At 36.9% G+C, this 101,993-nt stretch overlaps 2 protein-coding genes across 4 annotated transcripts; both read left to right on the top strand.

Annotated features, from left to right (window-relative positions):
• Positions 1–1,386: 1,386 nt before the first annotated feature.
• LRCH3 (leucine rich repeats and calponin homology domain containing 3) lies at positions 1,387–99,226 on the top strand (the record flags this gene model as incomplete). 3 transcript variants are annotated; one of them, XM_084231567.1, is made up of 21 exons in its annotated part: positions 1,387–1,686; positions 37,413–37,557; positions 39,183–39,309; positions 39,829–39,934; positions 44,923–45,059; positions 46,171–46,280; positions 54,526–54,619; positions 55,566–55,686; positions 58,219–58,367; positions 60,999–61,075; positions 64,436–64,490; positions 64,885–65,034; positions 70,797–70,847; positions 72,360–72,413; positions 76,295–76,366; positions 80,559–80,607; positions 81,353–81,460; positions 83,623–83,738; positions 84,457–84,594; positions 91,506–91,583; positions 99,101–99,226. In XM_084231567.1, exons 1-21 carry the CDS (start codon positions 1,425–1,427, stop codon positions 99,224–99,226), a joined length of 2,325 nt encoding a protein of 774 aa, XP_084087693.1. In that variant the 5' UTR covers positions 1,387–1,424. The 3 variants fall into 3 exon arrangements, with proteins under 3 accessions (XP_084087693.1, XP_084087692.1, XP_084087691.1); XM_084231566.1 differs by lacking the exon at positions 99,101–99,226 and adding an exon at positions 95,839–96,039; XM_084231565.1 differs by lacking the exon at positions 99,101–99,226 and adding an exon at positions 95,839–96,039 and having other exon boundaries at positions 76,295–76,381; positions 80,532–80,607.
• On the top strand, positions 47,330–48,869 carry LOC311169859 (zyxin-like; the record flags this gene model as incomplete). The annotated part of the gene is made up of 2 exons (XM_084232106.1): positions 47,330–47,338; positions 48,360–48,869. The coding sequence occupies 2 exons, from the start codon at positions 47,330–47,332 to the stop codon at positions 48,813–48,815; spliced, it is 465 nt and encodes a 154-aa protein (XP_084088232.1). The 3' UTR covers positions 48,816–48,869.
• Positions 99,227–101,993: the final 2,767 nt, after the last annotated feature.

Below are 101,993 nucleotides of genomic sequence, written 5' to 3'. Positions count from 1 at the left end.
GCAGTTCCTAATCAACTTCGACATTAAGATTAAACTTAATTTTTACAATCTTGAGTTTGGGATTGGAGTTTGCTATTAAAGGTTTCATTAAAGAGTGGGGCCTTGATTGATGATGGGTAGGATCTCTCCAACCTCTTGTTTTCTTCTCTTACTGGACTTTCTCGCCTTAATTGTCTCTAGGGAACTGTTAGAAACCATGCCTGGATGTGTTCATGCTTATCCTCCTAGTCTGAAATACTCCTTACCTTTCAGTTTATATATTGCATAATCGTAAAAATCTGATTCAAAACCTCATTCATCCCTGATACAGATTCCTTTTCTCTGAATTCTAATAATGCCCACCCCACTGACTCACCTGTTTTTTGTCTTATTCTCTAGTGGGTATACTTGGATTCCATTAATTAGCTTATCTTTTAGGAAAGGGACTTTATTTGATAGCCTCTTTTATTTCAGACAGTAAATAGTAGTTGATTGCAGGGAAATTTTATATTATGTAGCAAGAATGGCTTAAATGTAAAAAAAAAAACTGCGGAAGACTTTGCAATATTAAGTAAGGTCCGGTTTGTTGAGAATGAAGTATTTTCCACTTTTTCAGTAGTTAAATGGTTTCCTTTTTGACAATTTCTTTGGTTTTACCTTTAATTCACACATTTAGATCATTTTCCTCTTCCTCAAATTTGCTCCCTGACATTAATGACTTTTTTCCTGCTTTGTTCAGCAACAAAATTGTTTAAGATGTTTGCTTTATAAGAGTGATTTTATAAAAGAGGGAGGGCCTAAAATATTTACGGAGTTTGGGAGTCACTTATTTTTCCCTTAGTTAATAATTGATAAATCCACAAGTCTTAATTTATATTTAGTTACATAGAATGACAGAAGGGAGGAAACATTTTAGGTTGTGTCCCAGCTACTGAAGTTGTTAGCAACAAATGGTAAACCTTGCGGGTGGAGGGGAGAGGGAGGGAGGGTTGGGAAAAGGGGACAACCGTACAGTGAAAATTAGAATTGGACTTTTAGTGGTAATCTAATACATACACATGTTGATTTTTAGTGATGCACTCCTAAAACCTATATAATGTTACAATGCAATGTTACTTTAATTTTTTTAAATTCTAATTTAATGCTTAAGTCTAATCCTCCAGTACTGAGGGAGAAAGGCCGGGAAGTTTTGGTGCGGCGCGTGTTCTGAAAGATACTGGGAGCCTAGAGTAGGGAGCTGTCTAGATTTTGAGTTCCGACTTAGTTTCCCTGGAAAACTCGACGCAGGCGGAGGCGAGCCCGGGGGTGCGCAGGGGGTGCGCGGCGGGCACCGCGTCGCGCCCATCCTCGGGGCGCCCGGGGTGTGTGCGCCTCTTGCCCCGCCCACCCAAGCAGTTCTGGCCGCGCATGCGCCGCACGGGCGGGCCGAGAGTAGTCGCAGGGAAATGGCGGCCGCGGGTTTGGTGGCTGTGGCCGCGGCTGCCGAGTATTCTGGCCCAGTCGCGTCCGGAGGCAACCCCTCCGGTGTTAACTGCGGCCCAAACTCAGGGGCAGGGCCTGGGCCTGGCCCGGGTTCGTGGAGCCGCTCCCTCGATCGAGCACTGGAGGAGGCGGCTGTAACTGGGGTGCTGAGCTTGAGCGGCCGGAAACTGAGGGAGTTTCCCCGGGGAGCGGCCAGCCACGACCTGACGGACACCACCCGCGCGGGTGAGCGGGACGGGCATCCCTGCAGGCGCGGGGCCGCCGGCGCGGGGGGGCCGCCCCAGCCGGCGGGGAGGGGTGGAGGGCATCGAGAGAGTTATTTGCAGCAACGGGCTTCTTAGACTTGGGGTGGGGACCCGGGTAACGGGGAGAACTGTCCCAGGGCACTCAGCCCCCCGGGCCTGCGGGCCAGACCTCGAGCCTGGGGCGAGGCGGCGGACAGCGGCGTCTCTCTAGGAGGAGTACCGCGGCGGGTTGATGGTTTTCACTCTCTCAGGAAATTGACTTCTGCCACTGCTGAGGTAGACTCCTGCCCCGCCCGGGTTTCTCCAGGCCCACTCGGATTTGGGATGCCAACTTGATCTTGCTAAAACTGGGATTATAGCCCATTCTTAATAGAGCGGAGCAGCATTGGTAGTTGCAGTGTCAAAAAAGCAACCAACGATCTCAGCACTGGCGTTTTTTCCAGAGACTTGTTGTTACTGTGAACCTGAATGCTGTAATTTGTCTGTCTCCGCTTTCGTCTAGTTGACTTAACAAATGTTTGTAAAAAAACTGGAACCCATCTTCAGACTTGCATTACATTACTCTCTCATGGGATGCCCTCCTCCCAAAAGTTGAAGAAAATTACTTACAAAAGACACATAGCTTGCCTACCTTGCCTGTATGTAATGCCTTTTAAAAAACATTTTATTTTGTACTTATTTTTGAAAATAGGAAAGATAATGAGGAATTAGGTATTGTTTGGTTTTCTTAGTTGTTGAGAACAACGTAGGGTGACAAAAGTGTTCAACATAATATGTTTCTATTGTCTAAAATATAGCTTCCTCAGAGAGTAGATTAACAACTGAGTCTATTCATATTTTACACAAATACAAAGGAGGGGAAATCCCTTAACACGGGTTTGTGTAAGATGATGTAGACAAGTATTTTATTCTCACAGTGCTTTTGCAGTCAAGGGTCTTTAGTACTTTGTGTCTTATGTTTATCCCATTTTATTTTAAAATCTTCAATTTAACATCTTCCCAGTTTATGCACGCATTAAAGATTGATAAGTATTGTACATGATTCATTCATGTTAGAAAAATAAACAAAGTTGTTGCACTACTTTCAGAAACTATTCTTTCCAAGGAAACTTTTCTTCAAGTGTGTTGTAATGGAAGAAATTAAATGCCTGCTTCTTAAATCTCTTTTTGGAAACAGTTGTATATAGTTGAGTGTAGTTTGTGTTTTTACTGAGTATTAAAATCAAACTTTCTCGCTAAGGCAAATATGAGCAGCCACTTTTGCATGTGTTCTGACATGATATCTAAAGCCATCATTCATAACCCCATATTACCTTATTCTGTTCAGGAGATGGCTATAAGGTATATAACTACTTAAAAGATGTATCGCACAGTGATTTCATATTAGTGTGAGTCATTTCAGTATTACTACATTAAGCCTGAAGCTAAGGAACAAGTTGATTACAAGAGTTTATCTAGTTTATTATCTTACCAGCTTTTAAATAGTTGTAGGACTGACAGGTTTTGCCTTTAAGAAATAAATATTTTACTAACAAAACCCAAGGACATTTGTGAAGAATAATAAGTAATCCCAGTGAATTTCCCCATCATTGTGCTCTGATTTATTTATTTATACAAGCACTGGGTACAATCAGAAGTGCGGGAGGGTGAGAGAATTCACCAGAGCCAGAGCGGAGAGCAGAACAGGCAGACTGACTAAATACACTGCTGAGGGGAGCAGAGGGCTGCAGGAGAGGTCTGCGTGCCATGTGGGACCCTCACCCAGTGGCCAGGGATCGAACCAGCGCTGCAGAGGCTGCGGGCAGCTTCGCAACCCAGCGCTCAACTGCTGCGCCACCGGGGAAGTCCTGTGCTCTGAACTTTTAATGTTATTATCCACACTTATTTTATTGCTTTAATAGTATCTATGTAAACCAGATTATTGTTGGCTGATACTTTATCTGCTCAAAAAATACAGAGAAAAAATTATAAGGTATTTTATAACCTAGCAGACTAGATAAATTTCTAACATTAGAAATATCGCAAAGTGTAAGAAATCTTAGCTAGACCTTGCTAAGTACACAAATACTGAATATTATAAACTGTTAATTTGACATGGACAGCACCATTTCTCCAGTGTTTGCTGTTTGCTATTTGTATTTTAAAATACATTGCTTTCTTAGAAAAGCTCACAGCAGCCAATGGATTATCCCTACTTTACATATGAAGACTCAATTAGAAAAAGTTATGTATCTAGCACTAGAGGTAACATTTCAGCCTACTTCAACTAACTATTCTACATAGACTAGCTTTGTACAGATTACACATAGGTATCACTATTCCTGTTTTTACAGACAGTGAAACTGTGATTTGCAGATTTTAGATAATTTGTTCAAGATCTGGTCGCTAAAAGCCAGGGAAGACTGTATCAGCCAGAATTGAGTTTTGTTTGATGTAACTCAAAAATTCATATACCCATTAGACCAGATTTTAGATGAATTCAGACCCAACTCATCTTTTTTTTTTTTTTAATTTTTTTTTTGAGGCATGTTTTATTTATTTACTTGTCAGTTTGTTTGTTTGTTTGTTTACACATGCAATGGGTACAGTCAGAAGCGCGGGAGGGGGAGAGAATTCACCAGAGCCAGAGCAGGGAGCAGAGCAGGCAGAAGGACCGAAGCACACTGCTGAGGGGAGCAGTGCGCGGCAGGAGAGGTCTGCGCGCCATGTGGGACCCTCCTCCGGTGGCTGGGGAGCAGCCGGGGATCGAACCGGCACTGCAGAGGCTGCAGGCAGCTTCGCAACCCAGCGCTCAACCGCTGCGCCACCAGGGAGGCCCCAGACCCAACTCATCTTATGTCTTTAGACCCTATAGAAAATTTAAAGCCGAGTAAAAGTGTTAGTATGCTTTATGTCTCTAGGTTGCCATAGTATGTTCTTTCATAATATGTAGAATGTGTCTGGTAGAGCTGCTGTCCTTCAGGAGTTTACATGCTAAGAAACAACATTTATTACCCATACTGTTTATAATTTGACATGATTAAAATTCATTAGAAACAATTCTTGAGGTTTTTCCTTCCTGTTTAAACAGATTGAGCTTAGAAAAAGACCAATTGATCTTAGAAAAAGAGAAACATTTTGGAATGGACAACTTCATCAAATGGACAAAAAAAAAAATCGTAGAAGAAATGACAGACGACTTCATAGGGGAGAAAGGGTGTAGCTTCAATTTGGGCAGAAATGAGAAGGAATGTCATTTCAGGCAGTGGTGACTTTCAAAAAGTCTTAAGAGTATAGGAGACATGTTAATTTTGCCAGTTCCTCATGTATTCCTCTTTATCTGATAGCAGTACTCCAATTTTCCTAAGGAACCACCCTTCACAGTTAAAATGGATTTTACCACAGGGTATTTTAGCACAGGGGTGCTCACCACCGGCGTGTGCACATGACTCAGATCTAGCCAGTGTAGTTTCTGTCCCTCAGGACAGTGGTTGTTCCAGATGGACACATTTTCCAGTTAGCACACGAGTGTTAATTCTGAATTTTTTATTGGAACTATTGAGAAAGAGGCATGCTTTGAGTCCAGGGTTGCTGAGAGAATAGAATGTAAACCTAGAGCTTGCCAGTAAATGGAAAGCAGAGCCAGAAGATGAAAAGAGTGAGGCCAAGTTCTGATGATAGTGTTTGAATCTTTTCATCAGTAGCGAGGCTTTAAGTTACTGCTATCCTGGACCTTCAATTTATGCAAGTCATTATATTCCCTTTTCTACTTAATCTGAGTAGAATTTTTGGATACAAAATACGAGTTCTGATTGTAACAGTGAGATTTCAGAGAGGCCTGTTTGGTCAGAATATGGTTGGATTAGAGATAATCAGAACTGCGTTTTGCATATGAGGAAGCTAGATTAATGACGGTGAGGACTATGAATGTTCAGTATAGTACAAAAAGTTATAAAGGAGATAGTTAAAAACTTTCTAATTTTATTTACTGGAGATAATTAGTATTTTTTTTTAAAGATTTATTTATTTATACAAGCACTGGGTACAGTCAGAAGTGCGGGAGAGTAAGAGAATTCACCAGAGCCAGAGCCGGGAACAGAACAGGCAGACCGACGAAATACACTGCTGAGGGGAGCAGCAGGCTCAGCAGTTGAGGTTTGCGTGCCATGTGGGACCCTCGCGGGCTGGCCAGGAATTGAACCGGCGCTACAAAGGCTGCCCATCGCAGCCCAGTTTTCAACCGCTGCGCCACCCGCTACGCCACTGGGGAGGCCCAATTAGTATATTTTTTTAAAGATTTATTTATTTATACAAGCACTAGGGTACAGGCCAGAGGTGCAGGAGGATGAGAGAATCCACCAGAGACAGAGCAGGGTGCAGAACAGACAGAAAGACCAAAATACACTGCTGAGGGGAGCAGTGGGCGAGACGGGAGAGGTCTGTCATGCCATGTGGGAATCTCCCCGGGCCCAACAGGAATCTAACCAGTGCCGCAGAGGCTGCGGAAAGCTTCACAGCACTGCACTCAACCCACTGCACCACTGGGGAGGCCCAGATAATTAGTATTGAACACTGATTTGACATCTTCAAAGACTGCATGAATATACACATTCTCACTTTTTTTTTTTTTTTAAGATTCATTTATTTATGCATACAAGAACTGGGGTACAGGCCAGAGGTGCAGGGGGTGAAAGGATTCACCAGAGACAAAGTGGGGAGCAGAACAGGCAAAATGACTGAAATACACTCCTGAGGGGAGCAGCAGGCAAGGCAGGAGAGGTCTGCTGCGCCATGTGGGTAGCTCGCTGGCCCGCTGGAATCGAACTTGTGCTGTAGAGGCTGTGGATTGTTTCATAGTGCTGTGCTTAACCCCTTGTGCCACCAGGGAGGCCCCATTCTCACTTCTTTAAATTATAAAAATGGGATCATACAAAGATTTTCATATCTTTTTTCTCCATGAGATACAATATCAGAAAGTAGACATGTCGCATAATTTTTTAATAGTAGTCCACTATATAGCTATATTGTCATTTAATTTATCCTCTTGGTGCACTTTGGGATTGTTTCCAGCTTTGACAAATGACAACTATTGATAATCCAAGTGATTTTGCTAAAAATATTTGAGTATGTATGTCTTTGCTGACTCAACTTTTTCCTTTGGATGAATTACTTGAAATATAATTGATTGGTTAAAAGATGGGCACAAATTTAGGGGTTTTTATACAGATCATTAAACTGTTCTTCCAGCAGGAGTGTTCAACTTAGAAATTTACCAGCACTGCGTGAATTGTCTTTAATTTGCTCCCACTGATTTCCCATTCATTTTGATTTGTCAATCTGATAAGTGAAAGATATCTCCTTTTTCTGTATTCACTGCATCTTAGCAGTACAACTTTTTTTCAAAAATAAAAAGTATATAATACAAGGAGAAAATTTTTTTTCATTTCTACCTTTTGTCATACAACCAGTTAGTAACAAAGAATCAGAAACTCTTTGTGCATGTATATAAACTATTATATGTTTAATTTGAGTTATTTTGTAACTATAACAGTAGTATATAGTTACACTCTAGGGAGAGAATGGAAAAGAAGAACTGCTACTACTATATAGATACCATCATTAACATTTTGACCTATTCTTCCAGGCTTTTTGTAAGTGCATGATCATATATATAGAAAAACATGATAACTAGTTTGTTTTTTTTATATTTAAAGAGCAGGTTTATTCAAAAAGGGATAGGACAGTAAAAGACATTTGCACAGAAACAAGCAGGCAGGAAGAGCTGCCCCGAAAGGGACAGGTTTGCTGAGAGAGGCCTGAGTGGTTGCAGACAGGCAGCCTTGAGGAGAGCTGCCTCCCGCAAGGGAGGTCAGTGAAGAGAAGTTCTGGCATGGTGCAGGTCCCAGGCAGGCAGGAAGGCTGTTGCCCTGCAGAGGAGAGAGTTGGTGAAAAGAGGCACAGGTGGGCAGACAGAGTGCTCCTGGTATTAGTTTTCTTAAGTTCACGTTTTCCAATACACAAAAATTAGAAATATTGTGTCATGTCTAATAACATTTTCTTCTTAATGGCTTCAGAGTATTTAATCATATCTTTATACTCAACCAGATCTTTTATTGGACATTTAGGCTATTTCTAATTTTTCAATTTTTAAATGACACTAGAAACATCCTTTTATATAACTGTTTGTTCATATCTCTTATTTCCTTTGGGTAAATTCTGTTAAGTGGAATTTCTCTATTAAATGATATGCAATTTCAAAACTTATACAAACTTAAAAATAAAATTCAAAAACAGTTCTCATAGAAATAGTATTATATATATTGTATGCAGCTTGGCTAGAAATAGATCACCCACAGAAACATTTTTGCCTAAATTTGAAAATCATCTTACCTCAAATTTCACATCTCTTTATGCCTAGCAACCATGATCCACCTTTCATTATAAAAGAATGTGTGTGAGGACATAAGTTTTTACTGATAGACCTCTTGGGAAGATCTGGGGTGATGAGCTTGAAATTGCCCCAATAGGAAACTTGAAATTCCAATAGAGTTGGAATTATCTTAGAAGTTCCACTCTATTTCCATACTTACTTTAATGTAAATTAAGTGCTTTCAAATGATCAGATATTAGGGGGAAACCCAGTAAATTTCTGTGGTGTTTATTCTTTAATCTACCCCCCAGTTTCAGAAGTATGGCTATAATATGTAATACTACCCTTTGTAACAGTCTATGAAAAAAAATGTGCATACTGAATTGAAATGTAGGATGCTTTGAACATCTCAGGAAACATTTTACTCTCCCTCTTACAGCTTTGCCTCTCATCTGAAATGAGAAATCTTTTAGCTCTAATATATTTTTGTTCACAAGCTTCTTCCTTTCTTTTCTGCCCAAAGAATAGTACAGTTCTTATATTGTACTGATACAATGGGAAAGACTTATGAGGTACATTACTTATGTCACTCCCCATCCCCCACCACTGAGACAGAAACACTGACTTTATAAAAGAGAGACAGAGACCATGGGCAAAAGCATGTCTGTTGGCTATAAAAATGGTCTGAAACATGATTTAATTTATGTTTGGTGAACATCTAGGCTCAACTGTAGTGGCATTGTTTTTAAATAGGAAGGGTAAGTTGTAGGATGGTGCTTTTAGGAGGGATGAGAAGATGAGTCATAAACAAAATCAATGTTAAGACTATTAGAATGTTAGACTAGTAGAATGGCAACAGTGTTGGGACCGCGGATTTCCTGGAGTCCATTTTCTTTTACAGTAGCTGCATTTGGTACCTGGTGGTTAATATTATCTCACAACATGATGTATGACTTTTAGGTAGTTAACATGTTCATTATTTTTTACTTTATTTTCTCAGTTCATTTACAAAACAGTAATTTCAGTCAAGCTTAGAAAATAACATAGTAAATATAATTTACACAAAGGGATATTATTTTGAGTTCCTGAAGTTGCCAACAATATCAAATGCAGTGCTACTAATTTTAGAATCAAACTAGTCATAAAAATTTAAGGTATTTCCTTATTCACTTTTAACATTTTTCCTTCCCTTTTAAATTTCTAGATTTTTATTATTTGGAGGAAGTCTTTAAACAAGGATTTTAACTGGTTTATTAAACTTATTTGTTCAAAAAATAGGTAATAGATTTTTCCATTGAAAAGTCTTTAAAAAAAATGATCTGTACAACAGAGAGTAAAAAGATAAGCCACAGAGTAAGATTTCTAATAAATATAACAAACAAATGATAACTGAGATAGAAAACTGAAATTCCTCTCAAGGCCAAAATCAATGTGTTAACCAGCTTGGACTCTTTTCTGAAGTCTTTGGGGAAGAATTTGCTTCCAGACTCAATTCACGTTTTGGCTGACTTCAGTTCTTTGCAGTTATAAAACTGCTGCTTGTCAGCTTCAGGACTCTGAGGTCTTGGAGATTACCTGCATTCTATACATGGTCCCTTCATCTTCAAGCTAGTAATGATGTGTTGAATCCTCTGTTTCATATCTCTGAATTCTTCTGTTATCAGTCAGAAGCTTATATGATGAGATTAGGTCTGTCCATATTATCCCCCTTGTTTAATAAAAATCAGTTGATAGTAACCTGTATTATATCTGCAAAATTCCTTCTGCCACATATGGAGCATAATTAGTATACTTCATATTCAGTCCCAGGGATTAGGTTGGGAAGTCTTAAGGGGTCATTTTAGGATTCTGCTTACTATGGAACTTTCTGTCTCTTTTTTATTACACAAAACCTAGTATGATGCCAATTCCCTTTGGTGTTTCCTGAATGAATGAATGCATGAATGAGTAAATGAATGAAAAGGCAAAATGAGGAAATGATGAAAAGCCTATTCATATTCTTAGCTTTGAAAATAGTGACAACTGACTTCTGTGTGACTGGACTTAATGAGGACCCTTGGGGCTTCAGTGATATAGTAGAATTCAGTCAAAACATTCTCAAGGATATTACCAGTGGATATGCTTCCCATTGATGTCAAAAAGTCAGGCATTCAGACTCCCTTTAATTGGTGTCAGAGGATAAGAGAGATGTTATATGTGCCAAGAACCTGTTCCCCAATGAGAATTTCTAGGTCTTTAAAAATGTTCAAAATGTATTTCTTTGCTAGTAAAACAAACTTTAAACTCCTTATAGAGAAGTAGGCTGTTCATATAAATCCAATTTTTATAACAAGTCCCAGTTATCTGAGGAGAATCTTAACCCTGGTAACTATGTGTGATCCTTTTTTTTAGCTTCGTAAGTTATTTCTGCTATCTTTTATCAAGTGGCAAGCTATTGGTTCTCAACTTTAGTTGGTATAAATTCACCTGTGACTTTTTTTTTTAATAAATGCTGATTTTTTTATTTATTTTAAAGATTTATTTATACAAGAATTGGGGTACAGGCCAGATGCGTGGGAGGGTGACAGGATACACCAGAGACAGAGCAGGGAACAGAATAGGCAAATTGACGAAATACACTGCTGAGGGGAGCAGCGGGCACGATAGGAGAGGTCTGTCGCACCTGTGACTTTTTTTTTTAATTGAGGTAATGTTAAGAGTATTAGTTTACAGCCCTGTGTATGTTTTAGGAGTACAGATTTATACTTGCTCAAATGTATGTTACCACTCCAGGCCTCTCGCCAAAGTACTAAAAGCTTCCACCACAGTTCATTGGACCACGCCCCCCCATGCTTCGCTTCTACCCACCCCCATCTGTGGCACTTAAAAAAAAAAAGTACATTCCTGGGTCCAGACACTCAAGAGTGATGCAAGAGATTTGGGGAGTGTTCCTAAGCTGCATTTTAAACAAGCAGCTTGATAGTTCTAGGTACAAGTGGTCTAAGAACTACCATTTGATATATTTCCTTATACTTTGTTACTTAAAAATTCATTTAGGAAGATTATAATTTTTCACATCCTAGATTTGGTAAGCCAAAGATTTTACTGAGTTGAAATGTGTATTTTAAAAGTGTGAAACACTGTTTTCTAAACTTGCTTATTTAGAATATGCACTTATTCTCTATTTTAGAATAAACACTTTAAAGAATGGTTTGTTTTAAAAATGTTAATAAAGAACTGTGTTGTTAACGTTATGAATAAATAATCAATTTACATGAAAAATAAACTGAAAATTGAGCACGTAAGATTAGTCAGGGAGGAGCAAAAGATAAAATGTGGCTCTGAGTATCCCACAAAATCTCTAGAAGGATTGGAGAATCAGGCTAGAAGGAGAGGTAGCCAGGAACAATACCCAAAATCCTGTGACACAATCCTGCCACCACTAACACTGCCACGGGTGATAGACACTGCAGTTTGTACCACCACCACCACCAGTAATAATAGACATTATACACCAGCACTGGAACTTTTCTTCTATAGCCTCTGGAAACTGTGGTAGATTCTTTCTGCTCTGCTTTCAGTTCAAGGTTAGGGTAGGATGGTTTGCTTGGGGGAATCTAAATCACATGCCTATGCCCCTAGCTGCAAGAGAAGCTAGGAAAGCAAGTATACTCCATGGCATTTTTTCAGCTTCTATTAAAGAAAGGACTGTTCTTCATAAAATATTGGATTCTCCAAACATAGAAATAGTGTTCAGATTCTGGGCAGCCTATAAAAATGACCCTTATCTACTACAAGTTGTATTTAATACTAAAGTTGAGTGACCAAGTAAGCCTTTATTGGAGTATATAATTATTGTAATGCCAAATAAGCTAGCATTAAATGATAGTCAATTTACTTTACTGACTGTAATTAGTATTAACTTTTCCACAGACTTATGATTTCTTGGTTCAGTTGGGAGCAGAAGAAAGATCTATTAATTAGTGTTTTCCAGGAGTTTTTGTCTTGTTTTTTTCTGAATATAGTCTGTTTTTAATTTGGGAGAAACAAGCTGAATAGTATTGCCTACCTCCTGTCCTTTCAAGTGCCTGCAGTGCCCACTCAATACTTAGGCACCATTTTATTTTATTTTATTTTTTAAAGATTTATTTATGCACACAAGAGCTAGGGTACAGGCCAGAGATGCAGGGGGTGAGAGCATTCACCAGAGACAGTGGGGAACAGAACAGGCAGACTGACTGAAATACACTGCTGAGGGGAGCAGCGGGCTAGTCAGGAGAGGTCTACTTCACCAAGTAGGATTCTTGCAGGCCGGCCGGCCAGGATCAAACCCGCACTGCAGAGGCTGCGGACAGCTTCACGGTGCGACTCTCAACCGCCTACGCTACCAGGGAGGCCCTCTTTCTTTTTTTTTTTAAAGATTTATTTACGCATACAAGAGCAGGGATGTAGGCCAGAGGTGTGGGAGGTGAGAGGATTCACCAGAATAGGCAGATGTACTGAAGCACACTGTTGAGGAAAAGAGCAGGCACAACAAAAGAAGTCTGCTGTGCCATGTGGGTTACCTCCCTGGCTGGGGATCAAACTCATACTGCAGTAGTTGGGATTGCTTCATTGTGCAGATGCTTAATTCTTTGTGCTACCAGGGAGGCCCCAAAATGTCTTTCTTAATAAGACTTGAAAGTTATATGACTCGATCTGTGGCTACAAAATGGGTGTTGTGTTAGCAAGTATGGAAACAACATTAACTTCCTGTACGTCATTAAGCTTGTGGGTGACCAAGTGCATTATCAACAAGCAATAATATTTTGAAAAGAAAAAAAAAATTTTTGAAAAGAATTTTTTCTGGGCAGATCTCAACAATGGGGCTTAAAATATTCAGTCAACCTTGTTGTAAACAGATGTGCTGTCCATCCAGGCTTTTTTGTTCTATTTATAGAGCACAGGCAGAGCAGGTTTAGCATAATTCTTGAGGGCCATAGGATTTTTGAAATAGTAAATGAACATTCGCTTCAGTTTAAGGTCATCAGCTGCCTTTGCCTCTGACAAGAAAGTTAGCCTGTTCTTTGAAGCAAGACATTGACTTCTAAGTGTGAAAGTTCTACATAGCACCTTTTTGTCTCAGTTGAAATTCTGTTGTTCAGTTTAGCTGCCTTCATCAATTATTGTAACTGCTTCATCGAGTTTACTTGCTGCCACTTCTAAATCAACATTTGCTACTTCACATTGTATATTTATGACATTTCTTTCTTTATTTTACTTTTTTAAGTATTTTTTAAATTTTTTATATCATTGTCCATTTTTAAACAATATTTGCTTCCCCCACCCCCTCAGGTGTAGTCCCCATAGAATTTCCTTCACCAGTGCACCTGTACACCATCACCTCAGTCCCCTGTGCTCCTCCCTCCCTCTGATCACTCTCCCTTCTCTTTCCTTGCGGTACGTCTCTGATTTATAATTGTCTGTTTTGCTTTGTTGTGTTTTGTACTGTTATTATTTACGCTGATGTCTTATTTGGTTCCCCTATATTCCTGTTATAAGTGGAACCATCTGATATTTTTCTTCTTCCTTCTGGTTTATTTCACTGAACATAATTCCTTCTAGTTCCATCCACATTTCTGCGAATGGCTAGAGATGACTTATTTCTTAAATCTCGTGAACCAGCCTCTGCTCATGTCAGACTTTTCTTCTGTAGCTTCATCATTTCTTTTTTTTTTTCTTTTTTTAATTTAAATTTTATTTTTATATTCCCCATACAATTACAACCCCCTTATTTTGACCCCAATCCCTCCGTTCCCTGCCCCCCCCATAGAGTGTCTCTGGTTCATAGTTGTTTGTTGATTTTGATATTTTCTTTCTTATAGTTATTCTTTTTCCTGGCCCCTTATTTAAGTTTTCTAGATTCCTGCTAGGAGTGAGACCATCCGGTATTTTTCTTTTTCTTTCTGGCTTATTTTGCTGAGCATGATCCCTTCCAGCGCCATCTATGTTGCTGCAAATTGCATGTGTTTATCTTTTTTGATTGCTGAGTAATATTCCATGGTGTATATGTACCACATCTTCTTGATCCAGTCATCTATTTTTGGGCATTTGGGTTTTTTCCAAAGCTTAGCTATTGTAAATAGGGGCACAAATATTCTTAAATCTGATCCCAAGCAAGCATTATTTTTGGATGATGGGAAGAAGTTTTTTTTTAAATCATGAAGCTCCCTCCTCCCCAAATACACACATTCATTTTCCACTCAATCTTTATTTTTTTTTAATATTAAATTTTATTTTTATATTCCCCCATACAATTGCAAACGCCCCATTCTGACCCCAATCCTTCCCCTCCCGCCGCCCACCCCCCAAAAAGTGTCTCTGGTTCATAGTTTTTTGTTGATTTTGATTTTCACTTTCTTATATTCATTTTCCTGGTCCCTTATTTAAGTTTTCTAGATTCCTGCTATGAGTGAGACCATCTGGTATTTTTCTTTTTCTTTTTGGCTTATTTCGCTGAGCATGATCCCTTCCAGCGCCATCCATGTTGCTGCAAATTGCATGTGTTTATCTTTTTTGAATGCTGAGTAATATTCCATGGTATATATGTACCACATCTTCTTGATCCAGTCATCTATTTTTGGGCATTTGGGTTGTTTCCAAAGCTTAGCTATTGTAAACAGTGCTGCTATAAACATAGGGGTGCAGGTGCTCTTTGGAATTGATGTTTCTGTGTCCTTTGGGTAAATACCTAGGAGTGGAATTGCTGGATCATATGGAAGCTCTATGTTTAGTAGGTCCAGAAATCTCCACACAGCTCTCCATAGTGGTTGGACCAGTTTGCACTCCCACCAACAGTGCAGAAGAGTTCCTTTTTCTCCACACCCTCGCCAACATTTGTTGTTGCTAGTTTTTTTAATATGTGCCATTCTCACTGTTGTGAGATGGTATCTCATGGTAGTTTTGATTTGCATTTCCCTGATTACAAGTGATGTTGAACATTTTTTCATATGTCTGTTGGCCATTTGCATTTCCTCTTCAGAGAAGTTTCTTTTTAGCTCTTCTGCCCATTTTTTGACTGGATTATTTTCTTTGTTGTTGCTGAGTCTCATCAGCTCTTTGCAGATTTTTGTGATCAGTCCTTTATCATTAGTGTTGGGTGCAAAAATGTTCTCCCAATTGGTGGGGTTTCTCTTTGTTTTTGTTATTGTCTCTTTTGCTGTGCAGAAGCTCTTTAATTTGATGTAGTCCCAGCTGTTTATCTTTGTTTTCACTATCACTGCTTTGGGTGATGTGTCTGTAAAGATGTCTTTGATGTGCAAATCCCGTAGTGTTTCGCCTATATTTCCTTCTATGTATTTTATGGTTTCAGGTCTTATGTCTAGTTCTTTAATCCATTTTGAGTTGATTTTTGTGTATGGTGTGAGGTAGTGGTCAAGCTTCATTCTTTTGCATGTAGCGACCCAGTTTTCCCAGCACCATTTATTGAACAAACTTTCTTTGCTCCAATGCATAGTCTTTACTCCTTTGTCAAAGATTAGTTGACCATAAATCTGTGGGTTTATTTCTGGATTTTCTATTCGATTCCATTGGTCTGTATGTCTGTTCTTGTTCCAATACCATGCAGTTTTGATGATTATGGCTTTGTAGTATAGTAATCCTCAATAAAATTTTAGCTATCAGAATCCAACAATGTATCCATAAGATAATTCACCACGACCAAGTTGGATTCATTCCAGGGGCACAAGGATGGTTTAACATCCGAAAATCAATCAACGTTATCCAACACATCAACAAAAAGAAATATAAAAACCATATGATAATATCAATAGATGCTGAGAAAGCTTTCGACAAAGTGCAACACCCATTCATGATAAAAGCCCTTGAAATTCTTTGGATACAAGGAACATACCTCAACATCATAAAGGCCATCTATGACAAGCCAACAGCCAGTATCATTCTCAATGGTGAAAAGCTGAAAGCAATTCCATTAAGATCTGGAACAAGACAAGGATGTCCACTCTCACCACTGCTTTTCAATATAATACTGGAAGTCCTAGCCAGAGCAATAAGAGAAGAGAAAGACATCCAAGGAATCCAAATAGGAAAAGAAGAAGTCAAACTATCACTATTTGCAGATGATATGATAATATACATAGAGAACCCCAAAATCTCCACAGAAAAACTAATTCAACTCATCAATCAGTTCAGTAAAGTGGCAGGATACAAAATCAACACGCAAAAGTCAGTAGCCTTCCTATACACAAACAATAAATCTGAAGAAGAAGAAATCAAAAAAACCATCCCTTTTATTATCGAAACAAAAAAAATCAAATATTTGGGAATAAATCTAACAAAAGAGGTAAAGGACCTATACAAAGAAAACTATAAAACACTGTTAAAAGAAATAGAAGAAGACACAAAGAAATGGAAAGACATCCCCTGCTCATGGATTGGAAGAATAAACATTATTAAAATGGCCATCCTACCAAAAGCAATATACAGATTCAATGCTATTCCAATCAAAATCTCTATGGCATTCTTCAAAGAAATAGAACAATTATTGATGAAATTCATATGGAATCACCAAAAACCCCGAATAGCCAAAGCTCTACTGAAAAAAAAAGAGGGAAATGGAGGCATCACACTCCCAGACTTCAAACTATATACTACAAAGCTATAAAAAACTATATACTACAAAGCTTCATCATTTCTCTCAGCCCTAATAGAATTGAAGGTAGCTAGGGACCTGCTCTGGATTAGGCTTTGGTTTCAGTATATGCTGTGACCGGTTTGATTTTCTATTCAGATCACTGAAACTTTCCCCATATCAGCAATGAGCCCGTTTTGTTTTCTTAAATTCATGTGTTCATTGGAGTTGCACTTTCGATTTCGAGAACTTCTCATTTGCTTTCACAACTTGGTTATCTATTTGGTGCCAGAGGCCTAGCTTTTGATCTGTCTCAGCTTTTGACATGCCTTCCTTACTAACTTAATCATGTCTAGTTTTGGATTCAAAGTGAGATAGGTGATTTTTCCTTTCCCTTGAACATGTAAAGGTCACTATAGGGCTATTAACTAACTTCACTCTAATATTGTATCTCAGAGAATGAGGAGACCCAAGAAGAGGGAATCAGATATGATAGTATGATAGTAAGGAGTAGGGGGAGGAGGGCTGGTCAGTAGAGCAGTCAGAACACACACAACATGTCCACCTAAATATGGGAGCAGTTTGTGACAAGCTAAAACAATTAGAATTGTAATATCAAAGATCACTGATCACAGATGTAATATAGTGTAAAAATTTGAAATACTGCAAGGATTAGCCGAACTATGACACAGAGACATGAAACTCTTGGAAGAAATGACGTTGATAGACTTGCTGGACAGTGTTGCTACATACCTTTCATTTGTAAAAAATACAGATCTCTCAAGCACAGTAAAGATAGGTACAATAAACAAGGTATGCCTGTGCTTTATTCTTTTTCACTCTTCTCTGGCATGTCATTGTGTAGATTCCCCTGTTAGATATTTAGTTTTTTTCCCTATGTAAACAGTGCTACAGTTAACGTTCTTATGCATGTGGGTGTAATTTTCCAAGCAAGTACAAACCTAGTTTCCTAGTGGAGTTCTTTGTCAAAAAGGTGTGTTTAGAATTTTTATTTTAGATAGCAGTTTGTTCTTAATAAAATAATACACTGCTTTATACTCCTACCTCACTGTGCAAGAGTGCTGTTTTTCTATTCTCTGTTCTTACCATGGCAACCATATGGTAATCTCAAGTGGATATTTACAGTAACAATAGTCCAAAGAGGTTAGAACAACAGAAAATGAGAGGTATGTTGCTAAGTATATATGAAGAAATACTATGGATACTTAGAAATTTCTGGGAGATACTGGGAAAGAGGCTGCTTTTAACCCTCCCAAAAAACATCAGTCAATGGAGTTGTGCTATTGTGGTTTTAATAACACAAGTTTTTCTGTTTTCTAAATTGGCAATACTATTGGCAAATACTATTAAAAATCATAATTATTTTAATTGCTATGTTCTGCTTTTTTTAGACTACTGCTACTATAGAGCATCTTTTTTTTTTTTAATTTTAATTTTCAAGATTGATCTGTATGACCCACTATCAAGTTCTGCTATTCAAGTATGGCCTGTGGATCATTAGCATAGCATCAAGTAGAGTCTCTTGAGAAAAGCAGAATTTCAGACCCTGTCCCAGCATTAGAATCCATAATTTAATAGATACACAAGTGATTCTGAGAACATTACAGTTTGAGAAACACTGCTCTGAAGTCAATTAGGTAATTGCTCTTATCAGAGGGCCTCTGAGTTAATAGTTGATCCCAGTTACTCTAATTATTGTCATATAGGCGTTGGAACCAAACTGACTACTCAACACTTGTGTATTAAAAAGTGAAAGAGCCCTTTTAGAAGGTGTAATAGGTAAAGAAGGAATATATGACGCTGATTACTTCTTTCCCGGGATATGATATGCTCATGGTCTGGGCATATTGTGGATATATAGAAGAGTAGGGTTAAATCCTTTTGGATTGTTCCTTTGCTCAGCTGGGTCTCTGTCAAAAGATACTCTAAAATGGTTAAAAGTCATCCTAACAAGTGCATAAGGTGCTCAGCCTGTGCAGAGCCCCACTCTGTGAAAAACTTTTTTTTGTGTTACTTTGTCCCTAATTCTATTAGGAGCATTGGGACTTTCTGCCCCAACCAGTATACTATAAGCAGAGCTGTGTTTCTCATTGGTATCTTTGTTTCAAATACTTGCTTTTAGAAGTCAAATTATTACTGGTTCAATTGCTTATCTTGCTTATGAAGACTATTTACTAACAACAGAACTAACCATTCTTGAGGTCAGATCAACAATGACCAGCATTGGTTTAAGAATTTTGGCTTTACAGTCCTTGCAGTTTATAGGCACTTCTTTATATTCCAACATAAGATAATGACAAACAGCACTTAAAGATTTTTTCTATGGAATTTATATCTTGATCATCCTTTCCTTACTTTTTTCATAAAAGGAGATTTTTTTATAATAGGTGTTGATTTCTTCACAGCACCCTTCATGTTATCTTTCCTTTTTAGGATCCTTACAGACTTAAGACTTAGAGATTTAAGAAGTTTACAAGTGGTTGTACCTGTTATATTCCATACTCACGTCACTCCTTAATCCCTTCATGTGTGGAAGCTCTCCTCTGGGTCATCCCAACATTGCTGCTGAGAACTTCAAAATTTCATTCCAAGAATAAAAAGATTTTCTGAGACCCATCTTGTCTCCCTACCCCCCACCCCCTCTCCAAATAAAGCTTTTGCTGTCCTTAAGGGGCCTCCATTCCTTTGAGTGAGCAATAGCATATGGTGTTACAACCATCTACTGGAGCCTCATTTTTTATCATTTCACATGACAGCTGATACTAGACAGGATAGAGTCAGGGACAGTTTAGATAATTTATGTGAAGGAGCAGGAGGAGCCTTTCAAAGTTATGAATGTGAACGCTTTTAAACCTCAGTTTGACCAAATTCTTTTCTTACCCTAGATTTAAAGCTTTTCAGGTGATTCTCACTTATGTTCTAACCTGAGTTACCAGCTTTTCTACTCTTTCATACCCAGAATTGTCATATGTTATGTATAGTATTTCTTTCTATTTTGAATGAAAATATAAAACATTTTAGAAATATTGACATTCAGATGCCACCTTGGGACTGCTCATTTTCAGTAAATTTCATTTATGTGATGCCATTGAAACCATATTTTTGAGGGTTCCTGAATTTAACTTCTCTAGTTTTCTCAGTATGGTTAAATTTTATATGTGTATCTGGAAGATTGACCAGTTTCACCAAAGATTTATTTTCTCCCTTTGACAATGGGGTAGTGCTTATGCATAGCGACTTTCTAACAAAATGTTTTATAAGCCAACATACTAAGTAATTTGACAACTATTACTTAAATTCAATGTAAAATAATATTATTGTTCATAACAAATAGCATTGAATTGTTTTATATAATGTATGTCTTTGTGAGCAGTTATGGTTCTTGCAGAATATAATACATTCTTTGCTGTTTTACATTGTACTGCATTGTCAAAAAGCAGTTCTTTACTTTGCCTAAGTTCTTGGTATCACTCACAGTTTTTCATTTTTCTTTAACTTGTATGGCTATTATCATTAAAGTATGTGTCCGAGGTTTAAATTTATTCTCATTTCTTTTGAGAAATCTTATTGCAGTGTGCCACTATATCACAGTTGTAACTTCATAGTAATTATGCTGTGTTCAGGTTTTCCTTAGTATCTTTTCTAAACATGGACAAACACAGAATCCCGTGGAAATCATTATAGAACACCAATCATTTAGCTTCTCTCATAATCAAAACAAAACAAAAAAACACCCACTGTTCTCGGTCGCAAGCATTCAAATTATTGTCTTGCACTAACATTCCTATACCTGCTCTGCCAATACACAATTTTGTTGGGAACACCATAGCTTACCACAGAGCACTGGTTATCAAAGTGTGGTTTCTAGACTAATGCTATAGTTCATGTGCTTTCTACTCTGTCTGTTCTTACCCTTAGCCCCATCACCTCCCTGCTCTGGATGCTTCAGTTCTATAGCAAGCTTTCAAGAGTTAGTTTTTAAGCGTGTCTTTATCTGCCTCTTTGTTTAGTTTCTCTGTATTCTACATATAAATGACACCATCCAATTTTTATCTTTCCAATATTTATCTTTCTTCTTCTGACTTATTTCACTTAGCATTATCCCTTCTAGTTGCATCCATGTTGCTGCAAGTGGCATGAGTTTATCTGTTTTGATTACTGAGTAATATTCCATTGTGTTTATGTACCATATCTTGATCCACACATCTGGTTTTTTTTTTTTTTAGCTTTTTTTTTTTTAAATCATTTTCCCTTTTCTTTTTTTTAAATGTTTATTTATTTATACAAGCACTGGGTACAGTCAGAAGCGCAGGAGGGTGAGAGAATTCACCAGAGTCAGGGTGGAGAGCAGAGCAGGCAGACTGACGAAGTACACTGCTGAGGGAGCAGTGGGTAGCAGGAGAGGTCTGTGTGCCATGTGGGACCCTCGCCCTGTGGCCGGGGATCGAACCGGCGCTGCAGAGGCTTTGGGCACCTTCACAGTCCAGCGCTCAACCGCTGCGCCACCAGGGAGGCCCACACACATCTGCTTTTAGGCACTTAGGTTGTTTCTATAATTTGGCTATGTAAACAGTAAACTGCAGTAAACATAAGAGTACAAGTTTCCTTTCAAATTAGTATTTTTAATTTTTCTGATAGATCCTTAGAAGTGGAATTACTGGGTGTTGTAGCAGATGCATTTTTGATCTTTTGCCACACCTCCATGCTTTCCATACAGACTGGACCAGTCTGCATGTCCACTAGCAAGGGAAGGGTTCCCTTTTCTCTATCTCCTCTCCAGCACTTGTTTCTTGTCTTTTCAATATGAACCATTAGTGCAGGTGTGAACTGGCATTTCATTATGGTGTTGATTTGCATTTCCCTCACAATAAATGAGCATTTTTTTTGTATGCCTGTTTAGTTTTTCTGCCCATTTTTTGATTGGGTAATATTTGCTTTCTTTTTGTTGAATTGTATGAGTTACTTTGTAGGTCATGGGTACCAATCCCTTGCCAGATATATGGTGTGCAAATATTTTCTCCTATTCAGTGGGTCTTTTCATTTTAGTTACCATTTCTTTCACTGTGCAAAAGCTTTTTAGTATGATGCAGTCCCAGTTTTTTATATTCTTTTGTGTATCCCTTGATGTTGGGAACTTATCTGAAAATACATCGCTGAAGCCTATGTAATGAAGTGTTTGCCTGTTTACATCTCTGTATTTTATGGTTTATTCATTTCTCACATGCAAGTCTTTTATCCATTTTGAATTGATTTTTTTTGTGTATGGTATGAAATAGTGTTCTAGTTTCATTCTTTTTCAGGTAACTGTCAAGTTTTCCCGGTACCATTTATTGAAGAGGCTATCTTTGTTCCAGTGTATGTTCTTGGTCCCTTTGTCACAGATTAACTGCCCACATAGGTGGGGGTTTATTTCTGCACTCTCATTGGTCAGTGTGTATGTGTTTGTTTCAGTACCAGGCTATTTTAATAATTATGGATTTAGTCTGACGTCTGAAGTCTGGAAATGTGATACCTCCATTCTTTTTTCTTTTTTGTCAGGATTTGGCTATTGGGGGTCTTTTGTTATTTCATATGCATTTCACATGCCATTAATATTTTTTGAGGGATTGCATTGAATCTGTATATTGCTTGGGTAGGATGGCCATTTTGACAGTGTTGATTCTTCCAATCTAGGAGTAGAGAATATTTTTCCATTTCTCTGTATTTTCTTTTTTTTTTTTAATAGAGGCATGCTTTATTTATTTATTTGTTTGTTTGTTTGCTTTGTTTATACATGCACTGGGTACAGTCAGAAGCGCGGGAGGGTGAGAGAATTCACCAGAGCCAGAGCAGGGAGCAGAGCAGGCACAAGGACCGAGGTACACTGCTGAGGGGAGCAGCGGGCGGCAGGAGAGGTCTGAGGGCCATGTGGGACCCTCCTCCGGTGGCCTGGGAGCAGCCGGGGATCGAACTGAGGCCGCGGGCAGCTTCGCAACCCAGCGCTCAACCGCTGCGCCACCGGGGAGGCCCATTTGTCTGTATTTTCTTCTAACAATGTCTTATAGTTTTCTTTGTGTGTATCTTTTACTTCCTTTAGGTTTACTCCTAAGTATGCATGCATGCATGCATGTATGTATATATGTATGTATGTATGTATGTATGTATTTTGGTGTGATTTAAAGGGATTTCTTTCTTAATTTCTTCCTCTTCTAGCTCATTGTTTGTATATAGGAAGGCAACTGGTTTCTGTATATTGATTTTAAATACACTCCCACTCTGCTTAACTGATTTATTGTTTCATTTAGTTTTTCAGTTAGAGTCCTGACGATCCACTATGTATATTACTGTGTCATCTGCAAATAATGATAGTTTTACTACTTTTTCCCCAATTCAGATTCCTTTTATATTTTTCTCTTGTCTAATTACTCTAGCTAGGACTCCTAATACTGTGCTGAATAGTAGCGGTGAGAATGGACACCCTCTTCTTGTACCAGCAGCATTGAGGTGCTCTCTATCTTCCTGCTGCTATATGTCAAAAGGGTGACTAGAGTTAGGACTTTGACCACTAAAGTCTAATAGTGGAGCGGCAGAAAGAAAAGCCTTTTTGTTATATAATATATATTATCTTATGTATACATACATATGCATACATACACGCACAAAGACATTATTAAAGGTATTTGCTTAGCTTATAGTGTTCTCAATTCCTCTCCCTGCTAGGTTTGTCTCTCCCTTCCTCTCAGTTTTACAGCTATATACCAGTGGTTCTTTTTTTTTTTTTCCTCTAAATTTATTATTTTCTTACACTGCTGTTCATTTTTGTAAAGTAACTTGTTTCTCCCCTCAGGCGTAGTCCCCCTGGTTCTCCCACCATCACAGCGCCTGTGTACCATGGCCATATTCCCTGTGTTCTTCCTGGCCCTGTTTTGACCCTTCTCTCTCCCCTTCCCTTTCTGTATCCTTAGATCTATTGTATACTAGTGATTCTTAACTCTAGTGTCCCTTCTCCAAGGAAGTAACCCTGAATTTCAGGTTCTCAGTAAACTATCCTGTCCCTCCTTCAAGAGCTATTTCAAGCATAATCTTACTGTACTTTTTAAAAAATAATTTTTATCATTATTTTTTAAGATTTATTTATTTATGCATACAAGAGCTGGGGTACAGGCCAGAGAGGTGGGGAATGAGAGGATTCACCAGAGACAGAGTGGGGAACAGAACAGGCAGACTGACTGAAATACACTGCTGAGGGGAGCAGCAGGTGAGGCAGGAGAGGTCTGCTGTGCCATATGGGTACTCCCTGGCTGGCCGGGGATCCAACTCATGCTGCAGAGGCTTCGGATTGCTTCATAGTGCAGTGCTTAACCCCTTGAGCCACCAGGGAGGCCCTACTGTACTTTTTTGACTTGTCTAGGCACCCAAACTGTTCTCTTATTTAAGTGTTACTCTTACTGAAATGTAGTAATTATCACATGGTACTACAATTCCTTGTTAGATTTTAAGTTCCTTGAGACCAAGAGCTTTAGATCTTCAAAGCTAACACAATACTTAACTTATTAAACATCAAGTTCATTTGCTGGAATTGTTAACTCAATGTACTAACACATTATTTCATGCTCAAATGAAACTGACATTATGCTAAGTGAAACAGGTCAGACACGAAAGGACAGATATTATATGATACCACTTGGATGGATTTTCTAGAATAGTCATAGAGACAGAGGCCGAATAGTGGTTGACAGGATCTGAGGGGAGGGAGGATTAGGCAGTTACTGTTTGTGGATACAGAGTTTCTGTTTGAGAATATGAAAAGGTTCTAGGGATGGATGGTGGTGATGGTGTCACAATGATGTGAAAATACTAATGCCATGAGCTGTGCATTTAAAAATGATATATTTTATATTATGTTTATTTTACCACAGTTAAAAAAAGTCACATATAGTACTCAAATGCAGTCTGCTTCTTTTTAGGTATGTACCTTTAAAGTCTCTCTAAAAGTAGAGACTTTTCTAATAATATCTTATGTTTTGGCAATAAACTTTAATACCACAGCAACAAAAATTCAAACTATTCTTGAATGTCAAAACTAAAAAACTGGGCTCACAACTATGAAACAAAGAATGCCAATTGTTTATTAATTTCTTTTTAAACTCTTTTTCTTTACCAAGGAGAAAAAAAGTTTAATATTTCATTCTGTTCAACTGTGTAATTATGACAATGGGACTTATTTCTTTAAATCTCTAGAACTAAACCAGGAAAATCTAGGTTCATTCCAGTCCAAACACAATTTAATGTTTTCAACTGTATGGTATTTATTAAGAAATCCTAGCAGTCAAAAGTCTTATGTTCTTCTAATAATTCCTTCAGGCCATCCCACGCAGTGACATCATCCTTACCAAATAAAGCCCATTATGCAATACCCACATATGCAAGACTATTACTTTCAAGGAGAACAGTCACTGTTGTAAACCTTGAGAGGGCCTAAGACTGTGACAGATATTCTGTATAAGATTTTTAACACTGAGCAATATAAACTCTAATAGAATATTCTAAGAATAATACCCTTTAACATACCAGTGAATGGAAAATTTCTAAATACACATTCAAGAAAAAATAAAAAGGAAAAAATTTTAAGGTCAAGTTCTTAAAGAATTATATAAAAATAATCTTTTAAAATATGATTTGGTAACTATTTAACAAGCAACAATGATACTGTTCCTGGTACTTCCCATAAGCTAACAAACCAGGAGAAAGACACAAACAATTGCCCATTAAATGAAGATATTATGATGACTGATAAAAGTATGTTACACTTTTGAAACTGTCTCTTTAAATTTGCTACATTTAATAAATTACATTTATGCATTTCTTTTGTTTTCAACTGCTGTCCATTTCCCATGAAAATCTTGTTGCGAGGGACTGCAATATAAATAGTTTTATTTAAGTTATTAATATAAACTATGCAGCCCAGGGAGGTCAGAACTGGGAATATTTTCATTTAGAATGGTTTTCTTTCTGACAATTTTACATAACTTGTGAATTTCTTTTTTTAAATTATTTTTAATCATTTTTTTTAATCAAAGATCATGAATTTGTATTGAAATGTCAGTGAGTGACTTCTGAGAAGATGGAGCAGATGTTACTTTTCCCTAGTCCTTCTATTAAGTACAAGTAAGAACCCTGGCCATTGTTTGTGACATCAACTTAAGAAGACTCTAAAAAACCGAGAGTAGGGACTTTAGGACCCAAGAAATAATGACCAGTTCTCTGTGTTCTCTTTTTGCCTCATGTACCCTAGGCTTGGAGCTGATGTCTCCAAGTTGACAACCCAGAAACACCACAGGATAGACAAAACATTTAAATAGAAGCCTCATCTCTCTAATCAAAGGAAAGGGGTAACTTAACAAGACAAAAATACTTTTAAACAATAACTGTTTTCCTCTAGCCAGGTATCTCAGAAAAAAGATACATGGCTTTATCCAACCCATGCCAGCAAGCTTACACCCTTGCCAGACTATGTCATTTGGCATTTTGGCAGTTCCTCCCTCGTCCTCACTGGTTGATGTCAAAGAAGGCTAAGTAGGCAGTCAAGACTTTCATCCCTGTAATAAGGTAATGACCCCCCTCTTAACCCTATGGAATCAGTGGAGACTATAAGAGGAGCTTGAACATCCAAATGTATTCTCAAGCAGTGAGGCTTTCTCTGCCTTTCTGTTGGTGTGATGTTGGAGGATGAGTAGAGCTAGCAATTAGACTACTGTCCAATAGGTAGACAGGCAGAGAGAGAAGATGTTTTCTTATATTTCTTATTTCTAGTATAATTTGATTACTTGCTATCATTTTTCAGAAAGCAAGGGCCTTGAAGAAATCTTTTGATTCCTTAGAGGAAGGAAATAATGGGAAGTATATGGGGTATGTAGCAAAAAGTTCAAGGACTGAAAAGAATTTCAAAATCTCAACCTGATGCTGATTTTTAGGGTTCTGTGTAACAATTTAAAATTCATGACTATGATGTCAATATTTGGAAAGTAGAGAAATTGAGAGGCACATTTCAAGAGGAAGTTCCGTTGAGCTTCTTTGACTTTTGAATGAAGCAGACACTTTAACAGTATTTAGTCCCTATCACTTACAACCTGAAAAGTCAAAACAACTTAAATTAGCACTCAGGGATTCTGGATAGGCAGATAAAGATGCTGATAATTAAGTTCTGAAGTCGTGTTAGGAATAGGCAATTAGAGGAATAAGGATGGTCTTAAGTTGGTTTTCACCTTTTGTTCTGCATTATTTGAAGAGGGAAACTACTGATGTATTTGCATTTTTTTTTTTTTTTATTTTTATAGAGGCATGCTTTATTTATTTGTTTGCTGGTTTGTTTGTTTGTTTTGTTTATACATGCACTGGGTATAGTCAGAAGCGCGGGAGGGTGAGAGAATTCACCAGAGCCAGAGCGGGGAGCAGAGCAGGCAGAAGGACCGAAGGACACTGCTGAGGGGAGCAGCGGGCGGCAGGAGAGGTCTGCGCGCCATGTGGGACCCTCCTCGGGTGGCCGGGGAGCAGCCGGGGATCGAACTGGTGCCGCAGAGGCCGCGGGCAGCTTCGCAACCCAGCGCTCAACCGCTGCGCCACCGGGGAGGCCCCCTACTGATGTATTTGAATGATAACAAAATAAGTAAGGGGAGAAAATTTAAATTAGATAGAAAAGTCTAATTTGAATCTAAATTGAAGGGATAATATGTGTATGTATGTATGTATGTATGTAAATACATGCATACTCTTATTAAGATTTAAAATAGATACTTAGTAATTTTTGTTGTCATAGATTTCTTAGCTTCAATATAAGTTTCAGTATAGGTGATTTAAAGCCATTAAGTGCTCCTTATATGTATCACAATATTGCTGGTGACAGTTTCTACAGTTGTTCAGCCAGAGCAGAGCTAGGGTACCCTTTTCTCCTGCCCTCAGATGCATTTTTTTCCACTGCCCTCCTGTCTCCACTAACAGGCTTTTGAGAGGCCCTTTAGAGCTATTGCCTGCTGCCTCTTTTTTTTTTTTTTAATGAGAGATTTATTTATTTGGAAGGGGAATCAAATAGAACTTTTATTTTTTTAAGTCATTGCCAGATGTTTTAGGCTTTTGTTAAAGCAGCACTCTCACCCCGTGCCAATTTCTTCTTGCTTTTCTGTTGCTAGGCAACAGACTACTCTAAAACTTAGTGGATTACAAAAAGACAAAACAGTCATTTATTGTAAAACTTTCCTTAAAATTGGTGGCTTTCCCTTCTGTCACCTTCCCCCACACACATCCTCCCCACCATCCAAATCTAACTTGCCACACAAGTTTCTGTTAACACAAGGCTGAGAAATAACTAACTCCAAAACTAGGACAAAGGAGTTGTAAGATAAGCCTGGAACATCTTGTTGTGCTAGAATATAAGGAAATGCTCCAAAAAGTGAAGGTGACATATCAAAAACATACAAGGACTAGTTTAAAGAGGAGTTTCCATAATGTAATCTGAGATCTAGTGAAGTTAATAAGCCATTGAACAAAATGAAAATACATGAGTCCATGAAGCAAATAAATCAATGTGGTTTTTTTGTAATAAGAAAGAATATCATAAATTAAAAGCATTTTATACTTCAGAATAAAAAAATTTCAGTGTCATTATTTTATATACCCAAATAGTTAGGTATATAATAGGTTAAATAGTTCATGTATTAATTTTATTATAAAATATTATAGTTTCACATACATAGTAGTTTTCCCCTCAACAGTTGGATTTAACTCATTTTACCTAAACACTTACTTGTTTGGGAATAAGTTATTTTTAATCCAAGTTATACAGCATTTCCTAAAACAAATCATAAAGGAAAAATTGTGATTACGCCCTTTTTCAATATGTGAATTATGTTAGTTTATGTTAGCCTTCTGATAAATGTTGGATTCTTACTTCTGAGTCCACAGCTTTTGTTTCATCTATTTATTACTTTTTTAACAGATACTTTATTGAGTGTCTACTATGTGGTGTGTGCTGTGGAACTAAGTGCTAAGTATACAGAGTTGAATAAAACAGACATAGCCTCTATTCTCATTACAGAGACTCATTAAATACTTCTCTGCAAATCTTTTTTTTTTTAAAGATTTATTTTTTTTTTTAATTTATAAACAAAATTTTATTTTTATTAAGGAAACATTGGTTTACAACACTGTATATGATAACAGGAGTGTCTCCAAATGTATATTACCACACCACACTCACCACCATGGAAGGCATCCACAGTCCTCCAGCATAGTTCAGACCTTAACTTTACCTGGTTAGATTTTTAGGCAGAATAATTGTTAGCATTGTTATCATTGACCTGAAGGCAGGGAGCGCAAAAGGTTTAGATTTAGGTGCATTCTTGATTTAGTGACTGGACATTAAATGGAATGAAAATCAGAAAACATCCCAAGAATGAAAGATTGATAAGAAAATTTTAAATATTTTGGTAAATGGGAGAAGTGAATATGTGTCCTGTGTCAGGCATCACATTGGATGTTTCACGTTTCATTTCTTTTTTTTTTTTTTTTATAAATTTTATTGTTATATTCCCCATACAATTGCAGCCCCCCCATTCTGACCCCAATCCCTCCCCTCCCACCCCCGCCCCCCTAAAAGTGTCTCTGGTTCATAGTTTTTTGTTGATTTTGATTTTCACTTTCTTATAGTTATTCATTTTCCTGGTCCCTTATTTAAGTTTTCTAGATTCCTGCTATGAATGAGACCATCCGGTATTTTTCTTTTTCTTTTTGGCTTATTTCGCTGAGCATGATCCCTTCCAGCGCCATCCATGTTGCTGCAAATTGCATGTGTTTATCTTTTTTGATTGCTGAGTAATATTCCATGGTATATATGTACCACATCTTCTTGATCCAGTCATCTATTTTTGGGCATTTGGGTTGTTTCCAAAGCTTAGCTATTGTAAACAGTGCTGCTATAAACATAGGGGTGCAGGTGTTCTTTGGAATTGATGTTTCTGTGTCCTTTGGGTAAATACCTAGGAGTGGAATTGCTGGATCATATGGAAGCTCTATGTTTAGTAGGTCCAGAAATCTCCATACAGCTTTCCACAGTGGTTGGACCAGTTTGCACTCCCACCAACAGTGCAGAAGAGTTCCTTTTTCTCCACACCCTCGCCAACATTTGTTGTTGCTAGCTTTTTTAATATGTGCCATTCTCACTGGTGTAAGATGGTATCTCATGGTAGTTTTGATTTGCATTTCCCTGATGACAAGTGATGTTGAACATTTTTTCATATGCCTGTTGGCCATTTGTATTTCCTCTTCAGAGAAGTTTCTTTTAAGCTCTTCTGCCCATTTTTTGACTGGATTATTTTCTTTGTTGTTGTTGAGTCTCATCAGCTCTTTGCAGATTTTTGTGATCAGTCCTTTATCATTAGTGTTGGGTGCAAAAATGTTCTCCCAATTGGTGGGGTTTCTCTTTGTTTTTGTTATTGTCTCTTTTGCTGTGCAAAAGCTCTTTAATTTGATGTAGTCCCAGCTGTTTATCTTTGCCTTCACTATCACTGCTTTGGGTGATGTGTCTGTAAAGATGTCTTTGATGTGCAAATCCCGTAGTGTTTCGCCTATATTTCCTTCTATATATTTTATGGTTTCAGGTCTTATGTCTAGTTCTTTAATCCATTTTGAGTTGATTTTTGTGTATAGTGTGAGGTGGTGGTCAAGTTTCATTCTTTTGCATGTAGCGACCCAGTTTTCCCAGCACCATTTATTGAACAAACTTTCTTTGTTCCAATGCATATTCTTTGCTCCTTTGTCAAAGATAATCAGTAACTACTATGAACAGTTATATGGAAACAAGTTTAACAATCTAGAGGAGATGGACAAATTCCTACAACTCTACAATCACCCAAAGCTAGATAAAGAAGAAATAGAACACCTAAACAGACCAATTACAATTAGCGAAATTGAAATGGTAATCAAAAACCTCCCCAAAAACAAAAGCCCAGGACCTGATGGATTTACAAATGAATTCTACCAAACATTCAGAGACGAATTAGTGCCTATCCTTCACAAACTCTTCCAAAAAATTGAGAAGGAAGGGACAATACCAAACACGTTTTATGAAGCCAACATTACACTAATACCAAAACCGAACAAGGACAACACAAAAAAGGAAAACTACAGGCCAATCTCCCTAATGAACACTGATGCAAAAATCCTCAATAAAATTTTAGCTATCAGAATCCAACAATGTATCCATAAGATAATTCACCACGACCAAGTTGGATTCATTCCAGGGGCACAAGGATGGTTTAACATCCGAAAATCAATCAACGTTATCCAACACATCAACAAAAAGAAATATAAAAACCATATGATAATATCAATAGATGCTGAGAAAGCTTTCGACAAAGTGCAACACCCATTCATGATAAAAGCCCTTGAAATTCTTTGGATACAAGGAACATACCTCAACATCATAAAGGCCATCTATGACAAGCCAACAGCCAGTATCATTCTCAATGGTGAAAAGCTGAAAGCAATTCCATTAAGATCTGGAACAAGACAAGGATGTCCACTCTCACCATTGCTTTTCAATATAATACTGGAAGTCCTAGCCAGGGCAATAAGACAAGAGAAAGACATCCAAGGAATCCAAATAGGAAAAGAAGAAGTCAAACTATCACTATTTGCAGACGATATGATATTATACATAGAGAACCCCAAAAACTCCACAGAAAAGCTAATTCAACTCATCAATCAGTTCAGTAAAGTGGCAGGATACAAAATCAACACGCAAAAGTCAGTAGCCTTCCTATACACAAACAATAAATCTGAAGAAGAAGAAATCAAAAAGACCATCCCTTTTGTTATTGAAACAAAAAAAATCAAATATTTGGGAATAAATCTAACAAAAGAGGTAAAGGACCTATACAAAGAAAACTATAAAACACTGTTAAAAGAAATAGAAGAAGACACAAAGAAATGGAGAGACATCCCCTGCTCATGGATTGGAAGAATAAACATTATTAAAATGGCCATCCTACCAAAAGCAATATACAGATTCAATGCTATTCCAATCAAAATTTCAATGTCATTCTTCAAAGAAATAGAACAATTATTGATGAAATTCATATGGAATCACAAAAAACCCCGAATAGCCAAAGCTCTCCTGAAAAAAAAAGAAGGGAATGGAGGCATCACACTACCAGACTTCAAACTATACTACAAAGCCATAATCATCAAAACTGCATGGTATTGGAACAAGAACAGACATACAGACCAATGGAATCGAATAGAAAATCCAGAAATAAACCCAAAGATTTATTTTTATTTATTTGCACAAGCACTGGGTACAGTCAGAAGCACGGGAGGGTGAGAGAATTCACCAGAGCCAGAGCGGGGAGCAGAGCAGGCAGAAAGGACCAAAGTACACTGCTGAGGGGAGCAGCGGGCAGCAGGAGAGGTCTGCGCGCCATGTGGGACCCTCCTCCAGTGGCCGGGGAGCAGCCGGGGATCGAACCAGTACTGCAGAGGCTGCGGGCAGCTTCGCAACCCAGCGCTCAACTGCTGCACCACCGGGGAGGCCCTTCTCTGCAAATCTTAAGTGATCATTCTATGTAACTCCTCATTGATATTAAGGAATGCCTTTGCTACTTTTAAACTTTGTTGACATTTTAAAATTAATAGTGTCTCAGATGAATTTAACTTCGAGGGTAAGATTTTTGAAATTGGAAAATAATCAAATATCTGATTGTAAATTAAATGTCTTAGAATATTTTCATTGAAATATTTATTTTAGTTAATTAAAACTTCAGTGGTATTTCCCTTAGCTAAAATTTTTCTCAAATCAAAATAGACTTTTTTTTGGCTTTGGCCAATTGAATAATACAGCCAAGGGTGGTGCCAAAGAGTAGTTTAGTTGTTGACTTATCTCACTAACAGAACAAAAAAGACCAAGGTCATATTCAGGATATGAAACCTAGAAGTGACTTAATAGTTTCAGAGCAAAGCTGTTTATTATCCAGTTTGTGGCTTTTTACAATACTTGACAAATCTCAGTTGAGCTTGCTATCTGGAAAACTACCTAGAATTGACTACACTGACACAGAGATGGAAATTTAGGAGGCTTATGAGACAATAGATAATATCCAAATGTGTGAAATCACAGATTAGTTTAGTGACATAAAAATACAATATCTTTTACAATTATTTAGTCTCATTGAAAGATAGCAAATGTATTTTTAGATAATTGTTTTCTATACTTTTTGCATTTTAAATGTAAAGTATACTGAGTATAGTATTGCTGCTTTTGGGGTTACCAAAGATGATACATTATTGTTTTGTACTCTGCTATATATATCTCAAAAATCTTTTTAATTGAAATGACATTAGTTTATATGTAGGTTTCAGATAGCGGCATTATAAATCAACATCTATATATGCTACATTTATGTTCACCACCAAAAAATCCTGATTTCCAGTCTTGCTCCTGTAATTAACTAGCACCTCTACCCAGTTTATCCACTTTCCTTTCCCATACTCTTTTGCTAGCCACTCTTTTGTTCTGATAGTCCAAGAATTTGTTTTTTATTTTTTTGTTTCTTTTTCTTCCACACATGAGTGAAATTATACAGAGACTTCTTTCACTAAGCATAATACCCTCTAGGTCCATTAACATTGTGGCAAATGGCAGAATTTCATCTTTTTTCTTTTTTGTTTTTGTTTTTCATCTTTTTTTTTTTTTAAGATTTATTTGTGCATACAAGAACTGGGGTACAGGCCAGAGGTGTAGGGGGTGAGAGGATTCACCAGAGACAGAGTGGGGAACAAATAGGCAGATTGACTGAAATACACTGCTGAGGGGAGCAGTGGGCGAGTCAGGAGAGGTCTGCTGCACCATGGTGGGTAACTCCCTGACCAGGGATCGAAGTCATGCTGCAGATAGTTTCATAGGTTGCGTCTGAACCCCTTGTGCCACCAGTGAGGCCCTGTTTTTCATCTTTTTAAACTTATGTTTTAGATACAAACAGGCAAAGACTACTTTTTATTTATTTATTTTTAAAGATTTATTTATTTATTTATTTGCTTGTTTATTTATTTATTTATACCAGCACTGGGTACAGTCAGAAGCGCGGGAGGGTGAGAGAATTAACCAGAGTCAGAGCAGGAAGCAGAGCAGGCAGAAGGACCGAAGTACACTGCTGAGGGGAGCAGTGGGCGGCAGGAGAGGTCTGTGCGCCATGCGGGATCCTCCTCCGGTGGCCGGGGAGCAGCCAGGGATGGAACCGGCGCCGCAGAGGCTGCGGGCAGCTTCGCAACCCAGCGCTCAACCACTGCGCCACCGGGGAGGCCCCAAAGACTACTTTTTAAAAGGGCAGTTTTATTAGAAAGAAAAGAGAAGAAAGCACCTGCATAGACATAGGTGGGCAGTCTTGGGATGAGAGCTGCTCATCTTTTTTTTTTTAAGATTTATTTTATTTATTTATGCATACAAGAGCTGGGTTGTAGGCTAGAGGTGTGGGGGGTGAGAGGATTTACCAGAGACAGAGTGGGGAACAGAACAGGCGGATGCACTGAAATACACTGCTGAGGGGAGCAGCGGGCAAGAAAGGAGAGGTCCACTGTGCCATGTGGGTCAGCTCCCTGGCTGAGGATAGCTTCATAGTGCTGAGACTTAACCCCTTGAGCCACCAGGAAGGCCCCTGCTCATCTTTTTAAAAATAACTCTACTGTATTTAATTGTGTAACATGCTACTGTTTAATTTGAGGAGTTTGTTATTTTTGCTGTCTTGCTGTAAATCTTATGAAACTGGCTTTTTGCTTGCCATGTTGGATTTTACAGTATATGAAGTATTTTTCACACATTATTTAATTTGATTTTTGAAATAATCCTAAGAGGCAGTGACAGGAGATAAAGAGAAATGGATGGACTCATGGTGCATGTAAACCAAGAAACTGACACTGTTGATAGGATTAAATTGAGAAAAAGAGGAAGATGTCAGGATGATTGCAGAATTCTGACTTAAGCATGTAAGTGGACAAAAACACCATGTAGTAACATAGGAAATGTTGGGAAAAGAAATATATTTACAAATATAAAGCATTTCAATTCAATGGTGTTATTATGTAAGTTAGTCCTCAAAAGCTAAGAAATCCCCCCCCCCCACCATGAAAAAGCTTGAGGCAGTTTTGAAGCAATCAGTTTAAATACAAATTTAGGACACTCTCCATAAATGAGAATTTCCTAGGCTGTTTTAGTTGCAAGACAAGTGCTATTAATTTTTTATCTGATTTTATTACCCTACTTTGAATTTTAGTGATTAATGAAATTGGAAGTATCAGTATTCTCACTTAACTATTTGAATATAGTTGAGAGTCTAATAGAAAGGAGAGAGCATAGATATATTGAAAGGGAAATGAACTATATCTGTTACAAATACCATGACCCTTTTAAAAATCCAAATACATTGTGTTATTATATTAAGTGTAGAGTATTTCATTTAAAGGTTGTGGATAATAAAAAGAGAGCAAAATCTATGTGCTATCTATAAGAAACATTCAAAACATAATAATCTGGGAACGTTGAAATTAAAGTAAAATATAAGAGGATATTTTGTAAAAATATTGGCCGTTTCACTTTTTGTGATGTCTAGCAAATTGCCACAAATTCAGTGATTTCAAGAATTTCATAATTTATTTGGTTCAGGGGTCTAGGCACAGTTTAGCTTGGTCTCCTGCAAGATTTCAATCAAGGTTTTGACTAAGGCTGAGTTAGCCGGAGGGTTGACTAGGGAAGCATCTGCTTCTATGCAGAATTTATTTCCTTGCAACTGTAGAGTTCATGGCAGCATGCCGTCCATTTTTTGCAAAATGCCACTGTTTCATCTTCACAGCCATGAAATATTCCATTGAATAGATGTTACACAGTCTTTCTATCCATTCATCTGTTGAAGGGCACTTGGGTTGATTTCATGATTTGGCAATTTTATTTTATTTATTTATTTTTAAAGATTCATTTATTTATTTATATAAGCACTGGGTACAGTCAGAAGTGTGGGAGGGTGAGAGAATTCACCAGAGTCAGAGCGGAGAGCAGAGCAGGCAGACTGATGAAGTACACTGCTGAGGGGAGCAGAGGGCAGCAGGAGAGGTCTTTGCGCCATGTGGGACCCTTGCTGGTGGCCGGGGATCAAACTGGCGCTGCAGAGGCTGCGGGCAGCTTCACAACCCAGCATTCAACTGCTGCGCCACCAGGGAGGCCCTGATTTGGCAATTTTAAACAGTGCCACTATGTACCTAGGTTGTAAATAGATCTTTTTGTATTTGATTTTTCATGTTATTTGGATAAATACCTAAGCAATATTAGCCATTAATACTCAGTTTTAGATGCAGTGATTCACTGGGGGTTGCAAAATGGTGATATCATTAATTTTCATTGATAGCTATAATATTTATATAGAGTTGTTTCCCTTCATCTAGTTATTTGGTTTTTCAGTGATACAGTTCATATAGGGATGCCGAGAAATGGTTCTTTTTTTTTTTTTTTTTTTTTAAAGATTTATTTATTGGGCCTCCCCGGTGGCGCAGCGGTTGAGCGCTGGGTTGCGAAGCTGCCCGCAGCCTTTGCAGCGCCGGTTCGATCCCCGGCTGCTCCCCGGCCACCACCTGAGGAGGGTCCCACTTGGCGCGCTGACCTCTCCTGCCGCCCGCTGCTCCCCTCAGCAGTGTACTTCGGTCCTTCTGCCTGCTCTGCTCCCCGCTCTGGCTCTGGTGAATTCTCTCACCCTCCCGTGCTTCTGACTGTACTCAGTGCTTGTATAAATAAATAAATAAATCCCTAGCAAACAAACAAACAAATAAATAAATAAATCTTTAAAAAAAAAGATTTATTTATTTATGCATACAAGAACTGGGGTATAGGCCAGAGGTGTGAGGATAAGAGGATTCACCAGAGACAGAGCAGGGAGCAGAACAGGCAGATTGACTGAAATACACTGCTGAGGGGAGCAGCGGGCGAGTCAGGAGCGGTCTGCTGCACCATGTGGGTTGCTTCCTGGGTGGGGATCAAACTCGTGCTGTGGTGGCTGCTGATAGCTTCATAGGTTGTGTCTTAACCCCTTGCGCCACCAGGGAGGCCCTGTTTCTTTTTATTTTTGAGAAATGCTTGATTCTTTATTAGTTTACAAGATAATGAATTTGATTTATCATCTTTGGCAGGGAGAGATGTCATTGTAAACTCATAATTCAACAGAGATTTCCATCAGTTACAATTGTTATCTTTATTGAAGCTCACATTGTCTTATCTTTGGTTCCTGAGTCCTTTTGACATCTCCATGATAATCTTTGACTGATAAAGAAAGTGACAATATTTTTTGTTTTGTTTTGCTTTTCTAAAAACCTAAAAGTTTTAGTTCTTTGGGGAGGAAGATTTTAGGAATTCATTTATTTCTAGGATATTTTGTATGTAGTGATATGATTTTTGATATGATTTGTGGTAGCTATGCTTAGGAATTGTTATTTGCAAAGGGTAATGGTTTTATTTTTTAGTATATGTGGAGACTGAAAGGGAATAATAATTCCCAGCAGCAGGTGTACAGGCATATATTGAGATGGTTTATTCAATCAGTTAAGTATTTGAATGATTGCCCTGGACCAATCCCTACAAGCTTGCTCTGGACAAAGTTTGAGAAATTAAAACAATCATGAAACCTACTTATTATCTTAAACTTAATTTATTTTTTTCTTTCAGACCTCTCACGAAATCGCCTCTCAGAAATTCCCATAGAAGCATGCCATTTTGTTTCTCTTGAGAATCTCAATTTGTACCAAAATTGTATTCGGTATATACCAGAAGCAATTCTAAACCTGCAAGCTCTAACTTTCTTAAATATTAGGTAAGAATATTGTTTCTTTCTTTCTAAGTTTTGCTTTTATGTGGTCTTTTCAGTTTCCTTTCACTAAAAGTTGTATATTCATATCAGTAGTATTTACACATGGTTAGTCTACATTAATAGTATTTCCTGTGTCCCTTTAGATTCTCCCTTTGTTTTTGTTTTTGCAACAATTAACAAATCCTACTAGTAATTAGTGCGATAGACTTGCAGCAGACATGTAGCAGTGATTCTCCAATTACGTTTTCAAATAAACTTTATCAAATAAGAATAGATCTGGGACCTCCCTGGTGGCGCAGCGGGTAGAGCGCTGTGCTGTGAAGCTGTCTGCAGCCTCTGCAGCACTGGTTTGATTCCCGGCCAGCCAGGGAGATTCCCGCATGGCGTGGCAGACCTCTCCTGCCTCGCCCACTGCTCCCCTCAGCAGTGTCTTCAGTCCGTCTGCCTGTTCTGTTCCCCGCTCTGTCTCTGGTGAATTCTCTCACCTTCCTGTGCCTCTGACTGTACCCCAGCTCTTGTATAAATAAATAATAAATCTTTTTAAAAAAAGAATAGATCTGAAATTACTTTGGTTCTTATGATTGTATATTTCTCTGTATTACGTCTGAATGCATTTATTCATTTCATCTCATCTCCTTTTTTTCACATCTCACGAGAAAGTCGTTATTCTATTTCATTATAAAAGTTATAAATGTTTATTGAAAAAAATACAAATGTAGAAAAGCGTAAAGGAAGTTTGTCACTATTGTATGAATTATAACAATAGGTCATCTTCTCCCATTTTCCAGTCTTTTAGTCAGATATTTTTAGAGAATTTTCTCCTCTTGTTATGAATATCATTGGGAAAATATTTTTATATGTAATCATTTTATTGTACAGTTTATATGCTTCTAAAACTCACTTTCCTTCAGATATTTGGGTTCTTATAATTTTTCACCATGATAAAAGTAATAAATAATAAAAGTAGAGAATTTTTTATGTAAAAATTTTCTCTTTCCTAAGATAAATGTCTTGGAATAAAATAGATTAAAAAGTTTTAAAGGCTCATGAAATAATTAGTTTAATCAGCAAAAGATCTTGAAACAGGGAGGAAATTGGTTGTAAGGATTAAGATCTTAAGTCTATCTAAGTAAAATTTAAAATTTTATCCTGATGATAGATATGTTTTATTTTACTTTAGTTTTGATTTGTATGTTTTTGTATAAAAGATCCCTTAGCCATACCTCAGTTGATATATTTGAAATAATATCCTCTTTTTTATTTACTTTAGAGAGCTATGCTTGGATATTTTATGTACATTTGATTATAATATTGCAAGATGGGGAAGTAGATTATAAACATGTTTATGTATTGATCCTATTTTAAACAATTACAAATTTTACTTTAATAAGGTAATAATCTATTGTGTTTGTATAGCAATTTACAAATGAGGAATCTGTATAAGATGCAGTTAAATGCTGTGCCTAAAACACAAAGCAGGTAAGTCAGGAAATGAAAGCTAGAACTCAATTCTAAAATCCTGTTTGTTCTTTGCAACTTGTGTTTTTTACTTTACTGAATATGGAGTGTGAAAACTGGAAACTTCTCGAATGGTGGGCACTGACACTTCTCTTTTTGTACTTATCTAGTCGGAATCAACTATCAACGTTGCCAGTACATTTGTGTAATTTACCATTGAAAGTCTTAATTGCTGGTAATAATAAATTGGTCTCACTTCCAGAAGAAATTGGACATCTCAGACACTTAACAGAACTTGTAAGTTAATATTTTATCATTTAATTTTTGAACATATATGCCTATGGCACAAACCCATTATGAAGGTGTGTTTTTGTATTATTTTCAAGAATTGATAATATTATCCTGATTAATCAATACTCAAATGCTTTGGCCCTAGTTTCATCAGAGCAATATAAAATAACAAATATTGTTCTAAATAGATCTGTTTCTATACTTTCTGTTTTACCTTTCATCAACATTTTCGTTTGTTCAGGTATTCTAGGCTTCCTACCTACACACTAAGTCACTTAATTTTAGTTTTGCTCATGAAGTTAATGTAAAGCTATATAAAATGTATAGAATGGGTCAAAAGTCTATATGTTTTTCAAATTAAATGCTAGATTAAATTATGGAATTATTCTGGAACATGGAATCATAATTTTTTCACAGCTTGGAGGGACCATACAATTATCTTGTCCATCCTCATTTTACAGATAGTTTAAAGCAAACAGGTTGGTAATATTAGAACAGTTCTTTACTTTATATCTTTTTGAATAGGATGTGAGCTGTAATGAAATTCAAACAATACCTTCCCAAATTGGTAATTTGGAGGCCTTGAGAGACCTTAACATAAGAAGAAATCACTTAGTACGTTTGCCTGAAGGTAAGAATATGTGGCATAATTATTTTATTATTATTTTCTTTTTACTTTAAAGGTTGTCAGTTGGTATAATCAACAAGTTGGGGTAATGTTATTGTAAGTTTCAGTTAGCATAACTATTTGATGAAAATACATAGTGTGAGTTTGATAAGGGGATAATTTAACATAAACAAAAACATCCCAGCAGTTAGCACTGACTTAAAAATGAACTTGATTTAAACTTAAGAACTTTGTCCTTAACTGGAAATGTTCATACAAGACCAACTAATCTCTGTTGAGGTAGTATATAATGTGATAATGTATGGACGGAGAGACTGCACTAAGAGACTTTTGTTTTGGACTGAGAGTGAGCTGTGGTATATTTATTTGGGTAATAGAAATGATTAAACAAATTAAATAAAATTTATCAGTCTTTCAAAAATATAAATTCATGAAAGAAAAATGCTACAAGTGGAAGTGAAATGGGGAGATTCATTTTATTATACCAGAATATTTACTTCTTTAATTTCATCTTGGAAAATTTTTTATATAAAATAATGAACCTTTATGTATCCATCACCCAGCTACAGTAATAATCAGTTAATTGCAACTCATTTCATCTGTACTCTCAACCACTTTCCCTTGCTTTATCCACTAGATTAATTTGAAACAAACTCAAGAAATTTTTCTGTAAACTTCAGAATGTATATCTTAAAAGATAAGAAATCTTCAGAGGTTGTTCCATGATAATGAATCTTTAGATATTCTACAATATGTGATTTATAGTGAACAGTAAATATTGAATTAGCTAGTGATACTTTTGCTTCACTGTACAATACAGATCTTTATATCAGTTTGATCCAGTTTGTTTTTTTTAAAGATTTATTTTATTTTTATACATACAAGAGCTGGGATATGGGTCAGAGGTGTGGGGGAGGGGAGATGAGAGGATTCACCAGAGACAGAGTGGGGAAAAGAACAGGCAGACTGGCTGAAACACATTGCTGAGGGGAGCAGCAGACGAATTAGGAGAGGTTGCTGCACCGTGTTGGTTGCTTCCTGGCCGGGGATCAAACTCTTGCTGCTGTGGCTGCGTCCAGCCGCCTAGGCTGTGCCCTAACCCTGCACCACCAGGGAGGCCCCAGTTTGATCCAGTTTGATGTTAAGTTTAACATACTAGTGTAACTTTGACATTTTGGATCCCAAGTGTGTCAGAAATTGACTTTTCCAATACACCTTTATAAGCTTACTGCACCACAGTACCCAACATACTGCTTATCTTTTCTGTCACTAAGCTCCTTTAGTAACCTTTATACTTTTTATACTTTTTATCTTCAGAGCCTTCCTCATTTCCTGATTCTTCTTTCTACCACCTTAGAAATGTGAATAAAGACCTTTTGCAGAATTGACCCAAATCATGACATACATGTTTCAATAACCCAAAATTTCTTTTTTTAATTTAATTTATTTAATATATTTTATTTTATATAATTCTTACATAATTTTCATTTTTGCACAATGTATGCATTTTCATTTTGGTTATGTTCCCCATACAATCCTTTTTTTTTTTTTTAAAGAACTGGTGACTTTTTTTTTTTTTTTTTTTTTTTTTTTAAGATTTATTTATTTTTACAAGCACTGGATACAGTCAGATGTGCGGGAGGGTGAGAGAATTCACCACAGCCAGAGTGGAGAGCAGAACAGGCAGACTAAGGAGGTACATTGCTGAGGGGAGCAGCAGGCGACAGGAGAGGTCTGCATGCCATGTTGGACCCTCGCCCAGCGGCCGGGGATCGAACCAGTGTTGCAGAGGCTGCAGAGAGCTTCACAACCCAGTGCTCAACCACTGCGCCACCGGGGAGGCCCTCTCCATACAATTCTACCCCCCTTACTTTGGCCCTAATCCCTCCTCTCCTCCTCCCTCATCCCCCCATAGTATATCTCTGGTTTATAGTTGCTTGTTGATTTTGATTTTTTCTTTATTGTAATTAGTCTTTTTCCTGGTCCCTTATTTAGGTTTTCTAAATTCCTGCTATGAGTGAGACCATCCGGCATTTTTCTTTTTTTTCTTGCTTATTTCACTGAGCATGATCCTTCCCAGCTCCATCCATATTGCTGCAAATTGCATGTGTTTATTTTTTTTTATTGCAGAGTAATATTCCATTGTGTATATATACCACATCTTCTTGATCCAGTCATCTATTTTTGGGCATTTGGGTTGTTTCCATAGCTTAGCTATTGTAAATTGTGCTGCTATAAACATAGGGGTTCAGGTGCCCTTTTGAATTAATGTTTCTGTGTCCTTTGGGTAAATACCTAGGAGTCGAATTGCTGGATCATATGGAAGCTCTATCTTTAATAGGTGGAGGAATCTCCATACAGCTTTCCGTAGTGGTTGGACCATTTTGCACTCCCACCAGCAGTGCAGGAGAGTTCCTTTTTCTCTACATCCTCAATAATATTTGTTGTTGCTAGTTTTTTAAATATGTGCCATTCTCACTGGTGTAAGATGGCATCTCATTATAGTTTTGATTTGCATTTCCCTGATTACAAGTGATGTTGAACATTTTTTCATATGCCTGTTGGCCATTTGCATTTCCTCTATGGAGAAGTTTCTTTTTTAGCTCTTCTGCCCAGTTTTTGACTGGATTATTTTCTTTGGTTTTGTTGAGTCTCATCAGCTCTTTGTAGATTTTTGTGATCATTCCTTTATCATTAGTCTTGTGTGCAAAAATTTTCTCCCAGTCGGTGGAGTTTCTCTTTGTTTTGGTTATTAACTCTTTTGCTGTCTTCTGACTGGTTCTCTATTATTGCTGCCCAAATTTCTTCTGTAAAAGTTACTCTATTTATTTATTTATTTATACAAGCACTGGGTACAGTCAGAAGCGCGGGAGGGTGAGAGAATTCACAAGAGCAGGGAGCAGAGCAGGCAGAAGGACGAAAGTACACTGCTGAGGGGAGCAGCGGGTGTCAGGAGAGGTCTGCGAGCCATGTGGAACCCTCCTCCGGTGGCCCAGGGAGCAGCCGGGGATCGAACCAGCGCTGCAGAGGCTGCGGGCAGCTTCGCAACCCAGCGCTCAACCGCTGCGCCACCAGGGAAGCCCTGTGAAAGTTACTCTTATTCATGGACTCGGTCATTCTCTTTCTTTCTTTCTTTCTTTTTTTTTTTTAAGATTTAAGCTTTATGGAGTTATAATTGACAAACAATTCCTCTTTCTTACTTTACTCCCTTGTTTTGCAGGAGGACATGTTCTCGTGGTTTCCTTAGAACATGACATGGGAAAACATTATTTTGAAAGCTTACTTGAAAAGAAATGTCTTTATTCTTTGTAGGCCCTTTATTATTAATTTGTTCAGCATCGATTCTATGTTGAAAATTATTTTCTCTCAGTCCTTTGTGACCGATTTTTTTCTTTTTAGCAAATTTTAAGATTTGGTCTGAAACATTATGATGTACCCAAGTATTAGTTACTTGAGTTCATTGTGCTGGATACTTTTTGAGATTCTTTCCAGAGATCCGTACTCTTTATTCTGGAAAATTTCTTGTCATATGCTTTCTCTTTTCTCTTTCTAGAGAATTGGGTGTTAGACCCCTTTAATAGTTAGATCTTATGACTTTTCTTATCTTTTCTAATTTTCATTTGTTAGTCATTTTGTTTTGCCAGGTGGTAAAAGTTTGAGCCATTTATGTTCTTAACCATTTCTGAATTTTTAACTTCCACCATCATGTTTTTATTTCTAAGAACACTTGTTATTCTGCAATGTTTTTTAAAAATCCCTTTTTTGTTTCAGTAATTCAGTACTTTGGTTTCAGTAATTCAGTAATTTCAGTACTTTACCTCTGTGAAGTTACAGATATTCTAGTTTTTCAAAGTTTTCTTCTGTTTCCTGTGTACTACCTGTTTCTTCTGAGTGCCTTCTCGGTTTGTTTATTTAGTTAGATTTCCATCTTACACGTTGGGGGCTTTTCTAAATGTCTGCATCCTATATTGTCTATAGAAAGCTTATTAGAAGTTCTAAATTAAGAAGCAATCTGGGTATTTGGGTAGAGAAACTCTATATCAATATCTGGAGATCTTTTATATGGGGCTATATCATATCTCCACAGAAAGATGTTTCATTTCTTCTACATTGTTGGGTTTGTTCCCAACTACTGGCTTTCCAAGAACTGGGGATTAGTCAGGATAGAGTAGGAAAGTGATAAGGTCTTGCTGTTAAATATGTAGACTTTAATTGAAATCCTCCATTTTCACTGGCCACTCATCCTGACTCTTTTTTGCCTGGGGTCTCTGAACCCAGAGCCTCTTAATTCTGTTTGGTTTTTTTTCATTTTGCGAAGTGTTTTTTTTAAGATTAATTTATTTATGCATACAAGAACTGGGGTACAGGCCAGAGGTGTGGGGGTGTGTGAAAGGATTCACCAGAGACAGAGGGAACAGAACAGGCTGATTGACTGAAATACACTGCTGAGGGGAGCAGTGGGCGAGTCAGGAGAGGTCTGCCGCGCCATGTGGGTAGCTCCCTGACCAGGCATCGAATTCATTCTTCAGTGGCTGCGGATGGCTTCATAGGTTGTCTTAACTCCTTGCGCCACCAGGGAGTCCCTTGATTCTATTTTTTAGAGAATAAAATGATGACTCTTATGGTCATTGGAGAGAGGGGTGGGTAGTACCCTAGCTTTGTGAGTTGGGGTTGGGGCCTAGACATCTAGGTTGTTCTTTGTAGAGACTATAATCTAATACTTTAGTTATTCTCACCTTTTTATGGTATTAGACCTCTAGCATCTGAGACTTTATATAGTTGATAAGGGGTCAGAAACTGGTTTTTCATTAGTATTCTAATCTGTAAGCAACTGGATTTCATTTTACACCCCTTTGCTATCTTAGCTAGTGACTGAGAGAGACTAGAGCTAAGTACCTATGTTAAATACACCATATTTACCTGGAAAGGCAAATAAAAATTGTATAGTTTTAAATATCATTATTGTTCATTTCCATTTTACCTGCATGCAGAACTGGCAGAGTTGCCTTTGATCCGGTTAGACTTCTCCTGCAATAAAATTACAGCAATTCCTGTCTGTTATCGGAACCTTAGGCACCTACAGATGATCACCTTAGATAACAATCCACTACAGTCTCCTCCTGCACAGGTAACCTTAGTTGATATAAAGTATTCTATGAACTTTTTAACAAAGGTGATGAAATTTAAAACTTCACTTATATGAGTTTATTGTTCTATTATAAATTAAGTTTTTAAAAATAAACTCGCACGCATATGTATTTTTAAGAAGTCTTGAATAAAATGGGATGGAAGATAGGTGATATTTCCAGAAGTGTTTTTTCTTTTTATTAAATTCTTCTTTTTTTTTTTTTTTTAGTTAAGGGGTTCTAAAAATGTTTTTCTATTGGTTAGAGTTAATTGCTTTCTAGTAAAACATGAGTGTAGATAATGTAAATGTTAATGACAATTAAAAATACTTGATTTTCAGGTAAAAAGATGATATAATTTATCAATGCAAGTCTTCTAGCCAATATTTTTTACCTTTCGGTTTTCTAAAATCACAAAATTCTCATTGAGTCATTTTTGTCATTTGTTTATAAATGAGCAAAATGAATCTGTTTAGTAATAAAATCTTTATACTGTACCTTTATAGATTCTGTACATCCTGCAAGCTATAAAATTCTGTGAACCCATGTGTTTCACTGTAAATTTTTTCACTATGCAGTCTATTAATGGTTTTGTTTATACATTTATGTGGCAACATAAGGCTTTATAAGTGAAGTTCTTAACTATAGATGGGCCTCATTATCCTAGTAAGTTATGTTTTGCCTTTTAACAGGTAGCAACAGATTCCTGTTCTTTCTTAGAGAAAGTAGAATTGAAAATAGTTATACATGCTTGTTAGATTCTTGAAAGCAAAAGTTGCCTATAATCCATGGGGAAGAAATGCTTTAAATCCCTATTTGCCTCACTAACCAGTGTGATAAGTTTACTTGGTTTCTAAGAGTGTTTGAAATCATTTATTTTGTTTATTACTGAAACTTATTAGTGATTAGAAAGCAAAACCTATACTTATATCACTCCTAAATAACACCTAAAATGATAAACAATGTAATCTGTTACAATAACTACATAATTATTATCTTCTGCTTAATAGAAGTGTCATCTGTTTCCTGTAAATGATAAAAAGCTGATTTGTGATTAAAAAGGGATAAATGTTTCAAATGAGTGATGTGGTTGCATTCATATGTTTTATTTAGATATGTATAAAAGGCAAAATCCACATATTTAAATACCTGAACATACAAGCTTGTAAGATTGCCCCAGATCTGCCAGATTATGACAGGAGACCCTTGGGTTTTGGCTCCTGGTGAGTATGTTCTATTCTTTCATTTATCATATTCCATCTCAGAGGGAATCAAACTGGACCCTTAAACTGTCTGAATGTTTGACTAAAGCAAAATAATATTTTAATGCTAGCCTCAGAAAGCTTATATTAAGTAAAAAGTTGACTACATAGTCTGATAAAGTATGTATAATTAGGTCTAAGTCAAGGCTTTTCAACCTAGGTAATATTGATAATTTGGACTGGATAATTCTTTGTGTGAGGAGCAATTGTGTATATTGGCCAGTGTTTAGCAGTATCTCTGTATTGTGTAGTACCGTCCCACTGTGATGAAAATGTCTCCAGGAATTGCAAATGTCCCCTAGAAGTCCCCAGTTGAAAATGCCTCATCTCAATGACTTGAATTCTAACCTTTGCGCTCCACTAACTGGTTTTGTGATTTAAAGCAAGTCATTGAAACTTTTTGGGTTTCCGTTTTCCTGCAGAGAGTGAAAAGGTTGAAATGATGACCATTTAGTGTCATTTCAGGATCTTTTCTGTCACTCCCTCACTTACATAACTCCTAACTCATAAGGTCATCCAACTGGCACTTCCAACCTATTACTGTCTTAAGTAGCAGGAATTCAAAAGACCTTAAAACAGGCATAAGAGATGTCTCAATGAACTGTATTCAAAAGAGAACTCTTTTTTTTTTATTTATACATACAAGAACTGGGGTATAGGCCAGAGTTGGGGGGGGTTGAGAGGATTCACCAGAGTCAGAGTAGGGAGCAGAACAGGCAGACTGACTGAAATACACTGCTGAGGGGAGCAGCAGGCAAGTCAGGAGAGGTCTGCTGTGCCATGTGTGCAGCTCCCTGGCCGGGGATCAAACTCGTGCTGCAGAGGCTGCCAATAGCTTCATCGGTTGCGTCTCAACCCCTTGTGCCACCAGGGATGCCTCAAAAGAGAACTTTTTAGGCCTTAGAACCTGTCGCATTTTGCATAAAAACCTGTCCTGATAAGTTTGCTTCTTAGTATCATAGTCTAAAACAGATTATCAATCTTTATTTTGATAGATTTCAAAAGCAGACATGCTAAGAGTACAGAAAAGAATTTGAAAGAAAAAAATATAAAGCTAAAAAGACATATTAAGCAAAAAATTTAAATGGTTAACTGAGAGGAAGATTCATTGTGAAAAAGGTATAGGTATTAATGTTTCATCATGTTTTAAAAGCTGTCAGTTATATTAATTTTTATGTGTATGACATTGTACTTAATAATTTTAATAAAATATTGAAAAGCAGTAAAACTCTAAACATGGCAGTTTGACACCATTAGATGTATATGCAAATAATCCTTCATATTTTGGTAATGTTTTAAGTTACTACATTATAACAGTACAATAATTGATGTTCAGTAAGAAAATGCTAAGATATATTAAGGCATATTATTTTTCAGTAAAGGGAAATGTGCATTATAATTTAATTTTTTCATCAGATATTATTAAAATTAAATATTTAAATGCTTGTGGTATAAAGAGAAGTAATCCCAAGTTACCCGAAAATTTTACTTACACAAAACAGATAAATACTCACACAAAACAGATAAATACTCAGATAAGTTGAATATTACTCCAAAGGAACATGCTTTCTGCCACAGACCATGCTTTCTTTTTCACCATTCATGTCTCATGCCTAGTTTAGCTGAGTGTGTGGCATGTACAGTAGATGCTCAACAAATATTTTTTGAATGAATGGTGAATTTAATCACACAAATGTTATTTCCCTCCTAGCTTTCCTCACTTAAAGTGAGGAAACAATTTTGTAATAACATCAGAAACAATCTTGTAATGACATTTTGGTAGTTTTGGTCTGGCTATTTGATTAAAGATTTGAATAGACACTATGAAGGATATTTAAAACACCAGCTCGAATCTATTTTTTTAAGCATACAATAATAATTTAGTAAATTTTATAAGAATACATAAAGAGAAACTCACCCAAATTACATATCTAGAAAAAATTCCTACCTATAGTAGTCTCAATTCTAACATTTTTAACTCTGAGAGGACTGAAAGAGCAGCTATTTGATGTTAAAGAAGAACATTAAAGGTTATAGCAGGGCCTCCCTGGTGGCGCAGGGGTTACCCACCGCCTGCGGCTCCCTCCTCAGGACACCCTGGAGAAGTGCAACACCTGTGGGCAGCCCATCACGGAGCGCATGCTGCGGGCCACGGGCAAGGCCTACCACCCTCAGTGCTTCACCTGCGTGGTGTGCGCCTGCCCCCTGGAAGGCACCTCCTTCATCGTGGATCAGGCCAACCGGCCCCACTGCGTCCCCGACTACCACAAGCAGTATGCCCCCAGGTGCTCTGTCTGCTCAGAGCCCATCATGCCCGAGCCTGGCCGCGAGGAAACGGTGCGAGTGGTCGCCCTCGACAAGAACTTCCACATGAAGTGCTACAAGTGTGAGGATTGCGGGAAGCCGCTGTCTTTTGAGGCAGATGACAATGGCTGCTTCCCGCTAGATGGTCACGTGCTGTGCCGGAAGTGCCACGGGGCCAGAGCCCAGGCCTGAGCGAGGATAGCTCTCTGCACAGCGGTCCTAGTAGCGCACCACCCGCTCTGCCCCTCCACCTGTCCCGCCCCCTCAGTTATTTTTGAATGTCCAGCCCCTCCCTCCATTCCAAACCCCACCCCAGGCTCCTAAGGGCCCTGATCCAGGCCCCAACCCCGGTGAGGGAGGCAGAGTTCCTGCCCCGGCTTTCCAGCCCCCACCGCCCTGCAGAGACCACCCACCGACCTCCTCCAGGTGTCCATCTGAGGGGGCGGCTGCTGTCACTGCTGCACCCCTGTTCTCGGCTGGCCCCCAGCAGTCTGGAGCTCTGCTTGCTGATTGCAGGAGAAGGCCCTGACCCTCTGGGCGGTGGGCAGGGCTGGGCTGAGCTGCCCACACGCTCCCACCTGTCCTGTGCTGCCAGGTGTGGCTAATGCTACAAATAAAAAACCTTGTTTTCCAGAAAAAAAAAAAAAAAAAAAAAGACCTATGAAGCAGCCACTGCAGCACGAGTTCGATTCCCAGCCAGCCAGGGAGCAACCCACATGGCGGGACAGACCTCTCCTGTCTCGCCCGCTGCTCCCCTTAGCAGTGTACTTCGGTCCATCTGTCTGTTCTATTTCTAGCTCTGTCTGGTGAATCCTCACACCGCCACCCCCTCCCCCCGCATCTCTGGCCTGTACCCCATTTCTTATATAAAAATAAATAAATCTTTAGAAATAAATAAATAAATAAATAAAGGTTATAGCAAATGGAAGGGATTAGGTCTGTCTTACTCTGCTAGATCTAGCCTATAGACCAGAGGTGTGGGGGTGGCGAGAGGATTCACCAGAGACAGTGGGAAGCAGAACAGGCAGAGCCACCAAAGCACACTGCTAAGAGGAGCAGCAGATAAGACAGAACCGGTGCTGCAGAGGCTGCGGGGAGCTTCGCTGCTCAGCACCCAACCGCTGCGCCACCGGGGAGGCCCCGAGGCTCTAGAGCTTAATTGCAGAACCAATTTATCGTGACTGTCCTGAGTTTTAAGGACTAATTAGTTTTGACCTAATTTTTCTAAGTAATACAATCTGGATCATACTACTTTAAAAACATGTAGCATATCAAAAAACCTGGCAAGAATTTGTATGTTTACAAAGATGTAAAAGAAGGCTTTAAAATCAATGGAGAAAGCTTTCCTAAATGGAAAATCGAAGTAACATAAAGATATCATGTCTCTCTAAAGGAATTGTTGATTATAGATCTAATGTCTTCCAGACCCTATTATAATCCTTATATATGCTAGCTAGATTAAGTCTTTTATATTTTCCATTTTTCAGGAATTATGTTATTTATAACTATCAGTATTTCAGAATGATCTAGAAACTATATATATTAATATATATATCCTAGAAATTATTATATATATCCTAGAAATATATAAATTCTTCATGCATCAGTGAATGAGATATTTGTTATACCTTATTGACTTTCTCACTGAGGTAGATATTGGTAAAATTGCATTGTAGTTAATTGTACATGTATTCAAAGTGCCATCATGGAGTCAGAAGACATGGTTCTCTCTAGATCCCTCTACTGTTAGGGCAGTTCATTTAACCGCTCTGAACTTCAGTTTCTTCCATATGAGATCTTTATCCTGTTTATATTCTCATAATAATTCTGAGGATCAAAGTAATGTGTCTAAAAGTGCTTTGCTGACCTTTAGTAAAGCTCTGTATAAGGATTGGGGTAGTTACTAACTCTACTGTGATCTAGGACCAATTTAGTCTTAAGAGTCCTATCTTGCTAAAGAGAATTTTTATTACTCTTGTAGCACTTCAGATATTCAGTACAAATTGGATGCGCTGGTACTTTTAGTCTTTAGGTGTAGTTTTCTGACTACTTTTGTCTGACATAAACACAACACCCAAACTTCCTTAATTCATTTTATAAAGGTCCCAAATGTTTAATTTATTTCCAGATGTAAGTGTTTCTAACCCCTTAGTAAGGTGTACTCATGTGATAACTCTTTCATTTTACACATTGGTATACATGTTTTCCAATTGTGATATTTAGTGACCTATGCCTTTTTGCTTAGCTGATTTTAAGCAGCTTTATGTTATAGACTAAATATATTTATTTATGATGATATGGCAGTGAACAAAAACTAAGAAAAGACTACATCATTGTGGTAAGGAAAGTTCTGCTTTTAGAACCCTGGTCTTGTAATTGATTTTCTCCAACAAGCCTGATCTTATGAAAGCAGTGGTCATCCTTTATTCATATTTATGTTGTTAGCACCTCAAACACTGCCTGGTATTCAATAAATGTTTGCTGGACTAAAAGATGTTTAGTGACTTGTTATAGTAGGAGATGTTCTCTTTAAGGGCGTATTCTTCATAGAAGTAATAATAACTTTTATATAGTACTATGTACAGACTTTGTGCAAGTCCTTAGCTATATTTTCTCAGTCTTTATAGCAACTCTGTGAGGTCAGCATTGTTGACCTGTGAACATTGAAACGATTGAAAGAGATAACAAGTTAGTCATATAGCTAGTAAATAATGGTGTCAAGTTGTAAGTTCAAATCTGTTAAACAATCAGAAAGCCAACTTCTCAACTCCTCACTGCACTATTACTGATTTATTAAGGAAACTGTACTTTCTGACAGGGTATAGTTGGAACCTAGCTTGGCAGAACTCTACTTGGCTTCTTGGAGGCCATATTTATACAGAGCCTGACCATTTGTTCTGATTTGCCTGTGATTGAGATTTCTTGGAACACAGAACTTTCAGTGTTAAAACCAAAATACTCTTAAACCCAGAAAATTGGCAAATGTATATGCTTCACTTTAATCTCTGAGCCAAAGAAAATATATGGAAAAGTTAAAGATAACTGAATAAATATAAAATGATAGTTTAATTCAAAGATTTTATTCATTCTTTTTATGCTATCCACTTAAAAAGTATCACAGTAGGGCCTCCCCGGTGGCGCAGCGGTTGAGCGCTGGGTTGCGAAGCTGCCCGCAGCCTCTGCAGCGTCGTTTCGATCCCCGGCTGCTCCCCGGCCACCGAAGGAGGGTCCCACATGGCGCGCAGACCTCTCCTGCCGCATGCTGCTCCCCTCAGCGGTGTACTTCGGTCCTTCTGCCTGCTCTGCTCCCCGCTCTGGCTCTGGTGGGTTCTCTCGCCCTCCCGCGCTTCTGACTGTACCCAGTGCTTGTAAAAATAAATCAATAAATATTTTTTTAAAAAAAAGTATCACAGTAAAATAGACTTATCTTGAGTGGTCACTTGATAGAAAATACATTATATAAAACAGCATTCTAGAAATCTGAAAAGCTTTACTGAAAAAAATTACATAATATTAAAAAGCACTCTAGTAATTCTTGATATATACATATTTCTCTTGGCAGCTGCAGAATACTTTTTTTTTTTTTTTTGGTTTTTTTGTTTGTTTTTTTTAAAGATTTATTTATTTATACAAGATTTATTTATTTATTTATTTATGCATACACTGGGTACAGTCAGAAGCGTGGGAGGGTGAGAGAATTCACCAGAGCCAGAGCGGGGAGCAGAGCAGGCAGAATGACCGAAGTACACTGCTGAGGGGAGCAGCGGGCGGCAGGAGAGGTTTGCGCGCCATGTGGGACCCTCCTCCGGTGGCAGGGGAGCAGCCGGGGATCGAACCGGCGCTGCAGAGGCTGCGGGCAGCTTCACAACCCAGCGCTCAACCGCTGAGCCACCGGGGAGGCCCGCAGAATACTTTTTAAAGAATGATTTAAATAAATATTTTGCTAGAAAGCTTTCAAAATTAGGCACCTTGTCCTGACTTTGCTGTGATCAAATACACAGGACCTGTCCTTAGGTTCTGGACTTTAAAGGAAGGATAAATGGCAGACATGTCATATAGATGTTATGTATAATTTTTGTTTCTTTTTTTTACTTTATTATATATAAAATATTTGACTTAAATGCTAACAACTTGTAGGTCTAGGTGAAAGGCAAATGGATATTCATTGTATTGTACTCCAGCTCTTGTGTAAATATGACTTTTTTCAAAATAAAAATTGGGGGTTATTAATTGCAGTTCTTTTAGTAAACTAATTTTAGAATTACTCTGAGAGAGTTTTTGCTGAGTACTCTTTGTGGAGGAGTGTAGGAAATAAGACAGATTAATAAAGATACTTAATTTTTTCATCTTTACAATCAATAAATTTTCCCTTTTCTAGAATTTCATATAAATGAAATCAAATGTCATATAAATAAAAGTCAAACATTTTGTATCTGGGCTCTTAGCAAAATGATTTTAAGATGATCTTGCAATGGTCAAGAGATATGAACAGATAATTCACAAAAGATGATAAATGAATGGTCAGTAAACATGCAAAAAGATACTCAATATCACTAGACATCAGGGAAATAAAAATTAAAGCCACAGAGAACCCATTTTATAGCTACCAGAATTGCTCAAATTGAAGACTGACCATACAAAATGTGGCAAATGAAACTCAAATATACATTGCTAGTAGAAAATAATATAGCTACTTTTGAAAATAAATTGGCAGTTTTTTAAAAAGCTAAATCTATACTTAACCATTTAAAAAGCTAAGTCTGTACTTACCATTCTACACCAAGGTATTAAAAACAGAATTTTATTGACATGCAGAACAAGAAAAGCCCAATAAAAATAGCCCATTTTCCTGAGTTCTAAAGTAAGCAAAACTAATTGTATTACTTTTCTATTGTTGCCATCACAAAGTACTACAAATTTAGCAACTTAAATAACACAAATTTGTTTTCTTACAGTTCTATAGGTCCAAAGTCTAAATCTTGGTCTCATCTGGCTAAACTCAAAATGCTGGCAGAGTTGACTGCTGTGTTGTAGGCTCTGAATGGGATGCATCCTTCTCTATCAACACTAGAGGCTTTCTGCACTCCTTGGCTCTTGGTCCCCTTCCTCCATCTTCACACCAGCATTGCAGCCTACTCTTTTGTCTCCCTCTTCCTCTTTTAAGGACCCTTTGATTACATTCAACCCATACAGTTAATTCAAGATAATTTTCCTATTTTGAGGTCAGCTGATTAGCAACCTTATTTCTTTATATCTGCAACCTTAATTCTCCTGTTATCGTGTAAAATAATATAGCTACAGGTTCCAGGAATTAGGTTTTGGAAATCTTTGGGGACCATTATTTGCCTTCTGTCCTAATTTAATGTAAAAAAGTCAAAGTGGTTGCTTGCCTCATAGGGGAGTACACTGGCTGGGTGAGGGAAATCAACTAAGAAGGAGGGAATGTATGGAAATTTTCATGCAAAGTAGAAATGTTGTATATCATGATAGAGATGTGTTACAAAAACATTCATTTGTTAAACTTAGGCAGCGAAGATATGTATATTTCAGTGTATATAAACTTTACCTTTTAATACTGTTAAAAATAAAGACAATTGAGGACTCATGGGCAATGAATGGATGTGTAGATGAAACAATGGCAGATTGGTGATATTTTTGAAGCTGAATGAGCTCATTATTTTTCTATTATTCTACTTACTTTGTATGGGAATGTTTCCCATTAAAAAGTTATAACAGTGTCTGTTTTGTTCTAAATAAGTTAGCTAGTTCTAAAATTTAGTGCCGTAATCTAGTTCTAATTTCAGTTCCATAAAATTATTTTTTAGTCATATTGTACAGTTTATTTCCAATGTTAATTTTTAGAGTAACTTCTGTGTAACAACTGAAGTCTTATTTTTGACAGCCATGAAGAATTGTACTCAGGTCGCCCATATGGAGCCCTTGATTCAGGTTTCAATAGTGTGGACAGTGGTGATAAGAGATGGTCAGGGAATGAAGTAAGTGTTTCTTCTATTTGGCATAACTCCTGATTAAGAGTTGTAATTAAAATGGAAAACGTTTTAATTGGATTCAGAATCCAAGGGTGGGGGGAAAATTTCCCCATAATCCTACCATCCCAAATTGGTATTGTTTCTTTACTATCTTTTTACCATGTGTGTTTTACATGCTTGTTATCTCATTGTCTTATATAAATAGTTTTATATCCAGGAAAACCAAATGAGAACTGAGCCACTTTCAACTGAAATTTGAAATTTGAGAGACTGGATAATCTTGAGCAGAGGTGGTAGGATGATGAGAAAATAGGACTATAGAGTAATGGGTAACACATGAGGACCTTAGTGAAGAATATCTGTAGGCTCAAGATAAATGAGTAACTATGTTAGCTAGTTACCTCTCTTTCTCTTTTGTTCATTAGTATTATATTTGCTCCTTTTAAAAATTACTGTGGTATGATATTTTATCCATAAATTGGGTTAAGTGATTAGATAAGCTTTTTTTGCAAGACTGGTATAACTTATTTATAATATCATTTCATTGGGAACCCAAAGCAAATTAGTTTTAGATCACAGTCTATTTCTAACTGGGAATGCTTGTGTCTAAAGGTGTGTGTGGTTGTGTATGTATAGGTGGCTGGATCCATATAGATACATGTATGTACATACTTAACATTAATGTACATATGTGCATTTATAATATGTATACTTTTCTGGTTTTTTTAATCATGGTAAAATATACATAACAAACTTACCATTTTAACCATTTTTAAGTGTGTTTTAGTGGCATTAAGTGCACATTGTTGGGAAACTGTCACACTGCAGCTCTAAAACTTTTTTTTGCTATTTCTTGTTAAGTATAAATGAGTTTATATTATTTCCATGAATTAAATACAGTGGTGTCTAAAATTAAAAATGTTTTTTTTATGTGTGTGCCATTTTTTTTAAGCCTACAGATGAATTTTCAGATCTGCCTCTTCGAGTAGCAGAAATTACTAAAGAACAAAGACTACGACGAGAAAGCCAGTTTCAGGAACATCGCAGCAGTTTAGTAATGACAAATGGTGGAGGTAAACATAATTCTTGATGGTATTTAAAATCTTTATAGTCATTCTAGCTTTTTTAAGTGGACATTTCACATACACTCCTTGTGTTTATCCTTCTGCAGCTGCTACTTCAGTTCTTTTAAGGACTTCCTCTTCTCACATGATTGGATGAAATCATTAGGAAAAAATTCTTTTCCTTTGGAATTAAATTCTACTTCCTCTGTTTTCAGGATTAAAAGTGTTTATCATTTTTATTTTAGGAGGAAACTATTTAAAAACAGTTTATCTGAAATAAATATGTATTAATCTTGATTTAACCATTATCTTTTGAAGTACTATTCTTGTCATTATTTAATCTCTTCAGGAATTCAGTGCATTTCTTGATGTTTACCTTTTCTAGTTCATCTGGTATTATGGTTTTCAAAGGCATCTGAATCCAGCTTTTCCTTATTCTGCTTAAAATTTTGAAATTGTTCTTTTTGTTTATTAAGCAGAGTTTTTTTCTGCTTCCTTGTGCTTCTGAAGCCATCTTGGTTCAGTGTTCTATTAAAAATTGCTTTGATTTGAATTACCAAATTCTAATGTTTAAATTTTGAGGGGTACCTATAAGGAGAAGATTGGTTTGATTTTCCAGAAATGCAGTACATTCTTTGAGAAGAACTTTAATCTCTGAGTGATGATTTCAATTAAGTGGTTTGCTGTCATTTTTTTCCCTTAACCACATTATATTCATTCTTACTCCTATCAGTTTCCATTTACATTTCTGTAGTTTGCTTTTTTTTTTTTTTTAAGATTTTTTTTTTTATTTATACAAGAGCTGGGATATAGGCCAGAGGTGCGGGAGGGTGAGAGGATTCACCAGAGACAGAGCGGGGAGCAGAAGAACAGGCAGACGGACCGAAAGCACTGCTGAGGGGAGCAGTGGGCGAGACAGGAGAGGTCTGCCGCGCTCTGTGGGTATCTCCCTGGCCGGCTGGGATCGAACCCATGCTGCAGAGGCTACAGACAGCTTCACAGTGCTGTGCTCAACCCGCTGTGCCCCTGGGGAGGCCCTCTGTAGTTTGCTTTTTTATCTTGCTTTCATATGAGATGTCTTTTCCATTAGTTTATTTCAAAGATAAAATTATGTCTAAATCTGTGCTATGCAATGTGGGAGCCACTACCCCATATAGTTATTAAGCATTTGAAATGGTGGCTTTTCTGTATTGAAATGTGCTATCACTGTAAAATACACGTCGGGTTTTGAATCCTTTGCATGAAAAAAAAGTGGACTATCAATAATACTTTACATTGATTATATGTTGTAATATAATGTAGTTTTACATATATTGGACAAAATAAAGTATATTATTAAAACTAATGTCTTAACTTTTTTTAATGTAGTAGGTCATTTAAAATTACATATGTAGTTCACTGTATTTCTCTTGGAAGGGCTTGTGTAGATAATATGAAAAAGTGATGTTTTCTTGGGAAATGCTCATAAAATGAGGCACTTATATATTCACACAAATTATAGCATATTGGAAAATAATGCATTTATCTACAAGGTTTCTAATGTGGGCATAGACTTGTAGCCTTTCCATCTTTCTTAACTATTAGTATAACTCTTAAAAAATTCATTTTTACATGAGTTACAAGTATGTCATCACTTGTAAATAATTGAATCAGAAAACTAAACTGAGAAATAGACTTGTCCAAATTTGCTGTTCCCAGTCTTCAACTTTTAGGCAGTACAAAAAATCATAAAAATAATAGCTAAAATTTAGTACATCTCAAAGAAACCATCTTATAAGCAATTTTTTTCCTACTGTGCCATTTTATCTAGCATTTAAATTGTTGCTTTTTAAACTTAAAAAAATGGGGAACTCTCAAGCTTACTAGAAGGAATAATTATGTGGTTTATTTCAGTTCTCTTTACTCCAAAGCATTTTGAGAAGGAAAAAATTCTTTTGATAATTCCTTCTATCCACAAATTGCTACAAGGTATCTGTATTGGTAATCACTACAAAATAATTTTCTAAAAATATTTTTTGTTCTAATTATGGACAACAGTTACAATATCCATTTCTTTCTCTCTATGCTCACTTTCCTCCTACATTTTCTATTTTCTTTTGCGTTAACTGTGTTAGGTTCCCTGTTTCTCAGCTCCTCCAAATCCAAGAGATTTGATTAAGCCTCAATTCTAAATGTGGGGAAAAATCATAAAATAAGATGTATCTTTCAGTATTTAAAAATTATTCTTCCTTTTTCTATCTCACGAACTCATCTTTTTAAAACAAAGAGTTTTCTAAAGAATAAAGAAATATTAGAGATTTGTGTTCCAATAATCATCATCAGTTACTACATCGTTTAGTGAATTAGGACCAAGATTTTTCTGGAGACTGTTTTTGTGAGTGGCCATAAACTAAATAATAAAGACTAGCATAATTTAAACTTCTCATTTCTTCCACTTTGAGAATAGAAAATTTAGGAGAAAGGAAGGAATACAATTTCACGTCTTCTGTTGACTTTCTAATTTGATTTTTCCCCCCTGGTGTGTATGTTTGGTGTGGACAGTGGAACATGATCTGGATCAGATTGACTACATTGACAGCTGTACTGCAGAGGAGGAGGACGATGAAGTGAGACAGCCCAAGGCCCTGGACTCAGACAGCCTTAGTTCCCAGTTTATGGCATATATTGAACAAAGGCGAATCACTCATGAGGTAGTACAAATATTTTAGCCTAAATATGTTGTTTCCCCCTAGTAAAAACAGTTCATAAATACTATAATTTTCTGTCATAAACCAACAAATTTTGGGTTAGGTGTAATCATTTTAATTTTATTGCTGAGTTTTTCCACTTTATTTTAAAAATCAGACAATACTTTTCAAATAAAAAGACATTTCAGAATTTTGAAGAATAAAAGGAGTCTTAAGTATATCTTACGACCTTTGAAATGGAAAGGAATATGATGTTTTTCATTAGTTCTTACTGCTTTTTGATTGTTACCAACAGATAAATCAGAATTTTATCAGTAATTAATAATTGAACCAAAATACTGACATTTAGCAAAAAAAAAAAAATGGACATAGCTGTAAATTTTTTATATGGAGCTTAATTATTTTGGAGCTTTTATGCTATGTCACACAGAATATAAATTGTTTTCCATTAAAATTCTGAGATGTCTCTTAGAGTAGAGTATTGAGTTGCCTTAGAAAACAAACGAGTATTCAGCACACTACAGAATCTCTGGCAATTCCCCAAGGGTCTCAAGTAGAAATAGCATTCTTCAGTGTATCTAGTCAGCATAATAAAATGGCTCCACTTCAGTATGTATGATGCTGACTTCTGGAGTTGTTCCTAGGCTCTGAGCAGGGGTTATTTGAGAAACACTTGGGGCCTTCTGGGAGAATGATGTATTTAGCCTTTTAGAAATAGCGAAAAATCACTGCAAGTGGGACCTGTTATGGAATGATATCATTCTTTTTTTTTTTAATCCTTTGGTTTTCTTATCTGAAGCCTTTTGTTTGTTGGTGTGAAGAATATACTCTTGTATTTAAAGTTGGATAAAAAGTCCTGCAGTGCAGAGACAGCAATGTACAGGTGATGAAATCACTTGCGGTTCAGGCTATAAGCAAACCTGTTGGAGCAAAGGGCAACTCTTGATACTTCACAATAAAATTAGAGTTAGCAATATACATTAAAATCTTGAAGGGAGTCCTTTCTCTTTTCTGGCGTTCTTTTTCTTTGATCCTTTCATGGTTAATTGAGCTGTATTGTGGGGTATTTATGTGAAAATGAAAATGCCTGTTACACTACTGGTGAAAAATTGTGGCACCATTTCTTCAATCCTACTATATTGGCTATTTTGTAATACGTTTTTTAAATTTCAGCTTCCTATATGTATCGTGGTTTTTATGATTTCAAAAAGATCTTCATGATTTCTGTGTCAGGGATGTCTTAAAATTGGGCCTCTATAAGAATAGTGTTATTTTAGAAGCTTCACAATTAGTGGAGAAATTTTTTTATATTTTTGAATACTATTTAAAATAAATTATTTTTAAAAAGCTAAACTGCTTGAGATTTTTAAAATTATGATATTGTTTCATTTTTATTATACTATCTCTTACAAATATAGAGGTATAATTAAATAGGATGTGACTTGTATTTCTGTAGTGTGACATTAAATTTTTTAATTAAGTCAATATCATATTCTTTTTGTCATGAAAAGTTTATATACCTCTTGCAATAATTATAGATAATTACAGCATCACCAGAGTGATAAGATACTGATATTAAGAGAGATTTTTGTAAGAAAACCTTATTCATTATGATTAAAGCAGTTATTCTTTCAGATGGTTCTAAAATTGTGTTTCCTTTTATATGCTCATGCTGTCCAGATATAAAGAAATCAGCTTCAGCCTTTTAGGACAGGCAGGGATACTACTCTATTAATAAGGCACTGGATTCAGCTCTTTGGAATAACTCACCAAAGATTTTCTAATGATGTGTCATGTACTATTCATTTCTTAGAAGTGGACTAAATAATTTTGCATTTGATTTTTACATACTATTTTTGCATAGGTTGTTTTCTTATATTTCCCCTACAGAATATTCATTTTAATTATTTTTCTGTGTTTAAATAAGATATATTGCTTTTATAGATTTTCACTTGATAAAATATATACTTTGGTAACCTATAATTTCCTTTTTCAGTAGGTAGACCATATCATTTAAAAATACCTTAATTTTCCTACTAGTGTTATTTAAAATGACCTTTAGCTTTGGCTTATAAACATTGCCAGTAATATTTCTCTTTTAATTAATATCATTTAACCATAAGTAGAAACTGCTTTTTGTTTTATCTTGGTATTTCACCACTATCCCAAGTACATTTTATATGACAAACATAAGTAACAATCTGTAGTTGTGAAGAAATAAAGAAATACAATCTGTTTAATTAACTCCCTACTACAAGAAGTGTTGAGAGGCTGAGAAAATGTTAGGGTAGAATCGGTAGGATTTCCTGTTCTAGATAGAAGAGGATCTGTAAGATTCTTTCCAACTGAAAAAACTTTTCAGTGAATAATGCTGTGTTATCACTATAATTAATATGTTATGAAGGAAATACTTTTTAATAAAGTAAAAATTTTTGGATTATGACTATTTGGTTACCAAAGTAATAATATAGCCTAAAATGCTTTTAAACATAAAAATTCACACTTGATGATTCTGTTCAAATACTTTATGTGTAATATACTGATTTCCTAAATACCAAATTGAACAAAAACCATGTAATCTCAGTATTCAGAATACATATGTCAAATTTATTTGTTTCTGCTTTTTTGACGTAGGGTTCACCAGTAAAGCCAGTACCCATTAGGGAGTTTCACAAAACAGAAGACATGAGAAGATATACACATCAAAACAGGTTTGAAAAGCCAATTCTACTGATTTGTTTCAGCCTTAAATCCTGATAAGAGCATGAAATGACTTTGTGTTTTTTTTTCAGATCTGTGTATAACGAAGATCTAACTTTTGCAGATCTGTGTGTAGAAACTGTGTTTTAGATACCATGTTTGTACAAGTGACAGTATGCTTAGTGCTCATGTAGTAGAAAAAGAAATAGAATTGATTCTAAATTCAGAGTATTACAAGCTTTAATTTGTGCAATTAATTTTAAGATACTTCATAGTAGTGAAAGTTTAGGAAGATATAGCTGAATTCATGCTATATGAATTTTAGGAGTCCTGAAAATTTTTTATTTAAACTTTGACTAGGTAAGAGAGAGGTAATAATAATTAGCATTCTTGTTCCTATCTCAATTGATATGATCTTTCCACTGTACTTAGTGCATCACAGAATATTTGTGCATTGACCATTTAAATCACTGCTGCATATTCTTGAATGGCAAAATGTATCTTGCCATAACTGTATCAGAATAATTGAAGAATTCCCAACTCTTGCTTCCTCTGTTTTTGTGAAGTCGCAAAGCAATAGTCTTGATAAGCTTATTCTTAAACAACAGTAAATTGACTATGTAGAAACTGTCATACATAGTTCATTGTTGTATTTGACAAGATAATCAATTTGCTTAGGGGGCTGTGCTATAGATGGATAAAGAGAATGTGGGGAGAATAATGGGGAAAAGTTTGTAACTCAGACTTTTCATTTTTAATTAAATTTTATGCTTTGAAATTTACCTCAAAATGGTAAACTTTTAGTTGCCATTTGTCCTTATATTGAGGATGCAGTCTTTTGCAATCCAGTTTCATGGAGGAATTTTCTGTTATATTTTATATTATATTTGTGTGGACTTGCACCTTATCTCCTGTCCCTTTTACTGTCCACAACCATCACAAAGTTCAAAAATCTCTAGGATTTAGTAAAGACATACAAGGTGAAAATTGACTTTTTTTTAATCTTGTTACATTTTGTATTAGTTTTCTAATACTTTTATAACAAATTACCACAAATTTAGCCCCTGACAATATACCCCTTTATTATATAAGAGTTCTATAGATTTGTCGTGGTTTTTTGGGTCTCAGTGTTGTGATATGTTGACTGACCTAGATTCCCTTCTCTGAAGACCGTGTGGGAGAACCCACTTCCAAGCTCGTACAAAATTGGAATTGGCAAAATTCAATTCCATGTAAGTTACAAGACAGAGGCCCACATTACCTCACTGACAATCAGCTGGGAATCATTTTTTGCTTCTGGAATCTACTCATATTCCTTGGTTTGTGGCCCCTCCACCTTCAAGCCAGCAGTTGATATGCCAAATTCTTCACATGTCTTGAATCTTTCTCATTTACCTTTCTGTCTCATCTCACGGACTCCCTTGCCTTCTATTGTTTTTATGGGTTCCTACAATTACATTGGACCCACCTGGAGATTATCTCCCCATTTAAAGGTCAACTTAATTTCATCTGCAGAGTTCTTTTGACATGTCAAATATTTACTAGAATAACATCTTTTGACTGAGGATGCACTGACTAGGAGCACTAAGATAGAAGTTATCAAGGATTAATATAAAGTTAAGGAAGTTTTTCTCTCCAGCTTTAATGTTATTTTAAACCTTGTCTAAGGAAGTAATTTATTCTGCTTCTTTCAAAATTTATTTTTTTTAAAGATTTATTTATTTATACAAGAACTGGGCTGCAGTCTGAGGCACGGGAGGGTCAGAGAATTCACCAGAGACAGAGTAGGGAGCAGATCAGGCAGACGGACTGAAGACACTGCTGAGGGGAGCAGTGGGTGAGGCAGGAGAGGTCTGCCATACCTTGTGGGTTTCTCCCTGGCTGGCAGGGAATCACACCCTTGCTGCAGAGGCTGCAAACAGCTTCACAGCACAGTGCTCAACCTGCTGCACCACCGGGGAGGCCCTACTTTTAAAATTTATAAGTGTAATTTATTCTGTCAGCATGTTTTGTTTAATGCCTAGGAAAAAATTTTAAAAGAATTCTGTGAATACTTCAAAAAATTGGAACCAATATTAAAAAAACATGGATAGGATGAAAACAATAAAGTAACTTAAATTTTTGCTTTCTTACATATTAAATTTTTAAAATTCGAGGAGGTTTGGGCCTCCCCAGTGGCACAAGGGGTCCTCCCTGGTGGTGCATCAGGTTGAGCACAGCACTATGAAGCTATCCACAGCCTATGCAACACAAGTTCGATCCCTGGCCAGCCAGGGAGCTACCTACATGGCGCAGTGGACCTCTCCTGTCTCACCTGCTGCTCCCCTCAGCAGTGTATTTCAGTCAGTCTGCCTGTTCTGATCCCCACTATGTCTTTGGTGGATCCTCTCACCCCCCGCATCTCTGGCTTGTATCCCTGTTCTTGTATGCATAAATAGATAAATCTTTAAAAAATAAAAATAATAAAATAAAATTCAAGGAGGTATAAGGTAGACCAGTGTTTTTTAATGAGGAATAGCACTGCTCCCCAGGAGATATTTGAAAATGTGTTGTGTTATGGTAATTGTTTGCCAAAGGGACAGTGGATGTTAACTAGCAGGGCTTATATCACTGGTGGGTGGCAATCAGAAACTACTGGCGGCTTTGTTTTTGTTTCCCATAATACATTTAAATCAACCCAACAGACTGATAAAATTTCAGCCTAAGTGTCAAAAAAGCACAGCTCCAAACGTTGTTAGTTTTAGATCAATAACTGAGACTTGAAAAACTAAAATCTACTTCAGGAAAAAAGTAAATATCACTGATGAAAGGAAGAAGCAAGTTTTACTATTTTTTAAACTTTCATATTGGTTTCATCTTTTTCTTAAACATAAAAAAAATCAATAGAATCTTTGTCATTAAAACTGCAGTTGAAAATAGGAATAGGCGTGCTTTACAAGAATAGTTAGCAGGTTCTGTAGTAATACAGACATCTGTTGATAAATGCTGTGTGTAAAAAAAGATCTCCATTTACATGTATTGTGTTTGAATCATGGTAGTAAAGAAGAGGATAGTTGTATCTGCTATGAATAAATTATACTTTTTGTAAAGTGGTCTCAAATAACTGTATCATCACCGGCTGACAGGCAGTTTTAGCAATAGCTTGATAAGTGATATCATTGCATGAAACGTAAGTTGGAGACATCAGGTGTTCCTGTACTTTAATTTAATGATGTGGGCTCAAGTTTACAAACTGCAGTTCATCTTTCGGTGCTGACTAGGCAGTTTGCTTATTGATTAATAGAAAGCTACATTAACAGTAAGATCTCACTTCTCTTTTATATATTTGTCTGTTTTATCAAAGAATCCTTCCCTTTTCTTTTTTGGATCAGGGGTCCAGTTGAACCATCTTCTTCAGTCTTGTCATTAACACCAGGTCACAATCAGGTAATCTGGTTTTTGCTGTTCCTAGTTTTTATTTATTTTTTAACTAAGGTAGTTTTCATCTGTTATAATATTAAAATGACCACTAATTGCCAGGTGTCTGGAAACTTTGCTGCCTGTCTTCTCAAACATTTGGTTAATAAAACATGCACCTGATACATGTGACAGTGTTTTTAGAACTAGACAGAAAATCTTTACTCACGCAGTGCTTCTTATAATACATATAAGAACACAACCAAGAGGGGGAACGATTAGCAATAAACAAATTTAAAGCAATCCAAGGTGACTGCAAAGTAAAAGTTGTTTGAGTTAGCAGTAGGTACCTCAATTGATAAGGAATATTGATAAGCTGATCCTAATCCCCACTTGCCTGTGCAAAATGATATTTTTGTTTTAGTTATCACATACAGACTTAGAATTTCATCGGAGAAGAGAACAATTAGTAGAGCGTACTCGCAGAGAGGCACAACTTGCCGCCTTACAGTATGAGGAGGAAAAAATAAGGACCAAGCAGATTCAAAGAGATGCTGTCTTGGACTTTGTCAAGGTGAGTCCTTTGAATTCTTTGAATGGTATTCCTTAAGTTCCTTACAAGTAAGTGCTTATTTGTTTTGCTGAGGCTGTCGGCTTTTGTTGTGTTAATTAAAATGTCACCTTTTTCTCACTGTAAGGAATTTCTTTTTTTAAAAAATAAATTAATTTATTTATATATATTTTACATCGTTGTTTGTTTTTGTACAGTGTTTGCTTTCTCCTCTCAGGTGTAGACCGCATAGAATTCCCACCCTCCATTCACCCATGCACCATCACCATAGTCCCCTGTGCTTTTCCCTCCCCTGTTCTGATCCTTCTCCCTTTCCCTCCTCGTAGAATGTCTCTGATGTACAGCTGCCTGCCATTTTTTTTTTTAAATTATTTTTTCCCTGATCTCTTATTTGGTTCCCCTATATTCCTCTTATAAGTGAAACCCTCCTATTTTTTTTCTTTTTCATTCTGGCTTATTTCACTGAGCATAATCCCTTCTAGCTCCATCCATTTTGCTGCCAATGGCATGAGTTTATCTTTTTTGATTGCTGAATAGTATTCCATTGTGTATCTATACTACATCTTCTTGATCCAGTCATCTATTTTTGGGCATTTGAGTTGTTTCCATATCTTACCTATTACAAATAGTGCTGCAGTAAACATAGGGGTGCAGGTATCCTTTTGAATTAATATTTTCATGTCCTTTGGGTAGATTCCTAGGAGTGAAATTGCTGGGTCATATGGTAGTTCCATTTTTAGTAGACTGAGGAACCTCCAGACAGCTTTCCATAGTGGTTGGACCAGTTTGCATTCCCACCAGCAGTGTAGGAGAGTTCCTTTTATTCCACATCCATGCCAACATTTGTTGTTTCCTGGGTTTTTTTTAAAGATTTATTTATTTATGCATACAAGAACTGGGGGACAGGCCAGAGTTGTAGGGGGTGAGAGACAGAGACAGAGTGGGCAACAGAACAGGCAAATTACCGAAGTACACTGCTGAGGGGAGCAGCAGGCAAGCCAGGAGAGGTCTGCTGCACCATGTGGTTTGCTCCCTGGCTGGCCGGGGATTGAACTCGTGCTACAGACAGAAGCTGCAGATTGCTTCATAGTGTGGCGCTTAACCCCTCGCGCCACCAAGGTGGCCCGTTTCCTGTTTTTTTTTTAACGTGTGCCTTTCTCACTGGTGGTAAGGTGGTATCTCATTGTGGTTTGGATTTACATTTCCCTGATTATAAGGATATTGAACATTTTTTCACATACTGTTGGCCATTTGCATTTCCTCTTGGAAGAAGTGTCTTTTTAGCTCTTCTGCCATTTTTTGACTGGATTGTGTACTTTGTTTTTGTTGAGTCATATGAGTTCTTTGTAGATCTTTGTCATCAGTCCCTTATCAGTTGTATGGAGTGCAAAAATTTTCTCCCAGTCAGTAGGGTGTCTCTTTGTTTTGGCTAATGCCTCTTTTGCTGTACGGAAGCATTTTTTTTTTTCAGTTTTATATATTTTTTACATCATTCTTCATTTTTGTACAAAGTATGCTTTCTCATCTCGGTTATAATCCCTGTGAAATTCCCAGCACCAATCCACCCATGTACCCTCAGCATAGACACTTGTGCTCTTCCCACTCCTTGTACAGAAGCTTTTTAGTTTGTTGTAATCCCAGCTGTTTATCTTTTTCTTCACTTTCTTTGCTTTGGGAGATGAGTCTTTAAAGATGTTACTGAGACATATGTCATGTAGTATTTTACCTATATTTTCTTCTATATATTTTATAGTTTCAGGTCTTATTTTCAATTCTTTTATCCATTTTGAGTTATTTTTGTGCATGGTGTAAGGTTGTAGTGTAGTTTCATTCTTTTTTTTTTTTTTAATAGAGGCATGTTGTTATTTATTTATTTATTATATTTGTTTGTTTTGTTTATACATGCACTGGGTACAGTCAGAAGTGCGGGAGGGTGAGAGAATTCACCAGAGCCAGAGCGGGGAGCAGAGCAGGCAGAAGGACCGAAGTACACTGCTGAGGGGAGCAGCGGGCGGCAGGAGAGGTCCGCGCGCCATGTGGGACCCTCCTCCGGTGGCTGGGGAGCAGCCGGGGATCGAACCAGCGCCGCAGAGGCCGCGGGCAGCTTCGCAACCCAGCACTCAACCGCTGCGCCACCTGGGAGGCCCTAGTTTCATTCTTTTGCGTGTGGTAGTCCAGTTTTCCCACACCATTTGTTGAACAAACTGTCCTTGTTCCATTTCATATTCTTTGTTCCTTTGTCAGAGATTAGTTGTCCATATACGTGTGGCTTTATTTCTGGGCTTTCTGTTTGAGTCCATTGGTCTGTATGTCTGTTTGTTCCAGTACCATTCTGTTTTGATTATGACTTAGTAGTATAGTTTGAAGTCCAGAAATGTGATAGCTCCATTCTCCTTTTTAGTCAGCAGTGCTTTGGCTAGTCAAAGTTTTTTTGGTTCCATATGAATTTCATCAACTGTAAGGAATCTTGACTAAGTCATGTAGCTGCCCCTGCTTGTGATTAGATTAATGGTTCGCATGGATGGACAGTCAGAAGTGATTATCTTGGTCTTAGGACAGTGACCTCTTACTCTTAATTGGTAATTTGTAATTAAACATACCACTTTACTGTCCTGCTGCCATTTCCTCAATCTCCAGTGCATTAGTAAAGATCAGTGAGGTTGTGAAAGTGCTTAAAGAGCCACACAGATGTATTGTTATCCAAACCTCTCTCTTAATTTTTTCATTCTAATGAATACCAAAAATTTGCGGGACCCCAGGATTAGTGCTTTAATGTCACTTTTGATTCTTTCTTTTCTCTTTGCATTCTCAATTATCAACCCCTCTTGATATTCTTTTTAAATATTTTTCAGCCTCTATAGTTGCACCAAAACCTGGTGTGGGTTTATTTTGCCTGTATTACTTCAGACTTTTTCTTCTATAGTTGCCTTGATATATTTTCTTCATAACTATGTGTATTTTTATTTGTTTATATCTCTCCAGTTTATCTGTAAACATCATGAAGATAGATACCATGCCTTGTTTATCACTGCTATGTCCCTGCTAGAGTCTAGCCCATTGTAAAGCTCAGTAAATATTAGTTTGTGTTTTTTTAAAAGATTTATTTATTTATACATACAAGAACTGGGATACAGGCCAGAGGTTTCGGGGGTGAGAGGATTCACCAGAAACAAAGTTGGGAACAGAACAGGTGGATTGACTGAAATACACTGCTGAGGGGAGCAACGAGTGAGTCAGGAGAGGTCTGCTGCACCATGTGGATAGCTCCCTGGCCAGGGATCGAACTCGTGCTGCAGTGACTGCATAAAGCTTCATAGGTTGCGTCTTAACCCCATGTGCTACCAGGGAGGCCCCTCAGTAAATATTTGTTAACTGAATGATTTAATGAAAGAATCTGTCTTGTTCCCCGAGTGCCTCTCTCTTGTGTTTCATAAATTGAAGACCATCTTCTTTAAGTACTATACACATTATAAATACTCTTATTATAAATACTCAAACATGTCAGGCCCATGATAATGAGCTTTAATACTCAAAAGAAAATAACACCTTGCCTAGGGTTAAATACTCAGCTCATAAGTGGTGGAGCAAGAATTCAATTCAAGACAGGCTGCCTCCAAACCCTACTCTGTCACCATAGTGCTGTACTGACTCTCAGTAAATAATCATAGCTGGTTCTTACTGTAGTCTCAGTACTGTCCTATACATTTTACATGTATTAAGTCATTTAGCTTGCCTTGTGTAGAAATCATAAGCTAGTAAGAGCTAATCACATTAATGAAATTTCAGATTAGAACTGAATCTTTTTTTTTTAAAGATTTATTTATTTATGCATACAGGAACTGGGGTGTAGGCCAAAGGTGTGAGGTGTGAGAAGATTCACCCGAGACAGTGGTAAGCAGGACAGGCTGAAATACACTGCTGAGGGGAGCAGTGGGCAAGATAAGAGAGATCTGCTGCGCCATATGGGTTAGCTCCCTGGCTGGGGATTGAACTCATGCTGCAGTGGCTGTGGATTGCTTCATAGTGCTGAGACTTAACTCCTAGAACTACCAGGGAGGACCCCCTAGAGCTGAATCTTGATCTATTAAGCACAAGAGAATAAATTGTAAAGCAAAAGAAAAACCCGAGACAAAGAATGAAAAGCTAATCTACTCATGTTAGAATGTGTTAGAAAGAAGAAAATGAATTAGAAAGTAATTGCAATAATTAGGGTACGATACACAATGAGGGCATAAAACTAGGTGGTTTCTGAGAATTCTAAAGGAGAGACAGTATTAACAGAAAGTGCTCCGGGTCAGAAATTTGCATCTAGTTTTGCTACTCAGTATATGCTTAACTTTTGGAAAGTGTGTGTCTTTAGTTGCCTCATGTGTAATATTTAATTATTAAATATTAGGTATTCCAGAATTATTATGGATGTGCCTAATTAATTAGTATGGTGAGTGCTGTGCCTCCTACCACCACATTGGATTTTATAAATTTGCTATAGGGGAGATTCCAAGAGAAGTATTATGCCTTGTACATAAATATGTAGTGGATGTTGAATAAGTCATTGAAGATGAGTGGGATAAAAGGCCCCAAAGCAAGATATTGAGGTTAAAAGAATGATTTCAGTGCTAGTCTAGCATTGTGGAAAGAATAGGATTTAGAGGGGCGTCCCCGGTGGTGCAGCGGTTGAGCGCTGGGTTGCGAAGCTGCCCGCAGCCTCTGCGGCGCCGGTTCGATTCCCGGCTGCTCCCCAGCCACCAGAGGAGGGTCCCACATGGCGCGCAGACCTCTCCTGCCGCCCGCTGCTCCCCTCAGCAGTGTACCTCGGTCCTTCTGCCTGCTCTGCTCCCCGCTCTGGCTCTGGTGAATTCTCTCACCCTCCCGCGCTTCTGACTGTACCTAGTGCTTGTATAAATAAATAAATAAATCTTAAAAAAAAAAAAAAAAAACTTAATAGCAATTTAAATAAAAAAAAAAAAAAAAAAAAAAAAAAAAAAAAAAAAAAAGAATAGGATTTAGAGTCAGAAGGCATAGGTGCAAATCTCAGCTGTGCTACTTACCAAATTTGTGACCTTGCACATAGCACTTAATCTCTTTTCTTCTCAATTTTGTCATCTTTAAATGACTATATTTGTGATATTTGTTTACTTCCAAGAGTAAGAAGAATTATGTGAGATACTGTGCAGAGGAACACATTATAAAAACACTGTACACAGGTGTTATTATTATTTGATGTATTAACATAAATGAGCAAATTTGGGGAATGGGCCAGTTAGTATAGGAATTTGTGTGTATGCTTTGGATATGATGAAATTGAGGTGACAGTAAAGTTTCCAAGTAGAGAGTTTCCATGGGCAGTTGAAAATACAAACCTGAGATTTCATTTATAGGAAAAAGATAAAGCTCTTAGCATCAGATTGATTCCTGAAGCCCTTAGAGGAAGAGAGAATAATTTCTTAGCAAGCATATAGTGAAAGATCACCACTCTGACTGTGAATGTGTTTATATATGTGTATGTATAAGTTTTTCAAATTTCTATTTATAGATGCTTATAGCCATATGAAAGTATTGTGTCATTTTATTGCTTTCCTGCATTTAAATTGTAAGCTACTTAAAAGGAAAGAGCAATATCTTCTAACCAGTAAGTCTAGAACAGTATCATATGCAAAAGATACAGAAATTAATGTGAGTAGTTATATTAGGAAATAGATTGTATCATTTCCAGTATTCAAGATTCTAACTAACTTCCCTTTTTTTGGGGGGTGGGGAATATACAGCAAAAAGCGTCACAAAGTCCACAAAAACAACAACCACACTTTGATGATGAGGTAAGTCTATATAATCACCTTTTCTTTGGAAGTATTTGTTATTACAATGGAAATGAAACATTTTGCATGTGATTATCATGTGTTTCCAGTGATCAAAATATTGCCATTTTCTCCCCCACTCCCTGTCACAAAATTCTTCTTATAGGAAGAAGACACAGGCCAGAGAATTTATCAGAATTCATAGATAGAGGCTTTTTAATTCTATACACATTCATCTGGAGAGTATTTATGTCTCTCCACCACTCCGACCAGATGTATCATCTCTCCATTTTCAAAGCATACTATGTAATGAGAGATAGTCATGGTAGCTGTATTTGACATGGGTGAATGTTATTGTTATTAAACATAAAAGGTATTTCAGCTTTAGTGCTCATTTCCTAAGTTTCATGTTTCAATTATACTTTGTATGCATTAGTCTTATATTATTAAGTAGTACATGATCATTACAAGTTAAAATTAATTGTTCAACCTTTTAAAAATTTAAGGACCTATTTTGATCTGTCAAAATAAAGCTTACTAAATAAATGTTTTTATTGAATTTGGCTTTCTCATTAGCCACTTTCCTTTATCTTTGCCTTCTCATTTTTTCAATTTATGGTCATTACTTCCTTAAAAAATGTATAAAGACATTATTTCATGTGAATTTTGACTTTGCTTTTTATAAAATAAGTTATTTGAGATTCTAGCAAATGGGACTTTACAAGCATCAATTTTCAGCACAATGTTTTTGAAGCATAGTGTTTCCAGAATGGTAAGATGTATTTAAAACGTTAACTATTCAATATAAAAGAGTTCTTAAAATATTGACAGACATATAATAACTACTTTTTATTTATTGGAGGACTTATGTATTGCTATAATACTTGAAAGATTCACTCAAGCATTTTCAGTCTTTTTTCACGTAGTAATAATTCTGTACAAACCTTTGACAACCAAATTTGGTAAGTTAGTACACTCCTTTTTTACTCCAGCAGTACCTTCTTTATGGTCATTCTGGAGTAAATCATTTTCTGAAAACCAAAACTTCTCAGGAAAAATGTACAACTTCTTAAGTACACTTTAAAAATTTCCAATTATATGCTTATGTTTTTTGTAAGAAAGGTAATGAAGAGATGCCTAAACTAGAAATCATGATTTTGGATGTATTGCTTTTAATTTGTCACTGACTCACGAAATGACCACAAATTCTTTATGTTATTACTCATCTGTACTTCAGCTTTCTTATCTGTGAACAGAGAATAATCCCTTTTCCCTTTTTGATTTAGAAAGTTTTTAGGCAGTAAGATCATATTTGAAGGTGTTGAGCTCTTTGGAAGAAAATCATTACTTAAAATCAACATATTAGCTATTAGGGTACATGAATTCCAAATGATTATGAATATGGTCTCATATGTCAGCATCTTCCCAAGTATGTCTTAATATGTCTCTCTGCTTATGTGTGTATTTGCAGAATACATTGTGTGTATGCATAGTTTATTTTTGACATTGCTTCATTTTTCTTCACCTCTCCAGTGTCACTTTCCATCCAGAAGGTCTCAGCACACTGATGATAGTGCCTTGTTAGTGGTAAGAGCCTTGCCCAAAATTGAGTTTTACATTGCTGGATCTAAAAATTGAAGAATAGCTATTATACTTTACATTCTGAAATTTGCTAAATACCATAAAACATGATAAACATCATTACTAAATACTTTACAAACAGCTACAACTGTTTCCTACATTACTATTTATGGTTTACCCAGTATTTCAGTGTTCTGCAGTTAGGATTCAGTGTCTTTGTTAGTCCTGCCAAAAGTAAAATATTTGCATTGAGAACTATGTTGGCATTGTATGTCTTTTGGGAGGAGCAGATGTATTATATTATTTTTTAAATGTCATATCTAATTCCAGATGCACTTATTTTATTAATTATTAGTCTGACTCATGAGTCATCTGTGTGTTAAATGGATTCCCTCCCTCTATAATGTTAATTATACAACTATATTTGGCATCCTATTTTATCTATTTTAAGCTACTGAAAATCCTTGACCTAAAAAAAAAAACAAAAAACAAAAAACCTACATCTCAGGATTATCTCTCCATTCCCATTTTTTGAGCTCAGGAAAACACTAACTTTGAATGCTATATACTGATAGTTTTTAACATTGGTTTTTTTTCATTGCCTATTTCAGTAACTGAACATGAATATAACAAGAAAACTTTATTGAAAGTCTTTTATCAGCCTTGTGAAAAAATTCTAATCATTTACATGATTCTCCATCATGTTTTATGTTTTTTTACAGTAGTATTGAAAACTTACCATTAAAAAAAAAAATCTGTCTATAGCAATCCCTGTCTTATGTGCTAGTCCACCATTGCACATACTGCATGAACTATATACTTCAGCATGACATTCCTATTACATAAACTTCCATTGTCTATTAAAATTTCTGTGTATTGTGCAATCCGTATTTCCTTGGAGATGGATTCAGCACATTTTAACTGGCAGTCTTATTGATAAATACAACCACCGGCCTCTGGAATTTCAGTGGAAGTTAATTAATATGAGAAGCAAGTTATAGTTTAAATAAATGCAGAAAAATATTGAGTGCCTTTGATGATTTAGAAACTTAACCAGAATTATCTCATTCACTCCTTGCAGCAACCTTAGAGTTAAGATTAAATTTATCACCATTTTACAAATGACTCCTGAGGCACAGAATGTTTTGTCTTGAATGTGACTTGTACAGGGTCACATAGCTAGCAAGTACAAGGTTGGGTTTAAATCTAGATCTAGCTGACTTGAGAAAAGGCATTAAACACCATGCTGTACTGCCTGCCATTATAATTGAAGACAATTTTAGAAAACTAAAGATGAGATTTAATTACATATGTAGTAAATCATCTGAGTGCCCAGACTTTTTTTGTCAAGAAAAAAGTAGAATTTAGAGAAATAACAGCAGAATCTCTTTAGCATGAAATTTGAAATGACCTTCAACTATTTTCAAAATGCACATATCACACACAGTTATTTCACCTAAATTAGATGGCCTTTCTAAGCAATGACCATATCTCACATAGTTTTATATGCCAAATAGTGTCCAAAAATTACTCTTCAGTGACTTTGAATGGTAGAATAAAGTCTAAACTTAACATGGCCTACAAGCACCTGTATACTTTGGCTGCTGTTCATCTGTCATTCTCTGGGTTCACACTATACCAGTATTTTTTTCAGCTTTTCAAATAGAGCAAGTGCTTTCCTCCCTCAGGTCTTTTGCAAATGCTATTCCTTCTGCATGACTTTCTCTCCTTCCCTCCATATAGTCCTTGGTTAATTACTACTCATCTGTCATCTTTAATGTGTTTTATCTGTAACCCCTTACCCCAAAATCAAATTTATGTCTCTGCTGTTATTTTTTCTTCATAGTATTTTATTTTTTTTTTTTTTTTTAATTTTTTTTTTTTTTAATAGAGGCATGCTTTTATTTATTTGTTTGCTGGTTTGTTTGTTTGTTTGTTTATACATGCACTGGGTACAGTCAGAAGCGCGGGAGGGTGAGAGAATTCACCAGAGCCAGAGCGGGGAGCAGAGCAGGCAGAAGGACCGAAGTACACTGCTGAGGGGAGCAGCGGGCGGCAGGAGAGGTCTGCACGCCATGTGGGACCCTCCTCCGGTGGCCGGGGAGCAGCCGGGGATCGAACCGGCGCCGCAGAGGCCGCGGGCAGCTTCGCAACCCAGCGCTCAACCGCTGCGCCACCGGGGAGGCCCCTCTTCATAGTATTTTAGATAGGTGGTTATTGTTTTATATTTCTCCCTTACTAGACTGCTAGACTCTAAGCATCATGGGCACAGGGATAGTCTCTGTTTCATTTACATATGTGTACTCAGTCCCTGTCTTTGTTCCTGGGATATATTACGTACTTAATAAATATTTCCTGAATGAGCACATAAATGCTGTGCACCTAATACTTGCTCAGTAAATTGTTTCATGATGAAAAGGTCTGATGCTGTAATGTCGAATTTGTTTTAAAGACCTTGAAATATATAGGCTTGAAATAAGTATTTGTAACATTTAATATCATTTACACTGAATTCTCTTAGAGCTGCCCTTCTGGCTTATGTGCTTTCATCTCTCTCCCACCAGCATCTCTATCCCATTTCTGGGTACTAAAAACTGTGGAGGTTCATTTCACTACTTGCCATTTTTCCTTTCCTTTTTTTTTTTTTTACAGATTATAGTGACTTCTAGCCTTTTTTATAACAAATTTATATAACATAAGCATTCATTTATACTGGATTAGCAGTTATTCCAGTGTAATCAATTTTAAGGCAGGCCAGAATCTAAATAGGTGAAGCATACACAGCGTATGTTGTCACATTCTTTTTCTTTGGTACATTGCTACTTTACTTTTTTCTACCTCAAGATAGATTATGTTGCAGTGTGTGCTACGTGCTTTAAAAAAAAAAAAAAAGACATGGCTATCTATCAGCTCTCATTTAAGAATGCAGCTTATTGTGCTGGCCATCTAACTTGTAAACTCCCACATGTTTGTTATTTATCCCACAATTCAAATATTTGTGATCCTGGTTTAAATTTTTGTATCTATTTAACTTGTAAAGGCTTTAATATCTTTAAGCCTTTAGCATTTATTAAATTTAAAGTACAGTCTTATGCTATGCCCTTGTGAAAGTCCTGCCTACTCTGATTTCCTCTTTTCACCAAATGAAAATATTGTCATATATTGAGCAGCATTTACCTATAATTCAACACAATAGATTCTAGCTTCTTATCTCTAGTTACATCTCTAACATAGATCTAACTAGTTGTACGTAGATTAGTGAAAAGATGAAGGATTCAAAGTAAAAGAAAATTCCACTTACCCTCTTAGAGGTCATTTGGACTTTCACAAAGGCACAAAGAAAATGCTGGTTTATTCTTAAGGTATGTTGCGGAATCCTTATGTCCTGGCTTCTCACGTCAGAAACATTATTGAATTATAATAAATCTAATTTGGATTAATATTTTTAAAAAATTGTTCTTATACTCTTTCTGCTCAGTTAAAATGCACTCTTTGACTGGATTAGTTTCTCTGTCATGAGACCATTCTAGGACTCACTCATTTTTAGAACTGTTTTGCTGAAAGATACTGATGTTCTGAGTTTCTACTCAGAACCATTTTTAACAAATCATGCTTTTCATTTCCTGCTTAATATGATATGAGGTATTAAAATATTTTGAATTGTAGAGATAGAAAAACTGCTTTATAAATTTTGGGGGTTTTTCCCCAAATATTCTTTTTGCCCTATCAGTGACATTAGTAAACATTTTGAAAGTTGTCAATTTCCTTTCCTCTTCTAATTTTACTGACCAGACTCTTGACCAGCCAGCTGCCTGCCTGCCTGCCTGCCTCCCTGACAGTTGCTAACAAAAATACTGCCTGTTTCTTCTTTCTCTTTTGCTATTTAGTCGCTGACAGGGTTGAATCAAGTGGGCTGTGCTGCTATGCTGCCTCAGTCTTCTGCCTTCGTGCCTCTTAAGGTATCTCTTGTTATTGTAATTCACTAGGAACTATGGGAGGGATTTTTAAAGAAAGTCCTAAGTTTTCCAGTGGACTGATCTAGCAGTTATCTGGAATCTAGCATTGCATGAAATATATCTCAGTTTATCAAACAGTTTGAGTTTACATTAATTTCACTTGTTAGTTTAAATAGGGTGTGTTAATTCTTTATATTCATAGTCTGTTTGCAATGTTCGAATTTTTTTATCAGAGGTTTTTTTGGTCGTAAATTATTAATTTAGCTCTGTTACCTAATGTGCATGTAAAATAATTTGATTCCTGTTCCCCACAACTGTTACTGCCAAAACCCTCTACAATAGGGGTTCAGCAAACTATGGCCCCTCGGCTACCTATTTCTAAAAATAGTTTTATAGGCAAACAGCTACTCCCATATGTTTATGTAATATCTATGGCGACTTTTGCACTTCACAAAACAGTTGAATAGTTGCTCTGAAGATCATAAGACCTACAAGACTAAATGAAGAACCTGCAGTATTTTACTTTTTGAAGACTTTTGGGCCTTCAAAACTACTCTTTAGTGGCATTATATGGTAGAATAAAGTGCAAACTTCTTAACATGGCCTACAGGCACCTGTATACTTTGGCTGCTGTCTCTGTCATATCTGGGTTCACACTACACTGGTATTTTTTTTTTTAAGATTTATTTATTTTTGAATATAAGAGCTGGGGTACAGCCTAGAGGTGTTAGGGGTGAGAGGATTCACCAGAGACAGAGTGGGGAACAGAACAGGCAGATTGACCGAAGTACACCGCTGAGGGGATCAGCGGGCGAGACAGAAGAGGTGTGCCATGTGGGCTGCTCCCTGGTTGGCCGGGGATCAAACTCATGCTGCAGAGGCTGTGGACAGCTTCACAGGCTGCTTCTTAACCCCTCCTGCCACCAGGGAGGCCCTGTACTTGTATTAATAATTCTCACTGTTAAGAAGTTTCCTCTGTTTATCTGTCCTCTGTGGTTTACATTTGTTTCTTTTTTCCTTTCCAGTGTGGTGATTTTCTAGTTATTTAGAGTCTTTATGAAAAAAATCTTTGTATTTGAAAACAGTAACGATGCCACCCCTCTCTGCTCCCTAAATAAACTCTAATCCTTTTATGTGCTTTCCCAGCCTGTCAGTCCTTATGAACTTTCCTAAGTTCTCTGCCTTGCATTTTAGCTTCAGAGCCCCTGATTTGAAGTGTAGCGTTCATTAGAACCTGTCTGGTACTGAGCATGAAAGAAGGGTTTTCACATGTCTAACTAACTCTGAGTATTAGCTTGGCTTTTTCCGTTTTGGTATTTATTTTACTTAATGGCCACCATACCACTCAGATAGTTATACTCCTAAGTGATAATTAATTTCCACATCGTGTATCTTTTATTCTCCTAAATACTTAATTTTGTTTTTTGAATATTTTTATTTCTGTAATTTATCAGAATACTTTCAGATTCTTGCATCATGTCCTTCTAAATACTGACTCCAACTTTATAACATCTGTAAACCTTGTCTCTTGTTATAAAGATAAATAAAGCTTTATTTATAATTTTCTTCAGTATTAACGCCTTGCTAGCCTTTCTTAGCTAGGTGTTCTTTATTTGAATTACAATACAGAAAATTATTTGAAGTTATACACCCAAGAAGGCATTCTAGATGGGTAGGAGAGAACTGAATTCATTACACTCATTGATACCTTAGAGTGTTGGGGCTTATTGTCTCCCAGAGAATCACAGTCGAGACAGGCCAAATCTGGGTGTGCAAAGAATTGTGTGATGAATCTAACTTTCTTTTTGTCAATTATCATACCTGCTGCACTATAAAATGATTAAAGAGATCTGGGTATTTTTTTGGTATCCCAATTACTTTAGAGTAGGTATACACTATAAGCATGATTTTATTTCTTTTGTTTCTTAACCAGGCTTAAAGTTGAGTTCATGTCAGTGTTTGAGATTATTTCTTAACTCTCTTTTGCCCTCACTTCTCCAAGAGTACTATCTCAAAGATAGTTGATGATCTCAGAGTGATTTGAACTCATTATTTTTCTTTTTCTTTAAAAAAAAAAAGATTTATTTATTTATTTGTTTGTTTATACAAGCACTGGGTACAGTCAGAAGCACGGGAGGGTGAGAGAATTCACCAGAGACAGAGCAGGGAGCAGAGCAGGCAGAAGGACCGAAGTACACTGCTGAGGGGAGCAGTGGGCAGCAGGAGAGGTCTGGGCGCCATGCAGGACCCTCCTCCAGTGGCCGGGGAGCAGCTGGGGATCGAACCGGCGCTGCAGAGGCTGCGGGCAGCTTTGCAACCCAGCGCTCAACTGCTGCGCCACTGGGGAGACCCAGAACTCATTATTTTTCTATCCTAGAATACAAATCACTTAGATTTAGATCTTCAGTAAAAGTACATTTTAAAAGCCATCATTTTATAAGTCATCTCTGTTGTGGCTTTATTTTTTATTACAGTCAATTGTATGTTATCTTTTGATGCTTGTGGACTTAGAGAACATTTGCTGCCATTCAGTGGAATTTATTTCACTTCATCTCATCTAGTAGAGCTGCCTGTTACCATTTTATTCTTTAATATGTTTAAACTCCTACTCAAACTCCTACCAAATAGGTTTTTAAATTTTTTTTAAATATTTTTCTTCTACCTCTGGCATAATCTGTACTCTTCATGTTTTTCTATTTCAGCCATTGATCCTTAAACAAGTCTTTATCCTTGACTTCTTTCTTCATAACTCATATTCCTTGAAAATAAGGATAGTCTTCTGTTTCCTTATAAAGATAATCGACTTTTGCCTCAGTTGCCTGTTCCTTTTACTAGTTGCTGTTGCTTATTTTAAATTAAATTTATTTTTTTAAAAGATTTATTTATGCATGCATGCAATAGCTGGGGTACAGTCCAGAGGTGTGGGAGGTGAGAGGATTCAGCAGAGACAGAGCGGGGAATAGAACAGGCAGACTGACCGAAGTACTCTGCTGAAGGGAGCAGGGGGCAAGTCAGGAGAGGTCTGCTGCGCCATGTGGTTTGCTTCCTGGCCGGCTGGGGATCGAACTCATGCTGCAGAGGTTGCGGATAGCTTCATAGGTTGCGTCTTAACCCCTTGCACCACCAGGGAGGCCCTTAAATTAAATTTACATTTCTTCATAACATCTTAGTTCATTGCTCTCTATAAACTTGATGAACTATTTTTGCTTTTGTACAGAACAAGACAATACACCGCTTCACTCATTGGCACATTTTATTTTTTAATTCTTGATTCATAACCTAAGAATATCAAACTAAGGAACTATTTCCACAAATTTGTCTTCTAGATCAGTCCAAGAATTTTCTCAACAGCATGGCTCCATTGTTATTTTAGCAGTTTAAATTACCCATCATCATAAATTTCATCTGACCCAACTCATAGTGAGATTCTGAAAATAATAAAACCAAAAGAAAGGGAAAAAAACATGGGAGCAGTGGTATGGGGGTGTGGAGGTGTGTGATTCTGTTGATTCAAAAGTGTCTTTAGTTATCATATAAAATTATATTTGAATTACTGAGTATACATAACTAGATTTCAAGGCCTGAAATATAGTTGATGTTATTCTAGCTTTCCTTGATTCTACTCCTCCTTAACTGCATTTCCTTTTTTCAGGTAAACTTTTGCTAGTTATCTACCTCTTCCTCCTTTGGTCAATGAATTGAAACTTGTACTTAAACACTTGAACTTGGAAATACAGCTATCTATCACCTTTAAAACCCTTATTTCCTAACTGGAATGTTACGAATGTTTGATTGGACTAAGTTTGATATTCTTCATTTTCTTAACACATTAAATTTTATTCTCTAGAGGGGGATAAATACTTTAGTAACTATAACAGAAAAATACTAGTATAAAGTGAAATTTTATTTTCTCAGTAAAATTTTCTGCCTTACATATGATTTTTAGTCATAGGAAAGGCCTTTTTATAATGGAACTATCTTTAAAGAATGCATTATATAACCCTTGAATTCTGTAGTACTAAATAAAAACTCTTGTTTTTAAAAACATGCAAAATTCATATACCATCTTACTTCGAGACTTTATTTTGAAGAACAGCTACATGGTTTTTATCTTTTATAATCCCAAAGTTACCATAAATGTGGAAAGTACCTCTTCTTAAATAAGAATAATTCATATATCTCTGTTTCTTTGCAGAATAATGACAGATCTAATACTGTGTCAAGTTCACCTACATCAGAAACAGGTAATAGACACAAAGGTGCATTAAAAACCATATCAAGATTGGGCCTCCCCGGTGGTGCAGCGGTTGAGCGCTGGGTTGCGAAGCTGCCCGCAGCCTCTGCAGCGCCGGTTCGATCCCCGGCTGCTCCCCTCAGCAGTGTACTTGGGTCCTTCTGCCTGCTCTGCTCCCTGCTCTGGCTCTGGTGAATTCTCTCACCGTCCCGTGCTTCTGATTATACCCAGTGCATGTATAAACAAAACAAACAAACAAACAAACAAATAAATAAAACATGCCTCTAAAAAAAAAAAAAAAACCATATCAAGATTATAATTGTTTACCAAAAATTTCCTGAATAATTACTTCTAGATAGCTTTGGTTTCCTTTCCTGAGGTGGGAAATCAAACACAAAATTGGAAACTATCTGCATATTTTCCATTTTTCAATTCAACAATTCAACTCCTCACCCCTTCTATATGAACAAATGAATGGGAGCTAGAAGGGCATAGATCTGTAAGAGACTGTATTCAATATATTAATATTTGTTCTTCCTTTATTATCAAAAGTAACATGCAAAAATACATCAAATGGCTGTTCTTTCAGTTCTTTTCTGTACCAGATTTTATATCAATAAGCAATTAATATTTTACATCATTGCCAAGATTGTTTTTTTCTTGTTATTTATTGAACTTTTATAATGTATGTCTGCAGTTCTGTTTAATTTATTTTATACCTCCTTTATCTTATTTTAATGTTCCATGCTGTTTAGTTCATCATTCCCCTGCATATTCTCTTCCTGCTACTGCCCAGAGAAACCAGCCACAACGACCTGAAAGCTTCCTTTTCCGATCAGCTGTCAGGGCAGAAACAAATAAAGGTAGGTGGTAGTGAGGTGGGTGATTTGTAAGGGCTTGTAAGGGGGAGAGGGACACTTTATTAAATGACATTGCCTGTTTATGCTTAAACATCTACCCTGAGATGTCATCTTGACAAAGACTAAACACTGTTTGTTGGTGAGGTTACATTAAGAGACTCTTGTTTGAATTTGTTTTAATTAGATGTCTTAGTACCCCCTAAAAGCGGGTTATGGAGTATTTGAACAGGTTTACGCCGTGTCCTTTAGTGTTTTAGAGAATAGGGCTTTAGAGAATATTTCTCTTCTCTGTCATGAGCTTTTTTTTTTTTTTTTCATTGATAAAAGCTTTTTTTTTTTTTTTAAAGATTATTTATTTATTTATATACGAACTGAGGTACAGGCCAGAGGTGTGGGGGTGAGAGGATTCATCAGAGACAGAGTGGGGAGCAGAACAGGCAGACTGAGTGAAATACACTGCTGAGGGGAGCAGCGGGTGAGTTGGGAGAGATCTGCTCAGCCATGTGGGTACCTCCCTCGCCGGAGATCGAACTCGTGCTGCAGTGGCTGTGGATAGCTTCATAGGTTGCATCTTAACCCCTTGCACCACCAGGGAGACCCTATTTTTTTATATTTAAAGGTTGAATCTTTTTTTTTTTTCTCAGTCTATATAGGCTCATGATTTTTAGTTAATATGACAAATTTCTGCCTAGCCCCCCACATCTCAAGTCCAAAATAACTATTTTTAATGTTAGTGCTAGATATACTCTTGGTGAGATTTGAAATCAAAGTAGAGACACACTGCTGGTGGGATTGCAAATTTATTGCAAACTGTTTATATTATCTATTAATGTTGAACATTTCTATGCCCTATGAAAAGTAATTTTCCTTCTGACATATGTACACATGTATACCAAAAGATATGTATAAGAATATTTATAACAATTCTATACATAATAGTCCCAGACAGATTATCCATCAACAGTAGCATGAATAAATAATTGTGATGTGTTACTTGAGATACCTTATAAGCAATAAAAATGAACAAATTAATTTGTCTAACATGGATAAATCTTGTATTGTTAATCAAAAGACGTCAGACACAAGAGCCTATATACATAGAGTATGGCTTCATTTATAGTTAGTTCAAAATTAGACAAAACTAATTTGTGATATTAAAAGTCAAGATGAGTTAGAATCTTGTGAGGGTAGAAATAACTTTTGCGTACTGATGGTCAGGGAACATAAGAGGGGCTTCAGGGTGTTGTTAGGGTTGCATTTATTGATCTGGTTGTATCTATTTTGTGATGATAATTAATTGAACTATATGCTTATGATCAGTATAATTTTCTGTATGTGTGTTACTTTTCAATAAAAACATTTTCACATGGATATAATTAAACAATCAAAAGTAGTTGAGCCACAGTGATAAAAAAAAAAACGAACTCATGCCATTTGAGACAACATGGATAGAGCTTGAAAAGATAATGCCAGAGCCTCCCTGGTGGCACAAGGGGGCACCACATTATAAAGCTGTCCGCAGGGCCTCCCCGGTGGCGCAGCGGTTGAGCGCTGGGTTGCGAAGCTGCCGGCGACCTCTGCGGCGCCGGTTCGATCCCCGGCTGCTCCCCGGCCACCGGAGGAGGGTTCCACATGGCGCGCAGACCTCTCCTGCCGCCCGCTGCTCCCCTCAGCAGTGTACTTTGGTCCTTCTGCCTGCTCTGCTCCCTGCTCTGGCTCTGGTGAATTCTCTCACCCTCCCACGCTTCTGACTGTACCCAGTGCATGTATAAACAAAGAAACAAACAAATAAATAAATAAAACATGCCTCTATAAAAAATAAATAAATAAATTTTAAAAATAAATAAAGCTGTCCGCAGCCTCTGCAGCACAAGTTCAATCCCAGGCTGGCCAGAGAGCAACCCACATGGTGCGGCAGACCTCTCCTGTCTCGCCCGCTGCTCCCCTCAGCAGTGTATTTTAGTTGGTCTGCCTGTTCTGTTCCCTACTCTGTCTCTGGTGAATCTTCTCACCCCCCCACACCTCTGGCCTGTATCCTAGTTCTTGTATACATAAATAAATCTTTAAAAAAATAAAATATAAAAATGAAGCTATAATTAGGCAAACTGAATATTATTCCAACATTGGCAGTCATCTTTCTGTCTTACATATTAATATTTTTTTAGGTCTTGCTTCACCCCTTTCGTCTTCTGCACCTATCAGTGATTCTACAGATTCAGTAACAAGACAGAACTCAAGACAAAGAGAAGAAGAGCTGGAATTAATAGATCAACTACGGAAAGTATGTACATTACCTTTGAACTACACTTTTTCAGTGGTATTGCTGTAGCCCATATCCTACAATCACGCATTCATTTGATTTATACTTTTTAGTAGAATGAAGTGCCCAGTGAGTGTTGTGCTGCCTATTGTGAAATGAATGTAAAAAAAATTGCTACAAAGGAATTCTTTTCAGCTGTTGACTAGGAAAATGAGAGGATTCTGTGAAGTTCAATCCCTGGCCTTACTCACTTAAAATTTTTTTCTGCCTTTGTTATAATATTTATATGTATGTACATATATACCTATCACTCATATATGGTGTTTATTTGTTTTGGAATTCAAAGAGAATCGAGGTTTGTGTTGTTTTGTGTAAAAAAAAAACACAATCAGGCCCTCCCCTGGTGGCGCAGCAGTTGAGCGCTGGGTTGCGAGGCTGCCCGCAGCCTCTGCAGCGCCAGTTCAATCCCCGGCCACCAGTGAGGGTCCCACCAAAAAAAAAAAAAAATCACAACATTGTGTATTAATTTCTCCTGTACTTTGCACCACTGTTGTCTGGCTGCTGTACATAAATATTTAATCTCCTTAAGTTATTGACTTTAAAGAATAAACTAAGGATTGTGGCATTTAAGTTACTTGCTTTTTATCTTGATTTCCAATGAAATAAATTCCATTATAAATTCATTATGTCCTATGTGTCAGCAACTCAATTAATGTTGCCCATTTTCCTTTCCTTTCAGCATATTGAATACCGGTTGAAAGTATCTCTGCCTTGTGACCTTGGAGCAGCTCTAACTGATGGCGTTGTTCTTTGCCATTTGGCTAATCATGTGCGGCCTCGATCTGTCCCAAGCATTCACGTTCCCTCACCAGCTGTAGTAAGCTTACAATGCTAAAGAATGTTGGCTGTTCATCAGACATTTGTTAAATCCAGTGGCATGCATTGTACAGAATGCTTGGGAGACTGAAAGTTCACTTCCTGCCTTCTCAGGTCTCACTTCTACTAGAGAAAAAATGGGCATGTAAACAGTAACTTATAGCAGTGTGATGAGTGTTATGAGACAGTTGTGTAAGGGTATGTTACAGAAATACAAAAAATACACTTATCTTTCCCTGGGTGTCCAGGAAAACCCTTCCAGAAAAAGTGAAATTTGAACTAATTCTTAAAGTGTGGCTAGGAATCTGCCAACAACACAGAGAGAGAAGGCATTCCAAACATAGTATTCCTAGATTGAAAAGCTAAGAAAAATATGGCATATTTAAGAAATTCTTAAATTGCTCAGAATAGGAATTCTTAAGTTTTTAATACTTAAGGACTGGGTGCAAAGAGTAGGGAATGTAGCTAGAGTGGTAAGCCAAGGGCCTTGTGACAAGAGCCTCATGGTACCATGTCAGAGTTAAAATTTTATCTGAGTAGAGACAGTGAGGAAATACTGAAGCAATTTGAGGGAAATAATATGATAATAATTGCAGTTGAGATTGCTGGCTATTTGGGACATGGAATTGACATGGTTTAGTTACCAACCTCAGGTAGATAATGGGGGAGAAAAATCAGTCCAGATGACTGGCAGATTCTCTTTATACTGCTGGTTAGATCTGGATGTTGGTAACTGGATGGCACCCCAAAAAAGGAAACTTTTGGGTTGACAGAATTATTTTTTTTCTCTTTCAAATTTGTTTATTATGAATATTTTCAAATCTTTAGAAAAATTGAAAGAATAACACACTTTTAATTATTTTTATTTATTAACATTGGTTTACAACATTTTATATGATTTAGGTTAGAAACACTCATAAAGCTTCCACCTAGGTCTGATACTCATCACATTTGCTATCTAGCTTTGTCTCTATTTGTGTATGTTTGTATATTTTAACTGTACCATTTAAAAATTGCAGCTGTCATAACACTTTACCCCTAGGCCACCTTGCACTTCCCCTTACCCACAGCCAGGGACAGAATGATGTGGGGGCTGATACCTCCTGCCTCAAGGTGGGAGTGTGGTGTGATTCGCACTCCAATTCTCTCCATAGGATCAGGCTGAAACCAAAAACGGGATAGCTGTGATCCATTAGCAGCCAGCAGGAAGTTGGGGTTAAAAGGCGAGGGTGGGACCTCCCCTGGTAGCGCAGGCGGATGAGCTCAGCTCTGTGAAGCTGTCCGCAGCCTCTGCAGTGCTGGTTCAATCCCGGCTGGCCTGCAAGGGTCCCACATGGCACGGCAGACCTCTCCTGACTTGCCTGCTGCTCCCCTCAGCAGTGTATTTCATCAGTCTGCCTGTTCTGTTTCCTGCTCTGTCTCTGGTGAATCCTCTCACCCTCCCACACATCTGGCCTGTACCCTGGTTCTTGTATAAAATAAATAATTTTTTTTTTAATCTTTAAAAAAAAAAAAGGTGAGGATAGATACACAGGCTGGATGAATAACACCGCATGAGGCACCAGTAGCATCCATGAGCTATATGCCAATTTTCCCAGTTGTTCCAAGAATATCTTTCATAACTGCTTCCCTCCTCTTCCCTCCCCAGAACACACATATACACAACCAGAGTATAATCAGGGTTCCCACTGCGCATTTTATTATTCAATCATTGTGTCGCCCTCTTTTGATGACTCTGAAATGTGCATTTGTAACGTGTTTAGGCAGTGTCTAACCTTTCCAAAAGGTGTGCCTTTATCTCATTTTGGGGTCATTTGTTTTTTAGCAGATACTTTGTTTTGATCCTAAATTGATTAACAAAATAGGAATTAAATTGCTGTTTGGCAATGCCAGTAAGGAAAGGAGTTACTCACACTTTGCATTCTGCACAGTTTCTAACAAAATGAGTTAAGAAAAAAAAGGACAAACCTGTCATTCTCATTTCCAGGGGGATACTTAGGAAGTGACAGGAGTTAATGAAGACAGTGAAATTTGAGAGTAAGGATGAGTGAGTTTCTTTACCTTGATCAGCAGAACATACAGTTTGTTCTGTTTAAGAATGTAAAATACATAAAGGGAAAATAAAACTACTTAACAAATTTTAACCACTTTGAGAAATAAAACACATGGACCTTCTCATTAGTCAAAGAAATGATGGGTATAACTTGAGATTAGAGGGCCTCCCTGGTGGCTCAGGCGGTTGAGCACCGCACTGTGAAGCTGTCTGCAGCCTCTGCAGCACGGGTTCGATCCCGGCCAGCCAGGGAGAATCCCACATGGCACAGCAGGCCTCTCCTGTCTCTCCACTGCTCCCCTCAGCAGTGCATTTCAGTAGATCTGCCTGTTCTGTTCCCCGCTCTGTCTCTGGTGAATCCTTTCACCCTCCCACACATCTGGCCTGTAACCCGGTTCTTGTATAAATAAATAAATCTTTAAAAAAAAAAAGTCAAAATATATTAAAAAAAAAAACAAACTTGAGATTGGAGCACTTTAAACTGGTTAGCAAAATCAACCACAAACCTTACTCATGTTTATAGAGCATCTGTCAATACACCAGGCATTTTCCCAGGATCAGAAGATACAGAGATGAGTTACAGAGAGTCCACTCTCTTAAGACCATTAATGCCTCTTCAAAAAAATAAATAAATAAAGGGGGTCTTTTATGAAATGGTATCCTGGAAACTTAACTTAAAAGCTAGAAGGCCTAATGAAAATTGTTTTAAGAGGGAATCTTTTTGGTTAATAAATGACCTGTAAAATTAAGCAGAAATACATAGATAAATAAAACTTCCCAAATTACAGCCTTTAGGGGTGAGTAAATGGCCTTTGAGTGAACCAGATCATAAATAAGTCAATATTGCTTTCATGGGGTTTTTGTTACATTACTAGATTTCAGTATAAGTATTTATATCTATTTTTCCTTCATATGAATTATTCTCTGACTTCTCTATCTCTTTACTTGTTCTTTTGATCACACAGCTTTATAACTTACTTTTTTAGAAAATTTTTGTGATGAGCATATAAAATTGAAAGCAAATTCAAATGAAAATTCACAGTAGTTCTTTGTGGCTAACATAATGCATATGATTTGTTACAGTTCTTTGATAATCAGCTAATTAGAATTCTAAGTGTAACTTCATAAACATTTTCGTGATGTATTATATGAAGCATGATTTTTCTCACAATTCACAAAATGATCTGTCATTATAAGGGTAAGTCGTATATCTAAGCATTTTAAAAGAAATTCAGAAAGGCATGTGTGTTTTTAACAATTAGATTATAGGCCTGAAAAATTATAAATCATTTCACATATCCAAAATAGCAGAATTACTTAAAATTACTTGTTGTTCCTTTCAGTGTAGATTATGCTCTTGTGGAAATTACTTTCTTCCCTAAAACCTGCATACGATTTCTTGCTTAGTTCAGGCTAGAAATACAACAGTCTATATACATCTATATACATGACTATCCAAAACTATTTATTATGTCATCTGAAATTTTGAGGATAGCAAATTCCTGTGAGATTTGATTTAAGGCAAAATTATGAGTCCTTCTGCACTCCAGAGGGCTGAAGCTTATACACCCTTGGGTCTTCTGACTTGTGATTCCTTTGGGCAGATACAGAACAGAGGTTTGTAGCCTAGGATTCATGCACTGCTAGTGCTTCTGAGGCTCTGTGAATGCTTTAGGATTGTGTGCATCTGCATTCTTCTCCAGAATAGATTCACAGTTTTCATCAATCTGTAAGGAGTTGGATCCCAATTATGAAACATTGACTTATATCCCTGGAATTTAAATAAATACTAAGGGAGGGAGTTACTTGGTCCCTGCTCCCATTCCCTTTCATCACTCAGAAATCTACCCTTTGCAGGTAAATTTCAAAGGAAATGTTTTATTTTCCCCCTTGGGGTACTTGTAGTCCTCAGAGAGCTAATGCTGAGTTACACACTATGCTCATAATTCTGAACCTTCTTTTCTTTTTGTTTGAGATCTGGTAACTCCTAAACCAAATTTTAACTTGAACAACATGAACTTTATCTTTTTTTCCTTTCTTTTTGCACCCTACTGGTTGTTTTTCTGCTTGTGCAGTCAGACTTATTTCTACCTATGCAGTCAGACTTACTTTCATAGATGTTGGTGTTTGAACAGTAGAGTTTTGGGAAATTAGAGTTCCTTTTTTTATTTATATATATTTTACATCATTGTTCATTTTTAAACAATGTTTGCTTTTTTTTTTTTAGAGTTCCTTTTTTTTAATAGAACAAAATGCCCAGGCCCCCTTCTTTTGCTGGAATCTCTCACCCATAGTGCCCCAGTGCATATACCCAGCTTTCTCCCTCAAACTCAGATCAGGATCCTGGTTTGCTCAGCCAAGGTTCATACATAATAAATATATACATATATATCCATATATGTGTGTGTGTGTATATGTATGTATAAAAGTCATTGTTTCTGCTTCCCTTTTCCAGGAGATAGAAAGGGAAACTGGTGTGTGGTGAGAGAATTTCAAGCCAATGGAAAATTCTCCTATGAAAAGCAGTTGTTCTGTGTTTTTTAATTTGCCATCTTCTCTTAAAGTTAACTCCTTGTCCCACTAGCTTTTACCACAATAATATTTTTCCTATGCCTCAGTTCACCTTATATCCCTCTTAACTAGCCAGAAGTTGAGAGAGAAGACCATACATAGCACTACTTGTCCAGTGAACAACCTGCTTTTTCATCTGTGAAAAACAGAAGAGAAAGAACCCTACCCCAGGGTGAACTGGGCAGTGTGAACCTTCATGATTGTTTTTCTCTTTGTGTTAAGATCATGATTCTCCCATTTATGTTCACTCTTTTAAAAACTATTTTATGTCAAGTATAGAGGAACTTGGTATAGGCAAAAGAGTATGTTTTCTATAGAAACCTAACTCCTGTTCTCTTTCTGGACCTTTTTGAAAGTTTTTCAACTTGAAATTTAAAACATTTTCCTTTCATCCCACTTGTTGCCTTTTTATCTTTTATCAGAAAGCAAATCCTAGCCCCTGCCACCTTTTTGAGACCAAGATTGTATCCTCCATGCACTATTATGTATTTATGTTATTATCCCTCTTCTGGTGACAGAGTATCACATGCCATCTTTAAAGAAAACCTATATATTCACATGTAAGACCTTTCTAATTCTCATTTTAGAGTAGGCTTTTTTTTATCTTTTTGCTATGTAAAAGCTCTAGGTCAGATTCCCTACAAACTTAAGGCTTTCAGGACTGATGGTTAAACATTTAATGATTGGTTGGTAGCCAACCATTTAATTTAAACCATTGAATTTGGTAATCATTTTGGGAAATGGGATTCGTATTTCTTTCTTGCTATATAATCCATGATAACCTAGTAGTTGAAAAACTTCAAAATCTCCCTATGTCTTGTGATAATTTTGTGTTTCTAGTTAGAGATCTTTTCAGGAAACAAACTTACTAGTTAGTAATAGGGAAATTTTCTATGGAAACTTTCATAATTTCCTTGTGTTCTTAACATGTCTTTAAATTCAAAAGTCAAACAAATTTTTTAATATTACCATTAAGTGGGAGACAGGATGCATCTATAGCATATTTATGGACAAAGGCTGTTTTGTTTTTTTTTGTTTTGTTTTGGGGGGTTTTTTGGTTTTTTGTTTGTTTGTTTTTCTTTTTTTTTTTTTTAAGATTTATTTTTCCTTTAACAATAGCTGGGGGGTACAGGCCAGAGGCGTGGGAGGGTGAAAGAATTCACCAGAGACAGAGTGGGGAACAGAACAGGCAGACAGACCAAAAGCACTGCTGAGGGGAGCAGCGGGTGCGACAGGAGAGGTCTGCCACGCCATGCAGGAATCTCCCTGGCCGGCCGGGAATCGAACCCGTGCTACAGAGGCTGCAGACAGCTTCACAGGGCTGCGCTCAACCTGCTGCGCCACCAGGGAGGCCCTGTTTGTTTTTTAAGACATTCAAATTTCTTTTTATTGTTACCCATAGAAAGATATCTATTTTACATAGATATTTAGGGCATAAGTATATTTAGTACATATTTGTTTATGCATATAATTGAAACAAAACTTTCATATTGGAAATGAAATGAACCAGAGTGTTCATAGTGATTGTATTTGAATGGGAGAGCTGTGGGTAATTGGTTTTCTTGCCATTCCTCCAAATTTTCTTTAGTGTATATTATTTTAAAACATTCTATCCCCCTAAATTTCTCTGTTTAGCATTTTGCTTATAAAAATCAAAGTCAATGCCTGAGTTCAATCCCCAGCCTGGTAGCTAACCCACAATAGCAGACCTGTCATGCCTCGCCTACAGTTCCCCTCAGCAGTGTATTTCAGTACATCTGCCAGTTCTGATCCCCACTCTGTCTCTGGTTAATTTTCTCATAACTTTCCCCTAACCCCGTACCTCTGGCCTACACCCCAGTTCTTCTACACAAAAATTAATAAATAAAATCTTTTTTAAAAAATCTAAAACTAAAGTAGGAAGGAGCAAACGATGCTCCACAGGCCATCACCAATTTTTGTAAATAAAGTTTTAGTGGGACATAGTCACGCTTAGTTGTTTTGATTTCAAGTTCTTAGCAGAATTGAGTAATTGCTACAGACCATATGAATCTCTTATTATCTGATCCATTAAGTTTTAGTGGGACATAGTCATGCTTCGTTGTTTTGATTTCAAGTTCTTAGCAGAATTGAGTAATTGCTACAGACCATGTGAATCTCTTATTATCATTATCTGATCCATTAAGGAAATGTTTGCTGACCATCTGGTCTATAGCATTACATTTATAGAGCAACTAGCAAGAGTATTTTTAAAGTTAGCAATATTTTTAAGACTTTGCTAGTAATATCACATTTTTCTTCCTTTGCAGCCTAAATTAACAATGGCAAAATGCAGGCGAAATGTGGAGAATTTCTTAGAAGCTTGCAGAAAAATTGGTGTACCTCAGGTAATAAGTCTGTCATTTTTTTATGTTACCCAAATACACCTGGATATTGTTTTCTAAAATCTTTCAGAAATTCAAGTATCTAAAATCTTATAGGACTAACTCAGAGCTAATTTGACAATTACTAATATGACTTTTTGTTATTATACTCAGTCAGTGTACTTTTGAGCACTTTTCCTTAATAACTTCCAAGGATCAAGCAAAGAAATCATACACATGCAAATTTAAATGTAGTAAGTAATTAATGCTTAGTAATCAAAAAGTTTTTTTTATATTTTCCTAAGCATCGCCACTTGCTGTTTGACTTATATCAACTTCACACACAACAATGTATGCTTCAAAATAAGTGTATCTTGGATTGAGAATGCTTTCATTGGCTTCAGATTTTTAACACCTGCTTATTATACTTTTCAAAAAGTGTTTACTTTCAAGGCCTCCCCGGTGGTGCAGCAGGTGAGCGCTGGCTGCCCGCAGCCTCTGCAGCGCCAGTTAGATCCCCTGTGGCTGGGCAAGGGTCCCACATGGCGCGCAGACCTCTCCTGCTGCCCGCTGCTCCCCTCAGCAGTATATTTCATCGGTCTGCCTGCTCTGCTCCCCGCTCTGGCTCTAGTGAATTCGCTCACCCTCCCGTGCTTCTGACTGTACCCAGTGCTTGTATAAATAAATAAATAAATCTTTTAAAAACTTTGAGGGGCCTCCCTGGTGGTGCAAGAGGTTAAAAACCACACTATGAGGCAATCAGCAGCCTCTGCAGCACGAGTTTGATCCCCTGCCAGTCAGGGAGCGACCCACATGGTGAAGCAGATGTCTCCTGTTTTGTCTGCTGCTCCCCTCAGCAGTATATTTCAGTCAGTCTGCCTGTACTGTTCCCCGCTCTGTCTCTGGTGAACCCTCTCACCCTGCTGCGTCTCTGGCCTGTACCCCAGCTCTTGTATGCATAAGTAAATAAATCTTTTTTTTTTTAAGATTTATTTTTTCATTTATTTATACAAGCACTGGGTACAGTCAGAAGCACGGGAGGGTGAGAGAATTCACCAGAGCCAGATCGGGGAGCAGAGCAGGCTGACTGACAAAGTACATTGCTGAGGGGAGCACTGGGCGGCAGGAGAGGTCTGCGCGCATTGTGGGACCCTCGCCCGGTGGCCGGGGATCGAACCGGCGCTGCAGAGGCTGTGGGCAGCTTCACAACCCAGCACTCAACTGCTGCGCCACTGGGGAGGCCCAGTAAATAAATCTTTTTTAAAAAAGTGTTTACTTTGAAATACTTTTAAACTTAAAGAAACATTGCAAAAATAACAGTTACTGTATACTTTTCACCCAAGTCCGTCTTCTATTAATGTCTACATAAACATGGTGTATAATCCAAACTAACACACACTGGGATAGACTGTTAACTAAATTACAGCTTTTATTCAGATTTCACCAATTTTCCCACTAAATTCTAACATTTTGACATTTAGTATACAAGGTGCCTCCAGGTTTCTCAGTTATAACTTTATTAACAGTACAAATAGTTTAACTTTCTTTATAGATGTGATTAAGGAAGATAAATTTCATATACTTTTTATTTAACTATCCTTTCAAAACTACATATAGTACTCTAAAGAAATATTATCTTTAATGACATGACTTATAAATTTAAAGAAGTAACTATTTGGTGCCATGTGGAGCCATTTGGTGCTTATCCACAACCATTACAGTTCTTGTCACCATATCTAGTCTAAGAAGTACATATTTTCAAGAAGAAAGATATAACTTTTTTCTAGTACTTTCTTAATTAGCTGTCAGAAACTTGATGCCAGCCCCCAGACTCAACACCACTACTGTTAGCCTTGAAGTCAATAGCTTACCCTAATAGCTGTCATGACCCAGCTCCCTTTCCCCAGCTTACCATCCCTCTCTCTAAACTAATCAAGAGTTGAGAAGGTCACAGCATCATTTGTTGTGCTGTGAAGCACCTTCTCTTCAGCTCTTTTACATGTTGAAAAGTGGAATAGAAAGAGCCCAGCTCCATAGAGTGTCTGCATTCACCAGCATGAATTCCCAGGTTTTTCTACTTTTATTAAGTAGATGGCAATTCTGCTATTTATTTTTCACAATATTCTTTAGCAATTTTTTTAAACTGAAATTTATATTTAGTAGTAGCAAGGACTTTTTTTTCTTGAGGACAAATTCAAATTTTTATTTTTATACCATATTGTTTTCTAAAAGCTCATCATCTCTTTCAGAGCAAACCTTTTTTAAAAAATATTGAGAAAAGCAATATTTTAAGAAACACACCCATTAAGATAGCGTTAATAATGTTTCTAAACAAATTAGATGCATTTTCTCCATATTAGCAAGTAGGTTTTAATGTTCCTATGTAGGCATTAATTTATTGCCTACTGAAGATGATCCTACCTAATCACCACATTATACAAGCATGTGCAGTAGCTGTCCCAGTTCCATACTGCAGTGTCTTTGAATAATAGAATGTGACATGTAGACAATAGAATAGGGAATAGGAACCAGAGAAAAAGTAAGAGTGATTAAAAGGAGGCCCTGCATCCTTAAGGAGAAGAATGCTAAAAATGGCCTTATATAGCAATACATGCTAACACATTTAATTTCCAATAAACCTATTAAAAATATTATTTACCAGTGTTTATAATCATTCTCTCTGTATTCTGGACTTTATAGAGCCATCTGTCTCAGATTTCAAGTCCCTACACTAGAATTCTTTCAGACTGCACCTCCCATCTATCAGTAAAACACAAAAATAATGTGCCATCCAACATGCATTTAATTGAATATTTGCCAGTCAGTAGTTACTATGAGCCAGCCTACCCCATTCCTACCAGCTCGATCCTATTTGAGAGCAGATGCAAAAATAGAATAAATAGAATTTTTAAAGTTTAGGTATTTTTCCAAGGTGGTTAGACTACAGTTCTTTGCACATCCCTCTTCTCTCACCCATCAGAAAGAGGAAATGGACATTCCACATATGCCACCTTTTCCTTCTCCCTTTCTATCTTTACCCAAATCTGTACCAGTGGTCCCACCACTACTGCCACTTTCAGAGGAGTTCCTGTTATGCTGCTACTTCTGCTAAAAAGTTAGTCATTTGCCTAGAACAAAATGAAGGAAAATGAATAAATACACAAACTCATAGATTCAAACTAGCGTTTTCAGGTCTCTCTGCCACAGAAGGAAAAAGAAACTTCTTCCTTTGTTCTTCCCTACTTCTGTGCATGCTGACCTCTTACCCAAACACTGCCACTGCTCTGTTTGATCTAGGGGGAGTTGGGGGGGGGGAATCAGGGATGTCAATATAATCACTTTTGAAAATGTATGACATAAAACTTAATATAATAGATATTTGTCAAGCTCTGTGTCCAGCAAATAAGTATGAAGGTGAACAAGTTTTCTTCTCAGTATAACTTTTAAAATACTATACAAGTTAAATTATAATTGAAACATTAAAGAGTAGGTTAGCTATTAAAAACCTTTGGTAAGATTGGGCATATGGGTATTCTCTTCTTATGCCTTTATGAAAATATATGTTACATTCAAAAACTATGAGTGTTAACAGTTTCCAGTTGGGTCCAGTATCTTTTGTATTAGAATTAGGTGTTAAAGAATGTGTTCCTGTGATCAAGTCCAGTAATATTTATTTAATTTCTTAATCTGAACTGGAGGCCCCCATTACAGCTCTGGGTTCACTTTGTACAGATTGGTAAAATGGACTTGGATAAGATGGGCTTGGTTTTTAGAGTAACACCAAATCATTCAGTTCGACTGATTTGCAGGTTGTATATTACCCGATTTCCTCATTCTTTGAATGGTCTTGATTTACCTGGCTTTCTCTTGAAAACACCTCTCTCCTTAGCACATCAGCAGATTTTGTCCTTACTTTCTGACCTAGTCTTTATTTGTTAATAGGGAAGGATGAGAGGCAATAAAGGCTGCCCTATGCAGATCTCACTACTCGCAGGTCTCAAACCACCTGAGCCAGCACCCTTACTGTTCACACTAGTCCCCAATAAGCCAGTTGCATTCTGCTATTCAGAAGTAAGATCAGGTTGAGCATATAGAGAATCAATTCTCAGTAGTTTTGTTTTTCAGCATTTTATTTTCATTCATCATGGTAAAAAATGTTACAGAATGTGTTTCTTTGAATATGATTGAGATGATCATAGTGAATTCTGTACTCAAATCTGTATATCTGATCCACTGACTTTGTTTTTCTGTTTTCCTTTCCTGCTCACACTTTGGACAGGACAATCTTTGTTCCCCTTCCGACATCCTTCAGCTAAACCTCAGCGTTAAAAGAACTGTTGAAACACTACTTTCTCTTGGGGCACATTCAGAAGAATCCAGTTTTATCTCTCTATCTATTCAGCTTTTGGGTTTTGTGGCATTTTATTGTACTTTAATGTTAACTCTCTGTATGTTTTATTACTGGATCTTTCCCCTCTAGCTGAAAGATTGCCTTCCAGTGGTTTTCCACCTCATTCCTGTGGTAAAGGAGGTTTGTTTCTCATGCAGAAGTATTTACATATGTGCTTTTTCTTTTTCCTCATATGTCCAGATAAGCAGCTCAGCCCATTACATTAGTAAGCATTTACGATAACAAAGATTAAAAAAAAAAAGCTTTTTTTTCTTTCCAGTCATTTGTCCATTCTCCTGGCTGTGACTTTGTTCCATAGATATATATATATATTACTCTTTTTTTTCATTTTTGCACAATGTATGCATTTTCATATTGGTTATATTCCCCATACAATTCCCAACTCCCTTATTTTGACCCTAATCCCTCCTCACCTCTACCATAGTGTGTCTCTGGTTTATAGTTGCTTGTTGATTTTGATTTTTACTTTATTACTATTAGTCTTTTTCCTGGTCTCTTATTTAGGTTTTCTAAATTCCTGCTATGAGTGAGACCATCCGGTATTTTTTTTTTTTCTTTCTGGCTTATTTCTCTGAGCATGATCCCTTCCAGCTCCATCCATGTTGCTGCAAATTGCAGCAATCAAAAAAGACTTTGTTTCTCTTATCACAAGTGCCGAAGCATTTCTATTAATACAGTCCTAAACCTGTTCTTACAATATAACTTAGAACTTTATTTCCAAATGACATAATAAAATCCCTTCTGTCCATTCTTCCATGCTTTAACACAACTTGATATTGCAAGTTTCAACAGCTTTATATGGAAAATGATTGTGCCCTTTCTGGTTTGGGGCACCTGGTCACATATCACTGCATTGAGCTGTGCCCTAAAACCTTGTACTTGATAGGCACAGATCTACCTAAGCATTTGCTGTCTAGATACTTAGAAGGCCTTGCCATTTAATCTCAGTAATTTTAATTTGATCAGAAAATCTGGTGCAAAGATCATGCAGATTCTATAGATGGCTTGGCCCTATGTGTACATTCAAAATAGAACACAGCAAGAAGCAAAGTGATCTGGTACTGACCTTTCAGGGGCAAGTGGTTATCTTTAACTGAGTCTCATTTCTAGAATCCTACTTAGAATTTAAAATTGGAAATATAATTTCTAATATATTTGAACCATCTTAGTGGGTAAACTTCTAATTTATGTAGGCTGTTGAGATTATACCTAAACAATAACAGGAAAAGTATTAGACAGTAGTCTGTTCTGTTCCTCAATACAGTGACTTTTGTATCTTTCAGAATGCTAAGTATATTAGCTGCTAGGTTTAGCACTTGAAACCATTTTATAATTGCATTCAGACTCTAGTTCTCATAGTGTTTCTGGACATCCAGGAATCTCCTGATTGTTAACAAAATTGGACAACTGAAGTAAAATAGGAAGGGATATTGCAGGGAATATAATATCCTGTTTGTGGAAGTCAATCTGAGGGTCTGTCTCATTGTTTTGGTATTCTTACATATAAATGGGACAGTATTTAACACATTTAAAAGCTATTTATTGTTAATGCCGAAACATTGAACACTGTTGCACACTTCAGATTTATAAGAAGTAGTGCCTTCCAGAGTTTTGGGAGTTAGGATTTGTTTTGTTTTTAAGATGTCTCTGAGTTAGTGATCATTCAATTTTGTGGAGTTTTGTCCTTTAAAAAAAATCTGATAAAAAACACATGGTCTCATGTGTGATTTTGGATTAGTTATGCGTTGTCTTCAGAACAGATAGCATACTCCAAGCCAGCTAGAAGGTAAATGTGTACCTGGAAAGCAGACGCTTCTGAGGGAATATCTAAACCACAGTCATACAGTCACAGGGCCCTACTGAGAGGACAGAAATCAGGGAACCCGCCTTGGAAAAAATGTCTTTTTGGAGAGCAAAACACCCTGCAGGCTTTCCAAGTGCAGTGTTTGCCTTGGTACTCAAGTATTTATACAAAGTATTAAGCAAAAAGTAATTAAGTACAGCACAAGTACAATAACTATTCAAAATAGATTTTTTTTTATTGTAACTGGTTTTGTAAAACTCTAATAATACGGTAAATGCCAATGAAAAGCAAAGAAAAACCCAGTTATCTTCTTTAACAAATGTGTAGTCTCTATGTTGGTGGAACCAGGATTTTACTTTTCTGTCCTTTATGAGAACAATCTCTTTTCTTGCTGAATAGTCTTAAAAGAAAAACCAGTGATAGTTGTTAATCTTAAAATATGCCTTTTTCTCTCATAAGAAACGATTAACCAAACATATTAACAAGACTAAGAAGTTAGAAGTACTTAACTTTCTTAAACAAACATGTGAACACTTTAAATACATAAGATATTCCTGAATGAGCTAATGCCATAGTCTCCAGCATAATTTACTCTATTAAACACCAGGATTTGAAGTACTTTTTCAAATACTTTGTTTTTTAATTATGTAAGTCAGCTTTTAACCAGTTTTTACCAGGCCTTCAAGTTACCCAAAATAGGGAAAAGTTTCTCAAACATCTAAATTTCAAGGGCACATTTCAGTTTCTCCCCATGATGCTTCCTTGGTATAAGAAGCTTGGTTTTCTCAATCAGGATTATAACGAGCTGGCAAGCATTCTCTGGCATGCTGTCTGAGTTATGGTATGAAACCATCTTGCTTTCCTACAGTATGTACTTTCCAAAGCACTGCCTCCTACATGTTATATCTTTCAGGTTGGGGCCACCTGGTAATTTGAAACCTTTTTTCTGCCTTCACCTGCATTATTTTACTGATCTGTACTGCTCCTATTTTATCAGGGATGAAGGATGTTGCTTTCACTTCACAGTATTCTATTTTTCCTCTGTTGTGTGGATAAGTGTATGTAACTTGCCCATTTTCCAATTTTCAAAATGATCTGTATGTACTTACAGTTGCGTTAATAAAATGACAGTAAGTGTCAGACACCATCTCTGTGTAACTTCTATAAACAGAGGTCAGTTTTCCAGGTACCGACTTTTCTTATCTCAGTTGGTTCTTTTGAGGGAAAGAAGGGGTGCTTTTTTTTTTTTTTTTTTTTTTTTCAGTTCTCGTGATGTTCATCCTATTTTCTCTTTTGTTTGTTTTTATGTTACGTTGTCCATTTCAGGAGCAATTATGTTTGCCTCTCCACATTTTAGAAGAGAAAGGTTTGAGCCAGGTTGCAGTGACGGTCCAGGCCCTCCTGGAACTTGCCCCACCCAAGCAACAGCAGCACCAATTATCTGCTGTTTGATGACTCCCAGGACCATGGGCGTTGCCTGGCCAAAACAAGGAACAGGACAATGTGATTGTTGCTGCCCACCACTGATTAAACAAAGCTCTTATGTGTTCTTAAGAGGGACTGTTTCCATGATTCCTAACAGGAATATTTTGCTTCATTTCTCCATTTTAGGGGAGATTATATCCATTTTCATTGAATTGTTTATGAAGACACGGTTGGTTTTTGCAAATGAACTTTCATTCTGTCATTGAGAACACAACACCAAAGCCTAAGCTGGCTGTGCTTTGCTAGGAGTAGGTTTTTTTCACATAAGAGAAAGAATATCTTCTTAGCAAGATATTTATCTCATTTAAAGTTACAGATATGCTATGATCTTTCCTGTTTTCAAGACTCTATAGAGTCCACTGGTTTCTAAATTTGATTGTTCATTAGAAAATCCCGGAGCATTTGTTCAAATACAGATTCTCATTCAACAGGCCCAGGGCAAGATCTGGGAATCTGCATTTGTAACAGACACACAGGTGTTTCATGAAGTAGACACTACTGTTTCAAGATTGATAATTGTATGATTTGGGGGAGTAATGACCCCATTTTGTTTTTCAGCCACATTAAAAATCAAAAGTTCCTTATGACTACATGAGCTGTTATATACAAGGCAAAACAAAAATAATATAGAGGGCCTAGAGTTTTCATGGTTAATCAATGAAACAGTCACTGTTATGTTTAAGGCCAGTGTTTTTGGCCTCCCCCAACTCTAGTCCATCACCACTTCCTCTTCTTTTTGCAGAGGATAATTCTCTGTATCATCCTGCTATTACCTAAACATTATACACAAACACTCCACATAAAGCTTCTGGATTTTTAGGCTGGTGGCTTGTGCTACTCAGCATCTTTGCCTTGACTTTTGAGCTCTCCATTCCCCCCGCTCCCACGCTGCTCCCAAGACAGCTAGACCTGCAGATGCCTTCTAGTCATGGCAGACACACTTCCAGCTCCCCAACAGTGTAATGGAAGACATGAAAATGAAGCAAAAGAAATAAAGGAGAATAAAGAAAAAAAGTTTCTTAAACTTTTTCAGGTAACTGCCAATCTCCATTGCTGTGTAAAGCACTTGTGGCATCGTAAAAATAGCTGGTTGTCTTTTCATCTAGTTCATACAGCTCCACCACTAGTGCCTTATATACTCAATTGTGGTTGAAGTGAAAGGGCACAAGGGCTCATGCAACACAGACCCAGGAGCCTTTATTCCAGTTTAAGACACTTGAGTCTTTCTTCCCCTACTTTTGAAATTTTAATTTTCAGTGATAAATTTTGGTATTTGCTGCCCATGGTAAACCAAGTAAATACAGAAAATGAAATATGTAGATTTTTTTTCTCTTAACTGTTCTGGATTTTCTTTACCCATGCATGCATAGGAGCATACTGTTCTATCATGTACATGCAGCAACTAAATTTCACTTTGGATAAAATGATGTTGAGGTGCTGATCAAAACGTTTTCTCTTTGTTCTCACAGGTTAATAAGTTCATCAGAACATTACCACTTTGTCCACATTGAAATTTATATAATATAAAACATGAGAGCTCAAAGCCCAATCCTTCGAAATTCTCAGAGAACATAAATGTATTTTAAGTGCTTAGAGCCAGACCCCATTAGATTTACAGTTCCAAACTCACTCATCATATGACTTGTTTAGAATTTAGCTGTGTGTATTTTTCAACTATAGGTATTTTTTCTTCTCATCAACATCAAACCACAGTATAATCTCCAAATTAGAGTGTCACTTGAAGTTAAGCAAAGGACAGGATTGTTAGCCATATTATGCAAGGAATAATTCCACAAGACCTAAAAGTGCCACATGTGCAACATTTACAATTCATTTTCCTATAGGAATAAATGAAAATTTCAATGTATTTCACATTTTACACGCAGCATGAAACTTTATTATTCTGTCCTTATCAAGCTAATTTAAATATATATTTGAATTGCTAGAAAAAATTGTGTATAGTTTTGGTTGGTAATATAAGAGAAATACCAGTATATTGAATTTTTTTATGTTGAGATGCAAAAACAAATTGTGTTTTTGTTGGATTTTTGTATTCAGTGTTTGTATGCACCTATATTTTTAAAAAACTGGAAAGAAAATTTCAGTTTAACATGTAGTAGACTTGTTAGATTCCAAGATAAGATGAAGGTGACTTTGTAATAATTCCACCTGACCATTTATGAGTTTCCTCCTGAAGCAGTGACTTTCCCAGTGCTGAAGTGCCCCCCACCAACCAGACACCTGCAAACTACTGATACTTTAAATCAGCAGGTTTCCCCTCTTTCAAACTCATATCTGCTTAGCACTCCAAACCAATTTTCTTTAATAATAAATGTGTCTAGAAATAACTCATGGTGTAAAAGGGGAACTTAGTATTTGGCTACAACAGAATAGAAGGCTTAGGGGTGTGTCACTTTTCTTAATAGCCTTTTAAAAATACAGCCTTATAACTAATCAACAAGTCTTTCTCTTACTTGCTACAGCTCAGCAACTAATGATGTGTGCTGGTGAGTGTGATGAACTTTTAAAGACTGAGCACTTAAATGGTTATAGAAATGAAGGAAAACGTGGATATTTAGAAACCTTTTTCTTTACATACATATTGCAGTGAGATGTTTAACAGCAGATTTCATCTTTCAGAAAATTGTTGTAAACATGTAATTAGTAAAAGATTTTGTAAAGCATTGTCTCATATTTGTATGTAAATATAATGCATAAGTTCTAAGTATAAATA

The sequence above is a fragment of the Talpa europaea genome, assembly GCF_964194135.1.
Source record: "Talpa europaea genome assembly, chromosome: 4".
Classification (NCBI taxonomy): Eukaryota; Metazoa; Chordata; class Mammalia; order Eulipotyphla; family Talpidae; genus Talpa; species Talpa europaea.
Note: the sequence above shows the minus strand (reverse complement) of the source record. Positions and strands in the feature narration are given on the sequence as shown.